At 40.1% G+C, this 117,512-nt stretch overlaps 6 protein-coding genes and 1 long non-coding RNA gene across 9 annotated transcripts; 5 read left to right on the top strand and 2 right to left on the bottom strand.

Annotated features, from left to right (window-relative positions):
- Positions 1-425: 425 nt before the first annotated feature.
- Positions 426-17,503, top strand: ppm1j (protein phosphatase, Mg2+/Mn2+ dependent, 1J). Its single transcript, XM_062996604.1, has 10 exons — positions 426-808; positions 9,329-9,446; positions 11,730-12,059; positions 13,749-13,861; positions 14,096-14,180; positions 14,884-15,002; positions 15,151-15,214; positions 16,354-16,461; positions 16,546-16,697; positions 17,100-17,503. Exons 1-10 carry the CDS (start codon positions 549-551, stop codon positions 17,245-17,247), a joined length of 1,497 nt encoding a protein of 498 aa, XP_062852674.1. The 5' UTR covers positions 426-548; the 3' UTR covers positions 17,248-17,503.
- Positions 17,000-24,066, bottom strand: LOC134316274 (uncharacterized). Its single transcript, XR_010013071.1, has 3 exons — positions 23,996-24,066; positions 17,412-17,538; positions 17,000-17,289 (listed from the first exon to the last, which is right to left on the bottom strand). It is a non-coding gene; the product is annotated as an uncharacterized LOC134316274 (long non-coding RNA).
- A 1,988-nt stretch (positions 24,067-26,054) lies between these two features.
- On the top strand, positions 26,055-59,452 carry rhoca (ras homolog family member Ca). 3 transcript variants are annotated; one of them, XM_062997422.1, is made up of 6 exons: positions 47,764-48,049; positions 48,606-48,959; positions 49,581-49,738; positions 53,913-54,033; positions 55,885-56,015; positions 56,869-59,452. In XM_062997422.1, exons 3-6 carry the CDS (start codon positions 49,583-49,585, stop codon positions 57,040-57,042), a joined length of 582 nt encoding a protein of 193 aa, XP_062853492.1. In that variant the 5' UTR covers positions 47,764-48,049; positions 48,606-48,959; positions 49,581-49,582; the 3' UTR covers positions 57,043-59,452. The 3 variants fall into 3 exon arrangements, 2 of the variants coding, with proteins under 2 accessions (XP_062853491.1, XP_062853492.1); XM_062997421.1 differs by lacking the exons at positions 47,764-48,049; positions 48,606-48,959 and adding an exon at positions 26,055-26,148; XR_010013137.1 differs by lacking the exons at positions 49,581-49,738; positions 53,913-54,033; positions 55,885-56,015; positions 56,869-59,452 and having other exon boundaries at positions 46,723-48,049; positions 48,606-48,957.
- LOC134316722 (paraneoplastic antigen Ma3 homolog) lies at positions 31,902-35,084 on the top strand. The gene is made up of 2 exons (XM_062997151.1): positions 31,902-32,185; positions 32,742-35,084. Exon 2 carries the CDS (start codon positions 33,516-33,518, stop codon positions 35,082-35,084), a length of 1,569 nt encoding a protein of 522 aa, XP_062853221.1. The 5' UTR covers positions 31,902-32,185; positions 32,742-33,515.
- LOC134316891 (uncharacterized) lies at positions 38,791-40,757 on the top strand. Its single transcript, XM_062997420.1, has 2 exons — positions 38,791-40,117; positions 40,674-40,757. The coding sequence occupies exon 1, from the start codon at positions 38,816-38,818 to the stop codon at positions 39,776-39,778; it is 963 nt and encodes a 320-aa protein (XP_062853490.1). The 5' UTR covers positions 38,791-38,815; the 3' UTR covers positions 39,779-40,117; positions 40,674-40,757.
- A 707-nt stretch (positions 59,453-60,159) lies between the features above and the next one.
- On the bottom strand, positions 60,160-94,369 carry mov10a (Mov10 RNA helicase a). Its single transcript, XM_062996606.1, has 22 exons — positions 94,241-94,369; positions 93,851-93,953; positions 91,438-91,628; positions 89,690-89,931; positions 88,322-88,577; positions 86,792-86,932; positions 85,606-85,768; positions 77,282-77,433; positions 76,998-77,168; positions 75,479-75,626; positions 75,063-75,224; positions 74,463-74,566; positions 71,756-71,853; positions 71,576-71,674; positions 71,347-71,452; positions 70,763-70,880; positions 70,412-70,603; positions 67,325-67,387; positions 67,108-67,233; positions 64,897-64,985; positions 63,643-63,761; positions 60,160-63,149 (listed from the first exon to the last, which is right to left on the bottom strand). The coding sequence occupies exons 1-22, from the start codon at positions 94,357-94,359 to the stop codon at positions 63,091-63,093; spliced, it is 3,021 nt and encodes a 1,006-aa protein (XP_062852676.1). The 5' UTR covers positions 94,360-94,369; the 3' UTR covers positions 60,160-63,090.
- Positions 94,370-97,434: 3,065 nt separating this feature from the next.
- Positions 97,435-117,050, top strand: capza1a (capping actin protein of muscle Z-line subunit alpha 1a). The gene is made up of 9 exons (XM_062997424.1): positions 97,435-97,519; positions 105,383-105,446; positions 106,353-106,404; positions 107,370-107,427; positions 108,460-108,666; positions 109,436-109,515; positions 109,609-109,759; positions 112,207-112,269; positions 114,166-117,050. Exons 1-9 carry the CDS (start codon positions 97,484-97,486, stop codon positions 114,304-114,306), a joined length of 852 nt encoding a protein of 283 aa, XP_062853494.1. The 5' UTR covers positions 97,435-97,483; the 3' UTR covers positions 114,307-117,050.
- Positions 117,051-117,512: the final 462 nt, after the last annotated feature.

Below are 117,512 nucleotides of genomic sequence, written 5' to 3' on the forward strand. Positions count from 1 at the left end.
GACAAAGGCAGAGGAAGAAGAAGATTATAAACTAAATCCCCTTTATTATTGTAGTTGTGGTAGTAGCTTTGTTTGAATAGTTTTAAGATGAATTAATTATCAATATTATTATTTTAATTACATTGATCATATTAATGTATTATAATAACAAATCAAATGATTGTATTTAATGTATTTTTTTGTTGGTAACAGTGATCTAACTGGAGTGTCTGTGCTGCGTTCACTGTGCGCTTCTGTTGCTGCCTCATTCTTCAGTTCCTTGTAGTGACATCAACCACAGACGTTGTGCACTGTACACGCTGTACAGTCAGGCGCTCCTCCGATACAGCATGATGCAGGACTCCACCATGTCCCTGGATCCTCTCGGCTGATTATCACACTGGATCGGATCACCGGGGATTGAAAGCTCTATGATATGAGGAGAGAAGCGTGAATGGAAAGGTCACTGGAGCTGCTAAAGAGCTCTGGCTTCCTGCACCGCGCCTCTGCTGCTGTTGGGCTGTTCCACTCAGCTTCTGCTTCTCTTCCACTGAGCTCTCTGCAACACCATGATTAGCAAGGTGAAAAATGCCATGTCCTCGCTGGTGGGTGGCATTGTTCCGCACGGCCACCACCATCATCATGGTCAGCAGCAGCAGCAGCAGCAGCAGAGCGGAGCGGACTCTCTACCCCCGCGCTTCCCGTACGCGCGGCCCGATTTTCTGGAGCTGAGCGCTGAGCTGGTGCAGTACGCAGCTGAACACGCATCCCGGCCTGTCATCACCCTGCGGAGAGACACCCGCCTGCCCTGGGGCACTGGATACGCAGAGTGAGTGTCAAGCTCTCCAACATGTCACCATTTTTTGTAGCGATGCATGCATGTCACGTTGAGAAGGGCCGCGCAGAGACCTTGATCAGGGGCTGGAATTTAATAAGGGACACATATAGGCTTGTAGATGTATTACGTACTCATGCATTTTACAACCTTATGTCCTTGTCATGTAGAATATATAGAACGGAATTTTTGTCGAATCCGTTACATGAGTCGAATCAGTTGTGTGAATCGATTCCGAAATAGCTTGGCGTTCTCTTAGTTTTCAATGCGTTGAATGAAAGAATCGACTCCTCTGGGGCTGGTTCACACATTCTCACCGACAGACAAACTGTATGTTTTCTTCTTTTCTCGGATAATAAATGATTATCTTAAACTATAAATGCAAAGAGGCAGTTGCTTTAAGTAAAAAGGACCCTACTACATGTGTGTACATTCGTAATATTTGGAGTTTCGATTTTACGACTTCATGTCCTCATAATGTACAATTTTAGAATAGAATTTTATCAGAATCGGTTCCCTGAATCGTTGCGAAACTGCAAAGTTGACTCGCAATTTGTAACGCATGGAATAAAGGAATCGACTCTTTTTTTTAGTACTGATTCACATGTACAATGTTCGGAATCAAATTTTAGGAATCGGCTCTTCTCCTTGTCTTAGCAATTTGGTAAACATGCACACAATGTGCGAGTTTTTTCCTATAATCTAAAACAATATAAATCTTATTTATAGCCATAGTTATACTATTACTTATGGTACTGATGCATTTTGTTAGATCTATCAAATAAATAAACTTTTAAAAAGAGCCTTACAGGTTCAAGAGACAAAGACACAGGTGCTTGGTAATGATTCAGTAAGTGAACGACTCGCAGTGTCGATTCAGTTATGTTTCGCCATCAAGGGCAAACCTCAGATTAGTGCGCTATAGCGCCACTGCACAGCAGCAACAGCACAGCATTCAATTATTTCTTTTCATGCTCATTTAAATCTATAAGCCTAATGGACATGTTCATTTAAGGCTATTTCATTTTCTGATCTCAGTCTTTTGTTGTTATGGTGACCTAGGACACAGTCTACAGAGGACAAATATGGCATTATAATATCTTATAGTACTGACAATGCAGCATGCAGTGAGGGGGGAGGGACAAGTATTTATTCATGTTTGATTTTGTTATTTAATATACTTGAAGTGTACATAATCATGTAACAATTACACACATAATATATTTTGACTTTGTATTCATAAATATGAACAAAAAGTGCATTTATGAGCAGAAACAACAATATACTTTTAGTGTACATAATCACTTAACATTTACACACTGTCTTCAGTGGCGGTTTTAGGGGAGGGACAGCGGGGGCCAGTGCCCTTGTGACAACCAGTTTGGCCCCCCTACGCCCGCCCCAGGAATACAGTATATGAATTGAATATGAAAAAGAAAAGTACTGAATAAATGACATTTAAACAAAGCAAATGCCTTAAATGGTGATTCTTTGTTGATCTGTTTACATCAAACTCAAGAAAATGTAGATTGAATACTGCATAAATGAAATATCGACTGTTTTCTCTTAATGCCCACAATGCACATTTGGGCAGAAAGTAATTGGCCCCTCTAACGTAGCCTCTGGCCCCTGCCTGGCCCCCCCACCTCACATGGTATAGAACCGCCACTGTATGTCTTTTGACTTTTGACTTTGACCGGCCACGCATCAACACAGATATGATTTGCTATGTCTGAGTGGGTGGCCGATGCCCTGTGATGGATCGGAGCCCAGTCAAGGGTGTTCTGCCCTGCACTTAGTGTTTCCCAGTGTAACCAGACTCTCCTCAACCCTGACTAGGATGAAGTGGTTGATAAAAATGGAATTCAGAGTCAAAAGATTGACTTGAACGAAATTTTATTCTTTATGCATTTTCCTCCTTCCTGTGATATTGCTACTTTCATATTTTTACCATTTGCAGAGAAGCATCCCCACATCAAATGTTGCACTATAAATGCCAATTATAAATGTGTGTGTGTGTGTGCCAACAATTACAAATGTGTGTGTGTAAACAAGAACATGGTTGAATATTTGTTTCCGCTTACTGTATACAGGCTTAGACATGTCCAGGGTATAATCATAAAGCAGCTGAGCATCTGCTGTGAAAATGTTATACCACATCCTCTTGCCTCAACAGCAAAAGCCAGAGTGTGAGACAGAATCCAAGTCATGTGATCGAGTGTGTCAAGTTGTATTTACTCACATCTCTCTTTACCAGCAAGACCTTTACAAATATGAAGAAATCAATCTGCCACCTTATACAAAAACATCCTGTTCAAAGTAGGATATTATGTTATTTAAAGGGTATCCTAGACACTGTGCTTCCTAAACAAGCTCAGTAAGATTTAATGTTGAATAAATCACAGAGATATAAAGGTCCATTTATTTGGAAATGAATTTAGTATGCATTTTACCTAACCTCTTTTGTCATGGGCAGGATTGCAGTGGGTCTGGCACCACCCAATACTGGGCATAAGGTAGGAATACACCTTGGGCCAGGCACCAATCTATTACAGGGCATTGCAGACCTTCTACAAGTTTTTGAAAATAAAAAACACATTACTTAAACTAATGTGGACAAAAATTGCCTGAAAGCAATGATCGAACCGAAGCCCCAGGACTCTATATCAGCTGCATTACTGTGCTGCCCCAAGATTATACAATTTAAAATATATTATTCAATACACTGTGCTATATTTTTCTATTTTTATATATTTTTGTATATATTTTTATATTTCTATTTTTATATATTTGTGACTCATTTTTATATATATCTGTCTATCTTGTCTAATGTGTCTACCTGGGCGATTGTCTTTATGATATATTTGCACATCAGAGCCTGAAGAAATCGTCTCGCTCAGACTCGTTCAGCTGTGCACTTTTTTTATGCCTTTTTTCCCTTTTTCCTCAGATTTTTAGCACGTCCGATTTTTACTCAATTGCATTATGCTTCCTCTCTACTGGTGCTGACCCCCGCCCCTGATTGAGGAGAGCGAACTGACACACTCCCCCTTCGATACGTGAGCAGTAGCCAAATGCTTCTTTTCACCTGCATCAGCTGAGTTCATATGCGAATCAGCCCTGTGCACGGAGAGCCACACCCTGATCAGCATTATTCCTCTACTCTGTGCAGACGCCATCAACCAGCCAGCAGAGGTCATAATTGCATCAGTTTTGAGGAACCCTGGTCCAGCTCATCCCACCCTGAACAACAGTCAATCATTGCAAGCTGTGCACTGCTTGTTGTATAGTCTGAATGCCAATGAAGTTCACTTTGACTTTGAGTTGACGTTGACGCAGTGGGTAGTGCTGTCACCTCACAGCAAGAAGGGCCTGGGTTTGGGTGTTTGCATGTTCTCCCTGTGTCCACTTGGGTTACTCCAGGTGCATAAATTTCCTCCCACAAGTCCAAAGACATGCAGTCAGGTTAATTGTTACTGAGTGTGTGTGTAAATTGTACTGACAGTTGACAAGCACCGAGTAATGTTGTGACTGTAACAAGACCCATTACAGCATGACCTCAACAAAACAATAAGGTTACAAGCTACAAAAGCTATAACATCAGTCAATGTCTGTCATCTCTTTTAGATTCCCTACACATGCCTAGCCTATTTTGCTTCTGAATGTACAAAGAGAAGACAAGATACATGACTTTGTAATGTATATTTGATAATTAGTATAAGCTTTAGGTCTAATACTGTCCTGAAACACAGGATAGGTCAAATATATTCAGCATAATTTAGAATCCATTATTGCTTGCCATTGATGCATTCAATGTTAACAGACATTTCCTGTATCTTCTGCATAAACAAGACACAGTGACAATGTGTGCTAGAGAACATTATTATGCCTGTTATGTTTTACAATATTGGGCAACACTAGCGTACAGAAAACCTAGAAATTTGGATAACTCTACCAATTTCACTAGGTAGATTGGCCGTATAGAAAGATACAGAGCTGTGCATTAAGCTGTATGTATTATTGTATTATTTTGAACATTTAAGTGGTAAAACACGCTAGCACACCAGATCTGACATTTCGAATTCAGTTCTGCCATCCGGCTGGACTGGGCAACTGCATGAACAATGATTGGCTTGTTGTTCATACAGGGTGGGAAGCCGGAACAGGGACTTCATAACTTCTGCGATTATGACCTCTGCTGGCTGATTGATGCCGCTTGTGCAGAGTCAGGATATAATGCGATGATCAGGGTGTGGCTCTCCGTACCCAAAGCTGACCAACATATCACCTCGTTCAGGTGAAAAGATGCAGTCGGCTACTGCACATGTGTCGGAGGGGGCGTGTGTCAGTCGGCTCTCCTCAGTGAGGAGTGGAGATCAACATCAGTAGAGAGGAAGCGTAATACAATCGGGTAATTGGATACAACTAGATCGAAAGGACAATTGGGAAAAATGCAAAAAAAGAAAAAGAAAAGTAAATGCTTGATCATGTGTGCTGTCAGTTGTGTTAGGTTATTCTAAATATGTACTGCTGTAGCTAAACATTTTATGTGACCAGTAAAAATATATTTTAGTATAAATAATGTGCATTTTTACCAGTGACCTTGAGATGATGGTTTGTTCATTTTGTGTATTCCTGAAATTTCTTTTTCTATATAAGGAGTTTAATGCAAGGTGACTCAGCATACCTGATAATGCTTAGCTGACGTGGTATTCTAACAATGGAAGAACAGAGTAAGGACGAAGCAGAATGGGTCATTATTTACAAGTTGCAATGCAGCAATATCTTTTTTACTGTTCTCTTATTATGTTGTGCTGACCCAAACTGAGCTTTCTCTCTAGCTTGCACAACGCAGTGGTGCAGCTAACAGTCCCATTGTGTTAATGGAGCACTTACTGTATGTCCTGTGGAGAGAAAAGATCTGAAACATGAAACATTAAGTAGTAACCTATCGTCTGATTTAGAGAGCCTTTATACCACTCTCTCTTTAATACTCCCAACTCCTGCTCCTTCTAATGTCTGCCCATCAGAAGCTAGACATTGTCTAATGTCATCGCAAAGCACTTTAAACACGCTAGACTACTTGTTTAACTCTTGGAAAGGAAAGTGCCACTAAAGTGTCATTAAAACTTTTGATTGGGCTGTTTTAAAGGGCGCCAGACCCACTATCATCTTGATCAAGATGAGGTGTTAATTAAATAAATATCATTTCGAAAAGACAAGAATTATATTGATGCTGCACAACTTTAGGGTTTATTTCTTTCCTTCAGTTACTTTCCATGTGGAGTCCTCCAACTGCCCATCTGGGTTTCATTCAGGTTCTCTGGTATCCCCCCCACCTAGCCAAAACATTTTAACATGTAGATTGCCTGTAGACATGAGAATGTGTAAATGAATGAGTGAAGCATGATTCCCTGTTATTCACTACCACCTTGAAAAGGTTAAAGCAGTTGCTAAAAACAATAAGTCAATGTTGTTGTGAGTTCAAGACTATTTGCTGTTACAAATCATTATGAATATCAATATTATCATATATCAATACAATGTCAGTGCTTCTGTAACACCAGTGTTACTCAAATGGTGGAATTTTTTTATAATATGCCTTTGGGTTTAACCCTTGGGGTGGGGGTGGGTACAGTTTTGGAAAAGCATATAGAGAAATGCTATCTCTTCCACCCAGGGCTAATTATGCTCTTTTGCACTCAGGGTTTCAAATGGCTTTGGCATTAATGGGAAATAAACCCACCAGTTTTTAACGATATACACCGATAAGCCATAACGTTAAAACCACCTCCTTGTTTATACACACGATGTCCATTTTATCAGCTCCACTTACCATATAGAAGCACTTTGTAGTTCTACAATAACTGACTGTAGAGTCTGTTTCTCTGCATGCTTTGTTAGCCTCCTTTCATGCTGTTCTTCAATGGTCAGGACCCCCACAGGACCACCACAGAGCAGGTATTATTTGGGTGGTGGGTCATTCTCAGCACTGCAGTGACACTGTCATTGTAATGGTGTGTTAGTGTGTGTTGTGCTGGTATGAGTGGATCAGACACAGCAATGCTGATGGAGTTTTTAAACACCTCACTGTCCCTGCTGGACTGAGAATAGTCCACCAACCAAAAATATCCAGCCAACAGCGTCCTGTGGGCAGTGTCCTGTGACCACTGATGAAGGTCTAGAAGATGACCAACTCAAACAGCAGCAATAGATGAGCGATCGTCTCTGACTTTACATCTACAAGGTGGACCAACTAGGTAGGAGTGTCTAATAGAGTGGACAGTGAGTCGACATGGTATTAAAAACTCCAGCAGCGCTGCTGTGTCTGATCCACGCATACCTACACACACTAACACACCACCACCATGTCAGTGTCACTGCAGTGCTGGGAAAAATCCACCACCTAAATAATACCTGCTCTGTAGTGGTCCTGTGGTGGCCCTGACCATTGAAGAACAGGGTGAAAGCAGGCTAAAAAGATATGTAGAGATACAGATGGACTACAGTCAGTAATTGTAGAACTAGAATTGTAGTTTCTATATGGTAAGTGGAGCTGATAAAATGGACAGTGATTGTAGAAACAAGGAGGTGGTTTTAATGTTATGGCTGATCAGTGTGTAAATATATATACATTTGCAGTAAGATTTGATTGAAGAAATTCTTTGACTGTTATGTTACGTGCTTAAAAAAATTACTGGACTTTTTTTTGCTGTGACCTTTTATGTAAAGGAAAAATGATCTTGAAACAGAAACCTTGAGTTTCAGAAATAGTTTGTTAGTTGTTAGCCATTATAAATTAAGAGGAACTTGTCAACATGACAAACATGTACTAGTTCCTCTTTTCAGATCACTCTACATATGGCCAAATTACTTGGTATTAAACCTAAAAATTCCTAAAGCCCTTAAATTCTTCATTATGCGCGTCATACCTGAGATGTGGGTGGAATTAATTTTCAGAACACTAACAGCTCTCTGTACCTTCTGCCCTCAAATATCTTACAGTAAGAGGAAACAGTAAAAAAGTTAATGTAACATTAAGTAATAGTCACCGGAAAACTGTGTGTTCTTAGACTAGCAATAATGACGGTAAGAGAGAAAACAGCAGTTGTTAGAAAATAGTTGACACATTTTTCAGACCACATTTCTCTGGAATTTATGCAACTTCTTCTTAATGTTACCACAATGATTCTTGGGAAATGAGCTTCTCCTATATGGCACTGGGCAATAATCCATAACTATAATCCAATTATGTTTTACATACTGTAACATGCAATTAATTATAGCAGCATATATTATAGCAGCTTATTTACAGAAAAATCTCCTAACACAGCCCATTTGAGCAGCCTATTTGAATGAATTTGATGAGTTTTGCAGTGAAACTAATGGCCTTTACTGTTAGTAGCTTGACAGTGCCTCTGGACACAAAGCACGATCCATAAAGACATGATTTGATGAGTTCGATGTTATTGATGTTAACTGCGAGCCAAACCCTCTCATTCATCATCAGTGCCTGACCTTAAAAATGCTTTTTTGACTGAATGGATACAAATTCTTACAGATGTGCTACAAGATCTTATGGAAAGCCTTCATAAAAGATTAAAAGCTCTAACAGCACATATACATAGGTGTCATATTAATGCCCCTGGTTTTGGCATAAAGAGATGGATGGCATGGTGGCTTGGTGGGTAGCACTATTGCCTTACAGCAAGAAGGTCCTGGGTTTGATTCCCAGGTTCAGCGATCAGGGTCCTTTCTGTGTGTAGTTTGCATGTTATCCTCGTGTCTGTGTGGGTTTTCTCTGGGTGTTCCGATTTCCTCCCACAGTACAAAGACATCCAGTCAGGTTAACTGAAATTAGGATAGAATGCCTTTACTTGTCATATATACATATACAGATGTACAGTACAACGAAATTCTTTCTTCGCATATCCTAGCTTGTTTTTGGAAGCTGGAGTCAGAGCGCAGGGTCAGCCATTGTTCGGCACCCCTGGAGCAAACAGGGTTAAGGACCTTTCTCAAGGGCCCAACAGTGGCTGCATGGCAGAGCTGGTATTTGAACTCTCAACCTTTCAGGTGATAGCTCAAAGTTCTACATACAAGGCTACCACTGTCCCATAAAGTCCTACTAAAGTCCCTTTAGGTATGAGCGTGTGTATTAATGTGTGTTTGCCCTGTAATGTACTGGCGACCTGTCTAGGGTTTTCTGCCTTTTGCTCAGTGAATTGTACCACAGACCATCAATGAATAAATGAATGAATGCATGAATAATTGAATAAGCATAAAGAGATCTGAGATGTATTTAGATATCAAATAAACTGATCTCTTTTTGGTCACTGTAATACAGGAACCAAGTTTTTAAGTCAGCTTATTGGGGCCAGGTCTTCAACTCCATATCATGACAGGACATTAATCATCACTATGAGATATTCTAATGCATAATCCAATTAGTGTATTTCATACAGATACAAGAATTGGACTACATTGATGTACCTTCTCTCTCCTTTATCTCAGGGTGATAAATGCAGGAAAGAGTATGCTGAATGAAGACCAGGCTTCGTGTGACGTGCTGTATGTAAAGAAATTCAGTAGTAAACAGCAGCGTGCCTGCATGATGCTAGAGGACAGTGGGGTGAGTTAAACCAGCACACAACTAAGCAACACATCAACAACAGACAGCAGGTCTATCTCAGTTTCAGGTCTGCTTATTCACATTCTCAGTCTTGAGCCTTGATTTGAGTCTGAGAAATTGGTGTTCGGATGGGGTATTACCTCATGGCTGCTGCAACAGCAAACAGCACGGTGGCTTAATGGTAGCACTGTCACTTTACAGCAAAAAGGTCCTGGGTTTGATTCCCAGGCGGAGCAGTCTGAGTCCTTTCTGTGTGGAGTTGCATGTTCATGTTCTCACCATGTCCCCACCTCTGGTTTCCTTTTCAGTCTAGAGATATATTGGAGATACAAAATTGCCCTAGGTAAGCGTGTGTAAGTGTGTTTTCCCTCTGATGGACTGGCAACCTGTCCGGGGTGTTTCCTACCTTTTGCCCAGTGAATTGGACCCACTACAACTCTGAATAGGAAAAAGTGGTGGTAAAACAGACAATAAATGAATGAATGTTTCTCCTTGCATGTTATGACCCCGTGTAGGAATCTGCCACTGGCTGGTGAAAAGAAAAGCCTGATGGCTTCACACGTATTGGAGGGAGAGGGGGCCTGTGCTAGTCTGTGGTCCTCCTTGGCCAGCAGGAATGTCATGCTTTAGGTTAACATTGTAGAGGGGGAATTGGACATTTCACTTTTGCATACCAAACATGTCAGTATGGATGTATCTGTGAAATCTGTGAAAAATGCAATAAAGAATGCTAGTGTGTTTGAAGCGCATAAAGTGCTTTTAATAACGGTTAGGCTTTTTAGAGGGCCCATTGCCTGACTAAATACCAGAGTAGAGCAGGTGTACTCCAAAAGGCATTTGGAGTGGTAAATTCCTGACTCCCAAATGACTTAATTATGTTCTCTATGTTAAATAAGTGACTAAACTGGCACCAATACTCATCAAACTGGCTTTGAATGCTTTATAAATTTGGGTCTGTTATTTCACAGCTTGCTTCCTGTCTGCTTGTGTAGACATAAGAAAGAAGTGGGCCTGTAACAAGGTTTTAATCTCCTGGTAATCCCCTTAACAGGTCACTTTAGGTTCTCTGTATTTTGTAATTAGAAAGCAGATGTGTCTGTGTGTACAGTGTAAAAGGGCAGATTCAGTTAGCTGCCCCCTTGTGGTACTAAAAAGTATTTCATTTGTTTTATTTACTACGTCATCTGTATCATTATTGCAGAACAGACAAGTAATCATTTGGAAGCTTAAATATATAATATACTACTATAATAATAAACAAATATAATATATTGTATTTTTGTTTATTCTATATTCAACTCTTCCCTCACTGTTAGTTGAATTTATTTCACTTCTTCAATCCCTAAAATTTATGAAAAATAAAAAAATTAACATTAGATTTATAGATTACTTAAATCATTACCTGGGGCGGGGTGGGTTGTGATTCCCTCGCTTTTGTGCTACCCCATATTTTGATACTTTATATAATAATAGTATGGTGTGTTTTGATGTCGTTGTTGCTTGCTGTGCTATTGTTTTATCCTGATCAATGTTGATTTGTTCATTTAAGATTAAATAATACAAATATATATAAATATATATATATATATATATATATATATATATATATATATATATATATATATATATACCAATCAGCCATAACATTAAAACCACCTCACTGTCTGTCCCTGCTGGACTGACAATAGTCAACCAACCAAAAATATATCCAGCCAACAGTGCCCTGTACGCAGCATCCTGTGACCACTGATGAAGGTCTAGAAGATGACCAACTCAAACAGCAGCAATAGATGAGCGATCGTCTCTGACTTTACATCTACAAGGTGGACCAGCTGGGTAGGAGTGTCTAATAGAGTGGACACAGTATTAAAAACTCCAGCAGCGCTGTGTCTGTTCCACTCATATCAGCAGAACACACACTAACACACCACCACCATGTCAGTGTCACTGCAGTGCTGGGAATAATCCACCACCTAAATAATACCTGCTCTGTGGTGGTCCTGTGAGGGTCCTGACCATTGAAGAACAGGGTAAAAGCAGGCTAAAAAGGTATGTAGAGAAACAGATGGACTACAGTCAGTAATTGTAGAACTACAAAGTGCTCCTATATGGTAAGTGGAGCTGATACAATGGACAGTGAGTGTAGAAACAAGGAGGTGGTTTTAATGTTATGGCTAAGCAGTGTATATATATATATCTATATATGTATATATATAAGTAATTCCTTCACCATACTCTCTTCATATTTTCCTGTCTTCTAATTTGTCCTTCACACTCCTACAGGACACCACGGGTATACAGATGCACTTCTGGGGTGTATTCGATGGCCACGCAGGCTCTGGAGCTGCCCTCATGGCTTCCAAGCTCCTCCATCGGCTCATACGAGACCGCCTGTGTGAAGTGGCCCATCTTCTAGAGAATCAGAGCAGCCCCCCGCCCATCTGCCTAGCTAAAAATGGGAGTCTGTACCAGGCTGAGCAGAAGAAGGGAGCCTGTTTGGATGGAGAAGACCCGGATGGCCCTGGGGATGCCATTGCCCGCTTTCACATGGAGAAGGTGGTCAGTCTGGATAGCCTGGTCATGGGCATCATAGAGAATGCCTTCAAACAGATGGTGAGTGTTTTATACATATTCACAAACATATAACCAGTATTGAGCTGCTGAAAGTAATCATTCTAAGTTTCACAGACCTGCTGGGGGCACAAAATAATTGTTTTCATATGACAGAATATCTATAAAAAAAATAAAGGCAGCTGGTATTAGATTAGAAGCTCTGATTTTCAACCTACTTTTATTTTATTAATATTATAGAATTAGGTCCGGTATACAATTTATTCTGAATAAACACATTTGTATTAGTGTTAATATTTAAATCTTCGATGATGTCCTATTTTACCCAGGCTTTTAAACTTTTACCTAGTACCAATCAGGATTAACATTATGACTTGTAGCTTATTTTCTTTTCTGGCCGCTCCCTATATTTTAGGAGTCACCAAAACAGATTATTATACTTCTTACTGCAACTCATTATTTTTGTCCCAGTTTGGGACGCACTAAGAGGCACTAACAAGTGCATTGACTAGTGTTTGGCCATCCTACCAGACACAGCCGATCATGTCCATGCCACCTGAGTGTCCACTATGGCCTTTTTTTTAATGCTCCATTTATACCCGAACATGATTACATCACCTGAATTGGCCGCTCAGGTGGTGCAGCGGTAAAGTACACTAGCTCACCAGACATCGTATCGAATCTCAGCTCTGCCTTTCCGACTAGGCTGGGCGGCTGCATGAACAACGATTGGCTGTTGTTGAGGGTTAGAGGGTAAGATGTCGGATCATAGGTTCTCATAACTGGTGCGACTGCGGCCCCTGCTGGCTGACTGGTGGTGCCTGCACAGGGCTGAGGAATAATGCTGATGGGGGTGTGGCCCTCCGTACACAGTGCCCGTCAAGTGTATGAACTCGACTCGTGCAGGTGAAAAATGCAGTCTGTACTGACTGTACGTGCCGTCAGCGGTTAAGGGTCGAATCAGTATAGAGGATGCAATCAGGGTAATTGGACACGACTAGATTAGGGGAGAAAAATTGGGGGAAAAAAAAATATATATAAAAATAGACATCACCTGAATTAAGAACATTTCAATGCACCTATTTCTAACTTGGCCTCTTATCTTTCACAGGTAAAACTTAACATATATTGTATTTGTATTATTTTTGTTAACTGTGGATTAACGCCCAGGTGGCGCAGCAGGATATTCCGCTAGCTCACCAGCACCAAATTTCTGAACTCCCAGTTAGAAGCTTGGTGTTGCCACCGATCGGCTGGGCGCCATCTGGCGGGCATAATTGCCAGTGCCTACAGCAGATACTAATTGGCCACCGTATCTGCAGGGTGGGGGCCTGACTATGTGTGGATGGGTGGGTCTTCACACGCTGTGTAAAGGAGAAAAGGAGGGCTGTACACGTGTGAAAAAGGCAGTGTGCTCTCCTTGGACGCGATCTGGTGTCTCTCAGCAGCGGAGGACAAGAATTGAGTACGCTAAATGGGGAGGAAAAATGGGGAGATTACCAGTTTACTGCTTTTTGTTTTTCACACTCATGACCAGTAAGTAAATACAGTGTAAACATTGCCCAACCGGGGAATCAAACCCAGACCCTTCTTGCTGTGAGGCGAGATCGCCACCCACTGCACCACAATGCTACCCTGCTGCAATACAGAGACCAAAAAAACATTGCTTTCATATGCAATTACAAACAGATTAAGACATTTCTGTTATTCTGGTGTCACCTCTGTATGCAGGATGACCTCATTGAGAAGGAGAAAGCATCATACAGTATTTCGGGAGGATGTTGTGCCTTGGCTGCTGTACATTTGTTGGGAAAACTCTACGTAGCAAATGCAGGAGACAGTCGGTAAGAGGAATACAATGCAGGAATACAGTGAACTATTACATGAGATAATACATTTCAGAAACATATATTAACTTATATTAATTTTTACAATCTCACAGTAATTAATATCTGGAATGACTGTGTTTCATCATATCTGTGATTTTCATTAACAACACTTTCAAACCAACACATTTCTAATAAATGTGTTAAAGCAACGTATTGTACTGGGCTTTAAATGTCTCATTTGCATTTTAGAGCCATAATCGTCAAAAATGAAGAGGTGATACCCATGTCTAATGAGTTCACACCAGAGAGTGAGAGACAGCGGTTGCAGTACCTGGTAAGTTCCTCATCTCTTAACCATCCACTACATTTAGTTCAGTTCAGACTTAAAGCACTTTCAGACTGAATGTATTTCTCAGATTAAAAGATAAAAAATAGAGCATAACAAAACATGCTAATTTTCCAATCCTGAACAAAAATGCTACTATGAGAAGGTTTTGTCTGTCCTGAAGTATTGTTTGTTTGTTTGTTTATTAGGATTTTACTGTCATGTTTTACACTCCTTGGTTACATTCATGAGAGAAACGGTAGTTACTCATCACACAAGGTTCATCAGTTTACAAGGGTATATCGAACACAGTCATGGACAATTTAGTGTCGCCAATTCAACTCACTTGCATGTCTTTGGACTGTGGGAGGAAACCAGAGTACCCGGAGAAAACCCACGCAGACACAGGAAGAACATTCAAACTCCTCATAGAAAGGACCCAGACCACCCCACCTGGGGATCGAACCCAGGACCTTCTTGCTGTGAGGCGACAGTGCTACCCACTGAGCCACCATGCTGCCCGTCCTGTAGTATTACTGATATGCAATAATAAAAATGCTAAATGGTTCAAACTATACTTGGTTTAATAAACTTAATAATGCAGACGGACTGCAGGTCAGCGACTGAAAACACTTTTTTTTCTTGTTGATTGTGTTCTTTGTTAGATTACTGAATATAACAAACTGTACTACTCATGTGGTCTTGTTTATAGGGCTTCTTAAAACCAGAACTGCTTGGGAATGAGTTTACACACATTGAGTTTCCCCGACGCATCCAGCACAACGAGCTAGGCAAGAAAATGCTCTTTAGAGACCACACCATGACTGGCTGGTAAGTGAGGTTAAGAGTTTATGGGTTGTTTTATTAAAGTTATAATAGATGCTATATGCTGCGTGTATATTACATTTAAATCATTTTACATAATTATCATAGTAATAAGGTGTTTGTATCTTGGTGATTTCATTTTTTTTCATTACAGGGCATATAAAACAATTGTGGAAGATGACCTCAAGTTCCCTTTAATTTATGGAGAAGGGAAGAAGGTAGTAGATTAATGTTTCATTTATTTAAGCTATAGAATTATTGACACCTTGTGAAAAATATAAGAAAACCTGTCTGTTGATTAAAATATTGTTTTACATGAACATGCCTATTAAAAGATATTTGTTTTACTGACACCCCAGCATTAAACGTCCCTTTCCCAATAACACTTAGTCTTAAAATTGAGAGCTTGTTGAGAGCAATGAATTTGGGAGCACAGAAGAACATTCTCAATACAGAACCTCTCCAGATTCTTAATGCTCATAGTCCATTACTTGTGTTCAGGGGACTAGGATAACATACAAACTTTTTTGTGTGGATTTGGACTGAAGTTTTCAGTTAGTAACCTGCTGAAGGGTCCAACCATGAGGTCTCTAGGGTCCTCAAAATTAACCCAAAACATCACAGATTATGTTCTGAACTTGACAGTGAGGATTGGGTGTTTTTTTTTTTTAAATAATTGTTCTTCTTTATGGTAAACTCAACAAAATTGTTGTCAAAAAGCTTTAATCAGACCATGGAACCTGTTTCCAGTCCAAGTTACATTATCATCTATCAAACTCCAAGTGCTTTTGTAGGTGCTCACAATTATTTCACATGCTTTCTTTTGGTTTTGCTTTGCAACAGTGTGAAGTCCCACATTTTGTTAGATAGTAAAAAATACATTACAGATCATCTTCAAGAAACAAACCTAAAAATTGCATTTTCGTAACAGTTGTAGCATTAAACTTAACAAAAATTCAATAATAAATCAGTAAACATTTAATGTGATATTACTTTTGCTCATGTTATGCCACATTTAACAGTGATCTGCTAAAGAGAATGTATTAGGTATTTTTGCACATGCAATAATGTCTTATTTTTTGTTTTAGGTTCATCAGATAAACTAAATATGCATTACTGTTTGCAGAAATTTATAAATGTATAATATGTATTTACATTTTACTTTAAAGTACGTAATCTGGCTAGAGGTGCCAACATTTTTGCATACAAATGATTATATAAAACGGTGATAGTTACAGTAAAGTTGAGCTTTTATTTCTTTTCCTAAGCTCACTCTCAGTATTGTCATTTTGTGTCCATTTCTAAAAGTTTAATAAACTAAAAATAACCTGATTTGTGTGTGTTTGTGTGCCAACAGGCCAGAGTCATGGCCACTATTGGAGTAACACGTGGTTTAGGCGATCATGACCTAAAAGTGTACAACTCCAACATTTACATTAAACCTTTCCTGTCCTGCTGTCCAGAGGTGGGTTGAAATAGAATTATTTCAATATACTGTAATTTATCCTGCATTTAATGATTGTTTTTGTGCTTTGCGCTGCATGTTCAGGTGAAAGTATACAACATTTCAGAGCACAAGCACGGACCTGACGACGTTCTCATCATGGGCACTGATGGACTGTGGGATGTCACATCTGACAGAGAAGTAGCTGATGCAGTGACAAAATTTCTGTCCTGCTGTGAGCCCAACGACCCAATGAGGTAAAAATTTTCAGATCTTTTTCATAATCTGCCCACAAAAATGCACTGAAAAACACTTTTTGACATTTAATTGGCCCGTTCAAATGATCATCGTAATTTATTTCTGTGTAGTCAGATTGGCGGTTTAAAATTGTGAGTGAGGCAGAACCTTTGCGAAACAGACATGTCTAAACTTACCATAATGTAATTGGACAGTAAACACATGTAACAAGGTGTAAATGGAATGATGAGCTCATTTTAGTTAGAAGTAAAGTATTCCTAACCAGAAAATACTGTCATTTGAACTTAGCATATACAGTACGTTTACATGTTTAATTATTAGAAAGCACAAGCTTAATTTAAAACAAATGACAAAGTTACTTGCATAAACATTAAATTAAAGTTCATTTTTGTGTGTAAAAGGTACACACTGGCCGCTCAGGATCTTCTAATGAGGTCACGTGGGGTTCTAAAGGAACGAGGCTGGAGGCTACCCAACGAAAGACTGGGATCAGGCGACGACATCACAGTATTTGTCATCCCTTTGGCTGGAGCAGAGTCAGAGACATGATAGCTGGTTGGGTTCTCCTCTGTCGAGGAATCAAACCTAAGACTGAGGAAGGGGTGCAATACCAAAAAAATCAATTTTTAGCTGAGCATAACTAAGCTGGTGGGAGAGATGTGTGCATTGCTCCTCTTCCTCATACATTTCAGAGGAAGCAGCTAGACTCTTACCTCTTCGTATTAAGCCTGGGATGACATCATCAAGTGCCACTTCTCTCATCCGACGTTTCTCACAGATTTGCTGTGAAAGTTCGCTGCCCTCTTCATACGTCCACAGACAAAGCCGCTGGGTTATACACTGGAGGTTTCAGTGGTGCAAGAGAAAAAGATCAAGTGTGCTAATTGAATGTTGTCAGTATGAATATGGGTCTTAAAACATGTTTTACCGAGAACTTTACTAAAAGATGAACCACTGCTGATATAAGATGAAAAGTATGAGGAAGGATGTACAAATGTAAGCACTTTAGGCAGAAACTCATCAAGCTGTAATTAAATCTTTGCAAATTAAATCATCTTCCTTGGCTGCCCCGAATATCCCCAAAGAATGTGTCTATTTAAACACATCTGTAGTGACTCTAGTGCATTAGCCTTTTCAGTAATAAATCATTACCACAAAAAAGAAAAGCACAGTTCTCTTTGGACATTGAGAGTTTAGAGGGCTAACTGCCCCCCTCTGGAAGGGCAACAATTGTATGAGTAGCATTGTGTTTAATTTGTGGAGACTGAATACAGCCATGTAACTACTCACACGTTTGATTGAAACCTAATTTCCTACCTCTCCACAAAGCCATGTTGAAGGTTATGTAGATATTCCAACCCACATGTATTATTTGTGCTTAAAACATTTTACCCAAACTGTAGCTAATGGGTTAGTGTCTCAGAGACAGATTTAAAAGCTTAATCATGTGCTTAGAATTATTTGAGTGAAGAATTTCTTTTCAAGCAGCTTTTAGTCTAAGATCAGGTCTCATGCTGAACCTAGAAACCCGTGCTTAATGGTAAGCTTAACCTTTTTACTGTAAACTATATACTGTATCTAAATGCACTTAAGCTACTTTGTGTAAAATTGTGTGGCATCTGCCAAACCCCTATTTAATGTTGACACATTTTAGTCTAAGAACCACCATTCTGATTCTGAATATCATTACTTCATAACCCCTGGACACTTGTGCATATACGTAGAGTTGCAATAGAAAACCTCAAATGTTCCTGAATTTTTGCATGAAATGTTCATAATGTGGAATAGACTTCACCCAAGCTATAATAACAGACAAACACACTCTGCCTAAACAAAAAAGACTATTTAAGCTTTTATTACTCGAACACAATTAATTTCAGTAAGTGTAGGATTATGTTAATCCTTGTGTGTGAATTTAATTCAACTGTTAGACTCTTTTTAGGATCAGTAACATTTCCTGCTGCTCAGTCTTGCAGAGCACTGAGAAGCAATTGAAGACCTTTCTGTGATTTCTTGCATGAACAGGACCTTAATCAGGTCGAGGTCTTTTATTAAGTTTCAGTTGGCAGGCTGCTGCACTGATATTTTACGTTTAAATCTTCTACAACAATTTACAGGGCAAATGCTTCCACCATTATGCTTCACAGTCAGAAAAAAAAATGTGATGTTCAGAGCATTATACAATAAACATTATGGAACATCCAATGAGTATTTCTGCACATTGAACAGGACAATGTTTACTTTTTTATGTACTTATTTAAAATGGACACATAATTGGAGACATCAGCAACTTCAATTATTTCATGACTGATTTTCATTTTTGATTGAGCTGTTATTAACATATGCAGGTATCTTTGCAATGTTGTGTACCCTTTAATATTATATGGCATCTTTACAATTTATATGTAAATAACCTGGCATCTGGAGAAATCTTATCACAGACTGTAAATGGGTATTTAATATGTTCAGTAATAACACGTAGTTTGTGTGTTATTAGTATAGGCAGAAATTGTTTGTCTATTATTAACCATGGATGAAGTACAGACAATATTTTAGGTGCATTTAATGCAGAAATCCAGGTAATACCAAAGGGTTCATAAACCTTTTCCTTGTAACTGTAAATTAAACTATTTAAGGCTAAATTACCTTTAACAGACTTTTTTGTTGCATTTGTTGTGTCACCATCCTAAAGATTTCATCATTGTCAAGCTGTAAAGCCGAGCAACTGTAATACATTGACAATAAATTGATGACCTTTAAATGCATCATTTTCTGTGTTTTTATAAAGCCATGTTGTTTGTGTCATTAAAATATTAATGATTATATTAAGCAATTATGCAATTGTTTTTAAACTGGTGTACAAGTCCCAGAAATCTAGGTGGTTACTTTTAAGTCCTCTTAAAAATAAATTATAATTTAACTTGTATGTAACTTTTAAATGTGTAATTTACAATTTCTTCAGAAAAAAAGATTTTCATGTTCGTAATTTAACTAAAAAATAGTGTTTGTTGTGTTTTTATTTATAAAAAAAACAAAAAAAAACAAAGCAAACACCAGATTCTTTTAGTTCGGAGATATTTACAATGTACAAAGGACTATGCTTCTCTCTTACTAAACCAGACAGTAAAAGTTATTGTTGCAGCACCCAAAATTGTATTCCCTTATCCACCCCTCCCTCCTGGGGGCAACAGTGATATTTGAACACAAGACAGGTATCTTGACAGTGGTGGTCTAGCATATTTTTCCTAAGTTTGGATTTACAAATTAAGAGTTGGAGAAAAAAACAAGATGATGCTGAACAATAGAGATTACTTTCTGCACATATAGGGCTCCTGTGTATAAGTGTGTATGCTGCAGGTGTTCCTGTAAGATGGCATATAGGTGCCACTTAAAGTTTTCATTTTCAAGTTGAGAATGACCATCCTAGGACCATCTTAGGACACTGAAACAAACCATGTGGATGATCTCTGGCAGTCAATGAAAATTTTGGAAGATGGAACTTTGTACACATGTACATTAATAGGGAGCAGAATAAAGTTCACAAATTAAACCAAAATCTTTACTGGTGCAGCTTTAAAGAGTATAATTGTAGTGGAGAATGAAACAAATTCTATTATTTTATTTGTGTGCTAATTGCCCCAAAAGGTACAGCCTCAAAAATAACCAGTAAAATTAAATAAGCCCCTCTTGGACCCACTCTCAACACTTTACAATTGTTTACAATCTTCACAAAAGTCATTCAGAAATCTTGCTATCAAAGGCTGATGTGTGAAGACACATAACTTGATGTTGTGAAAACCTGATCCTCTAAAAATAAAAAAAAGGAATATAGTCTGGAGTCAACTTTCACCATATGTCCTTTATCTGAATGATGTATACTAGGAGGGAGCCAATGTACAGTGTATCACAAAAGTGAGTACACCCCTCACATTTCTGCAAATATTTCATTATATCTTTTCATGGGACAACACTATAGACATGAAACTTGGATATAACTTAGAGTAGTCAGTGTACAGCTTGTATAGCAGTGTAGATTTACTGTCTTCTGAAAATAACTCAACACACAGCCATTAATGTCTAAATAGCTGGCAACAAAAGTGAGTACACCCCACAGTGAACATGTCCAAATTGTGCCCAAATGTGTCGTTGTCCCTCCCTGGTGTCATGTGTCAAGGTCCCAGGTGTAAATGGGGAGCAGGGCTGTTAAATTTGGTGTTTTGGGTACAATTCTCTCATACTGGCCACTGGATATTCAACATGGCACCTCATGGCAAAGAACTCTCTGAGGATGTGAGAAATAGAATTGTTGCTCTCCACAAAGATGGCCTGGGCTATAAGAAGATTGCTAACACCCTGAAACTGAGCTACAGCATGGTGGCCAAGGTCATACAGCGGTTTTCCAGGACAGGTTCCACTCGGAACAGGCTTCGCCAGGGTCGACCAAAGAAGTTCAGTCCACGTGTTCGGCGTCATATCCAGAAGTTGGCTTTAAAAAATAGACACATGAGTGCTGCCAGCATTGCTGCAGAGGTTGAAGACGTGGGAGGTCAGCCTGTCAGTGCTCAGACCATACGCCGCACACTGCATCAACTCGGTCTGCATGGTCGTCATCCCAGAAGGAAGCTGACGCACAAGAAAGCCCGCAAACAGTTTGCTGAAGACAAGCAGTCCAAGAACATGGATTACTGGAATGCCCTGTGGTCTGACGAGACCAAGATAAACTTGTTTGGCTCAGATGGTGTCCAGCATGTGTGGCGGCGCCCTGGTGAGAAGTACCAAGACAACTGTATCTTGCCTACAGCCAAGCATGGTGGTGGTAGCATCATGGTCTTGGGCTGCATGAGTGTTGCTGGCACTGGGGAGCTGCAGTTCATTGAGGGAAACATGAATTCCAACATGTACTGTGACATTCTGAAACAGAGCATGATCCCCTCCCTTCGAAAACTGGGCCTCATGGCAGTTTTCCAACAGGATAACGACCCCAAACACAACCTCCAAGATGACAACTGCCTTGCTGAGGAAGCTGAAGGTAAAGGTGATGGACTAAACCCAATTGAGCACCTGTGGCGCATCCTCAAGTGGAAGGTGGAGGAGTTCAAGGTGTCTAACATCCACCAGCTCCGTGATGTCATCATGGAGGAGTGGAAGAGGATTCCAGTAGCAACCTGTGCAGCTCTGGTGAACTCCATGCCCAGGAGGGTTAAGGCAGTGCTGGATAATAATGGTGGTCACACAAAATATTGACACTTTGGGCACAATTTGAACATGTTCACTGTGGGGTGTACTCACTTATGTTGCCAGCTATTTAGACATTAATGGCTGTGTGTTGAGTTATTTTCAGAAGACAGTAAATCTACACTGCTATACAAGTTGTACACTGACTACTCTAAGTTATATCCAAGTTTTATTTCTATAGTGTTGTCCCATGAAAAGATATAATAAAATATTTGCAGAAATGTGAGGGGTGTACTCACTTTTGTGATACACTGTATGTCTTTAAACCACTGTAAGATGGGCACAATTTTGTGAAATTTATTTGGTTTAATTACCAGCTTTGTGAAGAAGATCTCTACCTCAGTCATTCCTTAATTAAAGCATAGGACTGGCACTAGTGCATATTGTGGGTTTGCTTTAGAGTGGCAGATCTTTGTCTCTGGTCAGGGTCTGAAGACTGCTGAAGTCTGTGTGAGTTTTCTCCAGATATACTGATAGTCTCTCAACTTCCAAAAACATTCAGACAACGAATTGGCTGCTTTGAATTGCTTAAGGTGTTAAGTGTTTGTTGCCTTGCAATATATTGCCTTGTCCAGCTGTATCCCTGCCTTGCTTCCAGATTTTACAGCGACCCTAGTCAGGATTATTAATTATGGGTTTTTGTTATTCTGTAGGGCAGTTGTAGCCTAGTGATAAAGTACTGGACTAGTAAGCAGAAGGTTGCCGGTTCAAACCCCACCACTACCAGGTTACCACTGTTGGGCCCTTGAGCAAGGCCCTTAACCCTCAATTGCTTAAAAACTGTATACTGTAAGTCGCTTTGGATAAAAGCGTCTGGTAAATGTAAATGTAAATTTTGTCTACACTGATCAGCCATAACATTAAAACCACCTCCTTGTTTCTACACTCATTGTCCATTTTATCAGCTCCACTTACCATATAGAAGCACTTTGTAGTTTTACAATTACTGACTGTAGTCCATCTGTCTCTCTGTCCATCTGTCTTTTTACCCTGCTTTCACCCTGTTCTTCAATGGTCAGGACCCCCACAGAGCAGGTATTATTTAGGTTTTGGATCATTCTCAGCACTGCAGTGACACTGACATGGAGGTGGTGTGTTAGTGTGTGTTGTGCTGGTACGAATGGATCAGACACAGCAGTGCTGCTGGAGTTTTTAAATACCGGGTCCACTCACGGTCCACTCTATTAGACACTCCTACCTAGTAGGTCCACCTTGTAGATGTAAAGTCAGAGACGATCTCTCATCTATTGCTGCTGTTTAAGTTGGTCATCTTCTAGACCAGGGGTGTCAAACTCATTTTCACCGAGGGCCACATCAGCATTATTGTGGCCCTCAAAGGGCCGATTGTAACGTATCCTGCTGTGATTGCAGTCTGTTGTTTTTCTTGGAGGCTAAATTCTGCATTTATATTGTCCTACTTTACCACAGACACGGCCTCATAACACAAGAGATGCACCGTTTTCTCTTCCTGAAGCACAAACTTGTTTTCATTTTCATTAAATTTCCTCCTTATGCTTAATTTTCTTACTTATCTTCTTGTACATTTTGGGATTATGTGTAAATATTTCTTAACATCATCTACTGGCGGGATGTGTCACTTTGCAGGTCACAAAATCAGCATGCATTTTGAGAGATGCAGTTAATGTAGGATTTTACAGAGTATTTTAAGACAATTGTTCTTATCCCCCTTTCTCAGCTAGACAGCTAGACAGACAGACAGACAGACAGACAGACAGCTCTCTTCAGAATACAGTCAGTTTTATTTGCTTCCCAGCTGTGATACACTGTGTGCACCAGAATGAAGTAAAAATACAAACAATAAAAACAATAAAGAACTTAATACAGTAAAAGCACACAGCTGTAGTCGAGTGTTACATCTGGTACAATATGAAATTTAACCAAACGTAAAATAGCGCTAAAGAGTTAAAATTTTGTGTAAAGATACTAATTGCTATAGTAACGGTAACAACTGTATTTAATTACGGTAAATTTGTAACTAAAACGCTGTGATATACTCACTAAACATTTACAAACAACTGAGAATATAAACGCCAGTACTTACAGACGATGCTTCTGTATTATACTGCAAGATAATTATTTATATTTATTATTATTGTTTACATTACTACCCGCGTTCTTTTTGCCGTAAAAGTCACATGGCTTCTCAGCGAAGGTCAAAGTTAGTTGCCATGACTACGATGTCACCAGTTGCACTTAAAGGCGCAGGAGTCTCATTAAATTATCACTGCGTCTCTGTAACGACTCGAACCATCACAACAATCGTACAGTCGTTTAAGCTCTCGCGGGCCACATAAAATGACGTGGCGGGCCGGATCTGGCCCGCGGGCCGTGAGTTTGACACCCCTGTTCTAGACCTTCATCAGTGGTCACAGGACGCTGCCCACGGGGCGCTGTTGGCTGGATATTTTTGGTTGGTGGACTATTCTCAGTCCAGCAGTGACAGTGAGGTGTTTAAAAACGTCATTAGTGCTGCTGTGTCTGATCCACTCATACCAGCACAACACACACTAACACACCACCACCATGTCAGTGTCACTGCAGTGCTGAGAATGACCCACCACCTAAATAATACCTACTCTGTAGTGGTCCTGGGAGAGTCCTGACCATTGAAGAACAGGGTGAAAGCAGGCTAAAAAGGTATGCAGAGAAACAGATGGACTACAGTCAGTAATTGTAGAACTACAAAGTGCTCCTATCCGCTTGTTAAGTCGTGACGTGTCGACCTTATGAAACGTCACATCCGGGTCCAAGTTGGCTGAGACCCCTCGTATTTTCAATATACCACAGTGCTGTGTCCGAGTCGGAAAAAAACTACCCAACTGTCTTTCTACCGCTTTTCTTGCAATTAGATATCATGAAGTAATATTTTTGTTCATAATTTAATGTAAACTGTCAAATTGTATATTCATTACACGTGTTTCAAGCTGTTTTTAATTTACATGTAATATGTTCATATAATTTACATGTGATATCCTGGATTTTTGATTTTTATAAGCTATAAGCTATACTGATTAAAAGTAAAACCAAAGAGTCAGAAATGTCAGTTTTCATGTAATGAATTAAAAATATGACCGCTTACCTCTTGATGAGTTGACATGAAATTAAATAATGACATGAACATATATATACATATACAAACACGAGTCATAAACTTCTAGTCCTTCTCAATAGCGATCTGGACGAGAAAAGGTCTTTTATATATATATATATATATATATATATATATATATATATATATATATATATCAGCTCCTGTCATATATATATAAAAGACCTTTTCTCGTCCAGATCGCTATTGAGAAGGACTAGAAGTTTATGACTCGTGTTTGTAAACCCAATTTCCAATGACAGCGACACAGAGTTCCATAAGTTTTCCACAAACATTATTTATTTTAACTTTCTTCTTCAATTGGCTTATCCATTAATCCAAGTTTCTTATAAAAACAAAATAAAAACTCAATATGTTCGCAATTGGCGTATAACAAACAAAACTACGGTAAAAAATCTATTACTCCGCGTCCTCTTTCTTTCCGTATATTTTATATATATTTTCCGTATATAGAGCCAATACAATTCTGCCCTCTTAAGGGCTAACCAAAGAGGACTAATGAATAACAGCATACATTGATTACCAGGAAAAATTATCAATAGTTAAAATACCAAGTCTCCACTTCAAATAAGTATTATTTTACCAAACAGGAAATATTTATGACAATAAACATAGAAAATTACAATTAGTGCAATATTGCTTTTACAATATATATAAAAAGGTTCAGAGGTTCAACCTTATCTTATCTTATCTTATCTTATCATATCATAGTTGTTTGCGTTTGGACCCGGAAATGGTCCGAACGTCACGTGTGACGTCAGACTTAACAAGCCCATATGGTACCTGATCAGTGTACTCCGCCGCCCTCTTCAGCTCCTGTCATTTCTTCCTCTCACAGGAATGATGTCATTATTATCGGCTGTGGAGGTGGGCGGGGAAAGATCATTTTTAACGGTCGAACCGGCTCCTCAGCCAATAGGGATTAGGCACCGGGTTTGCCAAGTGTTTTCCGTTTATACTGTGGGCGGGGCTGTGCATTGTCAGCCTGGTTTCTAGTGATACAGCAGAGTCTCGCGCTCAGCGCTTTACTGCAGTGAAACCAAGACACACCGAGGACTAAAAGCGTACAAAAAGACTAAAACAAGGTACCGTTTTTTGTGTTTTGTTTAGGTAAATACTTGTACAATGTTTAAGGAGCTTGGGAATGTCGGTTTGACTCAAGTTTTCTTGAAGGCGGTGGTGTGTGAAAGTAGCTAGGTGGTGGCTCGCTAACTGAAAGTGTCGTTTGTCAGTCTGAACGCCTGACTAGTCACTGAATAAATAGTGAGGGTCTGACTGCTGGTTAATTCGTTCTCTGTGTCTGTTACGGTTATTTACACCAAAAAGAATGATGATTTTTGAGAGGACAGACATGAGCGCTTTCTGTTAGCATGGGTTGTACAGACCACCTGTTAATTCCGACAGTCTGCGTATTCTGCTGGGTGAGGCAACGGCAGCTCACAAACAGCTTTACCTCCATGTATGCAGCAGTTGGGTCGCTTGAGGAGTTCACCGCCACGTGTTGTCAACAAGGATCGATATGCTAATTCTAACATGTGGTATAATAATATTATAAAAATAATATTATACACCTTGTATAATCGTAGAAATAGAAAGTTTTGCTTCCAGTAGGACTATGTCCTTCCACCTCTAAGTCCAGTTAGATCATTTGTTTATTAAAAGCCTGGTCCTGCCTGGCCCAGTCACTGGGCGTTGTTTGTCAGACTGCCTGAAACATTTTCTAGTCGAGCCCTACAAATAATTACGAACACATTTATAACATAGGTGTAGCCTGATAAGATTAACAATAAACACATTAAACTGTCACGAATATGCCCTGGCATAAAATACTGATTGTAGTAATATGCCACGGGTACAGTGAAACATTCAGCGTGCCTATTGAGCCAGGAGGAATACCAGTAGTGTATACCAAAAGCTTTATGTCAGGTCTAACAGAAAGTGAAACAGTAAAACACAGTCATTTCCATTGAATGCCATTAGTACTGTCTTTCGATTTACATCCACATAACCCTTCAAATTATATATACAGTGGTACCTCGAAACTCGACGTCAATTGGTTCTGGAAGTGGCGTTGAGTTTCAAGGTATTTTTTTCCATAAGGATATATGGGAAACCTGTTAATGTGTTACGTGGTTCAGTGGAACTGCATATATTTTAGGCTAATCTAAAATAATGGGGTTGTTTTTGATACACTGAAAATAACACAAGTATAATATAAAAAAAAAAAAACACTGAAATGCAATACATACTGTATTCCTTATCGAGTTTGGTAATTCACATGAGAAGTGACAAAACCGCTTTTGCGCTGGCTGGGGAGGCACGGTGGCTAAGTGGGTAGCACTGTCGCCTCGCAGCAAGAAGGTCCTGGGTTCGATCCCCAGGTGGGGTGGCATGTTCTCCCTGTGTCTGCGTGGGTTTCCTCCCACAGTCCAAAGACATGCAAGTGAGGTGAATTGGAGACACTAAATTGTCCATGACTGTGTTTGATATAACCTTGTGAACTGATGAACCTTGTGTAACGAGTAACTACCGTTCCTGTCATAAATGTAACCAAAGTGTAAAACATGACGTAAAAATCCTAATAAACAAACAAACTTTTGCGCTGGCTGTGCCATTATTTCCTATGGAGTGTGGCGGTGCACAAAGCTTAACGTGACTTATTGTACCAAAACGAGCGAGGAATTTCATTAGTGGAGAGAACTTATGAGCAAACGTTAAGCGTTTTAGACTTCCTCGGAAAAGCGTATTCTCACAATTTCTCAGCATCCTAAGCTGTAACACAAGTTTAAAAGTGAAACAGGAGAAAAATCCAGCTATACACAGATACATGTGGAGCGTTCAGAGTGAATTTGAAAAAAAAGCTGAACACATTGAGTTTAAAGTAAACTTCAAGTTTAATGGTACAAATTTCTTGACGAAGGGCGTTGAGTTTCAAAGATGTTGAGTTTAGGGGACGTTGAGTTGCAAGGTACCACTGTAATCAATTTATTCATTCATTTCACTAATCACATGATCCTAGTCAGGAAAGCCCAGAAAACTCACTGTTCATTGAAACCCAGTGAATTGGAATACCCATTTCACTTTCTGTATGATTTTAAGGGGTGGGAGGACACTGGAGTACCAGGTGAAAACCCACAAAAACAGAGACAACATGCAATGCTTATACCAGACAGTGGCCACAGGGGAGGTGGAAGCAGTCTGTAGACATTAATGTACAAAGCAAGAGTACAACCTGAACAGGACATCAGTCTTTTGTATAGCAATACACACTTACACATTTATTACTCATACATAGGGACATTTTACAATATTCAGTCCATCTGTGTTTTAATGCATGGGAGAAAAAGAGATCACCCAGGGGTAATTAAGAACAAAAAACTTACAAAATAAAATACAAAAGTTCATTAAAGACTGAAGCCAGGTACTCAGGTTTTCACTGTTTTTTTTAAATCAGCTTTTATTGCTTTAGAACTCTCATTTGAGTGTCATTAGGGTGCTGCCAAAAAGATAAATGTTCTAAATCTGCAAAATTACAAATTTTGCCATGAACAAATAATTTCCAAAAAGTTGGAACATTTGTAAAAATACATTAAAAAGAAGAATCTGTGATTTGATAATTCTTTTAAATCTTTAGCCTGACACAAAGCAAAATGCAGTCTGTCCCCATACTGATGCAAAAAGGCTTCCCTGTTTCAAAGTGACAGAAGAGTTAAATGTTTTACCTGTCAATTAGTAAGGCATGCCTTACAAAATGCAAACTGGGCAGAAGTTTGTCTTAGCATGAGTCTAGCTCGACAAATAACACCCACAGTGGTTTACTAATAGAATTTGTTCGCACACAAGCTGTGCCTTAGGCTGTTACATGGTTCGCTGAAAACCCTGCAGTTCTTGTCTGTCAACTTGTCTTTTTTTGTATTGTGTCACATTGCAGTGACATTGCAGTGACAATCCACTGGCAGGAAATTTTGATTGATAGTAATTGTGCCTTATAACGAAAGGATAAACACGTAGGTAGTGGGTCAGCTTTAACAAGACTAGAAATATTGGTTCTTGTGGTATGTACACAGTTTGCAGCTTAGGGTTTTGTTTATTTGTCTCAGGTGTGTGATGAGACTAAAATTGAACTCTATGATCATAAGAGCAAGCACTATGTCTGTCGAGAAACAGGAACTGTACATCATTGGCTGTTACCATCCCTACAGTGAAGGTGACAGCATCATTCAGTGGGGGTTCTTCTCAACAAAGGATTTGCCATTAAATAGCAATGATACAATAGGTAAATAATGACCGCAAAGGATCCGCATGGTCAGGAACGTGTCTAATCATCATTAGATGGGCTGTGGCATTTAAACAATGCCAAGAAAATTGTTACATTACCATCACCCTGTTTACCAAAGGCAGGATGGGATTCCATGCATTTTTTTCCAGATTTTACAAATCCAAACTGGACATATTATGTAGTATTTACTATTTTAAATGTTATTGTAACTTGTCATTTAACTTGAGGAGGCATAAATTTAATTCAAAGTCAAGTAAAGTTTTTTTACCACCACTTCAGTCAAGTCACCTGACAGATTCTTCGTCAAAGTCTTGCCCTGCGATACTAAAAGGTTGATTGTGAGCCAGGCCTTAGACAATAATAAAAACCTTAATTGACTAGTTGCCTGACTAGTAGATTATTTGAAGATTATAAAATCTCTTTTTATACCAGTATAACCGGCTCAGTCTGAAACCCTTAAGGGTTTTTCTTGTCATTCCCAAACTGATAGGAAATATTTCAAATGACTCAAACAAAAGTCTGACATGTGAGGACAGTGCTAGATGTATTCCAGTTACAGTATCTGCTGGACAGAGGATTATCAGCATTCTTTTGTATGGTGTTTGCTGTATTACATGCTCTTGGGTGTAAACGTTTGTCGAAGCACTTTAAAACAGGTATGTGGTGATTTCAAATAACTTTAAGTTTTGAACTCTTGTTCAAACAGCTTGTTAAGCTCCTCAGTCATTTTAAAAACTGAATGTAAACAAATACAAGCCAATATAAAGATGTGTAAAAAGGTTGCATTATTACTGCACATCTTTAACAAAATATCTTTTAAAGTAAAAATTAAGAGAAGACCTAGGACAATCCAATTACAGTGTTTATTAAAATTAAATAATGTTAAATATTAAATAATTTTTCTTTCATTTACATGTTGTGTCTTACCACCGCTTTTCCTGGTCTAGGTCATGGTGGGTTTTCTTTCCCAGAATCACTGATTTATTACACAAATAAAATGTCAGTAGCAGTAGGCTTCTTTTTTATTGATTTATTCTTAGCTTTTTAATATGTAATGTGTTCTATGTTACGGGAGCTAATATCTTCCACGACCTGCAAGACCTTTAAAATCCCCTAAACCATTAATACATTTTTACTTGGTTTATACAGAAAAGATACAGAAAGATTTGTAGGTTAAAAGTCTCCATTTAAAACAGCCTGCTTGCTAGCTATGCGCTTATTTTATCTACATAGGAGCAAGGTTATTAATATATATTTGACATGACTGGCTGCTATTTAAATCCATTGTTGAGTATAAAATGATGTAAACTCCAGTACTAGCTATGGTCTTAACCAAAAATGCTTTTCTACACAAAAATGATTTACAAACCAAGTGACTGTTAAAGATGTATTTATTTAATTTAGTTAATTAGCTAACTACCCACAGATTTTTTTTGTCCATGTTTATCCAAGGTTCCAGTAAATTAAAAGCTAGCTGTATATCCACAGAACACTGCTTCCTGTGCTTATTATAACGAATACATATTCTCCTCCCACACATGTACATTGATGTCTAAAAAGAGATCAGTCAGTCTTAAAAATGCTTGCAGGCAGGCAGGCTGTAAAAAAGACAAGCAGCAAGATGAACAAAAAACCAATGAGCAAAACTAATGCAGCATTCAGAACAGGAGTAATGAACAGTTAATTACAAGGGCTGTTTAAACTTGCTTATCTTAACTTGCTTATCTTAAAGCTCATCCTGACAATGTTAGTGTAGTTAATCATAAAAAGAGTGCTATCTTTATAGTGGAGAATCATGCAAAAATATCCCAATCATTTTTGTGGGGGGGGGGAGTATACACACAGGGTGCTCGTGTGTCAAACCGTCAAACTACACTAGCCCACAACTTCTGAGTGCATTGCGCCCAGTGATTCCAAGATAACCAGACCCATCCAGACCCTGACTAGGATTAAGCGGTGGTTAACCTTGAAAACAGCTTCCTCTTTTGATTCTAAGGTGTAATAGTCTTGTCATTTACTCAGTCACTCACTTTTTTAACAGCTTATTCAGTCAGGGTCACGGGGTTGCTATCCCAGCTTTTCAATGGGCGCAAGGCACACAGTAACACCCTGGACGGGGTCCCATCGCAGGGCAGACACCCACACACATACACACACACCCATTCACCTATAGGGCAATTCACTGTCTCCAATTAACCTGACCGCATGTTTTTGGACTGTGGGAGGAAACCCTTGCAGACACGAGGAGAACATGCAAACTCCACACAGAAAAAATCTGGACCGCCCCGCCTGGGGGATCGAACCCAGGACCTTCTTGCTCTGAGGCAACAGTGCTACCCACTTAGCCACTGTGCCGCCCTTCTTGTCATTTATGTTTTAAATATTGCAAATGTTAATGTTCGGATTGTCTGTAATTGCAAACAAAACTGACGCATGTGCACTGAAGGTGGGTGAGGATGAGACAAAATTCAACACTACTTCAAAAATGCTCCGCTTGTGTGTGTGAAAGATCTGTAGCTCCGATTTGATTCAAATTAAAGTCATCATAGTGTAACCCACATAAATTGCACTGGGTAATTGGGTGTAAATACCAGTTTGCCCCTGTCCCTTAGAGGGCGCTGTGCCGCATGTAGATGAAGGCAGAGCAACTTAGAAGAAAACTTCATGGCTGCATCTTTCTTCTTTGCAGTAGTTGATGAAGTTTCCACGAGGGATAAAAAGCTAAAGATTTAACAACATTTTGACATTTAACTATTTATTTTCGAATTAATCCTTTGTTTTATTTATTTAAGAAGAAGTTTTCGTTGAATTACCACTCAAATGTTTTAACCATTTGATCTCCGGTGAGTGTCTGTTTAGTTTTTTCTCTTGAGGTAAAACGAACTATTTTGATGTTCTAATTTAGTATTTTATGTTATGTGTGTTATATGTAGGATAAAAAAAAACCAGTCGGAGATATATTAAACTGAATGTTATTGTTTTAAAACCGCCGTATTAGTTGAGAACGGCGTTTTTTTCGTATACATGCCGTGACATGAGTACGTGCAGACAATGTTTAAGCTACGAGGTTACTCTATAGGGCTAATATTTTCAGGCTTAAAGCCATTATAATGACGTTTGAATGTAATATGATGTGGTATACACATAGTAAGTTGCTAATGGCTTACTGTTGATATGGTAATTGTTTAACTGTGAATGTATATGTCTTATGTGTGTTAACTAGAGTTATAAATGACACATTGTCATCCAACTAGACTGGTGCTGTATTGCACAGTTGTTTAAGTGCTTGATTTACATTAGATAGAGAAATGATATTCGAGTCTAAGTGTTAATACTTAAGTTGTGAAGTGAAACAATCTTGTATGGCACTAATGAGATACCTTACACTGCCATGTGCAGATTGGTTTTTTTGTTGTGCATCTTCTGCCACTATTGAGAGAGAGAGAGAGAGATACGGCGAGCCTGTGACCTTCCTAAGGGCTGTGACTGGCGTGTGTGTGACAACCTGCAAGCTTGTGACCTGGACGCATCCTGTTTACATTCCCTTGGATTACAGATAAGGATTAAGATACACATCACTCACATACTACCTGGGTAGTGATTCAAAAGGCCTTCTTGTTTTTTCATTTTTCTTTATTTATTGATCTATACAGAGTACGTACGAGGATCCATATTTTTTTCTACTTTCCTTCCCATCCTTTGTGGATTTGAAAGACACTTATTGCACTTTGAACTTTGAGTTTGAACATAAAGGTAAAACGTTGAACTTTGGGTTCAAAACAAACATTGAACTTTGGGACTGAATTTTATTATATGTTATTGTACATTGGATAACTGGTTGATCATACGTTTTGTGACTGACTAAGGGTTTTACATTTCCTATTGTGTGTTACAATAAATGTTACTTCGGTTTCTTTCTAAATTCTGGTCGTTGCCAATTCTCTCCTTATAGTCGAACTTAGCTTTGATGACTTAGGTAAAATAGTAACCGTATATATATATATGGTGTTAAGTTAGAAGTGTTACATCTCTTTTTCGTGGCGAGCCAGCCAGGAGAGTTTTGAGCACGACCCCGACCGTTAGATCAACATTTTCTAGCGTTCTCTAAACATTACGTGAAGTCACTTTCCTTTTTTTGTTTTTTTGTCACGTTAAAAAGAAAAAACTTGAGACATGGATTTTGAGCAGAGGTATGGTGTTAAGCGGGAACGTTCCGTCGCCCTAATTGGTATTAATCACACTGATACTGATGCAGACATCACTGAAACTTTAGAGAAATACGGTAAAGTAGCTCAAATAGTGAGATTACCAAGCAGAGTAGATGGTAAATGTCCCGCCATTGTTGAATTTGAATCTGACGCTGCAAGTGCTTCCATCGAGCCCCACTTACCTTCTAGCATACAGAATATCACCGAACCCACTGTAACATGGCACATAAATAGTGTCGAAGCCCTCATGCTGACAGTTCATGACTCTAGCGACTCTAGTGACTCTAGCGACACCAGCGACCTAGATGATGGTAGTGACGCTGACTCCGTCCATAGCTCCACTCCCCTCATAACTAGATGTAGAAAGACCCCCACACCTACGAAACCCTACTTAGAGACACCTAAGCAGACTAAGAAAAAACCCTGTGTTATGGCCAAGCAGAGTGACATGCCCCCTGCATCTGAGGAGCTGGAAGAAAATATGTTGAACCCGCCAGAGGTGAGACGCATCGTCGTTGAACATGTGATAAAGAACAATGCCCCCCAACCTCAGAATCAGTCCAAGTGGTTGCGCTCCTTCTCAGGCAGCGTGCCAAAGCCACCAGGCGAAGCTGACTTTGAAACATGGCTGCTCCATGTGGAACTGATGTCCCATGACCAAACTCCCATCGAGGTGCAGAGGAGGAAAATTCTGGAAAGCTTGCTTCCCCCAGCGTCAGATGTTGTGAGGCAGCTAGGTTCGTCTGCCCACCCTAGAGACTACACTAGGCTTTTGGAGTCTGCTTATGGCATCGTTGAAGATGGCGAAGAGATTTTTGCCAAGTTTCTCAATACGAACCAAGACCCTGGAGAAAAGGCTTCCAGCTACCTGCAGAGGTTGCAAACTCTGCTGGGCGCTGCTGTGAAAAGAGGCGGAGCCAAGGCATCCGCTGTCAACCGCCACCTGATGAAGCAGTTCAAGCGTGGCTGCTGGGACCATGACCTTGTCCTGAAGCTAGAGCTGAAAAGTGGAAAGTCCCTCGATTACGCTGACTTCCTGCTGCAATTAAGAACTGGGGAAGACAAGAGAACAGCCAAGCTTGAGCGCATGAACCGCCATTTGGGGTCATCCAAAACCAAAACCTCAATGAACACTCAAAGTGTGGTGAACACCGCCTGCGTCTCTGAATACAATGCCAATACACTACAAGCATACATACTGGAGACCGAGAATCTCAGGAAACAAGTCGCTGCTCTGCAAATGCAGCTTGACTCAAAGAAACATAGAACAGAAAAGAAACAAAGACCTGTAGTCCCTCAGTCTGCCCTGAATCGACCCACAATCCGAGCAGAGGCTCAAGTCCACAGAGCAACTTCTCCGGTTGCACCCAGACCTCAGCCCAAGGCCTGGTTTTGTTTTCGTTGCGGAGGTGATGGCCACATAGCCAAAGCTTGTGGAAACCCCTTGAACAAAGCTGCTGTCGACCTCAAGTACAAAGAACTGAAGGTGAAGCAGGACGAATGGGCGGCTAAGTATGGTTTTCATTTAAACTGAGCATGGCTTCTGGAGAGGGGCATCCTGAAGCCATTGCAAGAGACACTAGTCCCAAGGAAGAGAAAAAAGCCAAATGTTGCTCCCTTACACCCACAAGAGAGGAGCTCATGACTGGATTAGTCGGCTCAAGGTCCGTCGTTAGTGTTACCATCGGAGGAATCCAGCATGAGTGCCTAATTGATTCAGGATCACAGGTGACCACGATCTCCCAGTCATTTCGTGATACCTACTTGCCTTCCTATCCAGTTTGTCCCTTAGACAACATAATCGACGTAGAGGGAGCAGCAGGTCAGCGTGTGCCTTATACAGGCTACATTGAAGTTGACATAACATTCCCTGAAGCTTTTGTTGGTAGGCCCAAGACCGTAACCACTTTGGCCCTCATTGTCCCTGATTACAGTGCCATCTCCGCCCTCGTTGGCACTAATGCTCTGGACCTTTTGTACGAAGGCTTCAATGAAAGTGCCAGTGCACCTGTTCAAGGGACCTGTGCATATGCTGTTCTCGTCAAGCACCTTCGCAGTCTGTACGGGGGTAGGACCGCACACAATGACGGAGTGGGTGTTGTCAAACTCCTGCACAAGAAAGCTGTAGTCATCCCACCAGGTCAAAGAATGGTGCTAGACGGCTACACAAGAAACGTCAGTAGTTTTCCTGAGGTCCCCCTGTTTGTTGACTTCCCCTCTCGTTCACTACCAAAGGGGCTGACGTTTTGCTCTTACGTCATGTCAAGCCCCGGGAAGACATCTTTCAGAGTTCCCGTCTTGCTGAAGAACGAAACCACACATGATGTCACAGTGCCAGCACACTGCACTTTGGCAGACCTCACAGTTCCGCTGTCAGTTTCTCCACTTGCCTCCCTGAAGGGTGAAGGCCCAACCGGGTGCCCTATTCCTGAACACTCTGTGACTGCTGAGGGCCCCATTGCCTTCGACCTCAGCGATTCATCTCTCTCTGAAGAGTGGAAAGAAAGGATCAAGGAAAAACTGAATTCCATTCCTGAAGTTTTTGCAAGAGATGACCTTGACTACGGACACACAACAGCAGTCAAGCACAAAATCCGTCTTTCGGATCCAACACCTTTCAAGCAGAGGGTGAGGCCTATCCACCCGTCTGATTATGAAGCCGTCCGTCTCCACCTGAAGGAGCTGTACGATGCCAACATCATAAGAGAGTCTGAAAGTCCGTTCGCATCACCAGTCGTCATCGTAAAGAAGAAGAGTGGCAAAATTCGAATATGCGTTGACTACAGGAAATTGAATTTGCAGACAATCAAAGATGCTTACGCCTTGCCGAACATCGAAGAAGCCTTTGCAGCTCTAACGGGGTCCAAATGGTTCTCTGTAATGGATTTGAAGTCAGGCTTCTACCAGGTGGAAATGGAAGAGGATGATAAACCCAAAACCGCTTTCGTCACACCCATGGGATTTTGGGAATTCAATAGGATGCCGCAGGGAGTAACCAATGCTCCGAGCACCTTCCAGAGAGTCATGGAGAAATGCATGAGCTCCCTAAACTTGAAGGAAGTTCTTGTTTTCCTAGACGACCTCATCGTTTTCTCGGAAACCCTTGAACAACACGAAGAGCGGCTTATGAGAGTTTTGCACCGTCTAAGAGAATTTGGGCTCAAGTTGTCACCTGAGAAATGTAGTTTTTTTAGAAGGTCAGTGAAATACTTGGGACATGTCGTCTCGGAGAATGGAGTTGAAACTGACCCTGACAAGATTTCAGCACTCACCACTTGGCCCAGACCAAACAATATCAGGGAGCTCAAGTCTTTTCTTGGGTTCATTGGCTATTACAGAAGGTTTATCAAAGACTTCTCGAAAATAGCAAGGCCCCTCAACGACTTGACTGTCGGCTATATCCCTGCAAAGAAGAATAACAAAATGAAGTCCTTCTCGAGTGTTGACCTCAAGTCGCCTTTTGCCGAAAAGTGGACGTCTAAGTGTGAGGAAGCTTTTAGAAGCCTCATTGAGAAGCTGACCACTGCCCCAATCCTTGGCTTTGCCAATTCAAGGTTACCCTACATATTACATACTGATGCGAGCCTTCATGGTCTTGGGGCAGCTCTTTATCAACAACAAGATGGACAGATGAAAGTCATAGCTTACGCCAGTAGAGGACTGTCGAAATGCGAGCGAAGATACCCCACTCACAAGCTTGAGTTCCTTGCTCTTAAGTGGGCTATAACCGACAAGCTGTCAGACTACCTCTATGGTGTAGAGTTCACCGTTGTCACCGACAACAATCCCTTGACATACGTACTGTCATCTGCCAAACTTGACGCTGCCGGACATCGGTGGCTTGCCGCCCTGTCCAACTTCAACTTCAACATCCAGTACCGGGCCGGCAAGAGGAATCAGGATGCCGACGGTCTGTCCAGGCGGCCCCACGACTGCGAACAGGCAGATTCCAGTGCTGAGGCTGAAGACAACCGAGTGCAGCAGTTCCTGACGAAGTTCATGAGGGAGGAGAGTGACGCTACCTTCCCTCAAGAAGCAGTCAAAGCCGTTTGCCAGAGACATAACCTAGAAAGGCCCTGCGATACAGAGGAAGAAATTAACCACTTACCTGTAATCGTTGAGTCCCTTGCCATGAATGTAAACGCTATCCCGCCTGAGTTCACCCACACTGATTTGCTTCCAGGGTCCAGCACACTTCCCAGGATGTCACAGCCGGAATGGGCTGCTGAACAAAGAGCCGACCCAGTGATCAGCAGGGTCATTGACATCGTCGGTGCGGGAAAGCGGCTTTCATACCGAGTAAGGCAGAAGGAGGACAGAGAGGTTCAACTGATGTTACGAGTCCAGGATCAACTTGTCCTTGACAATGCCGTTCTTTATCGTAAGAGAGTGAGCAGGGGTGAACTACTCTTCCAATTGGTCCTTCCCAAGAAGTATCGCGAAATTGCTCTTGGAAGTCTCCATGACCTAGTTGGACACATGGGATTTGAAAGAACTGTCGACCTCGTCCGCATGCGTTTCTATTGGCCGAGGATGGCCATGGATGTGGATATAAAGGTGAAGACCTGTGGGAGATGCGTTCGTCGCAAAGCAAAAGCTGGGAAGACAGCCCGTCTGGTGAACATCCGGACTAGCAGACCACTCGAACTAGTCTGCATGGACTACTTGTCCTTGGAGCCTGATGGCCGTGGAACGAAGAACATCCTCGTCATCACTGACCATTTTACTAAGTACGCTGTTGCCGTACCAACTACTGATCAAAAGGCCAAGACAGTGGCCAAAGCTTTGTGGAACCATTTTTTTGTCCATTATGGCCTGCCCGAACGCCTGCATAGCGACCAAGGTCGCGACTTTGAATCTACAGTAATCAAAAACCTCTGTCTCCTCCTTGGGATTAAAAAGACAAGAACTACTCCCTACCATCCACGTGGTAATCCAGTGGAACGGTTTAACCGTACACTTTTGGAGATGCTGGGTACCCTCGAAGAGGAAAATAAAGTCAAGTGGCGTGACTATGTTCAACCTTTAGTACACGCGTACAATTGCACCAAAAATGACACAACAGGCTTTTCTCCTTATCAGCTAATGTTTGGGAGACAGCCAAGCTTACCTATTGACGTTGCATTTGGCCTTAACCCAGCTGGTCAGAACAGTGTCACTCATACAGAGTATGTAAAACGTCTCAAGGAAAACCTGCAAGAGAGCTACAAAATTGCAATTGAACACAGTGAGAAAATTGCTCTGAAAAACAAGGAAAGATATGACATGAGAGTAAGAGAAACTGTCCTGGAGGAAGGAGACCGTGTCCTGGTCAGGAACGTTGGATTGAGGGGAAAACACAAGATAGCGGATCGTTGGAGCCAAACCGTTTATAAAGTGTTGAAGCGCATCAATGATTCTCCTGTCTATGTCGTTGCCCCAGCCAACTCTGATGGTCCCGAGAGGACGCTGCATCGTGACTTGCTCTTGCCTTGTGGTTTCCTGGCGCCATCCATCGAAGTGGAAGTGACTCAGCACAAGCCAAAGAAAACAGCAGCCCAACCTACTCAAAGTCCAGCATATGAGGAAGGAGAGCTGTTGAGAGATCTCTGTGAGAGTGAGGAAGAACAGGTAATTGACTATGTTGTCCCTGATATTACTTATCCGTCAATCACTATCGTGCACGAAATCCCTCAGACTAAAACAACCTCCTCAGTGAATCCCGCACCATCAGGCCTCCGACCTGAAGCCGAGGTGTTCCAGCCTGCTGCGTGTCCGCAACGAGGTCCTAGTGCGGATGAATCTACTGACTCCAGTGAAGATGAGCTGAAAGAGAGTGAATCGTCTGTTGATGTAGGAGAATTGATTGCTGATGTAGAAGGGGAGAAGGAAAAGACAAGCCTTGTAGAAGAGGAGAATGGGTCAGAAACAGTGCCTGAAATGGAAGAAAGAGTTGAGCAGGAATCTGTGGGAAACGGAAACCCTGATGAGTCATCCGGACGTGAGTTTGAAGATTCCAGAGTGAATGATGTCCAAGAGAGAGAAGACATGGAAGACACAGGAATGAGACGATCAGTTAGACAGAGGGTAGAACCTAACCGACTGACGTACCAGACGTTAGGAAATCCCTTGACCTTAGTTATGCAATCTTTATTTAGGGGACTCGACCAAGCTTTTACTAAAGCTTTAGACTTAACTCCTGTGATTACATCCACTCCCTTGGATGTAGGTCACTTAGCTACGGTTTGATTTAGGAGTACATGCAGAGGCGCATGCACATTCAGGTGGGGAGGATGTAACCCACATAAATTGCACTGGGTAATTGGGTGTAAATACCAGTTTGCCCCTGTCCCTTAGAGGGCGCTGTGCCGCATGTAGATGAAGGCAGAGCAACTTAGAAGAAAACTTCATGGCTGCATCTTTCTTCTTTGCAGTAGTTGATGAAGTTTCCACGAGGGATAAAAAGCTAAAGATTTAACAACATTTTGACATTTAACTATTTATTTTCGAATTAATCCTTTGTTTTATTTATTTAAGAAGAAGTTTTCGTTGAATTACCACTCAAATGTTTTAACCATTTGATCTCCGGTGAGTGTCTGTTTAGTTTTTTCTCTTGAGGTAAAACGAACTATTTTGATGTTCTAATTTAGTATTTTATGTTATGTGTGTTATATGTAGGATAAAAAAAAACCAGTCGGAGATATATTAAACTGAATGTTATTGTTTTAAAACCGCCGTATTAGTTGAGAACGGCGTTTTTTTCGTATACATGCCGTGACATGAGTACGTGCAGACAATGTTTAAGCTACGAGGTTACTCTATAGGGCTAATATTTTCAGGCTTAAAGCCATTATAATGACGTTTGAATGTAATATGATGTGGTATACACATAGTAAGTTGCTAATGGCTTACTGTTGATATGGTAATTGTTTAACTGTGAATGTATATGTCTTATGTGTGTTAACTAGAGTTATAAATGACACATTGTCATCCAACTAGACTGGTGCTGTATTGCACAGTTGTTTAAGTGCTTGATTTACATTAGATAGAGAAATGATATTCGAGTCTAAGTGTTAATACTTAAGTTGTGAAGTGAAACAATCTTGTATGGCACTAATGAGATACCTTACACTGCCATGTGCAGATTGGTTTTTTTGTTGTGCATCTTCTGCCACTATTGAGAGAGAGAGAGAGAGATACGGCGAGCCTGTGACCTTCCTAAGGGCTGTGACTGGCGTGTGTGTGACAACCTGCAAGCTTGTGACCTGGACGCATCCTGTTTACATTCCCTTGGATTACAGATAAGGATTAAGATACACATCACTCACATACTACCTGGGTAGTGATTCAAAAGGCCTTCTTGTTTTTTCATTTTTCTTTATTTATTGATCTATACAGAGTACGTACGAGGATCCATATTTTTTTCTACTTTCCTTCCCATCCTTTGTGGATTTGAAAGACACTTATTGCACTTTGAACTTTGAGTTTGAACATAAAGGTAAAACGTTGAACTTTGGGTTCAAAACAAACATTGAACTTTGGGACTGAATTTTATTATATGTTATTGTACATTGGATAACTGGTTGATCATACGTTTTGTGACTGACTAAGGGTTTTACATTTCCTATTGTGTGTTACAATAAATGTTACTTCGGTTTCTTTCTAAATTCTGGTCGTTGCCAATTCTCTCCTTATAGTCGAACTTAGCTTTGATGACTTAGGTAAAATAGTAACCGTATATATATATATGGTGTTAAGTTAGAAGTGTTACATCTCTTTTTCGTGGCGAGCCAGCCAGGAGAGTTTTGAGCACGACCCCGACCGTTAGATCAACATTTTCTAGCGTTCTCTAAACATTACGTGAAGTCACTTTCCTTTTTTTGTTTTTTTGTCACGTTAAAAAGAAAAAACTTGAGACATGGATTTTGAGCAGAGGTATGGTGTTAAGCGGGAACGTTCCGTCGCCCTAATTGGTATTAATCACACTGATACTGATGCAGACATCACTGAAACTTTAGAGAAATACGGTAAAGTAGCTCAAATAGTGAGATTACCAAGCAGAGTAGATGGTAAATGTCCCGCCATTGTTGAATTTGAATCTGACGCTGCAAGTGCTTCCATCGAGCCCCACTTACCTTCTAGCATACAGAATATCACCGAACCCACTGTAACATGGCACATAAATAGTGTCGAAGCCCTCATGCTGACAGTTCATGACTCTAGCGACTCTAGTGACTCTAGCGACACCAGCGACCTAGATGATGGTAGTGACGCTGACTCCGTCCATAGCTCCACTCCCCTCATAACTAGATGTAGAAAGACCCCCACACCTACGAAACCCTACTTAGAGACACCTAAGCAGACTAAGAAAAAACCCTGTGTTATGGCCAAGCAGAGTGACATGCCCCCTGCATCTGAGGAGCTGGAAGAAAATATGTTGAACCCGCCAGAGGTGAGACGCATCGTCGTTGAACATGTGATAAAGAACAATGCCCCCCAACCTCAGAATCAGTCCAAGTGGTTGCGCTCCTTCTCAGGCAGCGTGCCAAAGCCACCAGGCGAAGCTGACTTTGAAACATGGCTGCTCCATGTGGAACTGATGTCCCATGACCAAACTCCCATCGAGGTGCAGAGGAGGAAAATTCTGGAAAGCTTGCTTCCCCCAGCGTCAGATGTTGTGAGGCAGCTAGGTTCGTCTGCCCACCCTAGAGACTACACTAGGCTTTTGGAGTCTGCTTATGGCATCGTTGAAGATGGCGAAGAGATTTTTGCCAAGTTTCTCAATACGAACCAAGACCCTGGAGAAAAGGCTTCCAGCTACCTGCAGAGGTTGCAAACTCTGCTGGGCGCTGCTGTGAAAAGAGGCGGAGCCAAGGCATCCGCTGTCAACCGCCACCTGATGAAGCAGTTCAAGCGTGGCTGCTGGGACCATGACCTTGTCCTGAAGCTAGAGCTGAAAAGTGGAAAGTCCCTCGATTACGCTGACTTCCTGCTGCAATTAAGAACTGGGGAAGACAAGAGAACAGCCAAGCTTGAGCGCATGAACCGCCATTTGGGGTCATCCAAAACCAAAACCTCAATGAACACTCAAAGTGTGGTGAACACCGCCTGCGTCTCTGAATACAATGCCAATACACTACAAGCATACATACTGGAGACCGAGAATCTCAGGAAACAAGTCGCTGCTCTGCAAATGCAGCTTGACTCAAAGAAACATAGAACAGAAAAGAAACAAAGACCTGTAGTCCCTCAGTCTGCCCTGAATCGACCCACAATCCGAGCAGAGGCTCAAGTCCACAGAGCAACTTCTCCGGTTGCACCCAGACCTCAGCCCAAGGCCTGGTTTTGTTTTCGTTGCGGAGGTGATGGCCACATAGCCAAAGCTTGTGGAAACCCCTTGAACAAAGCTGCTGTCGACCTCAAGTACAAAGAACTGAAGGTGAAGCAGGACGAATGGGCGGCTAAGTATGGTTTTCATTTAAACTGAGCATGGCTTCTGGAGAGGGGCATCCTGAAGCCATTGCAAGAGACACTAGTCCCAAGGAAGAGAAAAAAGCCAAATGTTGCTCCCTTACACCCACAAGAGAGGAGCTCATGACTGGATTAGTCGGCTCAAGGTCCGTCGTTAGTGTTACCATCGGAGGAATCCAGCATGAGTGCCTAATTGATTCAGGATCACAGGTGACCACGATCTCCCAGTCATTTCGTGATACCTACTTGCCTTCCTATCCAGTTTGTCCCTTAGACAACATAATCGACGTAGAGGGAGCAGCAGGTCAGCGTGTGCCTTATACAGGCTACATTGAAGTTGACATAACATTCCCTGAAGCTTTTGTTGGTAGGCCCAAGACCGTAACCACTTTGGCCCTCATTGTCCCTGATTACAGTGCCATCTCCGCCCTCGTTGGCACTAATGCTCTGGACCTTTTGTACGAAGGCTTCAATGAAAGTGCCAGTGCACCTGTTCAAGGGACCTGTGCATATGCTGTTCTCGTCAAGCACCTTCGCAGTCTGTACGGGGGTAGGACCGCACACAATGACGGAGTGGGTGTTGTCAAACTCCTGCACAAGAAAGCTGTAGTCATCCCACCAGGTCAAAGAATGGTGCTAGACGGCTACACAAGAAACGTCAGTAGTTTTCCTGAGGTCCCCCTGTTTGTTGACTTCCCCTCTCGTTCACTACCAAAGGGGCTGACGTTTTGCTCTTACGTCATGTCAAGCCCCGGGAAGACATCTTTCAGAGTTCCCGTCTTGCTGAAGAACGAAACCACACATGATGTCACAGTGCCAGCACACTGCACTTTGGCAGACCTCACAGTTCCGCTGTCAGTTTCTCCACTTGCCTCCCTGAAGGGTGAAGGCCCAACCGGGTGCCCTATTCCTGAACACTCTGTGACTGCTGAGGGCCCCATTGCCTTCGACCTCAGCGATTCATCTCTCTCTGAAGAGTGGAAAGAAAGGATCAAGGAAAAACTGAATTCCATTCCTGAAGTTTTTGCAAGAGATGACCTTGACTACGGACACACAACAGCAGTCAAGCACAAAATCCGTCTTTCGGATCCAACACCTTTCAAGCAGAGGGTGAGGCCTATCCACCCGTCTGATTATGAAGCCGTCCGTCTCCACCTGAAGGAGCTGTACGATGCCAACATCATAAGAGAGTCTGAAAGTCCGTTCGCATCACCAGTCGTCATCGTAAAGAAGAAGAGTGGCAAAATTCGAATATGCGTTGACTACAGGAAATTGAATTTGCAGACAATCAAAGATGCTTACGCCTTGCCGAACATCGAAGAAGCCTTTGCAGCTCTAACGGGGTCCAAATGGTTCTCTGTAATGGATTTGAAGTCAGGCTTCTACCAGGTGGAAATGGAAGAGGATGATAAACCCAAAACCGCTTTCGTCACACCCATGGGATTTTGGGAATTCAATAGGATGCCGCAGGGAGTAACCAATGCTCCGAGCACCTTCCAGAGAGTCATGGAGAAATGCATGAGCTCCCTAAACTTGAAGGAAGTTCTTGTTTTCCTAGACGACCTCATCGTTTTCTCGGAAACCCTTGAACAACACGAAGAGCGGCTTATGAGAGTTTTGCACCGTCTAAGAGAATTTGGGCTCAAGTTGTCACCTGAGAAATGTAGTTTTTTTAGAAGGTCAGTGAAATACTTGGGACATGTCGTCTCGGAGAATGGAGTTGAAACTGACCCTGACAAGATTTCAGCACTCACCACTTGGCCCAGACCAAACAATATCAGGGAGCTCAAGTCTTTTCTTGGGTTCATTGGCTATTACAGAAGGTTTATCAAAGACTTCTCGAAAATAGCAAGGCCCCTCAACGACTTGACTGTCGGCTATATCCCTGCAAAGAAGAATAACAAAATGAAGTCCTTCTCGAGTGTTGACCTCAAGTCGCCTTTTGCCGAAAAGTGGACGTCTAAGTGTGAGGAAGCTTTTAGAAGCCTCATTGAGAAGCTGACCACTGCCCCAATCCTTGGCTTTGCCAATTCAAGGTTACCCTACATATTACATACTGATGCGAGCCTTCATGGTCTTGGGGCAGCTCTTTATCAACAACAAGATGGACAGATGAAAGTCATAGCTTACGCCAGTAGAGGACTGTCGAAATGCGAGCGAAGATACCCCACTCACAAGCTTGAGTTCCTTGCTCTTAAGTGGGCTATAACCGACAAGCTGTCAGACTACCTCTATGGTGTAGAGTTCACCGTTGTCACCGACAACAATCCCTTGACATACGTACTGTCATCTGCCAAACTTGACGCTGCCGGACATCGGTGGCTTGCCGCCCTGTCCAACTTCAACTTCAACATCCAGTACCGGGCCGGCAAGAGGAATCAGGATGCCGACGGTCTGTCCAGGCGGCCCCACGACTGCGAACAGGCAGATTCCAGTGCTGAGGCTGAAGACAACCGAGTGCAGCAGTTCCTGACGAAGTTCATGAGGGAGGAGAGTGACGCTACCTTCCCTCAAGAAGCAGTCAAAGCCGTTTGCCAGAGACATAACCTAGAAAGGCCCTGCGATACAGAGGAAGAAATTAACCACTTACCTGTAATCGTTGAGTCCCTTGCCATGAATGTAAACGCTATCCCGCCTGAGTTCACCCACACTGATTTGCTTCCAGGGTCCAGCACACTTCCCAGGATGTCACAGCCGGAATGGGCTGCTGAACAAAGAGCTGACCCAGTGATCAGCAGGGTCATTGACATCGTCGGTGCGGGAAAGCGGCTTTCATACCGAGTAAGGCAGAAGGAGGACAGAGAGGTTCAACTGATGTTACGAGTCCAGGATCAACTTGTCCTTGACAATGCCGTTCTTTATCGTAAGAGAGTGAGCAGGGGTGAACTACTCTTCCAATTGGTCCTTCCCAAGAAGTATCGCGAAATTGCTCTTGGAAGTCTCCATGACCTAGTTGGACACATGGGATTTGAAAGAACTGTCGACCTCGTCCGCATGCGTTTCTATTGGCCGAGGATGGCCATGGATGTGGATATAAAGGTGAAGACCTGTGGGAGATGCGTTCGTCGCAAAGCAAAAGCTGGGAAGACAGCCCGTCTGGTGAACATCCGGACTAGCAGACCACTCGAACTAGTCTGCATGGACTACTTGTCCTTGGAGCCTGATGGCCGTGGAACGAAGAACATCCTCGTCATCACTGACCATTTTACTAAGTACGCTGTTGCCGTACCAACTACTGATCAAAAGGCCAAGACAGTGGCCAAAGCTTTGTGGAACCATTTTTTTGTCCATTATGGCCTGCCCGAACGCCTGCATAGCGACCAAGGTCGCGACTTTGAATCTACAGTAATCAAAAACCTCTGTCTCCTCCTTGGGATTAAAAAGACAAGAACTACTCCCTACCATCCACGTGGTAATCCAGTGGAACGGTTTAACCGTACACTTTTGGAGATGCTGGGTACCCTCGAAGAGGAAAATAAAGTCAAGTGGCGTGACTATGTTCAACCTTTAGTACACGCGTACAATTGCACCAAAAATGACACAACAGGCTTTTCTCCTTATCAGCTAATGTTTGGGAGACAGCCAAGCTTACCTATTGACGTTGCATTTGGCCTTAACCCAGCTGGTCAGAACAGTGTCACTCATACAGAGTATGTAAAACGTCTCAAGGAAAACCTGCAAGAGAGCTACAAAATTGCAATTGAACACAGTGAGAAAATTGCTCTGAAAAACAAGGAAAGATATGACATGAGAGTAAGAGAAACTGTCCTGGAGGAAGGAGACCGTGTCCTGGTCAGGAACGTTGGATTGAGGGGAAAACACAAGATAGCGGATCGTTGGAGCCAAACCGTTTATAAAGTGTTGAAGCGCATCAATGATTCTCCTGTCTATGTCGTTGCCCCAGCCAACTCTGATGGTCCCGAGAGGACGCTGCATCGTGACTTGCTCTTGCCTTGTGGTTTCCTGGCGCCATCCATCGAAGTGGAAGTGACTCAGCACAAGCCAAAGAAAACAGCAGCCCAACCTACTCAAAGTCCAGCATATGAGGAAGGAGAGCTGTTGAGAGATCTCTGTGAGAGTGAGGAAGAACAGGTAATTGACTATGTTGTCCCTGATATTACTTATCCGTCAATCACTATCGTGCACGAAATCCCTCAGACTAAAACAACCTCCTCAGTGAATCCCGCACCATCAGGCCTCCGACCTGAAGCCGAGGTGTTCCAGCCTGCTGCGTGTCCGCAACGAGGTCCTAGTGCGGATGAATCTACTGACTCCAGTGAAGATGAGCTGAAAGAGAGTGAATCGTCTGTTGATGTAGGAGAATTGATTGCTGATGTAGAAGGGGAGAAGGAAAAGACAAGCCTTGTAGAAGAGGAGAATGGGTCAGAAACAGTGCCTGAAATGGAAGAAAGAGTTGAGCAGGAATCTGTGGGAAACGGAAACCCTGATGAGTCATCCGGACGTGAGTTTGAAGATTCCAGAGTGAATGATGTCCAAGAGAGAGAAGACATGGAAGACACAGGAATGAGACGATCAGTTAGACAGAGGGTAGAACCTAACCGACTGACGTACCAGACGTTAGGAAATCCCTTGACCTTAGTTATGCAATCTTTATTTAGGGGACTCGACCAAGCTTTTACTAAAGCTTTAGACTTAACTCCTGTGATTACATCCACTCCCTTGGATGTAGGTCACTTAGCTAAGGTTTGATTTAGGAGTACATGCAGAGGCGCATGCACATTCAGGTGGGGAGGATGTAACCCACATAAATTGCACTGGGTAATTGGGTGTAAATACCAGTTTGCCCCTGTCCCTTAGAGGGCGCTGTGCCGCATGTAGATGAAGGCAGAGCAACTTAGAAGAAAACTTCATGGCTGCATCTTTCTTCTTTGCAGTAGTTGATGAAGTTTCCACGAGGGATAAAAAGCTAAAGATTTAACAACATTTTGACATTTAACTATTTATTTTCGAATTAATCCTTTGTTTTATTTATTTAAGAAGAAGTTTTCGTTGAATTACCACTCAAATGTTTTAACCATTTGATCTCCGGTGAGTGTCTGTTTAGTTTTTTCTCTTGAGGTAAAACGAACTATTTTGATGTTCTAATTTAGTATTTTATGTTATGTGTGTTATATGTAGGATAAAAAAAAACCAGTCGGAGATATATTAAACTGAATGTTATTGTTTTAAAACCGCCGTATTAGTTGAGAACGGCGTTTTTTTCGTATACATGCCGTGACATGAGTACGTGCAGACAATGTTTAAGCTACGAGGTTACTCTATAGGGCTAATATTTTCAGGCTTAAAGCCATTATAATGACGTTTGAATGTAATATGATGTGGTATACACATAGTAAGTTGCTAATGGCTTACTGTTGATATGGTAATTGTTTAACTGTGAATGTATATGTCTTATGTGTGTTAACTAGAGTTATAAATGACACATTGTCATCCAACTAGACTGGTGCTGTATTGCACAGTTGTTTAAGTGCTTGATTTACATTAGATAGAGAAATGATATTCGAGTCTAAGTGTTAATACTTAAGTTGTGAAGTGAAACAATCTTGTATGGCACTAATGAGATACCTTACACTGCCATGTGCAGATTGGTTTTTTTGTTGTGCATCTTCTGCCACTATTGAGAGAGAGAGAGAGAGATACGGCGAGCCTGTGACCTTCCTAAGGGCTGTGACTGGCGTGTGTGTGACAACCTGCAAGCTTGTGACCTGGACGCATCCTGTTTACATTCCCTTGGATTACAGATAAGGATTAAGATACACATCACTCACATACTACCTGGGTAGTGATTCAAAAGGCCTTCTTGTTTTTTCATTTTTCTTTATTTATTGATCTATACAGAGTACGTACGAGGATCCATATTTTTTTCTACTTTCCTTCCCATCCTTTGTGGATTTGAAAGACACTTATTGCACTTTGAACTTTGAGTTTGAACATAAAGGTAAAACGTTGAACTTTGGGTTCAAAACAAACATTGAACTTTGGGACTGAATTTTATTATATGTTATTGTACATTGGATAACTGGTTGATCATACGTTTTGTGACTGACTAAGGGTTTTACATTTCCTATTGTGTGTTACAATAAATGTTACTTCGGTTTCTTTCTAAATTCTGGTCGTTGCCAATTCTCTCCTTATAGTCGAACTTAGCTTTGATGACTTAGGTAAAATAGTAACCGTATATATATATATGGTGTTAAGTTAGAAGTGTTACAATAGAATCAGCATTGGTACTTAAAAGCATCTGCATGTATAATGCATGGCTTAATATAAGCTGTTTTATATTTGGTTTAGTCTATCCTGGCCCTTCATCTGCAGCTTTACACATCAGTCCAGAAATGTAGGAGACTCCTAAGAATGCCTTATGTGAACTTCACGGCTGTTGTCCATTACAATGCAAAGGATGTTAAACTCTTGACCCTGTATTAAAGCCCTGGATTTAAAAATGCCTGCTTTGTGTTAACCTTCCCTTTGAACATGTAAAAAAAGGTGTTCGGTTGTTCCAGTTTTATTTCAGACAAAATCCTAGCTAACATGTAACACATTTGTTTTTTCTCTCTAGGCATGGCAGCCATAAGGAAAAAGCTGGTGATCGTGGGAGATGGAGCATGTGGAAAGACATGTCTTCTTATAGTGTTTAGTAAAGACCAGTTCCCTGAGGTATACGTCCCTACAGTTTTCGAGAACTACATTGCTGACATTGAGGTGGATGTCAAACAGGTTTGTATGGATTGTTACAACTTGAAAGTAAAATGTTTGCAATACATTACATTGTATAAAGTCAAATGCTGGCTGAAGTACATGTTTAGAACACATCTAACAACATTTAACTGCTGTATTTACATTTATGCTAGAAACAAACTGAAACAGAAAGCATTTTTGGGGATTTATTCTGTGGTTGGTGTGAGTGGCTATAAATATCCACTATTATCTAAACATGATGCACTTTTCTGAGTTTCATAAAATAATACATTTACATGTACAATCACAATTTACTATGTGTACTCAGTAAATAAATCTACCATAAGGGTATGTTTTTAGTTTTAGTTTTTACTTGCTCCTTGGTTTTCCACACTTTATATTACTGTATATTGGTTATTGTAATAATGTACACCTCTGTACCCAGTTCTATTTGTCCTAATCCGGCAATTATTTGTTTTATTTTCATTAACGGCTTCATCCTGGTCAGTCCGGTTGCACTGGGAAACTTTGAACGTGAGGCAAGAATATTAAGAGCAGGGTGCCAATCTATTACACGGCTTCTATTACGTATTTTTTGTTCTACAAAATATCCTAATGTGGTGTGGTGAAAATGTGGTGTTATGGAGGGCCAGGTTTCATGGACTGGTCAAAGCACCAATTCATCGCAGGGCCTAGGCCACCCCTAGTTAGACAAAGTTAATCTTGTCTGTGTCAGCCGGCTGGCTGATAGTCAGATCTCAGCGTTGGTGGGATAGGGTAATAGACCACTGCGCTACCTGAGCTCTGGCACAAAAGTTGTGTTTGCACCGTTTTTAAAAAGATGCAGATCACTGGAACTGGAAATATTAACGCATAATGTTACAAACCCCCTAATTCTAACAAAACATGTATTTTACTATATTCGTTAAAGCCAGCTGTATACTGTTCATGCTTTATATGTAGACACCAGACTCTAAACTTGCTGAACATCCCTTTCCAAAACCATAAGCATGGGATGGCTTTCCACTGGGATGGCTTGTCACAACATTTTGGAGTATGTCTGTGGGAATATTTGCCCATTTAGTCAAACACATTACTAAGGTCACACACTCATGAAGGATGTAGGGCTCACTTACAGATGAGATTCCAGTTTTTCTCAAAAGTGTTTAATGAGATGCCAGGAATTCCTATGACACTTGCATTTTTGGATGTCGCTATGTGCACAGGGTCACAGTCATGCTCAGACAGGAAAACTACATTAATTAACTATGATTTTTGATAGAGGGATTGTTGCATTGTTCTTTTTATTTTCTCTGATTATTTTTTATTATTATTATACTCTTGTTTTTGTAAACTGTAACACAGTGTCTTGGCTAACATTGTTAAGGCAGTAAGATTCTGTTTCACCTACAGCCTCTGCTCTGTCAGTATGTGTTGTCACTGTGTTTTAACAATATGTGTGCTTAAACCTTTACTACTCCAATTCCCATCAAAAGGACTACTAAGAATCAAATATAAAGCTACTGCAATTTGCTTTAGGATTTTGTGCTGTTTTGAGTAGCCGGCAGAAACACTTCTGGGAAAGCATAATCCATGCTTTTGGTGAGGTCCTTAAATCGGCATGCCTACTGTCACGAAACGCTGAACGTCACAAATAATGTGTAACAATTCTCAGTAGTCCTGAGGGACAGCTTTTGATGTAAAGGTCAGTACTGTACAATGAGTGACATCCTGTGATAAGCCAGAAGTGTTCCACTGTTAGTCAGTGCTGATAACGCTAGTATGTGCTACCACTAAAGCCGTGCAAAAAAAATGACCATAACAGGAAAAGGCTGCTCTTGCTTGTTTTGTTGTAAGATGTGATTTCGGGAACATGGATGTCTGGATGTCCTCTTTCCCCTTATGGGTTGATAAACTCGCAAGTTCATTTCCTCTCTCTTTCTCTTGTGTGTGTGCACGCATACATGCAGAATATGTGAGCATCGAGTTGTTGGAAAACTAAATTATTCATCCAGTACAGAGGAATTCAGCTGATACTGCAAAACAACACAATGCTAAACATGTTTTAACTGGCATGTTGTAAGATGGTTTGTGAATATAAATGTGTTTTTGTTTGTTTTTTATTAAACTGACATGTCAAAGTAGGAGATGCTCTAGTGGGGCAGTGTTTTTATACGCTAGCTCAATACCCATGGGATCCAGGGTTCAAACCCCTAGTTGTGCTATTGGCTGTGTCTGTGAGGGGAACGGCCGAGGCCCGGTGATGGATTGGTGTCCTGTCCGGGGTGTGTTACTACACTCTGCCCAGTAATTACAGGAAAATTAGACTCCGTGCCACCCTGACCAGGATAAAACTGGTAAAACATGAAAATGAAACAATAAAAATTTAAAGTAATATTGGCCCACAAATCAATACTGGTTAGATGCTCTGCATACATAAGTCTATTACATGTAGTGTAGGGTCTAAAGAATCACACTTGCTTGTATGTTATTACAGTTTTTACATATTTTAATTGATCATTGAAATGTTAAGGTGCTTGGGTGATGCAGCGATCTGTTACAGAAGCCCACTAAAATTACAATCCGGGGCCGCTCAGGTGGCGCAGCGGTAAAAACACGTTGGATCCAGAGCTGGGATCTCGAATACATCGTATCGAGTCTCAGCTTTGCCTGCCGTCTGGGCTGAGTGGCCACATGAACAACGATTAGCCTGTTGTTCAGATAGGGGTGGGATATTAAAAAAAGCCAGATAGGGACTCTGTCATAACTAATGCAATTACGACCTCTGCTGGCTGATTGATGGCACCAGCACAGAGACGGGAAAAGAGTGCTGTCAGGGTGTGTCTCTCTGTACACAGTGCAGATCCGCATTGCACTCGTCAAAGTGTAGGTGATAAGATGCATACGGCATGCTGCCCACGTGTCGGAGGGGACATGGGTTAGCTTCGTTCTCCTTAATCAGAGCAGGGATTGGCATTGGTGGAGAGGAAGCGTGGCGCAATTGGACGTGCTAAAAGGGAGAAAAAGGGGAGAAAATGCATAAACAAACAAAAAAAAAAAATTATGATCCGGGTTCAAATTCAACCTAACATGAAACAGCAGGCTCTGAAACCCGGCGGTGATCTCAGCCTAACCTCCCTGGCCAAAAAAAGGAGAAACACCCAAAACTTGTGTACTCTTTCTTCTGATCTAAAAATAGCTCCCCTTTCCCCCATCTGTTTCTGATGTTAGTTAGACTTAGACATACACACGATGGAGAGGAGAAGCACATCTGTGTGTGCTTTAGTAGCTTTCTCACCATCTCTCAGATGTACACTTTCACCAGTTGAGTACAGCTGTGTACATAACAGGATGAAGAGAAGGATTTAAAAGTTTACAGCTAGTTCCAGTTTGTCTCAGTTGTCTTCTTAGAATGTATGACTCAGCTTTGCGGAGAAAAGCCTCTCCGTGCTCCTGCTAATCTTTCAGCCACCAGGAAGAAGAGGAAATTCCGGCTAACCGTCTGATTACCTAATTCAGTTCATTAGGTCTGGAAAAGCCAAGCGCTACACTCCAGTGATGTGGAGATGTAGAAGCAGGGAGAAATATTGTGCGAAAGGTCACGTCTTGATAAAAGACCCAGTATAAACATACATTTGTTATAGCCCAATCTGTCGTAAGCTTAGCGTTTTAAGGTGGACCCACCATGACCCTTATGAAGTCTGAATGGTTTAGTCTGCATTTACATGGCACACGAAAAAACCTCACTGTCCGGCTGTGCCATTATTTCTTATGGACTGAGGCAGGAAAGCTGCGCACATTTACCGCTTGCCACTCTGCTCAAGGTTCAATCTAATTGAACTTTTTTCCACCTTGCTGCTGCCACTAATGCAACTCCTTGTTTATAGGACGTAGACAGATGTGAAGCATAGACATGGCAGAAAGAATCTTGGATTGGTTTTAATTAGATGAGCAATTATGAACAAGCCTAAGATCACCATGTGCAATGCCAAGCTTCAACCAGTCTTCTTTGTTTTAATAAAGATACAGTGACCAAAGCCACAGCCTACAATGATATTTTAAATCTTTTAACTTCATGATGGCACTGTAAGGAAAGCACTTAAGAAAAGCACTTTCCTGTATGGTCAAAAGTATATGAACAACTGACCATGAACTTGTTGGGCATCATGTTGATCAACTTTTTGATCAACTCTCCTTTAATTCTGCTTCACAGGTGGAGTTGGCACTGTGGGACACAGCTGGGCAGGAAGACTACGATCGCTTAAGACCCCTCTCCTACCCAGACACGGACGTCATCCTCATGTGCTTCTCAATCGACAGTCCAGACAGTTTAGGTAACTTATTTTTATTTTTGGGTGGTGGGTGGGGTTTATGAGGTTTATGAGGTTCCACAGAAGGACACGCTTGTCTGAGTCATATTCACGAGTTACGATCATGGTTACGCCCGTCTACCAACGTTCTAGAGTTATGGTGGTGTGATAAGAGATCTTGATTGCAGAATCACCCTCATGGATCATCTCAGTAAGCTTTCTTATCTGGACTGAGGCACACCCTGGCATGGGTGGTGTAGAGGTCTGATACGCTCTCGGAAGTGCCACCGGCCTTGCAGTGCTGTTGAATAAAAACTAAAAAACTGCTTTACATGCACTAAAATAATTTGACAGTTAAAACCGACTTCAGAAATGTATCACTAAATAGGATTATGGGAATTATTGTGATTATTGGAAAGATACTGAGTACTGAGAACTATAAGGTATCTGCTAATACAGAATTCACTGTTCATTCTTTACAGAACATAAACATTACTTTAAGTAGGGCAGTTTTTAATGTTCTGGAGAACTAATAACCAAGAACCAAGCTGCCACAGTTGGGCCTTAATGCTCAGCTTAGCTGTGAGGGACCTGCCAAGTCATTGCCATGTCCAAATAATTCTGCTGAGGAATCGAGCTTAACTGGCAGAAGCCCATACTAAATTACTAATATGAGGAACACACAACAAGGTAAAACAGCATAAAGAATCAGAATTAAAATACTCAGAGTGCAGCATCCATTAGTCTCTTTTATAGTGGTAAGCTTTATAGTGAATGATTCCTTTAACTGCTTTACTCGGGTCGCCACGTTTAAATTTTTTTTATCTGCATTTTTGATTTGGCACAGTTTTTACACTGGATGCCTTTCTATTCATCTAGGCTTGGGATTAACACTAAGGGTGCATTCACATGAGAAGTGGCAAAACGTCGAACCTTGGTGCAAATTGCTCAGTGCTTGGCTAGTGCATCACGACAAATCCACTCTGAAAGCATTCGCATACACATCTATGTATCTGTATTTTCCGTATTTTGTCGGGATGCTGAGAAATTGTGAGAATCAGCTTTTCAGAGAGTCTAAAACAAAAAGCTTAACGTGGTTTAATGTATTAAAAGAACGACCTAGGAACACTAAACCTCTTAATTATTACTGGTCATAAGTTCTCTCCACTAATTGAATTCCTCTGTTGTTTTTTTTAATATAGTAAGTCAAGTTTTGTTAACATTAAGTGTTGTTCATACTGCCTGAGTCGCTTTTACAGCGTCATATCAAACAGTTAGTCTCAGTGGAGGTGCTTTGAAAAAGTCAGCAGCAAACTGGGTCAACCCTCAATCAGGTGAACTTTGAGCGTCGCAGCAAGTGCAAACATCTGGAGCCTAACACATGAAAAGTGCGCAGTGCTCGCCGCTTAGGGAAGCACAGCGGCAAGCTAAGCAGCACCGCTAAACTCCATAGGAAACAACGACACAGCCGGCGCAAAAGCAGTTTTGCCGCTTCTCATGTGAATGCATCCTGAGAGTGGACTGATATTTGTTTTCACAATAGCTAGATTCATGTTACACCATTTGTGCACCCAGCCTGGGATTCAAACCCCAGAACTAAGGCACCGCTGTTACCATCAGCATGGCTCTTACTATTAGCGTACATGATGGATAGGTTCATTTAGGAATGTCACTGGTACAGTGAGCTTAATAGTGAGCTTCCTAAATGATGTAACTCAAAGAAATCTTCAACCATTTGTAGATAATGAAGAAGATAAACTTAATAGTGGTGGAATGAGAATTGTGTATCTTCTAATGGTAATGATCTTTAAATTTCAGTTTACACTCATTCAGTATTTAATTCATTTAGCTGGGAATTTTTGTTCTCTTTTTCAGAGAATATTCCAGAAAAGTGGACACCAGAGGTGAAACACTTCTGCCCGAACGTTCCCATCATATTGGTGGGCAATAAGAAGGACCTGCGCAATGATGAGCACACGCGGAGAGAGCTGGCTAAGATGAAACAGGTACGTAGTTCCCACTTTGCTGCTCACAGCACTACCATTAAAAAGCACTAAGAGGATGGCATGAATGTCAGTTTGTGAGGCATCATCTTCATCATGATCATCATTTGAGTACATATTGCACTCTGCTACTGGCTACTTGCCAAACCTAGGAGCTAGCCTGCTAAATGATATGTTTCTCAGGAGTGACCTTTAGCACCCACGTCCACATAAAGCCTAGATTTAGAATGAAACAGAAAACAAAACACAGATTAAGCATTATCTTATCATTAGTGTGTATGTGTTTTGAAGATATGGCTAAACCCTTTCTCTGTGGGCCATATTTAAACTTGGTGATTTAACAAGATGGGGTGGTCTGTGGTTTACATTATTGTATTATTATTCTTTTGAGAATTTTATTGACCGCTTTATTTAGGTTTCACCAGGAAACACTGGGCGTAAGGGAGAAATACACTAGACAGGGCACTGATCCCCGGCCTCATTCCCAGCCAGTCATGTCTGTGTAGGTTCGAATCGCAGCGGTGTTGGGCTACTGTAATAGAGGGCCGTGTCATTTAAGCTGCTATGGTTTTCTTCACATTCATTGTTCTTCTATTCTGATTAGACTTTCTATGAGTACACCACTACCCTGTAATCCCTGAAGATTTCCATCTACAGTAACTCTGCTATTCTTTACATCAGCTTTCGACATGTTCTTTTATTTATAAATGCTAAAGACTTAACATTAGTCTGTACAAAGTTTGCACACATTGGTTTGCAAAGCACTAAGAAATGAGAACCTTATGTATATTTAAAGCTTTTATTCATATCCAAGATCAAGCTTGGTCCAACATCTCATGTTATACTCTGATTGCAGGAGCCTGTAAAACCAGAGGAGGGTCGGGACATGGCTAACCGTATCAGTGCTTTTGGCTTTCTGGAGTGTTCAGCCAAGACCAAGGATGGCGTAAGGGAAGTGTTTGAAATGGCTACCAGGGCAGCACTTCAGGTCCGGAAGAGGAAAAAGACGAGTGGTTGCTTGATCTTGTGAGAGATGTCTGGAGGCCTGGAGAAGAATGTGTGGCATTCAAGTGACAAGAAGTCCACCTGATTTATAATAAGATGACATTTATGTTCTGCACTGTACTGTATGTCTATATGCTATGTGCATCAAAAGGACAAAGACGGGCAGCAATGTAGATTTATACAAGGGATGCCTTGATGTAGTAGTTACCTGTAACACACAATTGTGTTACAAATTGCGATTTGTGTATCTTTATTTCCTGCCATGATCATAGACTTTATATCTAGATGTAACTTCTTACTAACCATATATTATTAATATAAAGTTATTAATTAACAAAGTTTTGTTTTATCTAAAGTGGAATGTATTTTGCACAGCATTTATTGGACCTCCTTCACTTTTTTTCTCTGCTGATTAACTTTATGAAATTCGCAGTGGCCTTGTTTATGGCGTTGGGGATGGTGCCATTACAGCAGGTGACAATAGTAAAACCCAGTCAGATTCAGAATTGGCTGGTATAACAGCACCAGTGTTGAGAGTAAATTTACAGCTGGTGCATTTGTTCTGTTAACACCGAAATGCAGTGCAGATTCGGTCAGGCCCCGATTGTACTGTATTCTACTTCAGGTGGGTCCTCATTGTCTTTTTGTCTGAAATGGTATTTTAGGAACGTATGCCTTTATTATGTGACAACCGGTGCTCAGGTGGCACAGCTGTAAAATACCCTAGTCTGCTATCAGCTAGTCTGGCGTCTACGCATCTACACATTCGTAATTGGCTGTGTTTACGCTCAAGGCCCTGCAATGAATTGGCGTCATGCCCGGGGTGTTTTTTTGGGGGGAGGTGGCTGAACAGCCTAGTCTTCAGGGGCTGCGCTTATCAGTCCCAAGTCCAGATAAAATGAAGAGGTTGCGTCAGGACGGGGATTCTGTGTAAAAAAACTACCAAATCTACTATAATCTGCTGTGGAAACACCTAAACATGGGATCAACCAGAAAAAATCCTTATGTGATGAACTGTCATATTGTGTGAAGCACATGATTTGAGAACAATTAACTTCAATTTCAGTGTTGTTTTACCTTATTTCATTCAATATTTAAAAAATAAATAAATAAGATTGGACAAGTGTATTTTCAGCACCCATGAGGAAAATGATGTGTGTTGCTAATCCTTTGCATGAATATTTATGGGCGGGTATTGCTTTTTTGTTTTACTTTCTGTTTGGCTAAAACTATTAAGTATAAGGAATACAAACCATTTCAGTTTACGATTTGATTGAGCTTGATTAATTTTCACCCCTTAGGTGAATATGACTTTACCCTATTAACAGGGAACAAACACTGACTCACTCTTTATCGCTTATCCAATCAGGGTCGTGGGGGGGAGCTGGAGCCTATCCCAGCTTTTCAATGGGCGCAAGGCACACAGTAACACCCTGGGCAGGGTGCCAATCCATCGCAGGGCAGACACATACACCCATTCACCTATAGGGCAATTCAGTGTCTCCAATTAACCTGACTGCATGTTTTTGGACTGTGGGAGGAAATCGAAGCTCCTGGAGGAAACCCACGCAGACACGGGAAGAACATGCAAACTCCACACAGAAAGGACCCGGACCGTCCCACCTGGGGATTGAACCCAGGACCTTCTTGCTGTGAGGCGACAGTACTACCCACTGAGCCACCGTTTTTCAATGGCCGTTTTTCAAACCCAAAGTACGTAGCAAACGCAAATTGTGTGGGACATCTAATATGTTCTGTTATGTTAAATATGTGAAATTTAGCAATTCAATATAAATTGGTAATGAACTGTGCAGGTAAAAATTGGTGTCTACACTTCACACACTGTATGAGCATCAAACTGGTCCAAAATGTTGAACTTGTAACAGAACCATTTGAATTTGATCCACTGACATTTTTATGCTGAGCCTCCACATAAATCTAACCCAAACTGTATGGCTAGTACCACACCTTTGACCCTGTCATAACTTACCTGCTGTAAGCCTAGCCAACAGGAATGAGTTCAAGATTAGTGTCAGACTGGCTGTCACTGACCTTTACTATTGGAATTAAATTTTAAAGATGACATGCGATTATAAATGCAATATGGTCTATTATGCTGGTCAAGCATCTACACAGACATGACTGGCTTTGGGTGCTGAGGTTGCTGACCCTTGTGATGGATTGACGCCCTGTGTCCTGGAAATTCCAGTGTTTCCCGGTGAAGGTATCACAAAATTAGAACCACAATTTAATTCCTGTTCTTCTATGTTGTCGATTGTGCAAAAATGAGATAATAATGATAATTAAAAATGTAGCTTTTAAAATTAGACACAGTATCTACAGTTTATTACTGATCTCTTCTGGAGGAATATGCCCACATACATGTACTGCACTCTACTTTTACCATGTTAATAAAATGCTAATATCTCCACCCATTTTAAAGCTGCACTGGTCAGTATTTAATCTCATCTTTACAAATATTATGGAACGAGTAAAATGGAACTGTAAAAATAATTTGATCAGGGTAAGTGTATTATACTGAGTAAAGAGTCAATCAAGAGAACTCGTGTTCCAAAGGTTGCCAGATTTATGACAAGTGTGTTTTATCCACAATCCAACTTTGCTGCTAAAATGACAATTTAAAAGCGCTATAATCCAAAAGATGTTGCATGTCGATATTAATAGCATGATTACAATTTATATAAACATCTTGAGAACAGAGTGAAAATTATTTGTAAATATAATCTGAATAAAGCAAGTGTATCATACTGTGGAGTCAATCAAGAGAACTCGTGCTTAATTTTTCAAAGGTTGCCAGATTTATAACAAGTGTGTTTTATCCACAATTCAACTTTGCTGATAAAACGACAAATTACAAGCGCTGTAATCCAAAAGATGTTGGATGTCAATATCAATGACATGATTGCAATTTATTTAAACATTTTGAAATAAACTGATTAAAAGTAGTGTATCATACTGAGGAAAGAGTCAATCAAGAGAACTCGTGCTTAATTTTTTCAAAGGTTGCCAGATTTATAACAAATGTGTTTTATTCACAATCCAACTTTGATAACTTACAAGCGCTGTAATTCAAAAGATGTTGAATGTCAATATCAATGACATTAATACAATTCATGTAAACATTTTGAGTACAGAGTGAAAATTATTTGATAAAATAATCTGAATAAAGCAAGTGTATCATACTGAAGAGTCAATCAAGGGAATTCGTGCTTAAAATTTCTCAAAGGTTGCCAAATATCTGACAGTGTGTTGCGTCCACAATCCAACTTTGCTGCTAAAACGACAAATTAAAAGCGCTATAATCCGAAATATGTGGTCACAGATCATTTTAATGCAACAGCACCATAAACATTCTGCACATATTGAATATAACATTATTATTAGGATGATTTATCACAGCAGAACGTCAAAACACAGGTAGGACATGAGATTACTGGTAACACTGCTGCCGTGCAGTGAGGGCTCAATATGCAAAGTTGGTAGTTTTGTTGGTCACATTGCTAACAAGCAGTTAATGTTTGTCAGGGCTGTTTCTTTATTTTCTTTATTTGTGTAAAACAAGACTGAATTGCTTTAATAAAAGTCGAAGTTACAGCCATTCATGAAGAGAACTTCACATTTTACATACATTTAGTAGTTCTTGGCAGTGTTTTTAACATTAATGGTACATTTCAAGCACTGAACGTTGCATTTAGAAATATGAAATAACTTTAAAAATGCCACAAATGGCCATTATTTTAACCACTACAAACCCTTTAGAGTTTTAATCAAAGAAACTGCTTCAGAATGGACAATAGTCCATCTATGCTAATAAACCTGTATTAGCTTAGGTTTGTGTACATAGTGGTGTGTCCTTTTCTGTATCACATGTTGTATAACAAGAGTGTACAAGAAATATGGAATGTTACACAATTACTTTAATGACTAAACTGATCTTACTTAAGCTCTAAAAATAGAATTAAGCTTCCTTAGTCTAAATCTTTGCTTTTTTAAATATATTTGACATGTAAAGTAAAACAGACAAACCCATATTTCCTCTCAAATTCATAGAAACAATGAAATGATCTCTGTAAGGCCAGTGTAATACATAGAAACCCAAACTAGTGATGCACATGTTATCCAAAAAAAAGCCCTTTATGCAAGACATAAAACATTTGTTGGGACTGATTGTAATCTATTTCAGTCATTTGAAATTTAGAAATTTGGGAGTCAGCAGTAATACGTTTATTTTAGTAATACGTAAGCGGCATTTAGCAGACGTTTTTATCCAAAGCGACCTAAGAGTCCTGTGACAGAATACAGTCTAAGCAATTGAGGGTTAAGAGCCTTGCTCAAGGGTCCAACAGTGGCAACCTGACAGTGGTGTAGTTTGAACCAGCGACCTTTCGTTTACTAGTCCAGTACCTTCACTGCCCAACTGCTACAACTGCCCTAATTATTAAAATACTTCTAGTATCATGGAGCCCAACATAAACTGAGAAGGGTATATCTACATGTGGAAATTAAGAATTATTATTGTAGGAACACAATGTAAAGCTAGCACTCGTTACAAAATAGCTTGTCGCATCAGTACACATTCAATGGATTTGGTCCAAACTAGTCCAAACAAAGCACATGAAAATCAGTCCCTCCTCACTGCTGTCCCATTGATTTCAAGCCTGTTGTTACTATGCATTTATTCTAGAATGGCAAAAAATGGCCACCTTTAATTAAAAAAAATTATCATATCATTTTCATTTCCAACTTTTCTGGAGTCAGTGCCAGTGTAGCCCAGCTGTTGCTCCTAATAATGCATGCACCTAATCTACGTATATATAGACTTTACATTGTTGTTCAAGCCCACATATGTACCACTGTTAAAGATTAAGATGCCAGTGCAGGTAAATGTGTGTGGCGAGTGCAGAAAAGCTTTATTTTTGTTTATTAATAGAACCTACAGTGGGTCCAGGGCCTGTACTGGAAACACTGTGTGTAAGGTTGGTTGTCAATACACAAATGGTAGCATTTCGAGTTAACAATCCACCTACTAGTGTGTTTTGAAAAGGAAATCCTTATGGTCATTGTAAGAATTTGCAGTATGAAACTGCAGATTAGGTGGAGTCGAGAGTCATAAGTTGATAGTGCTACGAGGCACAAACTCACAAACTGCAGCAATAAATGTGACGTTAAGATGTTAAGAATTGCACTGAAAACACACCCAGAAAAACTTAATCCAATCAGCAGATATATTCTTAAAACAAAAGTGCAGCACAGTGGCACAATAGGTAGTGCAGGTGCCGCACAACAACATCTCCAGGCACAGCCTGTGACTAGTTTGTAATGCTCTCCATTTACTTCAGATGTAGGCAATTTATTGACTGGTTGATTGTACAGGGAGTATTCCTGCCTTGCTCCCCAGTAGTTCCATTTGGTGCTGGAGCCACCATGATCATGACCTGAAAAAAGTGGTCAGCAAAAATGACTATCAGTTGTGAATGTAATTGTGATCACAAAATACTGAGCATTGTGACAACAGCTATTTACTAACACCCTCACAACAACCAATCCTGACCCTGCAAGCATGTTTTGGAAAACCAAGGTGTGATGGTGCATTTTAAGACAGTTTGTGACATGTTTACATGGATGATCTGTCAATCAGATGCATTGCTACATTTTTATGGTTAAAACTTCTCTGTGGATTTATGCTACTGTCAATTTAACCAAACATTTAAAAATACTGTCTCCAGCTGTGTATTCTCTTCATAAGATCATGTTGGGCTCAACATGACATGGTAACTGCATTTTTTTGGAGGATGCTTGTAAATGGTACATTACATGAAATAGAAAAAAGCCTGAATTTCATGATTGGAAATTAAATTAAACATTTAACCTAAATTTAAAATACATTTAAGCTTAAATTATGAATAAATTGTCAGCAGTTTTATAATACTGGACTGGAATACTTATGTTCTAGAAAATGTCCTAAAGGCTAAAATGCAGAAAGTGCTCCAGTGCCCAGTGGCTTTTTTCAGTAAACATGTGGTTGATTGGAGGGCAGCAGGTCTGAGAGGTTTTACTGTTCATTTCTCCATTCAGGATGCACATCCTGCTGCAGAGCACTCTCTTCTAGATCTACACACAAACAAATGATTCATATACAGTCATGTACAGATATAAACGAATCTCTACAATATGTCAAATACTACACATAAAAGAAACATCATCAGACTAAATTATTACTTCAGTCTTCTTTTTATACACTATATGGCCAACGTCTGTAGAAACCCCGTACATGTTTGAGTTTAAGTTCCCATTGCTGACAGGTGTAAAAAAAATATATACAATATAAATTTGGTGTGGAGGAACTCTGACCTCAACCCCACTGAACACTTTTGGGATGAGTGGAAGTGTGTTGCAAGAATTTGCACACACTGCCACAGACACACTCCAAAATCTTAACTCCAGCTGTTACAGCTGTAATGTTGGTGGCAAATTCATATTAATATTCATGGTTTTTGGAAGTCTGACAAGATTATAGTCAGATCTTTTTATACTTTTCTCCATATAGTGTTTGAAAAAGTGAAATGAGAGCTATATTTTAGATAATTGGTGTTTAGTTCCATACCATCAGTGGCAGTGTTTATTTTTAGAGATGCCAGTCGAGTCACTAGATCATCCTCCCCCTCAGCGTCCTTGTAGTCAAATCCGGTGTAGCTCTGCTCTTGCTCACAGTAATGAATGAATCTAATAAACACATATACACAGTTCTGTCCTATCAATGTGTAACACTTATTTGTAAAGGACATGTAAGCCAAGACAGGCTTGGCATTTCAGTGATGGTGTTGTAAAACCAAATGCCATTTTATATTAGTTAGTGATTATAATTAAGTACAGCTGCTGACTTAAGCCACAAGCATTGCATTAAGAAAGCCTAAAGCTATTCCCGAGTTATTATTGGAAATAGCAGATTATACATTTCACGAATAAGGAATGTTCAAATTTGTTTAGATGATTAGATGTAATTCAAGGAACCACTAAAAGTCCTGCTATGGATTAAAAGCTGCTGGAACACAATGGTCACTATCCATGTTCAGGCGAGCTTTTTGAAGCCTGTGCTCCACAATGGCCACAAAAGCCACGATGACCAAAATATGTTGAATACCTCACCTTTTAATCTCCAAAATACAACAATATTGTTCCTACTGTAAATCATTTTGGATATTTTTATGCTCTGTGGCAGTTTTAATGCCAGTGTAACTGGTGCATTGCAGAAAGTGGGTGTAATCATAGATTCTCCAGTAGGATGATGACTCAGCTGGATCTGGCTGAAATTAATCCTGACCTCAAACTTATCAAGAATATGTAGACTGTATTTTAAAAACAAATTTGGTGAAACTTCCAATGATCAAGGATGCAGCCATAAACTGAACAGGGATGACATTCTAGAACAATCCTGCCTATTAACAACTGATGAGAACTGTCGGATCCTAACATTACACAAAGCTAGTGAGTGGAATATGTTTATAGGGTTTACGTTAGTATATTTGAGCATGGCTGAATATTGATAAATATTGTGATTACGGCATTGCCAAAGATCCAAACTAGAGATGTGCCAAAAGCTTGTGATAATGCTGATCAAGATAAAAAGAGCTTAGAGTTGTATAATTTAATATAAGCTTTCTGTATGTTTATGTGCCATTAACAAAATCACAATAAATTTAAACCTGTGTTCTTAATTAAAATCAAAGGAAAATAACTGAAATCCCAGTACTGCCATGACATGCACATTTAGTAAATAAACCTTTAAGAATGTCAGTTTAAATATGAACAAGTTTATAATGTATTTACAGAACTGAAGAGTTTGACAGGTTCATCCTACCTGTTCCAGATGGGGTTCTTGTTGAGAATGACAGGGTTTCCTACCACGATGAGCAGGGCTTTGGCTCTGGTCATTGCTACATTAAACCTCTATTAGAGAAGAAACAGGGTTTCCATAAAAAAAATTTGCTACCTTAATAAAAGACTTAAATCTAGATATAAATGTGACTTGAATGATTATGAAATATTCATATATTATTTCAATAATGCATAATTCAAAAGGTACACTACATGCTAAATGTACAGGGGTTGGACAATGAAACTGAAACACCTGTCATTTTAGTGTGGGAGGTTTCATGGCTAAATTGGACCAGTCTGGTGGCCAATCTTCATTAATTGCACATTGCACCAGTAAGAGCAGAGTGTGAAGGTTCAATTAGCAGGGTAAGAGCACGGTTTTGCTCAAAATATTGCAATGCACACAACATTATGGGTGACATACCAGAGTTCAAAAGAGGACGAATTGTTGGTGCACGTCTTGCTGGCGCATCTGTGACCAAGACAGCAAGTCTTTGTGATGTATCAAGAGCCACGGTATCCAGGGTAATGTCAGCATACCACCAAGAAGGACAAACCACATCCAACAGGATTAACTGTGGACGCAAGAGGAAGCTGTCTGAAAGGGATGTTCGGGTGCTAACCCGGATTGTATCCAAAAAAACATAAAACCACGGCTGCCCAAATCACGGCAGAATTAAATGTGCACCTCAACTCTCCTGTTTCCACCAGAACTGTCCGTCGGGATCTCCACAGGGTCAATATACACGGCCGGGCTGCTATAGCCAAACCTTTGGTCACTCGTGCCAATGCCAAACGTCGGTTTCAATGGTGCAAGGAGCGCAAATCTTGGGCTGTGGACAATGTGAAACATGTATTGTTCTCTGATGAGTCCACCTTTACTGTTTTCCCCACATCCGGGAGAGTTACGGTGTGGAGAAGCCCCAAAGAAGCGTACCACCCAGACTGTTGCATGCCCAGAGTGAAGCATGGGGGTGGATCAGTGATGGTTTGGGCTGCCATATCATGGCATTCCCTTGGCCCAATACTTGTGCTAGATGGGCGCGTCACTGCCAAGGACTACCGAACCATTCTGGAGGACCATGTGCATCCAATGGTTCAAACATTGTATCCTGAAGGCGGTGCCGTGTATCAGGATGACAATGCACCAATACACACAGCAAGACTGGTGAAAGATTGGTTTGATGAACATGAAAGTGAAGTTGAACATCTCCCATGGCCTGCACAGTCACCAGATGTAAATATTATTGAGCCACTTTGGGGTGTTTTGGAGAAGCGAGTCAGGAAACGTTTTCCTCCACCAGCATCACGTAGTGACCTGGCCACTATCCTGCAAGAAGAATGGCTTAAAATCCCTCTGACCACTGTGCAGGACTTGTATATGTCATTTCCAAGACGAATTGACGCTGTATTGGCCGCAAAAGGAGGCCCTACACCATACTAATAAATTATTGTGGTCTAAAACCAGGTGTTTCAGTTTCATTGTCCAACCCCTGTATGTGGGCTCCTAATCATTGCGTTTGGGTGTTTTAGTCACACTCTTTGCCAATAGGTGTATAAAATCACTTTTTGGCCTTTTTTGGTTCCAGCATGACTGTGCCACTGTGCACAAAGATATAGTTTAACATGCTCGATGGGGGTGAACTCCATTTTAATGTAGATGGTTTCGAAATAGGCTACTCAACAAGCAGCACAAACAGCAGTTTCTGGAGTGTCTTTATACTTAAGAAAATCACACATTTTACATTTTACCAATGCACTGTATTGTTAATCCTTCCAGACACAGAACTTCACTGACACAACCAATCATGTCTGTGTAGACACCTAACTGGCCAGTAGTACCCGGATCAGGCTAGCGAGGATGGTGAGCTAGAGTAACAAACCACTGTGCCACCCAGACGTCTGGGTAACATATTACATTATACAAAATATACACCAATCTTTTATTCACTACACATCATGTGTCTCATGTAGAATTCAACTCAGATTCAATTTGGTGATCAAAAACATGTTTAAATTAACGTGTATCTATATTTTAAAATCCTGCATGTGGGATTTATGAAGTACGACAGCAACCCTACCCACGTTAACTTAACTTATATGCAGCCAGTAGCTCATAGATTGTACAGATTACAAGACCAGTTGCTTTGCACCTGGTGACAGAGAGCACAGGTGTACCGGTCAGCATGTTTACCTTCTCATTTGTAAGGAAGCCGATGTTGAAGTCTTCATCCATTTTAACATAGCTGAGGCTACTCCTGACCGCAGACACCATGATCACCATTCTCTCCTGACCCTGAAACTCTTCCACCGAGCCCACCTGAGTCACAGAAACACCCTGCTTATCACAAAGCTCTTGAAAAACAAACAAAATTTTTTAAAAAAGAAAGGAGACAAAAAAGAAGACAAACCTTAATGTCTTCCCACTGTTTTATTTCCTTTACTGTTTTAAGAGCTTTCTGTATTTTCATCACCTTGGGAAAATAACATATATTGTTAATAAAATTTGATCATAAGTACACACTGCGCTAATATCAGTAAAAAATAATAAAAAATTAATTCAACTCATTACATAAACATACAGTGTATCACAAAAGTGAGTACACCCCTCACATTTCTGCAGATATTTAAGTATATCTTTTCATGGGACAACACTGACAAAATGACACTTTGACACAATGAAAAGTAGTCTGTGTGCAGCTTATATAACAGTGTAAATTGATTCTTCCCTCAAAATAACTCAATATACAGCCATTAATATCTAAACCACCGGCAACAAAAGTGAGTACACCCCTAAGAGACTACACCCCTAAATGTCCAAATTGAGCACTGCTTGTCATTTTCCCTCCAAAATGTCATGTGACTCGTTAGTGTTACTAGGTCTCAGGTGTGCATAGGGAGCAGGTGTTCAATTTAGTAGTACAGCTCTCACACTCTCTCATACTGGTCACTGAAAGTTCCAACATGGCACCTCATGGCAAAGAACTCTCTGAGGATCTTAAAAGACGAATTGTTGCGCTACATGAAGATGGCCAAGGTTACAAGAAGATTGCCAACACCCTGAAACTGAGCTGCAGCACAGTGGCCAAGATCATCCAGCGTTTTAAAAGAGCAGGATCCACTCAGAACAGACCTCGCGTTGGTCGTCCAAAGAAGCTGAGTGCACGTGCTTAGCGTCACATCCAACTGCTGTCTTTGAAAGATAGGCGCAGGAGTGCTGTCAGCATTGCTGCAGAGATTGAAAAGGTGGGGGGTCAGCCTGTCAGTGCTCAGACCATACGCCGCACACTACATCAAATTGGTCTGCATGGCTGTCACCCCAGAAGGAAGCCTCTTCTGAAGTCTCTACACAAGAAAGCCCGCAAACAGTTTGCTGAAGACATGTCAACAAAGGACATGGATTACTGGAACCATGTCCTATGGTCTGATGAGACCAAGATTAATTTGTTTGGTTCAGATGGTCTCAAGCATGTGTGGCGGCAATCAGGTGAGGAGTACAAAAATAAGTGTGTCATGCCTACAGTCAAGCATGGTGGTGGGAATGCCATGGTCTGGGGCTGCATGAGTGCAGCAGGTGTTGGGGAGTTACATTTCATTGAGGGACACATGAACTCCAATATGTACTGTGAAATACTGAAGCAGAGCATGATCCCCTCCCTCCGGAAACTGGGTCGCAGGGCAGTGTTCCAGCATGATAATGACCCCAAACACACCTCTAAGACGACCACTGCTTTATTGAAGAGGCTGAGGGTAAAGGTGATGGACTGGCCAAGCATGTCTCCAGACCTAAACCCAATAGAACATCTTTGGGGCATCCTCAAGCGGAAGGTGGAGGAGCGCGAAGTCTCGAATATCCGCCAGCTCCGTGATGTCGTCATGGAGGAGTGGAAAAGCATTCCAGTGGCAACCTGTGAAGCTCTGGTAAACTCCATGCCCAGGAGAGTTAAGGCAGTTCTGGGAAATAATGGTGGCCACACAAAATATTGACACTTCAGGAACTTTCACTAAGGGGTGTACTCACTTTTGTTGCCGGTGGTTTAGACATTAATGGCTGTATATTGAGTTATTTTGAGGGAAGAATACATTTACACTGTTATATAAGCTGCACACAGACTACTTTTCATTGTGTCAAAGTGTCATTTTGTCAGTGTTGTCCCATGAAAAGATATACTTAAATATCTGCAGAAATGTGAGGGGTGTACTCACTTTTGTGATACACTGTACATACATGCAATTAAAACAGCATTTCCATATTTGCAAAAGTGCAATTTTTCATGGAATCAGACGTCCGTAGACAAAACCTTTTTAACAAATTAGTATTTATAATTATATTATATACCTCATTTCCAAAAAAAGTTGGAACAGTATAGAAAATGCAGATAAAAATAAAAAGCAGTGATCTGTTAAGTGTCTTAATTTAATTCCTGCAACAATTAGAAAAGTTGGGACAGCAGAATGTTTAGCACTATGTTATAATCACCTTTCTTTTTAACAACACTGAATAATTGTTTAGGGACTAAAACATTTACATTTTACATTTTCGGCATTTAGTAGACGCTTTTATCCAAAGTGACTTACAATTATGACCGAACACAATTTTGAACAATTGAGGGTTAAGGGCCTTGCTCAGGGGCCCAACAGTGGCAACTTGGCGGTGGTGGGGCTTGAACCAGCAACCTTCTGATTACTAGTCCAGTACCTTAACCACTGAGCTATCACTGCCCCACTAATGAATTGAATTAAAACACTAATTGATCCACTTTTAAAAGCAGAAAGCTTTTCTGATTTGTATGGAGATGTTGTTGTTACAATTAGAAATGTATCTGGACCAAGCCAGTCTGGAATCACAATGTGTTTGAATCATTATAAAGTAAAGTAAAAAATATATACGTACAACCTTAAAACATCTTATAAACACTACAACGTTTAGCTGAAATGTTCTCAGTTTTGATAAATACCTTTTTTTAATTTATGGTTTAATGCACCATTTGAGCATTTTATAAATGGTAAAATAAATAATCCTGTTTAAAATACAGTTGGGTGGGTGGCATGGTGGCTCAGTGGGTAGCACTGTCGCCTCACAGCAAGAAGGTTCTGTTCCGGGTCCTTTCTATGTGGAGTTTGCATGTTCTTCCCGAGTCTATGTGGGTTTCCTCCGGGAGCTCCGGTTTCCTCCCACAGTCCAAAGACGTACAAGTGAGGTGAATTGGAGATACAAAATTGTCCGTGACAATGTTTGACATTAAACTTGTGAAGTGATGAATCTTGTGTAGTTAGTAACTACCGTTTCTGTCATGAATGTAACCAAGAGTGTAAAACATGACGTTAAAATGCTAATAATAAAATAAATAAAATACAGTTGTAAATACTATAAAATCGATGCTAATACAATATGCATATTCTATGAATAAGATTCCTTGTACTTTTCTGTAACTTAAAAAAAAAACTGTGACTTTTATAGACCCATGTACATGAAAATCACTAATAAAGATTCATACTTGTTTCCTGTAGGGAGCAATGATGCCGATGTCATTGGCGCTGAGTTTGGGCAGACCTTTCTTTCCCTGAGTTAGCAGTAGCTTTTTGAGGTAGCCGATGAGAACCTCTATCTCGCTCACATTGAAAAAGGATGGACTGTTCTCCTCTCTCTCATCCTTTCCCATCACTCCGTGGAAAATCACCGGGACGTCCTGGACAAAACAAAAACAGGGATGTACATTAAGCACTAAGCAGTGTTCATAACAAGGCAGCTCCTCCAAAAAAAGAAGTCAAAAACATGTGACCTTGTGCTTAGTCAAAGTCATTCACTAAGTTTAGTCATTTTATTTTTGAAGAGAAAGAGTCATTACCCGCTTGGGGAGGTGCTCCCAGTGACAGAAGGCTTCTCGCTCCATCTGGTTTGCAAACACTTGAAGTTCATCATCATAAAAAAGTTCATTAGGAATCTTAAGGATGGCAGGATGAGATCTGAGAGGGAATTCAGAAAAAATAGCAGTGATTTATAGGAACAGGGTGGGATGTGGCTCGGTGGGTAGCACTGTCGCATCACAGCAAGAAGGACCTGGGTTCGATTATCAGGTTGAACTGTCCAGGTCCTTTTTGTGTGGAGTTTGCATGTTCTCCCTGTGTCTGTGTGGATTTCCTCCGGAAGCTCCGGTTTCCTCCCACTGTCCAAAGACATGCAAGTGAGGTGAATTAAAGATACAAATTTGTCCATGACTGTGTTTGACATTAAAGACTTAAAACTGATGAATCTTGTGTAACCAGTAACTACCGTTCCTGTCCTGAATGTAAACAAAGTGTGTAAAGCATGATGTTAAAATCCTAATAAAATAAATTTGTAGGAATGTTGGTGTCTCATGTCTGTGTCACATGCAGCATACATGAACCATGTAGGTTAAAGTAGAGCTAAAACAAACAAAAAAAGGAGCACCTGTAGTTGCGCAATAGCTTGGTGACAAATCGAGTGTCGTAACGTTGTTGATCATCTTTCTGATAGAGTGAATTCTGGCTCATCATTCTCTCCAGCAGTGACAGTCCTGTTTCACAACCAAAAGCATGCTTAGTGTGATAAAGCTTAAGCTCCATAGTAAACTTGACTTTTTTAGCCTAAAGCCTAAAAACAGATGCCTCACAATCTAGAACAATTACTAACGACTTACCCAGTCCATGCTGCTGCGCCACCTGAGATCTGAGGATGGGGCCAAGTTGCTTCGGATCTCCGGCCAAAACCAGCTGGCTCTTCTCAGGATCAAGAAGTCCTAAAGAAAAATCATGTAGAATATGAGAACAGAAACCTTCATGCTGTTTTAATTTCATAATCATACTTTTAACTTCTTTACCAGCAATCCCCACGATACATTCTGGTTCCACAGCTTGTCCTGCCTCATCTATGAAGATGTGTGTGAAATGGCCAGCTGGAATTCCACTGGACACGAGTCTGAAATCCAAAACCAGCAGTTTATTATGCGAACAGAATATTTTATAATAGAAAATGCTGGTTAGAGAACTAGGGTTTATAATTTTAATAAATTATATGTTTGTTTGTTTTTTTTGTTTTTTTCAAATTAGACAGAAAGAACATCTCCACCGGGTTTTCATCTAAAGGATGGTTTTTCTCATTTCTTTAGAGAACTTTGAAATGCATAATTAACCAGTTAACCAATAACCAACAAAAAGTCACTATTTATTTAACGCTATCAGTAATGTCTTTAAAGGGTGCTTGGATGGCACAGAGTTGTAAGGCACTAGCACAACACTGTGGAGTGTCTGAAACTCGCAAGTTTGAATCTCATCACAATTCGACCGGGCGTCCATACAAACTCAATGGGAGGGAAGGTTGGACAAGGTCTTATCCACTGTGATAAACGATCTCTAGGAATGGGCCAGGCAGCTGCCCGAGTGGGGAAGGGGTATTGCATATTGCTTAGCAGGGCTCTCCACATACTGTATGTTTCTGTGTGGGCATCCCTGATATGTATTTCAAATATTTTTGAACCACATTATACACATTTTGTAATGTAACCAGATTTATGTTACAAATGATCAGAGATAACACATTCTAAATAATATTTTTTTCTTTCTCTATGTTTTTACATACAGTGAAGTCTTACTGTTGCTGCTTATGTGGATACTTAATAAAAAACAAAGAATGATAACCATAACACAGGTGTGCGACTAAAAAGCTGTTTGATTATTTTCATCTAATTTCCATGTATTTTGGTGTGCTGAAAACGAAAAAAATATTGAAAAAAAATCCTGGACGTCAGGATTTGCCACAAAATGCAAAATTCTCTTCAAGTTTAGTAAATTTTTCTCAATTTTTGGTATTTTTTGATCTTAGGGTTTTTAACCAAATTTAAAGTCAAAATTACTATTAATTAATTCACATCAGTGCATTCAAGATATACAATGCCAAAAAAATATAACTTTCAATTGGTTCTTCGTAAACTTAAATATGAAGTCCACGGTTGGCAAGTGTGCAAATGTGATTTGAAAGTCTTGTGCATGCTGCTCGGGCAACAAGCTGGGTATACCAAATACCCTTGTTTTCTGTGTCTATGGGACAGTCGAGACCGACAAAATCACCGGACCAAGAAGAGTTGAAAGTGCATTTCCTCCACTCCTACCTTCACAACTTTCCTGAAAATTTGGGAGCTGTGAGTGAAGAGCAAGGTGAACGATTCCACCAGGACATTAAAGAGATGGAAAGAAGATACCAGGGAAGATGGAGCATTACAATGATGGCAGACTACTGTTGGACGCTTCAGAGAGACATTGCAGATGCTACTCACAAGTGTAAATGTACCAAGAGGAGCCTCACAGGGAAGAAGATTCGATTTTAGTGTGTGTTAGTGAGCTCATTCCAGTAAAAAAAATGATTTTCATGAAAAATTTGTAATAAAAAATTAATTTTTTAAGTCTACTTTCATTTATTTTGAGGTATTGCCTTATTTAACATAGTTACCTAAATTGTCAGAAAATATGATGTCCTATGACAAAACGGAGGTCATTTTCGTATGTAGCGCACCCAAAAACATAAAGATTACGTGGAATAACCAAAACAGCTCTTGAAAAAAATTTTTTTGCAGACCTGTGTAATCTACTGTATGTTTGTATGGTATGATACAAATTTATTTATTTTATTAGGATTTTAACGTCATGTTTTACACACTTCGGTTACCTTCATGACAGCACAGGTAATTACTGGTTACACAAGATTCATCAGTTCAAGTTTTTAATGTCAAACACAGTCACGGACAATTTTGTATCTTCAATAAACCTCACTCGCATGTCTTTGGACTGTGGGAGGAAACCGGAGCTTCTGGAAGAAACCCCCACAGACACAGGGAGAACATGCAAACTCCACACAGAAAGGACCCAAACTGCTCCACCTTAAAATCGAACCCAGGACCTTCTTGCTGTGAGGCGACAGTGCTACCCACGTGCCACCCACATATGCTGACTGTTCACTGTCCTACTGCCTCAGGTCAGGTTTTAGATACAATACAGCTGTACAGTACAGTTATTCCGTATCTGTATTAACATATTCTTAGTCTCCTGTGTGCTTATGGCATTGGCACATTTTAATTTCTTTGAGACAACAGATGTCCCACAAATGTACTAATGACACAACATGGAAATTCAGGCCAGACTGTATTTCTAAAAAAGCCACAAAATGACTCGTTTTTCCTCTGTAAATGTGTGTTTAGTGGGTTCTACAGTTTAATTAACAGATACTTCTTTTTGTGGTTATATTTAGGGACAGTGGTAGCCTAGTGGGTAGAGCTTTGGGCTATCAACCGAAAGATTGGCGGTTCAAATCCAGGCTCTGCTATGCAGCCACTGTTGGGTCCTTGAGCAAGACCCTTAACCCTGTCTGCTCCAGGGGCGCCGTACGATGGCTGACCCTGCACTCTGACCCCAGCATCCAAACAAGCTGGGATATGCGAAGAAAGAATTTCATTGTACTGTACATCTGTATATGTATATATGACAAATAAAGTATATCTTCTTATCTTCTTCTTCTTCATAAAATGCTGTTTTTACCTTCCTGCTGTGATCAGTGTGACCACAATGACAGTGTAGTCCATCAGATCCTTTTTGGAGGGGTAAACAAAGCCACCCTGCTTTTCATTCCAGTTACAGCATTTCTGTATAACAAGTCAGAACATTTTGAAAAAGGTTATTAAATAACTACGTACTATGTATTACAAGCACTATATGTCTAAAGTATGTGGAAACCTGACCCCCCCATATATAACAGCCTCCACACAGTATTTTGGAGTGTGTCCGTGGAAATTTGTGCCCATCCAGTCAATAAAAGTACTTGCAAGGTCAGGCACTAAAGTTGGACTAAAAGGCCTTGCTCTTAATCAACAATCCAATCCATCCTAAAGATGTTTAACAAGGGTTTAGGGTTTTGGATGGACCCTAAAGTTCCATGTATTTATAAACCTCATAGATCAGGAAGGAGCCTTTCCCAAATTGTTGCTACAAAGCCGGAAGCATATTGGTTTGTTTTTTTCTATAATTGATTATAAACATGTTGGGTGTCACCGAAACACCCAAACTCAATCATTAGGAAGCTATACAGTTTATACTGAGTAAAAGAAGAACATGTTGCTTGTTCTGTTAGTGGATGCTTACCAGTAGTTTTTGTGGCACAGTGTTGAGGTCTCTACTGCTGGCATAGAGGCGATAGAGACGATGGACATCCACAAATCCCAGCAACCTCTCGCACAGCAAATCACAAGCACTGTTAGAAGAAGCGCAGGCCAGCACATGGACATTCCGACCAGATTTACAGACCTAACACGCATACACATTCATTTGATACAAACAATAAATGACGTTTCCATTTTCATCCAGTTCAGGGATCATTTGATTGGTCAGTGCATTAACATTCACACACTGCATGTTTTTTTATTATTATTATTGAACAGCTCTTGGACTTTAGTCAATATTTTTTTGATGTTGTTTTAGGTTCCAATAAAAAGAGACCTTTACATTGTTCTGATTCTCAGTTATATAAGTCACAAGACACTAAGATATAGGATGGTTACCTGTTTTATGGCCTCTACTACTGTGACAGTCTTGCCTGTTCCAGGCGGGCCAAAGATCAGATATGGTGCCGGTTTAGACTGGCCAGACACAATGTGCTGCACAGCTGCTTTCTGCTCAGGGTTCTCCTCTAGATTTCTGTCGTACATCCTGAACAGAGCAGCAAAGTATCACTAAATGCAACATTATTGTAGCAAACCACTATTTCGGACTACATTGTTATATCTAAATAAGCTGATCCATAATCATGCTTAAATGTATTTTTTATGAGCCATCATTTTAAAGACCAGTATAGAATAATACTAAATGTGAAGTATATGAATATTGACTGAAAATGTTTAAGAATTTATAAGATGTCCATATGTAAAAATTGTTTATAATTTGCCAACCTAAAAATGCAATATTAAAATCCCATTTGTCTTTATACATATACACGTGTACAGTACAATTCAACGTTTTTTTCAGAATGTCCCACGTCTTTGGAAGTTGGGGTCAGAGTGCAGGATTAGGAGCCCAACAGTGGCTCCATTGCAGAGCCAGGATTTGAACCCACAACCTTATGATTAATGGCCCAAATCTCTACCCACTACGCTACCCCATCCCTAAAAAATGACAACCTCTGTTGACCGGATAAGGCACCTGCATAAGGGCGGCTGATCACAGATAGCAGTGCCTGGCTTTCTGCACGCAGTACTGCGATATGTAAGACCCCAACCCTAGCGGGTGAAAAGAAGCAATCTGCAGGCATGTTAGAAGGGGCGTCCTTTCTTAATCAGGGGTGGCGGTGGCAGCAGCAATGAGTGAGAGATAAGCTCCAATTAACAATGACTAGATTGAGTGAAAACGGGGGCCATTTGCTGGCCTTTTTTACCACTATAGCCAGCCATGATTTGTTGATTCATATATTTACTAGTTTGTTTATTATTTAGCTAACAAGGATGATGTATTACAAACAGAGCTTTCGTCTCTTACTCTGAACTAAGCTTTTTCACTGCCCAAACTCAAAGTAAACAACTCTGTTGCTGATTTTGATTCTTTAAATTTGCTGCATTGGTGTCCTGTCCAGGGTGTGTTACCGCACTGCATTCAGTGATTCCAGGAAAACTGAACCCAATGTGACCTTGACCAGGAAAAAGTGGTGGTAAAACATGAAATTTATTATGATGGTGAAGTGTATAATTAAATAAAACAAGTTTGAGCTTGGATGATGCAGTGGTCTTATGCTAGCCTACCACCACTGAGATCCGGGTTCGAACCTCGGCAGTGTTATCAGCCAGCTGGGTATGTATACTGACACTGACATAGAACCTGGCCCTCCGCTACCCTGACCAGGCTGTGCAATTTCAGTGTAATCCTGATACCAAGTAATGGACTCAAACAATTAATTTACATAATTTACAAAATACATAACTTCACTGTTTAAATGCAAAAATGTTCATTTAGCACATTGTGTTTCATGCTTGTGTATCTTCATGAGTATGTGAATGTGTATGCGTGTGACGTGTGTGTGTGTGAGAAGACCTGAGCTTTGGCAGCGCTGCCTCCTTGACTCCACTGTCAGTGGGAAACAGCACATTTCCCAGCTTGTGTTGAGCAGCCAGCTCTACAGCTCGGTGCTGGAGTTTGATGGGGTAGCGATTGAAGCTGAACTCCACATCAACCTTTATATTGGCGATGAATTTCTGTACAAGACTATAAGCAGAGATCAGAAGATAAAAAAAAAAATAAACAGTTCCAATTTCAACAGTAGAACAAATGACCAGAAACCTGGTACCAGAGAATATCACATTTAAAGGTCCTCTTACATTTTAGAGAAGCCCAGCTTAATGGTGTCCAGTTCTACACGATGAACGTAGCCTTTATACATGGTGATAGGCTGATATTTGTCATCAGATAAACACACAGTTAAATAATCTCCTCTCAGCACAGATGGTCTGTTCTCTGCCACTCCAGGCACCTGAGACAAAAATGAGTGAAATAAATGTGAGAAAGTTATCTGACAAGAGTTCAGGGACAGTTGTAGCCTAGTGGGTAGAGATTTGGGCTATCAATTGAAGGGCTGAGAATTTGAATCCCAGCTTTGCCATGCTGCCACTGTTGGACCCTTAAACAAGGCCCTTAACCCTCTTGGCTCCAGGGGCGCCGTAAAATTGCTGACCCCAGCGGGATATTCCGCTAGCACACCAGCACCTCGGTTCGAAACTCGGTGTAGGTGCCAAAATGCCCCTAGATAATTTAATAATTTAACTTTTTTATGTTTAGGTTATATTCATATGTGGATATTGTTTGTATTGGAATAATTTTGTTATTGCTGAATTTGGAAGTCCATATTTGTTTATATTAATCTCTGTTATTTTCTCATGTTTAAGTGATAGCTGTCACTTTAAGAACTACTGTCATATTTGCTATGCTGGGTGCTAGTGCGCAGGTTAGATTTATGATGATTGAGGATGGAGCCAAACGGTTTTCTGACCGTGTCTGGTAATTTAGATTAATTCGTTGTAATAGTTAGACGCTGTAGCTGAAGTACGTGCATTTTTAAGTTATTTTATATGTTTATAGTTAAATAAAATTCAACATATAAAGAAAAGTGCAGTCTTTTTTGCTTTTTTGTGGAACGAGTGAACTAGATATTAGGGAACACGCGTCAGCCAGAGGTCTCCGCATCATCTTAAAACTTTTACGAACTTTGGATCTACATTTTAGTCAGAAAACCTGAACCGCTCCGTGCGGAGGACTTGGACGACAGGAAATCAAGGTTGGGATTAACGAGGATTCTTTCTGAAGTTACGGAGGACCGCGTTACTGAGTGAGTTCACCCCAACTCATTTATTAATACACTAAATTAGCCTAACGTGGAATTAGCATCATCGCTGTGTGGAGTTAACGGAGGGAAAGGACAATACTGTAAACATAAAGGCGTGTTAAAAATACGTAACAAAATGGACAATACGGTTCCGGATTGTAAAAGGAAATCAATAATGACAGAAAAGGCGCTTGATGAGAAAGTGTACCGACTAAAGCAGTTAAGGAAAGCTAAGTTGGGACATCTAACGAACCAAGCCAAGCAGTTAGAGCGCCTAATGGATGATTATGCAAACGTAAACTCCATCAAGCAAACACGTTTTGTAGTGTACCAAGACACTTATAGAGAACTGTGCAATTTGAACACCGAATTGACGCAAACATTGCCTCAAAATGAGTTTGATGATGATCAAGTACGTTTTGCAGAGAAAGTGCATAAGATTCAAGGGTTCATGCACAAAGTGGAAATGTGGATTAAGCACGCTGATGAGCAGTGCGAACAAGACATGCCGTTTCAAACAGCATCAAACCATGCTGATAACGCCTCACTGGTGTCAGCTGCTTCTAGTAAGAGGAGTATGTTAAGTAGAAGGTCAGGGTCTGACTTGGGGAGCTCCTCGTCTTCATCTGCTCGCCTTAAGGCTGAAATGGAAAAGGCGGAATTGCAAGCAAAGGTCGTTGCACTGAAGCAAAGGCAAGAAATTGAAAGGCAAGAAAATGAGTTAAGGGCAAAAAAAGAACAACTAGAGCTACAGACTGCAATTGCTGCAACAGATGCAAAGCTGAAGGTACTGGATGAATTCGAGAATTATTCACTTGTGAGTTCTCAGCATGGTATGGACATTAAACCGACCCATGCAAATTCAGTGAAACATGAGCATGGTGCTGACCAGGTAGATGATCACAAATCAGTTAAAACACCACCTGCACGTGCATTAAGTGAGCTAATGGAACGTCAGCACAACATCAGTGAGCTCATAGTGAAGCATCAAAAAATGTCTATGTTGCCTCCATTAGACATTCCCATCTTTAATGGTGATCCCCTTGACTACCATTTATTTGTCAGAGCATTTGAGCATGGAGTTGAGGCGCGTACTGATAGCTCTAAAGATCGTTTGTATTACTTAGAGCAGTTTACACGTGGACAGCCGAGAGAGTTAGTTAAAAGCTGCATTCACATGAATCCAGATGCAGGTTATCGCAAAGCAAAAGAACTGCTCAAGGAACATTTCGGCAATGATTACAGGATTTCTGTGGCTTACATGGACCAGGCATTGAGCTGGGCCCCTATTAAGGCAGAAGATGGAGATTCCTTATATGCCTTTTCACTGTTTTTAACTGCATGCTGTAACACAATGTCAGATGTGAATTATATGGAAGAAATGGATAATGCAGCCAATCTTAAAGCCATTGTAGCAAAGCTTCCATACAAGCTACGTGAAAAATGGAGGAATAATGCATGTAGTATTCAGGATCGGTACAGCAGAAGAGTGAAATTTAAGGATTTAGTAGATTTCATTAATAAACAAGTAAAGATCACCATGCACCCTGTCTTTGGTGACATAAAGGATAGCCCAATAACAAAGGCTCAAACAGATCAAAGGACACAGAAAAAAGGCATAATAAAGAAGACATTCACCACAAGTGCAAAACCCTTGCACGATGAACAGAAAGACAGTGTAAACAGCACTGAAGCACCAATGAAGACATGCCTGTTTTGTAAAGAAGAGCACAGCATCAACTCATGCAAAAACTTAAAGATTAAGCCACACAAAGAAAAAATACAATTCCTACAGAGCAAAGGGTTGTGTTTTGGATGCTTAAAGCATGGTCATTTAAGTAAGGACTGTAAGAACAAGTTGAGCTGTCAAGTGTGCTCATTAACACATCCTACTGTGCTGCATATTAATAAGAAAGACGCAGTAAATGACCCACAACAAAAAACTGACCATGAGGAGAAGCAAACAGTTACTAGTCTATTTGTCAGTGCTGACCCTGAAAGCAAAAGAGGGCTTAATGGGGCCGGTGAAGATGAGTGCATGCTCACAATTGTTCCTGTACGTGTCAAATCAAAGAAAGGTGATACAATTGTGGAAACCTATGCGTTTCTGGATGCAGGAAGTTCCTCATCCTTTTGCACTGAGGAACTGATGAAAGAGCTGAGGCTCAGTGGAAGAAAGACTGACATACTACTGAAAACCATGAATGATGAGAAGCCTGTGAGCACATATGTGGTGTCCGGTCTAGAAGTTGGTAGTTTGACAGATAATCAGTTTATCAGGCTTCCAGATGTATTCACACAAAGAGTGATACCTGTAGGTATAGAGAACATACCACAAAAGAAGGATTTAGAAAGGTGGGCTTATCTAAGAGGGGTCTATCTCCCACAAATAGAAGCGAATGTTGGGCTGCTTATTGGAGCAAATGTACCCACGGCGATGGAGCCGTGGGAAGTTATAAGCAGTATTAATGGTGGGCCATTTGCCGTACGAACAAAACTTGGATGGACCGTCAATGGACCACTTAAGGAAAATAGCGGCAAACTAAATAAGGCAATGGTAAATCGTATAACTGTGACTAGGTTAGAAGATTTGTGGCTTCAGCAGTTTAAGATTGATTTCCCTGAGAGTGAGAAATACGAACAAGTAGAGATGTCCAGGGAGGACCATCAGTTTATGGACATGGTTATGGAATCAGCCAAGCTCATTGATGGACATTATAAAATTTGCCTACCTCTAAAGAACAACAAGGTGAACATGCCAAACAACCGTAAAATTGCTGAACAACGAGCTCTCAGTTTGCAGAGAAAATTTCAAAGAAACTCGAGCTTCCAGCAAGAATACACTGCCTTTATGAATGACTTAATTGTAAAAGGTTATGCAGTGCAGCTGTCTGACAAAGAACTGGAACGCAACGATGGACGGATATGGTATATTCCTCACCATGGCGTATATCATCCAGTAAAACAGAAGTTGAGAGTTGTGTTTGACTGTGCTGCCTCCTATCAGGGCATATCACTGAATGAGCAGTTATTGCAGGGTCCGGACTTAACCAGCAGCCTTATTGGCGTGATCACAAGGTTCAGACAAGATTCTGTGGCTGTCATGGCAGATGTGGAGGCCATGTTCCACCAGGTCAAAGTACATGAAGATGACTCTGATCTCCTTAGATTTCTCTGGTGGGCAGGAGGTGACTGTAGCAAGAGTTTGACTGAACACAAAATGACTGTACATCTATTTGGTGCTGCATCTTCCCCGAGTTGTGCCAGCTTTGCATTGAGAAAGTGTGCCGAGGATCACTGTGAACAGTTTAAGAGTGAAGTGACTGAGACGGTGTTATGCAATTTTTACGTAGATGACTGCCTCAAGTCCATGCCATCAGAGGAAGCTGCCATATCACTTTGTCAAGATTTAATGGATCTCTGTGCTAAAGGAGGTTTCCATCTCACCAAATGGGTGAGCAATAGTCGAAAGGTGCTTGATTCCCTCCCACAGTGTGAACTGGCAAGTGAGATAAAGAATCTTGATCTAGATCAGGATAAGTTACCTACAGAGAGAGCTTTAGGAGTAAACTGGTGCGTTGAATCAGACACTTTCATGTTTAAGATTACAGTTAGGGAACGTCCGCTCACAAAAAGAGGATTGTTGTCGGTCACTAGTTCAGTTTATGACCCATTAGGAATATTGTCACCTGTGGTCCTGCAAGCAAAAATGGTTTTGCAAGACATCTGTAGGTTAAAGATTGGATGGGATGACGAACTGCCAGAAAACATTAAACAAAGGTGGTCTAAATGGCTTGATGGACTTTCTCAGTTAGAGAATTTTAATATGGAAAGATGCATTAAACCAAAGGGGTTTGGACAGCATACATTTGCTCAGTTGCATCATTTTGCAGATGCTAGCGAATATGCTTATGGCACTGTTAGCTATCTTCTTCTGCGAAACAAGGACAATCAAGTGCATTGTGCCTTTATGATGGGAAAATCCAGAGTGGCACCTTTACGACAGCCAACCATACCACGAATGGAGTTGACTGCTGCTACAGTCATGGTCAAAATGGACAGTTTGCTGAAAAGAGAGCTGCAACTGAATCTCACTGACTCAATCTTCTGGACAGATAGTACCGTGGTACTCAAGTATCTTGAAAGCGAGAAAGCACGTTTTAAAACTTTTGTGGCCAATCGAGTTTCGACCATTCTAAAAGACTCCAAGGTGGAACAGTGGAGATATGTTGGCACCAACGAGAATCCATCTGACTGCGCCTCCAGAGGGCTAAGTGCAAAGGATTTCATAAAATACAAAACCTGGATTTCTGGTCCCAATTTTCTCTATGGCCCATTGGAACACTGGCCACAAAAACCAGATAGCAATGAAGAACCCATGCTTGACCATCTGGAGATCAAGAGAGTGGCAGTGAATTATACACATTTGGTGGAAAATGAAATAGGTGTCAAGCAGCTAATCAACCACTACTCTTCATGGTCAAAATTAAAAAGAGTTACAGCATGGTTCCTAAAGCTGAGATCACTGCTAATAACTCTGTGTCGGAAAAGAAAAAAATTGTTCACTGTTTCCAAAGCAAACAACTTGAATGAAGTCCAACAGGCTCAGTGTGTAAAAGGTGAGATGGATCATTTCAAATCAAGCTTTAAAATGACATGCCTTTCAGTGGAAGAGCTTAAAGAAGCAGAGACTGAGATCATCAAACATTGCCAGAAAGAGAAGTTCTCTGATGAGATTTCAACTCTTAGCAAGGGTCAGTACGTGAATCGTAGGAGCCATCTATACAAGCTCAACCCTGTGCTTCAAGATGGAGTATTACGTGTTGGTGGAAGACTTAGTCGTGCATCAATGCCGGAGGAACATAAGCACCCTGTGATTTTGCCTAAGGGCTTGCATATTGTCAGTCTGATAATCAGAAAGATTCATGAAGATATCGGACATGGAGGAAGAAATCACATCCTCTCCATATTGAGACAGAAATACTGGGTTCCCAGTGCTAATACAGCCATTAGAAAGGTTCTCAGCAAATGTGTGATCTGTCGTCGTCTGCATGGAGCCATAGGTAAACAGAATATGGCAGATCTTCCCCTAGAAAGAGTGGTCTCAGATGATCCACCTTTCTCCAAAGTCGGAATTGATTATTTTGGACCATTTGAGGTGAAACGTGGAAGAAGTTTGGTTAAAAGATATGGTGTACTCTTTACTTGTATGACCATTCGTGCGGTACACATCGAAGTTGCGTCATCATTAGACACAGACTCATGTATTAACGCCATCCGCCGTTTCATAGCACGAAGAGGACAAGTGAAGGAATTTCGTTCCGACAATGGGACAAACTTCGTAGGAGCAGAGCGGGAACTAAAGAAAGCCATTGCTGAATGGAACATTGCAAAGATTAATCATCACTGCATGCAACGTGGAATTAAGTGGACATTCAACCCTCCTACAGGTTCACATCATGGTGGGGTCTGGGAGCGTTTAATTAGATCTGTAAGGAAGGTGCTAAATTCAACTGTGCAAGAACAAGTTCTTGATGAAGAAAATCTCCATACATTCTTCTGTGAAGCAGAATCTATCCTTAACAGTCGGCCCATCACAAAGGCTTCTAGTGACCTAAATGACCTTGAGGCACTAACTCCTAATCACCTTCTACTCATGAAGACCAAGCCGTTGCTGCCACCAGGACTATTTGACAAGGATGATTGTTACTCACGTCGTAGATGGAAGCAGGTCCAATATATGTCCAATCTGTTTTGGAAAAGATGGACTAAAGAATATTTACCTCAACTTCAGGAACGACAAAAGTGGTCTACCATAACAAGGAACTTTGTAGAGGGAGATATTGTTCTTCTTGTAGACGATTGTGCACCTAGAAACTCTTGGATTATGGGGAAAGTGATTGAGGTGATTTCTGACAAGAAAGGTCTTGTGAGGCGAGTGCACATCAAGACAAAAACTAACATCTTAGACAGGCCTATTACAAAGGTCTGCCTTCTTCTGGAAGCAGAATGAGCCAGTGCTGAGGACTGAGCTCCAACGATGAGCCATGTACTGGTGACCTCTGGCTCTAATTTGGTTTTGGTTTTTTTTTGTTTCTTAGTTCCAACTGCAAAGAACTGAAAGTGCACTTAGCACTCCCATTCTGTGACTTTTTGAGATTTATAAACAATTTACACTTTGTGAATTATTGTTAGTTGTGGAATAGTAAAAAAGTTGGTAATTGTTCTCATTTTAGCCTAGAGAACAATTAGGGGCCGGTAATGTAGGTGCCAAAATGCCCCTAGATAATTTAATAATTTAACTTTTTTATGTTTAGGTTATATTCATATGTGGATATTGTTTGTATTGGAATAATTTTGTTATTGCTGAATTTGGAAGTCCATATTTGTTTATATTAATCTCTGTTATTTTCTCATGTTTAAGTGATAGCTGTCACTTTAAGAACTACTGTCATATTTGCTATGCTGGGTGCTAGTGCGCAGGTTAGATTTATGATGATTGAGGATGGAGCCAAACGGTTTTCTGACCGTGTCTGGTAATTTAGATTAATTCGTTGTAATAGTTAGACGCTGTAGCTGAAGTACGTGCATTTTTAAGTTATTTTATATGTTTATAGTTAAATAAAATTCAACATATAAAGAAAAGTGCAGTCTTTTTTGCTTTTTTGTGGAACGAGTGAACTAGATATTAGGGAACACGCGTCAGCCAGAGGTCTCCGCATCATCTTAAAACTTTTACGAACTTTGGATCTACACTCGGTGTTCCCACCGGTCGGCTGTGTGCCATCTGGCGGACATAATTGGCAGTGCCTGCAGCAGATACTAATTGGCCACCATATCTGCGGGGTGGGGGCCGGACTATGTGTGGGTGGGTGGGTCTTCATATGCTGTGTAAGGACCCTGATTGGCGGAGGAGACGCCTGTGCAGAATGCGAGGGCGAGGAGGACTGTGCACGTGTCGGAAGAGGAACTCTCTGCATGCTTTGTTAACCCCCTTTCATGCTGTTCTTTAATCATCAGGACTCTCCCAGGACCACTACAGAGTAGGTATTATTTGGGTGGTGGGTCACCACCTAAATAATACCTGTTCTTTGGGGGTCCTGGGAGAGTCCTGACCCTTGAAGAACAGGGTGAAATCAAGCTAAAAAAGAATGTAAAGTAATAGAGGAACTACAGTCAGTAACTGTAGAACTACAAAGTGCTTCTATATGGTAAGTGGAGCTGATAACATGGACAGTGAGCGTAGAAACAAGGTGGTTTTAATGTTATGGCTGATTAGTGTATTTTATTGGGTGGGAAAGTTCATTAAAACCTTTTGCTAACCTGAAGAACAAGCAGACTTTTGTTGTTTTTGTCACGCGTCATGGTTTGTTCATATAGATCATATTTCTTTATATCTTCCTCCATTTGAATCTCCTCTAAGTGCAGGAGCAGGTGGAAACGTTCAGTATAACGCTTCATACACAGGGGTTTCTGCAACAGACCTCTGGAAAAACATAAAAAATATAAATCAGGACACACAATATATTCCTAATTGAATAATTACGTTAAATTTTCACACTCGGGTGGCACAGCGATCTAAAACCATCAAACATCCGGGTGTTTACAGCTAGGTCTGGTAGGGGATGGCTGAAGTCCTGCACCTTGTTCAGGGTATTCCTTCATTGTGCCCCATGTTTCCCGGTGGAATCGGACTCACCCTCACCCTTACCCTGACCAGGATAAAGCAGAGTGCACTAAAATACCATCTGATACATGTCCTATCTATGCTATTTATGAAATCCAAGCATTATCTGAACAACTCAATTAACAAAAGTAAACATCACCAATAGCATTATACAGTGCAATGATTAATAGCAGTTGTCTGTTTTACTACTGCTTTATCTTGGTCAGGGTCGAGGTGGGTCTGATTCATTGGACGAATATCACTGAAAGTCAGAAAACACCCTGGACAGGTTGCCAGTCAATCAAGGGGCAGACACACACACACACACACTCCAATTAACCTGACTGCATGTCTTCGGGCTGTGGGAGGAAACCAGAGCACCCGGAGGACACATGTGGACACAGGGAGAAAATTCAAACTCCACACAGAAAGAACCCTGGATGCCTAGCCAGGGAATCAAATTCAGGCCCTTCTTGCTGTGAGGCACTACGCCACAATGTAAAATCCAATTAGAAGAAAATCTGAACTTTGTAACTTTGTATACCCAGACAGACAATTGTAAGCCTTTTAACATAAAGCATTGTGATTGGGTGCGTTGTGCCACATCCAGACTGCCATTGTTGGGTCCTTAACCCTCAATAGCTTATACTGTATACTGTCACAATTCTTAATCGTTTTGGATAAAAGCATCAGCTAAGTGACGTAAATGTACAAACACGTACATGTAAATAAAACAATCAAATCCAGTAGCATTATATTTTTAGAAATTACCTGTGATATGTTATTTATTTCTACAGTAAACAGAACATGAGTCTTAAACTTTTCTGGCTGGTACAACCTCACCTGACTCTGGGAAGCTGGAGTCGTGCAGCAGGGTAAAGATTCTCATTATCAGCTATCTGGTATCTGGCCAAGACCCTCAGGTAAGATGGGTATTTGTAGTCAGTCAGCTTTACCGTCGGCTTTAGAGCATGTGTTATAGAGCTACAAAGAGCACACAAAATGTTACTAATGTTATTATTTGCATAAGGAATACTGACAAATATTGACATTTAATATAAAGAGAAAACAAATATTTAACCACTTTTTTTAGTATGTCATATAATGTCATATTACTTTAAGTGTACATAAGTACTTTAAGTAACACCTGATGGTTATTCTAACTTTGTACTTATAACTATTAATAAAAAGTATTTATTACTAAGCATAAATGATGTTAAAATTGGCATGTGCATGTTAATGTTATGTACAAATATCAATAGGTTTTCTAAATAAATACTGCAAATTAAACAAGCTAAAATGTTGCACCTGGTTGTATTATAAAGGATGGTAGGTTGGGAAATTGAAGTGGCAGTTATAGTGGAGGTAAAGAACAAACAAAAAACAATTAATAATAAAATCAAATAAAAAAGTATGAAAAAAGCTAGAGCCTTATACACTTTATACAGTCATATCAGTACTTGGTTCAATAATCCACTTATGCAAAGTTACTATAGCCACAAATCAATTCCAGACAGGTTTTCACTACATTGAAACTAATAATAAAGAAAATAAGGGAAAAGTTAGCAGGTATTTTAACAGCATTGCAGGAAGACCTGAAGACAGCAGGAACAACAGTTACACTTGAAACAACAAGAATTCAGGTGCAAAAACTATGCCGCTAATATAAAAGGAAAAGAAAGCAGGGACACATCAAAAAAGAAATCGCTGGTAAAAAAAAACTCAGCTGATAATGTTTGGGGAGAAATGGTCTCAAGTGCATCCTTCCCACAGTGAAGTTTAGAGATGGAAGCATCATGTCATGGGGCTGCTTCTCTGCAAATTGTACTGGGGCATTACACATAATCAAAGGAAACATGATAGAGAGATGTTTCCACTAACGCCAAGTTGCCAATGTTGAGCCCCTTAGCAAGGCCCGTAACCCACAATTGCTTGCATGGTATTTGCTCATAACTGTAAGTCATTTCGGATAAAAGTCTGCTAAATACTGTAAATGTAATTTTTTTTTAAGTGCAAGTGCACAGCCGTGCTCTTCTTGACTTTTTTTTTTCATTTACCCAGGCCGCTTGACCACACTGACCAGAGCTAACGCCAAAGCCTTTCAGGCACAAAACAGCTTTTAGCAGAGGCAGGGCTTTACGTTTAATAAAAAGAAAAGAACATACCAAATTTCTCACTGTGACCAAACGCAGGGGTAAGACCCAGGTCCTCAGAACCCTAGTGTTGTGAAATACCAACACTACCTGCTTACATTGTGCCACCCATACATTCACTTTAAAGCTTCCATTTCAAAAATAATAAGTGTACTCTGGCACTCTTTATATGAAACTACCGTATATCTATATTTTCTAAAAATATCTAAAATAAGCTTACCTCTCAGGAGGCACACCCTCCTCGACCACTCTGTTTACAGGACGCAATCGTCGGTTTTTTCTGGCTTTGTACTCACTCTTTGGGCCCAGCTCAGTCCCAAGCTGGCTGCGCACAACTGCCTCTATTTCCCTCACAATACAGAAAGGTTGGGAGGTGCCTGACTCCTCTGACTCGGGGCAGAACTCAAAGTACATGGTGGCTGGGAAGTGTCCATGATGGTGGACTTGGTAATGCACCTCCACTGCATAGCTCTCACCTGGTGGACATGAACACACTTCAATTAAAAAAAGATTTGCTTCATATTTTATTTCCTACAGCAATACAATTCCACTATCGGATGTCACTTGGACATAAGAATGCATACATTGTTAACAGCTGTGTAATGTGGCACATAAAGAAGCATCAAATTCATTATTTTCATGTAATACCACACCGATGACTTAAAAAAATGGAGAGAGAGGTGTGGTCCATTATACATGCTTGAGGCAGAAGCTTCACATATGTTAGAGGAGGCATGCGATTACCTGTGGTACACATACACTATAGGTGTACAGTTAGAGACTAAATCTTTTTCCATATACACATAATACAATATACATAAACTTTGGGGGTATACAATTACTGACTACAGCGCACCTGTTGCTGTATACACATTGTCACCCTGTATCAAAAAGGACCCCACAGAACCCAGGGGACAGTGGTAGCCTAGTGGGTAGAGCTTCAGGCTAGCAATTGAAAGATTGCAGGTTCAAATCCAGACTTTGTTATGCAGCCACTGTTGGGCTCTTGAGCAAGGCTCTAAACCCTGTCTGCTCCTGGGGCACAGTACAATTGCTGACCCTGCGCTCTGACTCCAGTTTCCAAACAAGCTGGGATATGCAGAAAAAAAATTTCATTGTACTTTGCACGTGTATATGTATATATGACAAATAAAGGCATTTTTCTATTCTTCTTCTCTACTGGCCAGATGTGGTTAACCATTCAGCACTGCAAAGACATTAACATGGTGATAACATAGCAGTGTGTTTTTTACTACTAGTGTATCAGGTACAGCATTGTTAGGATTTTTAAACACTGTCTAAACTTACTGGCCTCTTTAATAAAAACATTGTCTAGGGACACCACATGAACACATGATGTTGTTGTCATATCTTTGGTTGGAGCTTTATTCTCCTTTCAGCTTTGCTACTGAGGTGTTTCAAAATTCCAACAATACTGCTGCGCCTTCTACATTGTACAACTTTATGAGATGCATGTAACCTCAGAGTTATCGAATTATGCTGTACATGTGAACCTTATGATAAATACATGCATTCCTACATAAAGAGCAGTAAAATTGTCTAAAAAAAAATGTCTATAAATCCTCACCTGGGCAGAGGAGCAGAGGGCAAACCCTGCTCACTCTTCTCTTATCAACCAAAGTAAAGCAGCGTATCTTGTGCAGCGCAGTGTAGAAGGTAAAGTAAACACATTTCTGGCCATTATTCTTGATGTTGTACTTCACCACATGCACCTTATCTCCAAGCTTAATGTTGAACACAAGTTTTCCATTGGTGGTTTTGGGATCTGATGTGATGCAGATGCCTCCCTTGTTGGAGATAAGTGATGCTCTGAAAAAGATCAGAAACAGCAAAACGCTAATTATTGCAAAGCAAAGTTTTGCACATAAAACATGCATTCAGTCAGGGTCAGTTCTTTGTGTGGGGGTAATATTAGGAATGGGTGGCATGGTGGCTAAGTGGGTAGCACTGTCCCAGATGGGGCGTTCCGGGTCTTTTCTGTGTGGAGTTTGCATGTTCTCCCCGTGTCCGTGTGGGTTTCCTCCGGGTGCTCCGGGTTTCCTCCAACAGTACAAAGACATGCAAGTGAGGTGAATTGGATACAATAAATTGTCCAGGACTGTTCGATATAACCTTGTGAACTGATGAACCTTGTGTAATGAGTGACTACTGTTCCTGTCATGAATGTAACCAAAGTGTAAAACATGACGTTAAAATCCTAATAAAACAAACAAATAATATCAGGAATAATCGCATGTCTATGTAATCTCTACCTTTACCACACATTTGGGAGTACATTTCCAAAGGAATGAATATGAGTTTATGTATGAACAATATAATGAAGTACGTCTAAGGGGGAGTGTAAGTGACTGAAATGTCTAGGTACTGTTTCAGTATTGATCCAAAACAACTAGGATCAGCTCATTTATAAATAACTTTTCCAAAATAAAGTCAACACAACATTTTTCCCCAATACAGTAAAATACAATGTGCACTTATACAAAAGTATGTGGATACTAGACTATGAGTTAGTTGGACCTTCTGATTCAAAACCATATATATATATATAACATTTACATTTTCATCACTTAGCAGATGCCCTTATCCAACGCGACTTGAGGGTTAGGGGGCTTGCTCAGGGGTCCAACAGTGGAAACTTGGTGGAAGAGCTTGAACCAGCAACTTTCTAATTACTAGACCAGTTCCTGAATGTGGTAGTATGTAATGTGGAGTGTCACTCACCCGTGAAAGTTTTCCCCAAAATTTTGAAGTGTCTCTGTGGAATTTGTGCCAGTTCAAGGAAAGGCACTGGTGGGTGAACACAACTAAATGTAAGTGCAGCAAGTAGGGCTACATTATGTCTGGGTTTAAAGTAAAAAAGAAAAGTAATGCGACAAGCACCTCTTTTCTGTCTGGTTTGTCGCAACCGAAGTCAACTGACCTCCAAACAGTAAACCCTATTGAGGTGGGATTATAGAGTATGGAGACAAATTTTCCTTGTTTCTCACTGTAGAAAATATTTTATAACTTTATAAACAGACAGACAAAAAAAATATGCCCATCATATTTGTTGACTTACAGACAACTTCTTTCGTCAAATAGCTTGTGGTTAAAGTTAGTGGTTAGGTTTTTGGCCTAGCAATCAAAAAGTTGAGGGGTTGAATTCTGGCTTTGCCAAGCAGCTGCTTTTGGTTAATAGGTGACCCAGCGCTCTGACCCTAGCATTGAAACATGCTGAAATATGTGAAATTTTACTATACAGTACACTTGTATATGTATATATGACAATAAAAGAATCTAATTCGTATCAATTTTTTATATCAGTTCAGTCCTTACCTATTCGCATTAAGTTTTTGAAGGATTTCCTGAGCCAGTCTTTTCTTTGGTGTAAGGATAGGGTTGACCGGTGATGGCGATGCCTGAGAGGTGCCTGAAGAGTCTGGAGCCTTTTTGCCATGGGCAGGCTGGGAGCCTGAAGGTGTGTTCAGCTTTGTGTCCGCTCTCCGCTTACCACTGTAGACATGCACCTGTTTTTAAGGATTTAAAATATACAGCATGAAGTAAACAAGTGTATTTCCTCTTAGTTTCAACATCTTAAGTGGTCTCTAAACAATTAACACATAAAATTACATGGCAGAGCAGTCTAATGTGCTAGCCCACCACCATGAGATCTACAGTTCGAATCTCAGGCTGTGCTATTGTCCTGGCCAGGTGCTTATATAAGCATGATTGGTTTTGCTTGAAGGAAGGGAAACAGGTATGTTTCATTGCTGCTGTACATTTGCATACCCTGTTGCCTGGTTGATGCTTCTCCACTAGTGATGGACGATCTGGAGCACTTAGTGTGTCTCTGTAAACGCAATGCAGCTCTCTGAAATTCCAATGCAGGCAGGTGAATAGATGAGGCTGGCAACTGTGCACGTGTTGGAAGGAGGTGCATGAAAGTCCAAGTGAATCAGCCAGTGTAGGGGAGCATTCTTAGTGGCAAGTTTACAATTGAAATGAGATCAGTCGCTCTCTCAGATAGTGAATAACGTGACTGGAGGCTTAGTGGGTGTAGAGTAAAAACTTTTACATTTGACTTTTTATTAAATAATTGTTTCTAGGTATCAGAACATGTAAATGAGTTATAATGTAATGCAATATACTGATGTCATGTCTAGTAAGTATTCCTGCTTTGTGGACCTACTGCAACCCTAACCAGAATCAATCGAACAGGTCAACAGGAATGATTAGAAAACAGTCCATGAGATAGAAATTAAGAAGTTCTGTGGACCAACATATCCTCGCTCTGTTTGGGTGGGTTATTATTTATTTATTTATTTAAGTTTAAACGCCATGTTTAACACATTGGTGTCATTTAATGGCAGTAATAGGTATTATGTATGTGTCTTCATATTTTGGTGGGTGGGTTATTAAGAAAGTTCAAGAGAGGCTTTATTGTCATTTCAGCTATATACAAGTACATACTGAAATGAAACAATGTTCCTTGTGGACCAGGGTGCAACATAAAACAAAAAGTGCAAGACAATACAATACCCAGTCAGGATAAACAACAGTACTATTAATACAAAAAGGTCTATAAATAAAAAATAAATAAAATTTATTTAATACATTTCTAATCTAAAAAAAAGAAATTAAGGGAGACAACATTAGAGACAGGTGTAGTGATGGCCGATACATGGTACTGAGTAAATGATTGGTGAAGTAAAAAAACATATTCTGATATACTGTTGGTAGCGTAGGGTTTATATAGCAGCAGAGATATAAAAGAGTAAAAACAATGCAATATTGTGCAAAGTGCAATTGTGTCACTAAGTAATTGTTGAAGTTGTCAGAGTCCAGGGAACAAGTGTTGGTTGTGTGTGTGTGTGTGCGAGTGAGTGTATGTGCATGTAAGTGTGAGAGTGTATGTATGTTCGTATGAGTGTGTGTGTATATAGCCATAACATTAAAACCACCTCCTTGTTTCTACACTCACTGTCCATTTTATCAGCTCCACTTACCATATAGAAGCACTGTGTAGTTCTACAATTACTGACTGTAGTCCATCTGTTTCTCTACATACTTATTTAACCTGCTTTCACCCTGTTCTTTATTGGTCAGGATCCTCACAGGGCCACTACAGAGCAGGTATTATTTAAGTGGTGGATCATTCCCAGCACATTGACATGGTGGTGGTGTGTTAGTGTGTGTTGTGCTGGTATGAGTAGATCAGACACAGCAGCGTTGCTGGAGTTTTTAAATACCGCGTCCACTCACTGTCCACTCTATTAGACACTCCTACCTAGTTGGTCCACCTTGTAGATGTAAAGTCAGAGACGATCGCTCATCTATTGCTGCTGTTTGAGTTGGTCATCTTCTAGACCTTTATCAGTGGTCACAGGACGCTGCCCACGGGGTGCTGTTGGCTGGATTTTTTTGATTAGTGGACTATTCTCAGTCCAGCAGTGACAGTGAGGTGTTTAAAAACTCCATCAGCGCTGCTGTGTCTTATCCACTCATACCAGCAGCACACACACTAATGTGTGTGTGTGTGTGTGTGTGTGTGTGTGTGTGTGCACAGGTACTTCATCCCACAACATATATAAGCTGGACTGGCCTTTCTAAACTGTTCTTCAGTGTGAGTGTAAAGTGATGCATAAGAATGCCTTGACTAATGGATTGTGCAAGATGAAGATGTAAGAAAAAGATATGAATTAATAATTAAATGATAAAAGAAACGCAGAAGGTAGAAGGCTGGGATCACCTGAGCTTTGGCATGCAGGATAATTTTTCCTTTTCTTAAACTGGCTTGGTTGAACTGCTGCAAGGCGAAGATCAGTTTAGAAAAACTTGGATGTTCTCCAGCCCTAAGAAACACAAGTTCACAGGTCGGTTGTGCAATTATTGAAATTATAGTCAGGCATGTATTAGTCATCATTAGTCAGACAATGCTGTCCTGAGAACCTTCATAAACAAAAGCAAACATAGAATTCACGTGACATGCTAACCGAAGCACTTTTTTACTTAATATCCTGCAAGCACACGACTACAAACTCTGGTTATCAGAATTACTGAGGTAATTAATGTTGGTCAGTGTAACCTGACTTGGTAGAAAGCAGAGAATTAAAAGCTTTACGTGTGTGGAAATTCTAACCTTTTAAACTCCAAGTTGTAAATGTCTCGAAGCTCTTTTTTATCCCTTTTGGACTTTCTTTCCCCTAAAAACTCGATGAAATCCAGGCCAATTTCGTAAGTTGCTCTAAGAGAAGTCATCGCTCCGCTAATCAACCCAAACCCAGTTTCGATTCAGTTATAACCACACTGAGCGGTTTCATACAAACCGGAATAAGACAGCTCTAGGAACTGTGTACAAATGTCATTCAATCATTCAAAACGAATCCTAAGTGCAAAACAAACCAGAAAAAAGAAAATAATACTAGAGATATATTTTTTGAAATTATACATATGTGTTTTTATTCAACGCATAAAGCATATACATGTAAATCTGAAATTAATAATACTAACAATAAGATTTTCAAACAAGAGTTTTTACACGCTCCCTAACCACATTGACGTTAGTGATGTTTAGATCAGTCAGAATCGATTCGTTTTTAGGTAAACTTGGGGAGCCGACTCTATGCAAAGATTCGCTTAGTGACGAGTCCAATACTGTATAATATAAAATAAACCGATGAGTCAAAACATTAAAACCACCTCCTTGTTTCTACACACACTGCCCATTTTATCAGCTTCACTTACCCTATAGAAGCACTTTGTAGTTCTACAATTACTGACTGTAGTCCATCTGTTTCTCTAAATACCTTTTTAGCCTGCTTTCACCCTGTTCATCAATGGTCAGGACCCCCACAGGACCACTACAGAGTAGGTATTATTTGGGTGGTGGATCATTCTCAGCACTGCAGTGACACTGACATGGTGGTGGTGTGTTAGTGTGTGTTGTTCTGGTATGAGTGGATCAGACACAGCAGCGTTGCTGGAGTTTTTAAATACCGTGTCCACTCACTGTCCACTCTATTAGACACTCCTACCTAGTTGGTCCACCTTGTAGATGTAAAGTCAGAGACGATCGCTCATCTATTGCTGCTGTTTGAGTTGGTCATCTTCTAGACCTATATCAGTGGTCACAGGACGCTGCCTATGGGCCACTGTTGGCTGGATATATTTTTGGCTGGTGGACTATTCTCAGTCCAGCAGTGACAGTGAGGTGTTTAAAAACTCCAGCAGCATTGCTGTGTCTTATTCACTCATACCAGCACAACACACACTAACACACCACCACCTTGTCAGTGTCACTGCAGTGCTGAGAATGATCCACCACCTAAATAATACCTGCTCTGTGGCGGTCCTGTGGGGGTCCTGACCATTGAAGAACAGGGTGAAAGCAGGCTAACAAAGCATGCAGAGAAACAGATGGACTACAGTCAGTAACTGTAGAACTACAAAGTGCTTCTATATGGTAAGTGAAGCTGATAAAATGGACAGTAAGTGTAGAAACAAGGAGGTGGTTTTAATGTTATGGCTGATCAGTGTATAATAGTATCAGCATTGACGCGCTGTATATACTCAAATAACGACTGTATAATGCACATCATTTCCAAATCCACAGATGAATTAATAAATAAATCAGGTCAGTGCTTCTTAAACCGATAACACACAGCCGCAAAGCAACGCTATGTTGAAGTGTTTTCTTCATATCAGCTTGTGGAGAACAGATGAGATTCTGCTTCCTGTAAGCTGGTGTCAAGACAAACAACAAAATACGTTCTGTTAACATTTCTTTCTACATGGTGCTGCTCATCTTTGTGTCCATTTGTCTTAGGACGTTTTATGAGGCCTTGCAACCATCTTTAGGAATAGGAAAGAAATTTTAAACATCTTAAAGACAAAAGCAGAACAACAAGAATTACTTGGTTTAACAAAGATTGTCTGAATTGATTACTTGTCACAGTAGAATTTAACCTTGGCAATAATACAATATTAAAATAAATGGCTACAAATGTACATTCATTTTGCCCATTACTGTATTTTTTTAACTTACTTTCTTGATTACACATAAGCAACACACTTTGTGCAAGAACAACATATTCTTTATGTTCATTATCCACACAGTGTGTCATTTTGAACAAATTTCAGCTATTGTGCAGTTCAAATAGGTCATTAGTATGTGGACACGTAACCAAAGGTTTATTGGACATTCCAAAATCATCTTTACACTGGAGTTCCTCCACACCAAACCCATTAAACCATGCCTTTATTGACCCTGCTTTGGGCACTGTGCCAGTCATGCTGGAACAACTTTGCCCAAACTGTAGCCACAAAGTTGGAAGCATATAATTTGTTATACATAATTCATCTAATACACATTTTGGCAGTTGGTGTTAAAAGTAATGATTAGAAGTTTTCCCTTTTTAAATTAAAGAAGTTTTTCCTTTTTAAAATTTTGTGAAATTGGAGAAGAGGGACGCAAATATCTGCCCATGGTTTTGTAATGGGATGTTCAACAACCTTATGGTTAGGTAGCTACATACTTTTGGTTGTAAAATATACAGTTGGTAATTGTTTGCTTCTGTACATGGTTTAATTATAAAATTAGGTTGTGTGTATATAAGTATGCGCCAACAGAGGACGCTGTTTGGGCACTTCAGTTACGAGAGGATTTAACATGCATTATCTGGGTACATGTCCCACTGAAATTGAAGTATTAATAATTAATTTATTAAATTTATCATGGTCAGGGTTGCTGCAGGTCTAAAGTATATCATGTACCAGAGAACAATACATGGCATTTTTAACTTCTACTGAGTAACATTTTAGCTAAATTATAACAAAAACAGAAAGCACTATAGGTTATTGGTTCTTGAAGACCTTACCAGCAGTCACTGAGATTGATATTGACTTGTTTATGAGTTACATAGTATATCTCTATTAATATGAATGTTATATATATTTGCACAATTACAAGTGGATAGGCAGAATAAATAAATAAAATAGAATAAAGAAGAATAAACAAAAATAAATAAACAAACCGTAAATTTGCAAAAACTGCATGAGAATGAGAGCAAAATTAAAAAGATAAACAATGGAAAAAATATTAAATTTATTTTATAATTGTATTTGTTTTGGAATGTATTATTTACCTTTATTTAATTAAAAGTATTGTTCATCTTCCCTTTGCTCTTCAGTTTTTATTGACCATTTTTGTATGGGAGCAATACAGAAAAGTGTTAATGTTTTGTTTATGTATATGTTTCTCCTGCATAATTAAGAAAGTCTGAGCTTTAGATTTTAGTATGTTTTAAAAATAAATAAACTAAAATAAAATGCATCCCTAGATTCCCGTGATGCAGTTTGACAGGGCTGGTCCAGTTGAGCCAAGATGGCGGACGGTGAACAGCTCACTGATGCAGAGAAGGTATGAGGAAATGTATTCAAACTTTTTAAGTTCTTTTTCTCTCTTGTTAGTTTTCGGTGGAATTGGTTTTAATTTGTTGCTTCTTGTTTGTGCGTATTGTTGCGACTGTATTCAGAAATGCAGTTTACAAAACGACAGGAAAGAAGTCGCCGAGCAAGCCTGCTAGCACTTCTACCGTAATCTGAGCCCAGGATCTCCGGCTGAAATTCTAATCGCATTCAGTGGGTAGTGTAGGGCACTACTGTAAGTGTATAAGTCTTGATGACTAACTTTGTGTTAGTGCATTTAGATAGGGGATGTGGAGGTATTTGAGATACAGCCGAGGGTAGGGCGGCTAGTTATCAAGCTCGGCCGTGAAACTGAGTTTGAGTTTGAGCAGTTATTTGCGGATGTGTGAGTGAATAATCGCTGTTTTATTTGTTTTTAAACTTTATACAGTTTAGAATTTAGTTTTAAACATATGGTGTTAGAAATTTTGGAACAGCCTGAGTTTTATTTACCTTAGCTTACCAGCTGGGAGTGAACAGGGTGTATCCATACATTAAACAGGCGATTTTTTTTTGTCGGTTTTGTTTTTATAAAGATATTCATTTGTTTCACTGATTTTGGTAAAGCGAATTTAATCTTGCCATAGATTTTTTTTAATTATTATACTTTCACAAAAAATCGAAAGATTACACACTTGTAAGGGCATGTATGACATGGCAGTCCTGGGATTCCATTTGTTTTGGCAACTGTTTATAGATTATACCCCCCACCCAAACCAACACTCACAAAGTTATAATAATAAAGTTTATTGTACTTATAAACCAATAAAACTATGACCATGTTTAATGTTGACACAACTAACTAATGCACTAGTTTTTAAATACTGTACCAATTTTAATATTTTGTATTTCTCATGCATTAGAAGTTTCACAGTTGGGAAAACAAAATCAATGGTTTCAAGGTTGTCATTACCTAAATGTAATAGTGTATGTAAGTAAGACACCTTGCAAACTGCATGTACCATAAAGTTTCATTGTTTTGTACTTTTTATTGACAGTAGGGCTGGGCGGTATTACCAAAAATTTGTATCACAGTATTTTTTAAGATTCTGACAGTTTCACGGTATATCACGGTATGTGTTATTTTTTGTATGACTGGGACTTTTTATATGTCTGTGGCTTATTTTAATGTCATAAGTACATAGAATACAAGAAGTTTTAATTTCACCATTTACAGTGCCTTGCATAAGTATTCAGCCCCCTTGAACTTTTCAACCTTTTGCCACATTTCAGGCTTCAAACATAACGATATGAAATTGTAATTTTTTGTGAAGAATCAACAACAAGTGGGACACAATCGTGAAGTGGAACGAAATTTATTGGATATTTTAAACTTTTTTTAGAAATAAAAAACTAAAAAGTGGGGCGTGCAATATTATTCGGCCCCTTTACTTTCAGTGCAGCAAACTCACTCCAGAAGTTCAGTTAGGATCTCTGAATGATCCAATGTTGACCTAAATGACTGATGGTGATAAATAGAATCCACCTGTGTGTAATCAAGTCTCCGTATAAATGCACCTGCTCTGTGACAGTCTCAGAGTTCTGTTTAAAGCGCAGAGAGCATCATGAAGACCAAGGAACACACCAGGCAGGTCCGAGATACTGTTGTGGAGAAGTTTAAAGCCGGATTTGGATAAAAAAAGATTTCCCAAGCTTTAAACATCTCAAGGAGCACTGTGCAAGCGATCATATTGAAATGGAAGGAGTATCAGACCACTGCAAATCTACCAAGACCCGGCCGTCCCTCTAAACTTTCAGCTCAAACAAGGAGAAGACTGATCAGAGATGCAGCCAAGAGGCCCATGATCACTCTGAATGAACTGCAGAGATCTACAGCTGATGTGGGAGACTCTGTCCATAGGACACAATCAGTCGTACACTGCACAAATCTGGCCTTTATGGAAGAGTGGCAAGAAGAAAGCCATTTCTCAAAGATATCTATAAAAAGTCACCTGGGAGACACACCAAACATGTGGAAGAAGGTGCTCTGGTCAGATGAAACCAAAATCGAACTTTTTGGCCACAATGCAAAACGTTATGTTTGGCGTAAAAGCAACACAGCTCATCACCCTGAACACACCATCCCCACTGTCAAACATGGTGGTGGCAGCATCATGGTTTGGGCCTGCTTTTCTTCAGCAGGGACAGGGAAGATGGTTAAAATTGATGGGAAGATGGATGGAGCCAAATACAGGACCATTCTGGAAGAAAACCTGTTGCAGTCTGCAAAAGACCTGAGACTGGGACGGAGATTTATCTTCCAACAAGACAATGATCCAAAACTTAAAGCAAAATCTACAATGGAATGGTTCACAAATAAACGTATCCAGGTGTTAGAATGGCCAAGTCAAAGTCCAGACCTGAATCCCATCGAGAATCTGTGGAAAGAGCTGAAAACTGCTGTTCACAAACGCTCTCCATCCAACCTCACTGAGCTCGAGCTGTTTTGCAAGGAAGAATGGGCAAAAATTTCTGTCTCTCGATGTGCAAAACTAATAGAGACATACCCCAAGCGACTTGCAGCTGTAATCGCAGCAAAAGGTGGCGCTAGAAAGTATTAACGCAAGGGGGCTGAATAATATTGCACGCCCCACTTTTCAGTTTTTTATTTCTAAAAAAAGTTTAAAATATCCAATAAATTTCGTTCCACTTCACGATTGTGTCCCACTTGTTGTTGATTCTTCACAAAAAATTACAATTTCATATCGTTATGTTTGAAGCCTGAAATGTGGCAAAAGGTTGAAAAGTTCAAGGGGGCTGAATACTTTTGCAAGGCACTGTATGTAATGAAGGTTTTGAGTACTATAAGCTTTGCTTGGCTCCACAAAATGAACTTAAAAAGAGCCTCACAGTAAAGATAAACCGTGTGTGTGTGTGTGTGTGTGTGTGTGTGTGTGTGTTTGTGCCTTTAGAAGATACGCTTTGTTCACAGTATCGCTATAAGTGATTCATTGATTCATGAGTTGATTAGTTTTTATGTGAAGCGTAAGTTTCTCTTCTCAGTTATCTCTTCGTGTTTACTGTTATTAATTAAATGTCATGGTTTTAAATAAACACCAGCTACTACAGAACATTTTGTGTGACTCTCTTACATTAAAAAGCTTCATTAAAAAGCTTCATTAAACTGCTATTACCACAGATCTGTAACCGAGTCAGACTCGTTCCGTCTAAGGAGCTAAAAGTTTTCTAAAAGTTCAGTAGATGATCCTGAACTAACGAATTTGGTAATGAATAAACTTTTGCCTCGGATTGGCTCTGTAACGTCTTCTGTTCTCATCTACATCACAAGTAAGAACCGCTTACGATTTACCAAAGTGAACCAGGAGTTTATATAACGTGCTGATAGAATCGACTCAGATGTGACCGGGTGGAATTATCTTTTTAAAGTAAATATTACAATCAGCAAAATTACATCGTAAGAGCTTTCATGATGCTTTCTGTACGATTGTTGATGAATGGTGATGTGATGGTTGGTGCTTCGTAGCTCAAAGTCTGGATCAATCCACTGAGCTGTTAACTTAACGTGATCTTTATATATCACACGATCGGATCGGCTACTTTTAGGAAATATCGCCGATCGCCGATAGCATATTTTGATTAAAAATCGGCCGATACCGATTTGTAGCCGATCGATCGTCCCATCTCTAGTGTATAGTGTATAGTACAGCCGTGTCTGTTCTAAACTGCCGACACGCCTCATTTCTTTGGCAGGTTCTTCCGGTGCATATGTGGTCTTCCTCTCTTCATCCTCCATCTGTTTTTTTTTTTTACCATATCGAGGAAGCCTCTCTCATCTGTTAACACTGTCATGCTAACGCTAACTGGCTAACTTTATCTAATCTGCACAGCATAGCGCTTTTAGCGGCCAACAATATTATATTTGCTGCCTACTAAAGCCTACAGCTTTTGAATTACCTGTGCTACAGTATTTCGTTATTTGAAATATTCATACAGTATGGGGAATCAAAGAAAGTATATTGAATGTACCATCATACCGCCAAGCACTAACTGATAGGTATTTGTTTAAAGATTGTAGAAACTGACATATGCACCTTTTAATGACTAAATGATGAAAACACAAAATAGAACTCTTTGGCACAGCAAACAAACCAACCAAACAAAAATACCGTGAAGTTTATTGTGTTTTCCCCTGAAATTCTGAGAACATGTTCTTGCTGACCTAATGTATAGAAACAGCTGTTTAATCTGGTTTCTTGACTGTAGAGAATATGGTGACCATATACTCGACACAGATATAAGTCATGTACCGTATGGACATTTTTGTACCAATGCTGATTTTTGGTATTACTCATGTAGCATCAAGTAATGTTTCATACATCATTACAGATGAAAATCCTAAGACGAATTCTCTATTAGTACGACAATGCAGGTCCCAGTGCTTCTTACATTTTTACCTACTGATTCTGCATTCTTTTCAAAACTACACAATCAAACGTGGGGGGGTAACGTCCTGTATTTTGAGAGAACATTTCTGTTCTTCTTTTGATGCATATATTTGCAGCTTGTGGCGGTTTCAGTACCGGTTGCTATGTTTTTGGTTCTTGTGCTGCTGCTAGGTGTTACAAAGTTAGTCTTAGTTTAACAGCATTGTGATGTCTTTTTTATTTCATACCGATACTTAAGGACTTGGGACCAAAGTATGAGTGCTTCCTAGTAGACATACTTGAATATTGGGCAATAAGTAAATATTAGCTGTATATGAATTCAGTGCATTTCCATTTCTGCTCTTGGTGTCAGCAGTGGTCTTTAATTCGTTTTCGCTCCACTAACAAAGTGGTGCAGAATGCTAACATCCCTTTAAAACAGTAGAATCACAGAAATGGGCAGCCTTTAATGACCTGTTATGCCAAGTAAAGCCTAGTAAATGTTTTGGCTCTTTCTGTGTCCTGAGTCCTGAGCCCATTTGATGACCCAGCCCTGATTCTGCATGCTGCGACATGCCTTCACCATCCCCCTGTAAGTGTGTCTGCATACTGCTGCAAGCAGCTGACTCTTCCGGTAGTTCACTGTGCTACGTTCCTGCAAGCCTGCAACAGTTATGTGGTTAGCATCATGTACAGACCAGCAGAAGTAGACTGAGGTATTTCAGTTACGCTTTATTTAGAGATCCCAAAGGACTGCATGTTACTTTTGCTCCTTACTTTAGCCAGAGGGAGCTTAAAATGTGCATTTTTAACTAGTTTCACAATTGGGCATATTCTCTTTACATTTACATTTTCGGCATTTAGCAGACGCCTTTATCCAATGCGATTACAGTTAGAGCAGTGGCGATTTCTCTAAGACTGCAAGGGAAGCTCAGCTTCCCCTAAAATGTCAAAAATTAAATGGTCAAATATGTACAGTTGTGTTAACATTTCATTGACAAATGCGTTAGAACACGTTCATCTCGAAGACGAGTTTGTTCAGAATCAGCTACTTATCACAAATCGACTGACTTGAACTTCTCATACATTCCCGAAGTGTCAATGCATTTGCCCGCAGAAGCTGAGCGTCTCTTCACTTCTATGGGGCTGCATGGAAGGTTTTTTTTTCATTGCTTCGAAACTCGTCGGTCATTGGATAAATGCCGGACAATGCCGGATAAATGCTGAGCGTCTCTGGGGGTGAATGGAGCTGTGGGCGGGTCTGGACGCTGAGCTTCTGCAAGATGATTGGAGGATCAGTCGAAAGGCTGAATCCCATTTTGATTGACAGCTATCACTTGAAGCTTCAGTCCCATCGCGGATTTTGCGAGTGAAGTCGAAAGACAAACTGCATCCCATTTCAGGCCATTTTCTTGAAAAGTAACAGAGGGCACAATTCATATATAAATAAATTGACAAATCTTATGATGTAAGCCGACAATGAGCTTTCCCTGTTTGAAAGACCAGCAGCCGCCACTGAGTTAGAGTATACTGTCTGAGCAATTGAGGGTTAAAGGGCCTTGCTCATGAGCCCAACAGCAGCAACCTAGCAGTGGTGGGGCTTGAACCAGCAACTTTCAGATTACTAGTTCTGTACCTTAACCACAAGGCTACGGCTTAGTTAATAGTAAAGCATGTATGAAGGCTAAAACAATCTTTTTTTTTTTTGGATTGATTGTTTCTGGATTGCTTTTGTATGTTTTCAGGTGTATAAGTAATACTTTGTCATCTTATTAATCAAATTTGCCAGTTTTTGTCTATTTGACTTTAGTCAATAATATTGCATAAGAACAGTGTTAATGCACCTCGCAGTTATAAAAATATAAATGAAAATAAAAATGCCCACAAGATAAAGGACAGCAACATAACACAGATCCTGCCTGACACAAATATGTGTTAAACATGGCTTTAAAACCCAGATAAATAATTAATATAATCAATAATGTTGCAGCTTATAAAATCTAATTAACCAAATGGCTGAACAAAGCTTGCCCTTTTATGCTAAAATTAATAATGAAAGTTGTGCACAGTAATGATTAGTCTGCTTGTACTAATACCACTGTGAATTTACTGAAAAATTATGTAAATAATTAGTTAATTATGTTTTTTTTTTATAACAGATAAACAGCAGATCTGAACAGCAGATTAAGTGTAGTTTTTTTTAATGCCAGGAATATTTTGCTAAGGTCATAGCTATCCAGTTAGTGGTTCAACTTTGGCCTTCACTTCAGTTTTTGACTCTGACATGTATTGTTGTTGTATAATGTGCTTCTTCATGCGGCTCCCATATTAAGGGGTCACCACAGCGGATCATTGTGGTCCACACAATTGATTTGGTACACCAGAATACTATCCTGATTCAACCTTTCTTATTTTTATTCGCGCTTAGAACCAGTGCACCTCCATGGCTAGGCTGTTTAACCATCCCCTAACCCAAAAGTAGCAAATATGGGACTTTACCACTGCGCCATCGTCTTGAGACAGTCTGGTTTGCAGGCAGGGCAGGCTAACACCAACATCCTCTGATAATAAGGTCATGCTGTTTTATCACACAGACAATGTAATTTGATAATGTTATGCAGAAATAAGCATAAATGTCCCTAATGAAAGATGTAAGGTAGAAGGTGTTTCTTCAAGTACATTCACATTGATTTTTCTAGTATGTACATAGTTTATTTATGAACTATACATACCATATAGATGGAACTTTGTGGGTGTAAATTACTAAATGTAGATTATATGTTGTGCCGTACATTTTTTACCCCCTGTGCTCAGTTTATTAGAAGAGACCCCCAATTGACCAGATCATGTTTGTTTGGTGGACTGAAGCTTCATGAACATGTAATGATGTGTGTAATGACACATTGTGTGTCATTCTGGCATGAGTGTATCGGATCCTGCAGTGTTGCTGGGAAAAAAAAATTGTGGCCCTGTGTGGTCTGAGAGGATAAAGTATGTTTATTTATAGTATTTTCTCCATTGGGGTGGCTTCATCCAACAGTTCACAGCCATGAGATTGCTACAGTCTGAAGGTTTTGGCTTTGCCACGTACTTGTACGCTTATACTTCAAACACTACAGCTTACTTTTAATCTTTATTATTATTCTTGTCCTAAAACAAACTATGGTATTACGTTTACACACATAAATCAATAAATATTTGTATTGGTTGTGCAAGTTTCAGAGATCACAGAGTCTTTATCTGTATGAATTTTTTGTGAGTTAAAACGTCACGTCTATGCTGCTGAAATTACATACAGTGAAAATTATAAGCTTGCACAACTTAGTTGTGTAATGATCCATATGCCAGTTATTAAATTATTTGTAGTATAGTAAACATGTAGCCTTTGGTTGTTTGACTTTTCTGTCTTTGCTCTGTGTCTTTTTTAACAGGTCCGCATTGCTTCAAATTTTGTCGTCCATGCACCACCAGGAGAGTTCAATGAAGTTTTCAATGGTAAGATCTCTGGGTTAAAACTGCTCCTGAAAGGCTTGATATTGACCTGATTAGTTACCTGATTAATTTTGACCTAGGCAGAAGTTTATAGATCTAGTATTGAAAATGTGCTCTGTAGGATGTTCCACATTCTTATACTCTGCGGGTAAAGTAGAAAAAGAAGAGCTTTTACACGGTCGGCATAGCGTGCTAAAATACAGGTTACTTCATTGAGAAAACAGGTTTCATGGTCAGTGAATGCTCTGCGTCTCATGGAATAAAGTGGTCACAGATTTTAGCATGATGAAGATTTTGAGACTTAAGTAGGAAACTACAAACTCGAAGGTTACACTTTATGGGACCGGATAGGCATCAGTGTCCAGATAAAGTTGCAGCAAGCTTGTTGTAGCTCTTCAGCTTAATGCTCAAATACACCAGAGAGAGTCAACAGCTACACATACATGGAACTGTTAAAGAAATCCTCAACCAAGGAAACACAAGAACAATCCTAAACTTCCTGGCAGGAACAAAATTGAAAACAAAAATATAAATGGGCAAATAGAAACAAGAAAAATTGAATTAAACGTAACACCGATCATGCCATAAATAACACAATCAAGTGTATAAAGTGGCATAAAAAAAATTAAAATCAGCTTAATGTTACCAATGCTTGATATATTTTTTATCAACTTTGGTATGGACTTGTTGCCAGAGTACTACCACACGTGTAATCAATACATCTCTAAAGATGTCTGTGTGGTCAAAAGTTATTGCAGCTCTAAATCAGCTCTCTTGTTACAGCAAAAGCAAAGTATCAGTATAAATCTGTGTAAATGGTATAATGTCGATGGGGGAGTAAAAATTACTCGTGTTGGATCTAAGATTTTAGAGTAAACTTGCATTAAGATTATTGATGTTTGATTGCAGATGTCCGACTACTGCTCAACAATGACAGTCTTCTCAGGGAAGGGGCTGCTCAGTAAGTATTTTGTGCATTACAAAAGTGCTGCATATCATTCTGCTTTAAAGACTTGTTAGTACACCGATCAGCCATAAGATTAAAACCACCTCCTTGTTTCTACACTCACTGTCCATTTTATCAGCTCCACTTACCATATAGGAGCACTTTGTAGTTCTACAATTACTGACTGTGAGCAGTCATCTCTGACTAAACACACTCTGACTTTAAACACACCACCACCATGTCAGTGTCACTGCAGTGCTGAGAATGATCCACTACCTAAATAATACCTACTCTGTGGTGGTCCTGACCATTAAAGAACAGCATGAAAGGGGACTAACAAAGCATGCAGAGAAACAGATGGACTACAGTCAGTAATTGTAGAACTACAAAGTGCTTCTATGTGGTAAGTGGAGCTGATAAAATGGACAGTGAGTGTAGAAACAAGGAGGTGGTTTTAATGTTATGGCTAATCGGTGTAAGTCCAGCATTAATCAGAATTTGACTGCTGATTTTTAAATACTGTACATTGTAGATATAGCTATTTAATAATAGAAAAAACTTCCACAACAGTACATGGTGCAAACAGCAATTCTCACCCTATTAAAAGTCCTCAGTCATATCTGCATTCTTCCTGTTTCTTTTCACACATCACCAGCTATGAATTGAGTGCTGGTGTCTCTCTCAACTTCCTGTAATGACCACATGAGATAAATCATAGTGGTGTTCAGCTCTTAATTTTGAAGGTTCATGTAAAGTTTCTGAAAAAAAAAAAACACTGTTCCAACTTCCACCTTAATGTGTTCACCTGCTTGCTCCTCTTGAATGACGTGGAGTTGGAACGATTAGCTGCACTCACTTGACCGACCAAGTTTAAAGAATTAACTTCATTAATTGGAACAAAATGTCTGAAATGCTCTTTTTGATTTGACTCCAGTCTGAGATTCCTAATTTTGGTGAATTTTGTCTTCTCTGTAAAACAGCGCCTTTGCCCAGTACAACATGGATCAGTTTACACCCGCAAAGATTAAGGATGATCAGGTGAATGATGCCGCATGTGTTTGTTTTAACTCACAATTCCATTCTTTCATTCCTTCCTTAGGCTGCTTTCAAATAATTTTGCTTTTTAGTTTACACAATGCTGGGCACATTCACGCTGTGTTCACCACTCTGTCAGTTTCTACTTCGTGTGTAAGCAAAAAAAAAAGTGATGTGTTTCTCATAAAAGAATCAGCTTTTATAGTGTGTTTAGGAAAGTGTGTGGAGCTGACTCTGTAAAGTGCCTTTTTGAAGACAAATTTGAATTGGTTATGCTTTATAAATAGAATATAGATTAAAGTGTGGGGACGTCTCATATTTTTGTTGTACAATTGTTGTACACTGTAGAACAAAGCTGTAACTAGGTTTCTAAACAGCTAGCATCCTTATTTTATATTGGTCATATCTAATTATCATACATTTATCAGTATTATATTGTGTAATTAAAATATAGATATATTTATAATTGCATTAGTTTTTTAATACACTTACTGGAGCATTCAAGAAACGCTTGTCTGATTAATAATTTAATATGTGTACACTTATACAGATGGAACTTGTTAATTGGGTGATGGACCATTTTCAGCACTACAATCACACTAACTTGAAACATGGTAATGACATGATTGTGTGTGTTCTGGAATGAGTGAATCAGGTGCAGCAGTGTTGGGATTTTTTTAGTTTGAGGTGTAATTGCAGCAAAAAAAAAAAGCAAGCTACTGTACTAGCTAAGCAGTTTGCTAACAGTGCCGTTGTGTTATGAACGTTTTGTCTGATTTTCTGTGCCTTTAAAAGGACACTGACAAATGTGGTCAAAGTTCACATGAAATAAAGTAATGCCGCATGAAGGTAAACTGGAAACATAAACATCAATCAGGCAATTCTGTTTTTCCACTTTGCCACATTATTTGAAAGCAGCCTAAAGCATACGACTACCCATTTTATCACTAATTTATCACTTCATTATGAATGTTATTTAGATTTTTTTTTACTTCAAATTATTACAACAGTGAATTGACCCCTTTTTTATTGCAGGTCTTGATAACAGAGCATGGAGATCTTGGAAACGGGCGCTTCTTTGACCCCCGGTACAAGCTGTCGTTTAAGTTTGACCATTTGAGGAAAGAGGCGAGTGACCTGCAGGCTCATCAGGGCGAGTCAGCTCTGGAGCCGTGGAGGGAGGCGTGTGACACTGCTCTCAGTGCCTACATGAAAGATCACTACCCTAGTGGAGTGTGCACGGTGAGTGTGCTTGAAAATCACACAATGATCCAGTCTGACTCCATACTTACACAAAACAGCTTCTACGTATGTTGTAATGAGTAATGAGTAGTTCCATTCTTTAATGTGTATTAAAAACCTTTTGGCTTGGATTAGAATGGCGGTTCTTTAAAAAAAAACAGGCACATGCACACTGAGAGTGAGCCTCAAATCAACAGCCTGAGCTTTTGTGTGTGTGGAGATCTGTAGCTCCGCTCTCAGTTCAAACATCAGCTATTGGTAATAAATTTAAATGACCTTTTGGAACAACGTTAATCAAACAGTGACTGGTTATTGCTTATGCAAACTGTGTCACAGCAACTTGTTGCTGAACTGAATATTGCTGAGCATAACACATGTTGAGTGTCAGCATTTTTTTTCCCACACAAAACCAAGACAATGCAATTACACAATTTACAAATGAACCTGCCTAGTGTTAGTAAAAAGATGCATTTGGCTACTTCACACATGTCGAAGGGGGAGTGTGTTGGCTCTCCTAAGTCAGAGTGGAGGTCAACATCAGTAGAGAGGAAGCGTAATGCAATCAGGTAATTGGATATGACTAGATTGGGTGGAAGATTGGGAGGAAAATTGGGGGAAATGCAAAAAAACAAACAAAAAACAGCTTTTGTTTATATAAGACACCATGTTTTGCATACTTCCATTTTCCCTCTTCCGCACATTTAAAAAATAATGAACTGTTCCAAGTGTATAGTTTGTTTACCCCTACTATCATCTTTATTTTCTGTAGGTTTATGGTAAAACCATTGATGGCAAGCAAACAATCATTGCCTGCATCGAGGGACATCAGTTCCAACCCAAAAACTTCTGGTAAGAACACAAATGTGGTCTGTTGCCAAAGCGTTTACCTCCTAAATGGACAAAGTGAACTCATGACCCTCTTAAACCTCTCTGTGTGTGCAGGAATGGTCGTTGCTGGTCTGAGTGGAAGTTCGGTGTGTCGCAGGGCACGGCTCAGGTGACGGGAGTGCTTAAAGTCCAGGTGCATTATTACGAAGACGGCAATGTTCAGCTAGTCAGCCACAAGGACATTCAAAAATCTCTCAGCATTTCTGTAAGTTACAACAATTAACATGTCCGTGTTGAAAGGAAAAGGTCAGCAATGACTGATGGTCTGTTGTTTAATGTGTTTTTTATTTGGGTTGTGACCTTACATCCAGAGTCAAACCTGTTTAAAATTTGCGCCATCACAACCCACAGCCTCAGCTTCACTCCCACAGCCTCAACATAACTCCCCTACCCAACAAAACAAACAAAAAAGCCTGGTGAATGCACACTTTTATTTTTAAGAACCACAGGTTTAAAGCAACACGTGAAAACCTACTAATGGAATAACTAACGTAAGGTATGCTGCGTAGATACTGTCCCATGGTATGCAGACCAAAATGGTCCATTGTGGTCCAAAAGGTGGAAATCAGATGGCACTAAATCTGGACTATAAGCTCTCTCTCAGTCTCTCAGACATGATCAATTAATACTCCTCCCGCCCCCACTGTTTCCAATGAAAAAGTGCGGAAACCTTTTGAAAATCCCTCCTATATTTTTTTAATTTTACAATACATTTGACCAATGTGTTAAACATGGCGTTAAAACCTAAATAAACAAACAAACAATACATTTGAGTATGTTCTACAGAGACTTTATATCAATTTGGGATTTAGTAGGACAAACCACTCATTAAAACTATCTAAGGTTGTCTATGCTTTAAACATATTTAGACTGCTTTGTAGAAGTAGAAGGCTTATCATTGTGACCCATTCAATTTGGGCCTGAAAACTTGACTCTCACACAAAGCCATTTTCACTTCCTTTAGGTGGATACATGCTCTAGACAGGAAGTTTTAAAACTATGCCTATTAAACAGTTTCATCATATTAATCATTTACTTCAGGGGTGTCAACTCATTTTCACCGAGGGCCACATCAGCATTATGGTGGCTTTCAAAGGGCCGATTGTAACGTATTCTGCTGTGATTGCAGTCTGTTGTTTTTCTTGGAGTCCGAATTCTGCATTTATATTGTCCTACTTTACCACAGACATGGCCTCATAACACGAGACGCACCGGTTTCTCTTCCTGAACCACAAACTTGTTTTCACTTTCATTACATTTCCTCCTTATGCTTAATTTTCTTACTTTTCTTCTTGTACATTTTAGGATCATGTGTAAATATGTGTAACATCATCTACTGGCGGGCTGTCACTTTGCAGGTCACAAAATCAGCCTGCATTTTGAAAGATGCAGTTTGTTTAGGATTTTACAGTGTATTTTTAAGACAATCATTCTGCCCTCACTAATAGTTTATCCCCCTTTCCCAGCTAGACAGACAGCTCCCTTCAGAATACAGTCGGTTTATTTGCTCGCCAGCTGTGTGATACACTGTGTGCATCAAAATGAAGTAAAAATACAAACAATACAAACAATAAAGAACTTAATACAGTAAAAGCACACAGCTGTAGTCAAGTGTTACATCTGGTACAATATGAGATTTAACCAATTGTGAAATAGCGCTAACGAGTTAAAATTGTGTAAAGATACTAATTGCTATAGTAACGGTAACAACAGTATTTAATTACGGTACATTTGTAACTAAAACGCTGTGATATACTCACTAAACATTTACAAACAACTGAGAATATAAACGCCACTACTTACAGACGATGCTTTGGTATTATACTGAAAGATAATTATTTGTATTTATTTATTTTTGTTTACATTACTGACTACGCTACTTCGCGTTCTCTTTGCCGTAAAAGTCACATGGCTTCTTAGCGAAGGTTAAAGTTAGTTGCCATGACTACGATGTCACGGTTGTCTCTTAAAGGCGCAGGTGTCCCATTAAATTATAAGCGCGTCTCTGTAACGACTCGAACCATCACAACAATCGTACAGTCGTTTAAGCTCTCGCGGGCCACATAAAATGACGTAGTGGGCCGGATCTGGCCCGCGGGCCGTGAGTTTGACACCCCTGATTTACTTATTCTACTTCTGTTGTGCTCTTGTTTTATGTGGACATTTGAACATGTGCATGAATGCACTTAAACCATTTGCATAACTATAGAATTACTATAGAATTGTGTGCTCTCCTAAAAGAGATGGTTTGTTTGCAAGTGTGCTAAGTTCAGCATAACACCAGAACATGCAGTAGTCAACTCCTGCATGGCCACTAAGGGTGTTGAACTTCTGCAGGTTCAGATTTAAGCAGAACACTATCTCTTTGTTATCGTGCTGATCAGTTTATTATTAGCAGATTTGTTAATGACTTCTGATCCAGTGTTTTAGGCCAATATTTGTGTGTGTGTGTGTGTGTTTGTGTGTGGTTTTTTCATTGCTACTCTGTTTATGATTGGTAAATATCACTCTTGGAGCACCTTTTAAAAGAAGCTGTTGTACTTAATTGTTTAATTTAATTGTTACTTGATGCTTTTGTTTTTACTTTACTCTCTCTCTCTCTCTCTCTCTCTCTCTCTCTCTCTCTCTCTCTCTCTCTCTCTCTCTCTGCAGAATGCAAAGCAGACGGCTGAGGAGTTTGTTAAAATAATTGAAAATGCAGAGACTGACTACCAGGTATTACCAGTTCTTCTTAATTTATAATAGCTGTTGTGTCCATTTGGGGAAGCTCCTTTATGTTCCAGCATGACTGTAACCATGTGCACAAAGTGAAGTCCATAAAATCACAGTTTGTTGATTTTGGTGTGAAGGTGGCTTCCGTAAATTAGAAAGTCGAGTGCAAAACAGGTTTTTCATCCAACATCAGTGTCTGACTTTACCATGGACTAAACTGGCACAAATTCCCACAGAAACACTATAAAATATTGTAAACACCAATACTAAAATCTCTTCTACCATAACTATTCCTACCTACCTACCTACCTACCTACCTACCTATTCCTACCTATTCCTACCTTCCTACCTAACTACCGCTCTCGTGGAAGACGGACGCACTTTTCCCTCCTCCTCCCCTATCTTCCCTGCTTGGCTTCTCCTGTATTGTATTGTCTCGTCTACTCTACTCTACAGAGTTTTTCTTAGCACAGCTCCTCAAAGAACAAATTATGGAATTGGTTAAATGGTCTCTGAATGCTATTGACACCATCTTCTCATCGAGAAGTTCGGGTTCGGGGGAACCCACATGCCCCGACGGAACGCAGATGGCAGGATACGCAATGGACTCATGGGGGAAGTGGAGGGTCGTGTGCCTGGCACTTCTTTCGTTGGAGGACGTAGAGGATGTTTACCTATTCGGAATTTTGATTGTGGGGTTTTTGCTGATTGGCTTAGGCTTTGCCTTGCTGTATCGGGAAATTAAAAGAGTTGAGTCAGTTGTCAAAGGTCCCCAGAAACTGCCCAATTTGATTGAGATGGTGGGCAGAGCCATTGGAACTCAGACTGTGAATATTAGTCGCAATATGGATTCAATCTTGGAGAAACTAACGGTTTTGCGAAATGAGATGAACCAGAGACGCATTCATTCTGAGAGTTTGTGTTAAATTTTTATTAGTGCTCAGACAAAACAACAGTCATTTCTGCTCTTGGCTCCCCTGTTATCAGCAACGGCCTCGCTGATAAGTAAATTCCTCCAGAGGACCTGCTGCGATGTACCTACCCCCCTTCACTGACTGTTTTTCATTCTGGGCAGTAAGACAGCCATGTTATCGTGAACTTTGTACAGACTGTTCTTGCTGCAGGAATGGAGGATTGACAGAACTTTTCCCGAACCCCAACCCAACGTCTCCACTCTCTTAGCTGAATCCCACCAATACGGCAGGACGGGTCTGCAGTGCGCGCCGGCATACTGGCTGCGAATCGCTGGGGCCGCTTGTCGTAGTTGGTTACTTTTCCTATCCCCACATCCCTAACCCGTGGCTCGTTGTGTGACTATGTTATGTTCTTATGTTTACATGTGCTTGTGTGCTGTAAGGAGCTTTTTTTCGTGTTACCATAGTGTGCTCCTTAGGGAGCACAATGTGGTTGCTGGGTTTTTTATCTCCTACTCTCCCAATGTGTTACCATTTCTTGTTTAACGATGTGAATTTCCCCATTGTGGGACTAATAAAGGATTATCTTATCTTATCTTATTCCAGGCTAGACTGATTAGCTGTTAGATCAAACCTAATATATTACATAAGGATGATAAGACAAATGATCTGAACAAATAATGATGTACAGTTTCAATGTCTGTCTATGCCTTAATGCCGGTATGTTGCTGATATGGCAATAAACCCAAACAAACAAAATACATAATGATGAGTGCAAGTTGATTGAATGACAACATGATATAAAATTTGTTGTGCTGTCTATATGATTTTTACCAGTGCTCATTAAGTTAAAATTGGTACAGCTACTCTCTCTTGCAGTAAACTTGCAGCTACAGGTGCCTAATGCTTCAGAGCTTAAGTTTTCATTTAGCTGTTGTGTATTTAATAATTAAGGTTCTTTTGTTTGTTTGTCCTTTATCCCCAGACGGCCATTAACGAAAACTATACAAACATGTCGGACACCACCTTCAAAGCCTTACGTCGGCCGCTTCCTGTCACCAGAACCAAAATCGATTGGAACAAGATCCTCAGCTACAAGATCGGCAAGGAGATGCAGAATGCTTAATTAAAACTGAGCCAGCATGCCACCCCTCTGCTCGCGTTACAAACCAAAAAAAATGAACTGAGCGGAGTTTGAGCTAAACGCTGGAGCTAGGCCTATGGGACAAGTGTGCTAAGAAATGTTCTTCTTGCTTTTTCTTTATTTTTTTATTTTATTACTTTTTATGAACGCCAAGGTTTAATCTCAGCTAACCAGACTGCCTCCTTTCCTGTATTGTCAGAAAGTTGTGAGACTGTCCTGTTAGTCTAGCAACGGTTCTTGCTGTCGAACAAATACCTCCTGCAACACCAGAGCACAGGTTCAGAAATGTTGTACCTCCACCTTTTTTTATTCCCCAGTTTTCTGATATATGCACACCACATTCAGCATGTGACCAAATGTTTAATATCTGCTTACAGTTTTAATAGAAAATGTCACTGTTTTTAGATGCATCTTTTATCTTAGCCAGATAGAAGAGCAGCTCTGATTGCTTTTTCTGATTGCCGTTTCATCCGGCCACAATGAAAGCCACATTGAGCTGCATACGGAAACATATGAGGGTGTATTTAAGCTTAAAATGAGGGGCAACACCAAACAACTCAAAATTTTTACAGATAAGTCAAATGGAAGGAAAAAATTACATTTCAGTACGGTGGTGGCTCACCGTCATCCACCAGAACTTCAAGATTTTATATAGATTCTATAGCCTTCTACGCTCATTTTTGCTTTATGCATTTTCTCCCCCTTTTTCTCCCTTTTAGCGCGTCCAATAGCCTGATTGCGTCAGGCTTCCTTTCCACCAATGCCGATCCCTGCTCTAACCCACGCCCCTTCCGACACGTGGGCAGCATGCCGTATGCATCTTATCACCTACACTTTGGTGAGTGCAGTGCAGCTCAGCATTTTGTATGGAGAAACACACCCTAAGAGCACTCTTTCCTCATATCTGTGCAGGCGCCATCAATCAGCCAGCAGAGGTCGTAATTGCACCAGTCATGAAAGAGAGACCCCATCCGGCTTAGTCCCGCCCATATCTGAACAACAGGCCAACTGTGTTCATGTGGCCGCTCAGCCTTAGCCGGCAGGCAGAGCTAAGATTCGATACGATGTATTCGGGATCCCAGCTCTGGTTCCAGCATGTGTTTTTACCGCTGCGCCACCTGAGCGGCCTATTCTACAGTCTTCTAAACAGTACTGAAGCAATTGTAATCAGACAGCATTCTTCTAAAACATATTCCCCCTAATCTAATGTTGTTTTGATTGTAATGATGGTGAGTGCTGTCTAAAATAACTGTCCAAAATATTCTATATACAGTATATGTTGAATTGGGTTGAGATGTGGTGACTCTTAAGGCCACACGATTATTTTGGTACTTATCGCACCATTCACTGAACCGTTATGCCTTGTAGATGGAAGCGGTGTCATCCCGAAAGAGGCCACTCACATCAGGGTAGACCTGTTTGTCCTAGACATTGCATAGTTTAAGGATTTAGGCCTGTACTGTTTATCTGCTACACATGCACTTTTCAAGAAAAATGTGATTCATACGGTTTTTGTTCAACCACGGTCGTCTGGATCATACGGTCCTGTTTTTAAAACTCTTGTCCAATTTTGATTTTAAATGACAGCTGATTGGGCCTGTTAAGCATTTTTATGTGTGTCAAGCAGCAGGGTAAAATAGTAATACGTGGATTGTATTTTGAAATTCACTTGTCTGCAAGGTTCTGTGCTTAAATCTTTTACTTAGCCGCTGTTTTTTTTTTTTTTTTTTTTGATCCGTCAACTATCTTTATAATCATCATGTGGACATTTTAATCATTTTATAAATCTTCATCTTCAAAATATTCATTTGTCTGAAACATAGGAGTTGTTGGATATATTTGTTCTTGTCAAGGTTTTATGTCTGTAACTAGATTAAACTAAGAGATCAAACATAAGTTAATCAAAGGTATTATTTTAAAATCTGTCTTAATTTGGGGTATATTGTATTTAATCAAATGTAAACCCAGTAAATAAGCCTTAACAATCCAATTGAAAAGCAAATGTACTCCACTAATGCATCTGACACATGGCTTACCCTGATGGAATAATAATGGATACCTAACAGTCACTAAACTGATAAACTATGGAGATCATAGATTTGTCAAGTGTCTTCTGATCTGTCAAATGTATGTAAACCTTAAAAAGGTTGCTGTTCTCTTTCTTTATGCCAGTGTTTGTTTAGGACAATATTTTTTTGGACAGCAGTGTTTGTTAATGTACTGTCATCTGATGATAATATTTTTTGCCAAAAATAAGCAGCACTGTATTTTTTAACATTCCTGTTAGGCTACTTTTTAATGTCAGGGATGACTGTATAAAGCCAATGCTTTAGTGGGAACAAGGGAAAACTGGACCAGTGACATCACTGAGTATCAGGCAATGGAAAGATTTGACTCTTGATCGCCAGCAAGTATAAGATTGATCAATGATTTATTAGCACAGAGAGTCTGGTGGAAAAAGGACCACCCAAGCCCCTTTTTAATTATGCAGTTTGTTTAAAAGCTCTGGCATTACACAGCCTTTTCTGATTAAAACAGAGCCAACTGTGACTTATTTTTCTGCCTTTTGGATTGTAAGTGGTTGCAGTATCGTCTTACAGTTGGTAGCATTATTGTATGCAGTTTAGACCATGCTTCCTTTCCAAGCATTTATTACTGATGATTATTTTTTACAAATTGTATGAACAAATAGGATCCCAGAGAAATAAAGTATTTGCACCAACTAACTTCTTTTGACACTGAGTATACATTTTTTTGTATTTAAAAAAGGCTTTTCTAATGAACAGCGCTGCAATATACTTCTGTAAAACAACTTTTTTTAAATGTCTAATACAGGGTGTCTCCTTGGAAAGCCTGGACTAACATCTTTAATTGAGAGTGGTCAACATTGGATAGGTTCGATCCTTGATTGTTAGATTTTTTTTATATCCTTGTCATGTCTGTGTTAGGTTTACACTAGGTAATCTGTTTTTTTCCTTTAACAAAAAGGAATGCAGTCATATTGTTGAAAGATGACATTAATAACAAAATACTGAATTTACATGTACAATGTAAAAATGTGATGTGTCCTAAATTACATACTACATAACCTGAAGAGTTATTTTGGAGAAGTACTTAATAACAATTTTAATGCCTATACTGTGTGTGGATTGGGAGACTATTGTTCCTTTAAAAGTGTATTTACTTGG

The sequence above is a fragment of the Trichomycterus rosablanca genome, chromosome 6, assembly GCF_030014385.1.
Source record: "Trichomycterus rosablanca isolate fTriRos1 chromosome 6, fTriRos1.hap1, whole genome shotgun sequence".
Taxonomy (NCBI): domain Eukaryota; kingdom Metazoa; phylum Chordata; class Actinopteri; order Siluriformes; family Trichomycteridae; genus Trichomycterus; species Trichomycterus rosablanca.

Bases quoted from the DNA above. Each gene is read 5' to 3' on its own strand.
- rhoca (XM_062997421.1), top strand. From the start codon at position 49,583: ATGGCAGCCATAAGGAAAAAGCTGGTGATCGTGGGAGATGGAGCATGT. The intron at 49,739-53,912 runs GTTTGTATGGAT...TCTGCTTCACAG, and splicing joins TTGAGGTGGATGTCAAACAG to GTGGAGTTGGCACTGTGGGA. The intron at 54,034-55,884 runs GTAACTTATTTT...TCTCTTTTTCAG, and splicing joins CGACAGTCCAGACAGTTTAG to AGAATATTCCAGAAAAGTGG.
- LOC134316722 (XM_062997151.1), top strand. From the start codon at position 33,516: ATGGATTTTGAGCAGAGGTATGGTGTTAAGCGGGAACGTTCCGTCGCC.
- capza1a (XM_062997424.1), top strand. From the start codon at position 97,484: ATGGCGGACGGTGAACAGCTCACTGATGCAGAGAAG. The intron at 107,428-108,459 runs GTGAATGATGCC...TTTTTATTGCAG, and splicing joins CAAAGATTAAGGATGATCAG to GTCTTGATAACAGAGCATGG. The intron at 109,516-109,608 runs GTAAGAACACAA...CTGTGTGTGCAG, and splicing joins TTCCAACCCAAAAACTTCTG to GAATGGTCGTTGCTGGTCTG.
- ppm1j (XM_062996604.1), top strand. From the start codon at position 549: ATGATTAGCAAGGTGAAAAATGCCATGTCCTCGCTGGTGGGTGGCATT. The intron at 12,060-13,748 runs GTGAGTGTTTTA...CTCTGTATGCAG, and splicing joins AGAATGCCTTCAAACAGATG to GATGACCTCATTGAGAAGGA. The intron at 13,862-14,095 runs GTAAGAGGAATA...TTTGCATTTTAG, and splicing joins GCAAATGCAGGAGACAGTCG to AGCCATAATCGTCAAAAATG.
- mov10a (XM_062996606.1), bottom strand. From the start codon at position 94,359: ATGACTTCTCTTAGAGCAACTTACGAAATTGGCCTGGATTTCATCGAG. The intron at 91,629-93,850 runs GTGATCCCAGCC...CCTTAAAAACAG, and splicing joins TCCTGCATGCCAAAGCTCAG to GTGCATGTCTACAGTGGTAA. The intron at 67,388-70,411 runs GTATGAATCTTT...TATTTTCCCAAG, and splicing joins TTGCTCCCTACAGGAAACAA to GTGATGAAAATACAGAAAGC.
- LOC134316891 (XM_062997420.1), top strand. From the start codon at position 38,816: ATGAGAGTAAGAGAAACTGTCCTGGAGGAAGGAGACCGTGTCCTGGTC.